General features: G+C 44.8%; 10 protein-coding genes and 2 pseudogenes across 19 annotated transcripts; 4 read left to right on the forward strand and 8 right to left on the reverse strand.

Moving 5' to 3' along the window:
• Positions 1-15,474: 15,474 nt before the first annotated feature.
• LOC112898069 (BTB/POZ and MATH domain-containing protein 2-like) lies at positions 15,475-15,888 on the reverse strand. Its single transcript, XM_025966473.1, has one exon. The coding sequence runs from the start codon at positions 15,886-15,888 to the stop codon at positions 15,475-15,477; it is 414 nt and encodes a 137-aa protein (XP_025822258.1).
• LOC112898070 (BTB/POZ and MATH domain-containing protein 1-like) lies at positions 15,885-16,574 on the reverse strand. The gene has a single exon (XM_025966474.1). The coding sequence runs from the start codon at positions 16,572-16,574 to the stop codon at positions 15,885-15,887; it is 690 nt and encodes a 229-aa protein (XP_025822259.1).
• Positions 16,575-31,144: 14,570 nt separating this feature from the next.
• LOC112897525 (protein NRT1/ PTR FAMILY 4.3-like) lies at positions 31,145-35,556 on the forward strand. Its single transcript, XM_025965835.1, has 5 exons — positions 31,145-31,382; positions 31,513-31,730; positions 33,560-34,000; positions 34,204-34,331; positions 34,425-35,556. Exons 1-5 carry the CDS (start codon positions 31,277-31,279, stop codon positions 35,308-35,310), a joined length of 1,779 nt encoding a protein of 592 aa, XP_025821620.1. The 5' UTR covers positions 31,145-31,276; the 3' UTR covers positions 35,311-35,556.
• Positions 35,557-40,024: 4,468 nt separating this feature from the next.
• LOC112898071 (BTB/POZ and MATH domain-containing protein 2-like) lies at positions 40,025-41,484 on the forward strand. The gene is made up of 2 exons (XM_025966475.1): positions 40,025-40,865; positions 41,273-41,484. Exons 1-2 carry the CDS (start codon positions 40,025-40,027, stop codon positions 41,482-41,484), a joined length of 1,053 nt encoding a protein of 350 aa, XP_025822260.1.
• Positions 41,485-42,724: 1,240 nt separating this feature from the next.
• LOC112897463 (putative receptor-like protein kinase At4g00960) lies at positions 42,725-61,190 on the forward strand. Of its 8 annotated transcripts, XM_025965759.1 has the most exons (17): positions 42,725-42,855; positions 42,916-43,161; positions 44,773-44,944; positions 45,049-45,301; positions 45,685-45,907; positions 45,998-46,118; positions 46,561-46,761; positions 54,909-54,961; positions 57,178-57,334; positions 57,442-57,689; positions 57,844-58,066; positions 58,167-58,245; positions 58,584-58,925; positions 59,008-59,254; positions 59,414-59,636; positions 59,775-59,892; positions 60,702-61,190. In XM_025965759.1, exons 3-10 carry the CDS (start codon positions 44,792-44,794, stop codon positions 57,493-57,495), a joined length of 1,215 nt encoding a protein of 404 aa, XP_025821544.1. In that variant the 5' UTR covers positions 42,725-42,855; positions 42,916-43,161; positions 44,773-44,791; the 3' UTR covers positions 57,496-57,689; positions 57,844-58,066; positions 58,167-58,245; positions 58,584-58,925; positions 59,008-59,254; positions 59,414-59,636; positions 59,775-59,892; positions 60,702-61,190. The 8 variants fall into 8 exon arrangements, with proteins under 8 accessions (XP_025821544.1, XP_025821545.1, XP_025821543.1 ...); XM_025965760.1 differs by lacking the exon at positions 42,916-43,161 and having other exon boundaries at positions 42,730-42,855; XM_025965758.1 differs by lacking the exon at positions 42,725-42,855 and having other exon boundaries at positions 42,873-43,161.
• A 4,106-nt stretch (positions 61,191-65,296) lies between these two features.
• On the reverse strand, positions 65,297-66,436 carry LOC112898072 (BTB/POZ and MATH domain-containing protein 2-like). The gene has a single exon (XM_025966476.1). It carries the CDS (start codon positions 66,434-66,436, stop codon positions 65,297-65,299), a length of 1,140 nt encoding a protein of 379 aa, XP_025822261.1.
• A 2,243-nt stretch (positions 66,437-68,679) lies between these two features.
• On the reverse strand, positions 68,680-70,178 carry LOC112898073 (annotated as a pseudogene).
• A 1,894-nt stretch (positions 70,179-72,072) lies between these two features.
• Positions 72,073-73,152, reverse strand: LOC112898074 (BTB/POZ and MATH domain-containing protein 1-like). The gene has a single exon (XM_025966477.1). It carries the CDS (start codon positions 73,150-73,152, stop codon positions 72,073-72,075), a length of 1,080 nt encoding a protein of 359 aa, XP_025822262.1.
• A 2,116-nt stretch (positions 73,153-75,268) lies between these two features.
• On the forward strand, positions 75,269-81,884 carry LOC112897040 (AFG1-like ATPase). Of its 2 annotated transcripts, XM_025965224.1 has the most exons (17): positions 75,269-75,285; positions 75,676-75,727; positions 75,941-76,200; positions 76,918-77,214; positions 77,305-77,384; positions 77,481-77,581; positions 77,659-77,784; positions 79,639-79,708; positions 79,799-79,885; positions 79,963-80,028; positions 80,137-80,229; positions 80,327-80,383; positions 80,468-80,596; positions 80,670-80,760; positions 80,851-80,939; positions 81,221-81,411; positions 81,551-81,884. In XM_025965224.1, the coding sequence occupies exons 4-17, from the start codon at positions 76,980-76,982 to the stop codon at positions 81,666-81,668; spliced, it is 1,533 nt and encodes a 510-aa protein (XP_025821009.1). In that variant the 5' UTR covers positions 75,269-75,285; positions 75,676-75,727; positions 75,941-76,200; positions 76,918-76,979; the 3' UTR covers positions 81,669-81,884. The 2 variants fall into 2 exon arrangements, with proteins under 2 accessions (XP_025821009.1, XP_025821008.1); XM_025965223.1 differs by lacking the exon at positions 75,269-75,285 and having other exon boundaries at positions 75,663-75,727; positions 75,821-76,200.
• Positions 81,885-123,735: 41,851 nt separating this feature from the next.
• LOC112898075 (BTB/POZ and MATH domain-containing protein 1-like) lies at positions 123,736-124,905 on the reverse strand. The gene has a single exon (XM_025966478.1). The coding sequence runs from the start codon at positions 124,903-124,905 to the stop codon at positions 123,835-123,837; it is 1,071 nt and encodes a 356-aa protein (XP_025822263.1). The 3' UTR covers positions 123,736-123,834.
• Positions 124,906-127,015: 2,110 nt separating this feature from the next.
• LOC112898076 lies at positions 127,016-132,203 on the reverse strand (annotated as a pseudogene).
• On the reverse strand, positions 132,031-134,491 carry LOC112896247 (F-box protein At4g00755-like). Of its 2 annotated transcripts, none has more exons than XM_025964169.1 (5): positions 134,171-134,491; positions 133,435-133,896; positions 133,174-133,349; positions 132,742-132,860; positions 132,031-132,627 (listed from the first exon to the last, which is right to left on the reverse strand). In XM_025964169.1, exons 1-5 carry the CDS (start codon positions 134,328-134,330, stop codon positions 132,534-132,536), a joined length of 1,011 nt encoding a protein of 336 aa, XP_025819954.1. In that variant the 5' UTR covers positions 134,331-134,491; the 3' UTR covers positions 132,031-132,533. The 2 variants fall into 2 exon arrangements, with proteins under 2 accessions (XP_025819954.1, XP_025819953.1); XM_025964168.1 differs by having other exon boundaries at positions 132,031-132,607; positions 134,171-134,479.
• Between the last annotated feature and the right edge of the window lie 8,274 nt (positions 134,492-142,765).

Genomic DNA, 142,765 nt, shown 5'->3' on the forward strand with positions numbered 1-142,765 from the left:
CTCAGGCCAACCGGCCTAGGAGAGGCCGGCCGGGCTCATCTTGAAGTGCCAAGTGCTCAACTTCTCGTGGAAGTTACTTCAACTGACGTACCTGCGTACAAGACAAGCAACTACCTTAGTACCGACCTTGAAGTAGTATAAATAGACCATCAAACCTCACTTGTAAGACACACCAAGGAGTTCTCATTATCTTTCACATTCTAGAGTTAGGTTTAGTAGTCTTGGAGTTAGAGTAGAGTCGAGCATGTCTTGGGATTCTGGAGTCATCATCGGAAGTCTGGTATACTAGTATAGCTCTTATATCTTTCCCTTTGATATTTACCAATACAAGTTATTTTCTTTATCTTTTCGAGTTAGCTTTACTTTCCGCATTTAACCTTTCCAAGTTATCCAACTTGTGTGCGGAAGTTCTTTCCTCTAGCTTAGGCTTTGTTATCTTTCTTGTTTATCGGGATCTTACCTTGCGGGTTTTCTCGCCCGGACTAGGGACTCAAGTTAGTTTCCTAGGTTGAGGGGGATTTAACATGAAGGCCTCAAGAAAAATCCTAACACCGAGTGCAGACGTGGTGTCTGGGTTAATGTTAGCTAGAAAGTGTGTTCCACCCCACGGAACCGCTGTGGTAGGCGACCGGTGGTGACAGCCCTATCCGTCCCTTATAGTCTACCACATTCGGATGTTTTTGTAGCAGTAGTAGCAGGTTACCGTTGGACTCCCCTCTCAACCGTTTCTGTAGTCCTTCCTCTTCCAGCTGCTGAAATAAGCTCTAGGTTCCCGATAGCTAGTTAGAAGCAAGGTTTAGACTAGTAAGGTTAACTCGTCAGTTTAGAAGTGTTTTAGGAGTCTTTCTCGCTCGTTGTCCTCCCAGCTACCTTACCGCTCTAATGTTTAGAGTTTCCTATGTCAAACGGTCGTTGCTTGGCCATTATCTTATCTATCATATTTGGCTTACCCTCACTAAGTTAGCCGGTTGATATTTCAAGTAAAAGTTTATCATTCGATTCTTCGAAACTCTTTAAACCATAGTGCTTCCTTGAGGAAATTTACGATAATCTGGAATACTCCAAGGTTAAGTGCTACAGTGGTAATTCTGTGCGCCTGCAGAATATCAATTCTATTGAAGCACAAGAAACACCAGCACCTGCCCGCCCACGCGCCGGCGCTGCCCCACCACCGTACCCCAGCGCGCCGTCCCGCGGCCCCATGATGTAAGCCCCACGCTGACATCAACACTAGAATGTGCTGACGTCAGCTTTTTTTCTAGTTTTTTAAATTTCTGTAAGTGTGGTAAAAAATTATAGAAATTCATAGAAAATGGTAGAAAATTGTAGAATAGTGTAGAATATTGTAGAAAAATGTATTTATTATAGAATATTGTAGAAGAAGGTGAAAATTGTAGGGAATAGTAGAAAATTGTATAAATATATGTGACGTAAATTTGTTGCCGTATAACTTCATGTATTTATTGTAGAAATTTATTGAATATTGTAGAATATTATAGATATTGCATATTTTGTTCGCACAGGAATCGAAATGAGACCTAATGATGATGAAGAGGAGTTCCTTCACAATATAATTCGTGAAGGTACCAATCACCTACCGCCCCTTGAAGATGATGCACCCGATGATGACGGCAGCCAATATCTCAACGATACTAGCGATGGCAATGCTGAGCAGCTTGAAATTGCTCAGGAAGAGGTTGAAGCTGAGGTATATGGAATTCATGCATATATAAACTAACATGATATATATATATATATATGAATTCTCTACATATGAAATGCGTGTATTAATAGATATTTTTCCATGCATCTGGATCGAGGAAGCCAAAAAAGAAACGAGGCTCGAGGAAAAAGATGAAGGGGCTTACCAACATCACCTTATTGAAGTCAGACGGTGAACCAATGGCTCCCAAGGGTGTTGACAGGATATTGGTCAATCATTATGGATGGGAAAACATCCCCATTAGCTACAAACTTTGGAAGAAAAATAAAGCCACTGATAATGTTGCGGATGTCGTCCCCGACATGGAGAAGAAAATGTTATGGAGACAAAGGTGAAACTGCACTTCCATTTTCTAGATGATGAAGAGGAATTCTTGAAGAATTGGGTCATGAAGAAGATGGCTATTGCTTTCCAGACGTTCATGAAAAACTTGAACAAAGACTACGTCTAAAAGGGCCGCACGCTAGACTTTGAGAAAAACTACAAGAAGCAACATCCTTTTTGGGATGAATTCGGGCAGTACAAGTTGTCCGAGGACAGCGAGGTGCGAACAAGGCGGAAAAAAGACAATGCGAGTAAGAAGAAGCACTTCCATCATCTTGGCCAGGAAGGTTATTCTTCGGCGATTCTGAAATGGCAGATGGAAGAAGACCTAATGGCAAGAGGAATCATACTGGTGACTTTCATCTGGCCATTGCGAGCAAAGTATTTCTTCTATGCTCATGGAGGCACACTAAACATGGAAGATGGATCGTTCGTGACTACCAATCGAATAAGAGAAGCGGCCGACAAGCTCTCGATATGGACTAAAGGCTGTTGCTGAAGGCACTTTGAAGCCTGACAGAAAAAGACGAGCTGACATACACTCTTGGGACACTGAAACACACAGGACGTGTCTGAGGCATGGACGTAGTTCCAAGGAAGCATGGCTTTAGTGTAGATATCGAGACTTATAGAAGCCGATGCGGAAGGAAGGCTGAACAGGAAGAGAAGATGCATGCCCTAGAAGAACGAGTAGCTTTGATTGAAGGTGCAATGGCAGCTAGCCAATGATAACAAGAAGCTCCATCAGCTCATAATATGGAGAGCAGCCCCGGCTCTCAACGCCGTAGCAGCGTCGCTTCCACGGAGCACCCAGCGGCGGAGACTGAACTGAAATGGTTGCAGACAACCCACAATATTACCCCGTGGACGAGGTCACCATGAGGACCCCCTGCGAGCTTTTTTATTAGCAGAGGAAAAAGGTCAAATTAGTGGCTCACCATATTGCTGAAGTACCTGTCCAAGGTGGGACAAGTCTTGGCGTGCTGATTCCTTAAGGATATCCTAGAGTCATGGTTGACCGGGTCGAGAAAGGATGGGAAGACCTCGACCTCAAGATCCTTGGAGGCGATGGAGAAGAGGAACTACAACATGCGCTCCACACTTGGATCTGTTGGAACAACCGCTACATAAGATTTCCGCACGGAGCCACAGATTTCGCAGCATCGACTAAAAGCCAAAGGCCAAGATCACCAACGCCAACAACCAGCATGGGTTTGCCATCACCAGCCGCACAAAGGGACCCCAGCATGGGTCCGCCGTCACCACCCGCACAAAGGAACCCCATAATGGATCCGTAGTCACCACTCGCTCCAAGGGACCCTAGCATGAGTCCGCCGTCTCCTAAGGTGAAGAAGAACGCAAAGGCTTGGGTCCCACTGCCGCCACCTCCTAAGCCGGAGAAGAACCCAGCTAAGAAGAAAGAGAAGCCTCCACCTCTGAAGTTAGCATATGGAATGACTAGCGAGGAATTGAATGTGCAAGTGAGAAAGGAGGTTACCGATCGCTTCGCGTCAAAGAAGCCTCAGCCGAAGCAACTAGTGGATCCAGCCAGGCAGAAGTTCTTCGTAAGCATGTGCCAACCAAGGGAGAAAGAAACACTGTCGGACTACGACCGCTCAATCACAAAGTCTTAACAAAAGAAGAGTAATTGTCGGGGCAAAAACATTCCCCAGCTCAAAGAACAACCCCAACAATCGATACATCCACTCCAAGTGCTTTCAAAAGAGGATGAAACTACATCCTAGTTTGTGGTGGAAACGAAACTCACAAAAGCTCAACCCGAGGGGAGGATCCAATCCCGATTCACCTAGGGGCAGAAAGAAAACCATTTGTATGCGGAGAACCTCTTATGTGGCCAGAGTTGGTGAAGATGCTACCAACGAGAATGAGACAGTTGCACGACTAGTACCTGAAGGCATCTGCAGATGGAGACGTAATGTTCGCAGCTTGGGTTAAACATAGTCATTTACATCGGGGGCTAGCTGACGTATGGATTGAATTTGTGAGTCTTTTATTTCTATACCATCAAGACACCCTAGAGAAGTCTCTCGTCAGTGCATTCGTTATGTAAATGTTTCGTCTCATCTCTATATTCTAGTTCAACTACTTCTGTGCTTTCTTATCCCCTCTTTCATTTTGTATCATGTAGGATAAAGGTGCAAGAATGCCGAAGAAGGGGGTACTATAACATCGGCTTTATGGATCCGGATGTCATAAACATGAATAGTGTACTCAAATGGCCAAATCGAACCGAGAACAATATATTCATGGTCTTGAATTTGCAACATACTTGTACATTCATTCTGTTGCCGTACAACTTCAAGTAAGTCCTTCGACTATTTTTTCCATCCCTTCAATTTGATAATAAGTATATCCATATTTCATCTATATATGCGTATCAACAGCTTTCACTGGATCTTGCTCGCCATCGAGATTGATCGATCCCGAGTTGTGGTGTTCGACCCTAAGAAAAAACTGAAAGAAGAATATCAAAACCTCATAGACATCCTCCAAAAAGTATGGGCTCGCTTTCTCAAAAAGCACATATGAGTCACAGACAATCCGGGTGATCTTTATATCAAAACAGACTTTCCGGTATGAATACTATTCGCACATCTAGTTCCATTTCTTTAAACACCATGATATTTCATAACCTATATATATATAGTGTTTGAGACAGGCGGAAGGAAATAACTTATGTGGCTACTACGTATGTGAGTTCATCCACTCGTTTTGCAGTCCAAAGAAAATGACGCAAAAAGAATTTGATGTACGTAAAAAATTAATAACAATTTCTTGCATTTAGTTCCGTACATTTATTGATTCAAAATAATTCTGTTTGCACGTGACATATTTGGTAAATGAATGAAGACCTCATCAACCCGGAAAGAATCATGGCAATTCAAGAATCACTCTATGGATTCCTACTGGACCAGGTCATAAATCCCAATGGAGAATTTTATATTGATCATAAGATAAGCGTGGGTCAACTTGATCCAAACAGGGGTGACGACGACAATGAAATCTAGTAATATTTGAAGTACCTGGAAGGAAATAACTTTTGTGGTTGCTTGTAATATTAAAGTGTGTATAAATTGTATATATATAATATATATGTAGATGAACTTATTTCATCTCTCATGGGAAAAATATTTTCAAAAAATGTAGCATCTCTGGACTCCATGCATGTCAGGTACACCAGAGTTTACTATTAGAAACCTATAACCCACGCTGTGAATAGCATAACCTAGAAAGACACAATCCACAGTTTTAGGTTCAAGCTTACGTTTCTTAGTTATTGGCACACTCACTTTGGCCAAACAACCCCACGTACGTAGGTATGAAAGTATTAGCCTTTTCTTCTCCCATTCCTCGAATAGAGTTATTACTTGGTTCTTTAGAGGAACACGGTTTAGGACATGACATACAGTTAATATAGCTTCACCCCACCATTCCTTGGAAAGTGCCGATGTATCTAACATGGCGTTAACCAAATTAGTTAGAGTACGGTTCTTTCTTTCGGCAACCCCGTTTAACTGAGGTGAATAGGGAGGCGTCCTCTCATGAATAATACCATGTTCCTCGCAGAACAAAGCAAAAATATTTGAGAAATACTCGCCACCATGATCCGACCTAACTCTTTTGATCTTTCTCTCAAGTTGGATTTCTACTTCAGCTTTATAGATTTTAATGTAGTGCAAAACTTCATCTTTTGACTTCAACAAATAGATGTAACAATATCTAGTGCAATCATCGATCAATATTATGAAATATTTTTTACCACCTTTTGTCAACACGCCATTCATCTCGCACAAATCGGAATAAATTAATTCTAACGGTGCCAAATTTCTCGCCTCAGCAGCCTTGTGAGGCTTGTGAGTTTGTTTTGATTCACCACATACATGGCACTTAGAATTTTTGACAAAGGTAAATTTTGGAATTAATCTCAAATTTGCCAATCGCATCATTCAACCAAAATTAATGTGACAAAGCCTCGAATGCCAAACATTAAATTCATCAATGTTAACCACATTGTTCACAACTTTATTACAATCATCCAAAGAAAAGCGGAACAAGCCTCCGCTATCATAACCTTTTCCAACAAATATTCCAAACTTAGACAAAATACATTTATTGGACTCAAAGACTAATTTATAACCATCTCTACACAGTAGAGAACCGCTGACTAGATTCTTTTTGATGGCGGGGACATGCTGCACTTTCTGCAACTGCACGATCTTGCCCGAAGTAAACTTTAGATTGAACGTACCAACACCAAGAACACGCGCATGCGATCCATTCCCCATCAACAAGGAGGCAGTCCCTCCGATCTGGTAAGAAGAAAACAAGGAAATACCCGCACGCACATGAATATTAACCCTAGTGTCAACCCGCCGCTTGGGTAAACAAAATACTGAAAGAACCGTAGGTAATAAATTACATTACCCTGATGTTCCTCCAGCCTTGCTAATGACCATGTTGGTAGATTTCACGCCCTTGCAAAGCGGACACTTCCCAGCAAAGTGGTCCGACTCTCACATACATAGCAGTTTCCCTTCTTCTTCTTCTTAAAAGTGGTAGTCTGTTTAGTCTTGGTTTGATTTTGCGTCTGCGATGGTTTCTTCTTGTTCTTGTGGGAGTTGTTCTTTTGAATAAAATTATTGTTCTTTTGAACAAAGTTGGTGCTAGCTCCGACAACTTCTTTTCCACGTGTGTCTTTTGCGCTCGCCTTCTCTTCAACATCAAGAGTACCAATGAGTCCATCGATGGTGAACTCCTGTCTCTTGTATTTCAGTGAAGTAGCAAAATCCTACCAAGAAGGTGGCAACTTGGAGATAATACCTTCCGGCCACAAACTTGTTAGGTAACACACATGGACTCTCTTTGCTGCAACATGGGAGATCTTTTGCTAACGTACGTATCTCATGGGCTTATTCAACCACAGAACAGTCTTTCACCATCCTATAGACTGTAGTCTAGTAACTGTTCCATGACATACAACTCGTTGTCAGCATTAGAAACTCCTTATTGAGCCTCAAGAGCATCCCATATTTCTTTCCCCATTTTGAGACGGATGTATGAGTCCACAAGATTCTAGAAAACCTATGATGTAGCCTCAGAAATTGGCAGCCCCGAATGCACTCCCTTCCTCTGGAGTGAACTGTTCGGACTTCCCCTTTGCCACATGCATAATGTTCATCGCCGTCAACCACAACATCATCTGTTCACACCAACGATTAAAGTTGGAACCATAAAAAACGTTCGGTCTTATAGATGCAGCAAAAGTAGACACTGAAAGCCTATCACCATAATCAAGTTTTTGGATTGTTAGATATTTAGGCATTTTCGGACTCATTTTAATTCCAAAATTACACATGTCATTTATTAATAATTTTATGACTATGGTGAGTGAATCAAGGCATGTGCACAAGTTCAAAGTTAACATGAATTTACGATGAAACCAATAAAATAGAGGAGTATCAGATTATACCCCGAGGTGGGTCCACCAGCACCGGTTGCACCGTTACCAATTAGAGTAGACATGTTCGACTGGCCTGCTAGAAGTAGTCAAACGAATTCGGTGCAGGAAGGTGTTCGCAGTGCAGTCCCGTGAACCATTAGTGGTATGTAGTCGATGAAGGTGTACGGGCGGCAACGAGGGACGGAGTTGTACAGGCGGTAGCAAAGAAGTCGACGGTGAAGCAGAGGAGGAGCAGAGGGGAAGGAGCCTGGTCTTATAGATGTCAGGCTGGAAGACGGGAGGATGCACCTGGAGGCAACGCATCAAGTCAGACTCAGGCTCAGGCTTGCCCACGGCCCGGCAAGGTGAGCGAGCACGCGCATGTGTGGCTCACCAATCTCCTTTTACTGGCTTCACAAGCGGTGTACTCGTACTCCATCTTTTGAGTCGGTTGGGATCCTCTTCGACTTTCATTATGGAATTACACAATAAATCCCTTAGCATTTAATAGTTGGCTTTTAATTCTTTAATTGCAAATATTGGGCCATGAGCCCACATATTCCAACAGGTACTCCGTGTGATCTACAGAACTAGGGGTGGCATTCATTGGTCCACTTTATCATATCGATGCGTCGATTGATGTTCCGCAAAATGTATTGATTGTAAGAACCATTATGTACGGATCGACCAAATGTAATCAGGTTTCACTTGGTCAAGTGAGGTTTTCATGAAAAGAACATAATATAGACCAATCATGACGACAAAGCTGCATCTGAAATAGGGACATGAGTGGATTAGATAAGTATGTCTTCTATAAGTCGATCTTTATTGGGCACTACCGGAAACGAGGTCTTTGCCGAGTGTCAAAATCTTTGCCGAGTGCAAAAAATCGGGCACTCGGCAAAGTTACTATTTGCCGAGTGCAGCACTCGGCAAAGGAAAACACACGGTAAATTAACCCTTTGCCGAGTGTCAGGCACTCGGCAAAATAAAACACTCGGCAAAGACTTTTTGCCGAGTGTCGCGCACTCGGCAAAGAATGACACTCGGCAAACGCGCGTCAGGACGTAACGGTAGTTAACGGCGTGAGTCTTTGCCAAGTGCACAGTACAGGACACTCGGCAAAGATCCATTTTGCCGAGCGCCAAGGCTAGACACTCGGCAAAATATACATAATTTTTATCTTTATTTTGTCTAAACTTTTTTCTATTGCCATCTTACATTCTCCTCAACAAGATATGTAATTTTGGTTCATTTATCGAAGTGTTTGCTATATTTTAACAATTTATTTCATTTTATTGAATTTCTTGAAAAATTCAAATTTGAACTGCGTGGTCATTCGAATAGTGGAAAAAACGAATGAAAAATTGTTATTCATGTTAATGGGCATGCTTTGAGGCCTTATCAAAGAAAGGACTAGAAATTTCAAACCTATTATTCACGAAACATGGCGACTAATTGTGTTCAAGTTGTGTTTAAATTGTATAAAAGGCAAATTAGGTCGGAAAATTATGAAACTTGTCAAGATATCATGTTATCATGTGAGGACACTGTGATAAAATTTGTATAAGATTTCATGAAAGTTTGACATCTACGATACTTAACACCTAATCGGGTTTCATATAAAATCATACATCTCTTTGGAGAACTTTCAATTTGTAAGCATCGTATATTTTAACTTTCACGAAACCTCGTCAGATTTTTATCACAGCTTCCCCATGTGATATCATTACATCTCGACCAATTTCATAATTTTTGGACCATATTTGCTTTTTATACATTTTAAAAACAACTTGATAAGATGTTCGTCGTCATGTTTCGTGGACAACAAGTTTGAAATTTCTGATTTTTTTTCTTGATAAGGTCTCAATGCATCCTTAAATAATGTGAATATCATTTTTTTCATTCATTCTTTTCCATTATTCGTGTGACTTATAGTTCAAATTTCAATAAGTACAGGAAATTCAACAAATTGATAAAAACATGTCAATTCTTTGCCGAGTGCCGCTTACCTGGTCCTCGGCAAAGAGGTGCCTTTGCCGAGTGCCGCTGATCCGGCACTCGGCAAATTTGGTCCTTTGCCGAGTGCCCTAGATCCGGCACTCGGTAAACATTTTGAATTAAGTTCGGCCGCCGCTCGCTCCCTCCACCTTATCCACACACGCGCGCACTTGCAGTGTACTGCCGCCCCGCCCCCGACCCGGCCCGCCGGCTCCGCGTCCCCGCCCCCGCCCCCGCCGCCGGCTGCGCCCCCGCCCCCGGCCCGCGCCCCCGCTCCCGCCGCAGGTCACGCCCCCGGCTGCGCCCCCGGCGGCGCCCCCGGCCGCGCCCCGGCTCGCGCCCCCGGCCGCGCCGCCGGCCGCTCCCAGGTTACAAATTTGCATAATGTCTGGATGTTGGGAAATAAATATGACATGATCATGCAAATACCTTATCTAATTTAATTTAATTTCAGGTAAATATCGCTTGATCAGCTATAGATACAATATGATTGCGTTGGCAGAAAGTCTCATGTAAGTAGCTTTGTTCTGAACCAAACTGAACTCAGCATAACTTTATGGCTTTATCAATGTTATTTCCAAAACCAAGCTTGTAGTATTGTTAGTAGGGCTTGCCACATAAATAGAAGGTAAGAACACAGGTAGCTGGCCTGCTGGGTAGCCATTCAATCTCTCTTTGATAAAAGAAACGTTTCTGTGTAGTTCATGGCTAAATAGTTCATATAGTTTTAATCACTAAATACATTGGCTTGACCTGTTGAATAGAAGACTTGCCATTTACACATCAAGCTTGCCGTGACCTTGTAATCGTTAGAGGTTCTAAAATTTTCAGACATCTATTTCAAGATAGTTTCTCATTCCATTCTCAATTTTCCAACCGGTACCTATCAAATTCAATGTCACAACAGCATTAGTGCTTAAAATTGTGACCTCCAATTTTGATGCAACTTTTTACACATGAAATTGTTTTTAGAACATGTTTTTTTCTGATATTGTTTTGCACCATGTGCAGTTGTGGATATAACATGATCTTTTGTTGAGATTCAATACTCTTCCTACGCTGCGCCCCCCGCCGCGCCGCCGGCCGCGCCCACGCCGCGCCCGCCCGCGGCCCCGGCCGCGCCCCCGCCTGCGCCCCCGGTTTGTGGCAGGTAGTGCTATGTTTGCTATGGTTTGTGGCATTTTTTATCTTCATTTTTGAAAATTAGGACGTATATAATATATGCTAACTTATGTTTCTCTAAAAAAGATTTATGTAGTATGTCAATATTAACCCCTTAGTCATCTTAGGAGCCTAGGGCTAAATTTTAGCACGTCCAAACACCCCTTAGTCATCTTATAGAGTATAAGAACTTGGCTTCGCTTATCATGTGACATTGTGATACACAAAAGGATAAAGAGTGTGAATGCATTGTGATATAGAAAATGCTAGAGAGTGTGTCATGGCATTGTGATGAAAACTTTTGTCATATGAAATTGATATTACTTTCCAATGCATATGTTAGAGGATGGAAGACCGTGAGTGGATGTACACTGGCCACTTAAGTCGGGGTCAAGTCACTGATGAGTGGATCAACAAGACCGAGTCTTTCTTGGAACGGGTGTTTGGCGAAGCTGCTAAAGGAGCTAGTAGAATTTTCTGTCCATGCAGCAAATGTGCAAATAGGAAAAGACAAACGAAGAAGGTCATGGGGGAACATCTTTGTTTGAATGGATTTACGGCACGCTATACCCAGTGGGTCTTCCACGGTGAAGCCGATCGTATGAGAGAGGAGGTGGTGAGGCAACGTGTCGAGGATTATGATGCCGATGCCGGGGTTGCGGAAATGTTACATGACTATCACGAGGCACAATTTGTTGAAGGACATACGGAGGAGGAGCCAGAGGCAACTGCAAAGGTGTTCTACGACATGTTTGCCGCGGCACAGAAACCCCTTCACGGACAGACAAAGGTTTCTCAATTGGATGCCATTGGACGCATAATGGCGTTAAAGTCGCAGTATAGTCTGAGCCGAGACACCTTCGATGGTATGTTGACAGTTATTGGTAGCCTACTTCCGGAGGGTCACATTCTTCCAAAGAGTATGTACGAGGCATAGAAACTTCTTCGTGCACTCAAGATGCCGTATGACCAGATACATGCTTGTCCGAAGGGGTGTGTCCTGTTTAGGAAAGAATACGCAGAATCAAAGTATTGTCCAAGGTGTGAATCCTCTAGGTTCATGGAGGTAGACTCTGGTGATGGGCACAAGAGACAGCTTGACATCCCTGTGACAATCCTACGTCACCTTCCGTTCATACCGAGGATCCAGCGGTTATACATGACAGAGGAATACACAAAATAGATGACATGGCACAAAAATGGAAAATGATACAATCCTGATAAGATGGTACATGCGTCCGATGGTGAAGCATGGACCCACTTTGATAGCATTCATCATGAAACGGTTGTTGATGAGGAGGAGGATGAGGTCCAAAATGTGAAAGACTTACAAATGCTAGAATGATTATATTTAGGCAATTCCAATGACGACGTTGATCCTTCGGATACTGTTGATTATGATTTGATTGATAGTGATGTGAGACTTATGATCCAGCTAATCCTGATTATGAAGATTATTTTTAATCAATGTAATACTATATTATTATGTATTTATGTTTAATTTATTTTGCATCTCTTTCTAAGTACGTCTTGTTTATCTGTACTTATTACTTTACTCTTCTTAATTGCAGGTGATTGAACAAAGATGGTAGGCAGTGAGTTGAGGAGCGTTAGGTCGCTTTACCAGAGGGCTAGGTCAACTACATCTGGGTCGTCTGAGAGGAGGAGGGGGAGGAGGAGGGGGACGACATAGGTGCCCCCGCAGGAGGCGGAGGAGGAGGAGGCGCAGGTGGGGCAGCAAGACGCTACGGAGGAGGAGGTGCATGTGGCGTAGGAGGAGGAGGAGGAGGAGGAGGAGGTGCAGGAGGAGGACGAGGCGCAGCAGACCGCCTCTGGTTCTGGTGCCTCTGGTTCGTCGAGCGTCTACTTGCGAGGTAAGAACCTTTATATGTTTTCATTGCTTCTTTATGTTACATGTTCAAATTTGAAGTTGAAACTAATAATTTTTCTTAATCACATGTACAGGTCCCGCCAGTCTCCCTAAGCGACCGATACCTCGTGAGAGGCGCCCGTTGATTCGACCCGAAGGGGAAAAGTAAGTAACTTTTCATATTTTTATTTCTTCTTCTTGTTATATGTTCAAATTCAAAGTTGAAACTACTAAGAGGTCTTAATCATTTGTGCAGGTCCTGGACGATTGTGCAGAGTGCAGGTGCTGCTCACAAACGCTCTGTCAATGGCATCCTGGGTCTTCTGTGTAGGGAACACTTCCCTAGCCTGGTTGAGTACGGCGGAGTGACGGAGCTGGCTTATACGTTCGACCACTACGCCGCCGCCCCTGATGCTGAAGATCGGGATGGCACGGTATTCAACAACAAGGCGGATGTAGCTCCACCACCTTCGTTGTTCGCTTCACCTCGACCTCCTGCTGAGTTTTCCACTCCTGTGAGTATGGATAAGTTTTAGCCATGTCTGACCTTTACTTATCTTGTCTCACACATGCGATGGCTTCTCCTCTTTGCAGAATCAATCGGCGGCCTCAAATGACCCTCATGCTTCTCCAACTACGCCGGTATGGAGGTCGCCGGGTTGGAGGTCTTGATCATGATTCTTATCACTTATCCTATTTCTGTAGACTTCTCATGTTTGTTGACATCTATGGACTATATTGTGAGACATGCGGCTTTGTGGTCTATAATGATAATATGTTTGTGAACCGATTTGGGATATGTATGTGAATCGATTGTGTTTGTAATATAGATGTGATGTTTGTGACATAGATGTGATGTTGGTGATCTTTGTGATGATATATGTTTTTTTGATATATATGTGTGGATGAAATAGAAAAAATAGATTAAAATGGGTAATTCTGGGCACTTTGCTGAGTGTTTGCACTCGGCAAAATCTGAAGAATCTTTGCCGAGTGTCTGCACTCAGCAAAATCTGAACAATCTTTGCCGAGTGTTTGCACTCGGCAAAGAAGAAATATTTGCCGAGTGCGAGGTCCTTGGCACTCGGCAAAGCGTCCGTTACGTGCCTGCTCCGTCACGGCGCTTAAATTTTGCCGAGTGCGGCACTTTGCGCTCGGCAAAGGCTTTGCCGAGTGCCCGACGAAATGCACTCGGCAAAGTGCCCTGTGCCGACAGTTTCTCTTCCGTGTGTCCTTTGCCGAGTGCAACACTCGGCAAAGGCTTTGCCGAGTGTTTTTGGAGCTTTGCCGAGTGTTTTTGACACTCGGCAAAGTAGCCGTTTCCTGTAGTGGGGGGAGCATTGAGTATTGTATTGATGTGAGCGAGTGCACCTGGCAGGGAGGGGTACATTAAGGCAAGATTTAAGTTCTGATAGTTGATAGGTTATTCATGGCATCTAGTTCCCGATATGCATAAATCACTATACCACAGCTCCAATATGGCGACTGCATTATGGTCGTTATAGGTCCTTTTAGCGACGAATCATCAGTCAGTATGGTTGCTAGTTTGACTTGGCCGTGCACTCTTCCTCCTAGTTGATCGGTGGAATGGGATGCGTCCCCGGCTAATGATGATAACGCTGAATGATGTCATGTACGGGCTTCAACGCAATATCTTGTATCGTCGTTAGAACTTTCGCTTATTTTCCGCTACACTGTTGAACTATGAAAGTACTTGTTTGTGAATATTTCCAAACTTGGTTTGTAATAATAATTCCTATTGAACTTTGTGATGTAAAATTTGTGGATTGTTGTAATCTCTAGGCTCACCTTCGTGTGGGTTGTATGTATGCATTCTTTCGATCGAAATTCCAGTGGTTGCATCGGGATGTTACCCGACAGACTGTCGTTTTACTCCGTTTTAAGTGCATATTAGCCCGGATTGTATCCATGGTGATGGTTAGCGCACTTAAACCGGATTAATTCAGGCGATCCTGCCACAATTATCATTTCGTGCACATATTTGTGGAAAGCTTAGCTCATATCATACTAGTTTCATAAATTTGTAATCCATTTTAGTGCGCTTCAAAATGGTATCTTCATTGATATCATCTTATATGGACCATGAGTCATGGAGCTAACTCTCTAGGCTACTAATTTTTCCCTTTGAGATATATTTTTTGCTAGACCATTTTAGATGATTTGAGCTAAATTCCTAGACTACTAACTTTTCCCGAGACGATTTGGACAGTCTTGGTATCATTGTCGCATACATGCATTATAAAAGTTTCAGAGATGGTAGAATTGTTTTGGGACCCAATATTCAGTCAAACAGTAGAGCAACAGAAATTTCAGATGGCTATCAAGTCAATTGAGCTTACCTTCACTGCTATTTCTCAATACCTCTATTTGTCCTACATGGAAAGCAGCACCATTCCCTGCAAACATCCTATATCCTAAAATTTCTGCAGCTACTGGTTTGATTTACTTCTCGAATGTTTATTATTGCTCTTTGTTCTCCAATTCGGATCCAAACTTACATTATTGTTTATGATATAATAATCGAGTCCCTCACTTTGTATCTTGTTTGAAAGACATGCTTGCATCCATGATATGACGAAGAAGGTCATATTGCAGTATTGCACCACATGGTGCAGCTACTTTGGAGCCAGCTAAATAGATAAAATTTTCCCTCTCTTGGTCGACACTTAACATATAGAAAAAATTGCTAGATACAAGAGCTCATCCGTTTAATTATATAAGAAAAATTTGCAAGCAGTTTAGAGACCTTTGTCTCTGTTTTCTTTCTTTCTTTTGTATTTATGCGTGGAGCCGTGGACAAGAGCCAAACTAAAATTTTATCAGCTGCAAATCGTTGATCTTTACCTCCACAGGAGTTTGAATTCAGGCTTGCACTCGAACACACTCCTACCAAGAAATAGAAGGCTACATTTGTCAGAACTTACTTGACCTCTCCAATATCTCCACTAAAACTGATGGGCAGCTTGTCTTGAGTTTGGCGTACCCTTGACTTTCCACAACATCTCCAAGCCTGTTAGGAGAGAAGATAAACTCCATGCAAGCATCTTTAAGCACATCGCAATGGTGCTGATCGGCAAGTGCCAGCATCGCCGCCACAGTATGCGCTGTGAGAGTCCTGCAGAGGATGCCCCGGCAGATCGTCTTCAATCTCTCCATGCCGTACCGATCCGCCGCCGCAAGGAAATGACAGATCGTCTCTCTCCGGTCATCTTCATCTTGGCTGCTAATGGTGGGCAACGAGTCGGTGTAGATGAAACGCAACAGTGTCCTGAAAGTAGCAGGCTGCATGTCCTCGATGGTCAGGTGCTGCTCCGTCTTCTCCCTCATTGGCCCGTAGAGCTGCCATGGAAGACCGGCGACCGCATGGCGAGCACGATCTTGTGCGCGGCGAATGTCTTGTCTCCCATATGGACGGTCACGTCGGTCTCCACCCCGTCGTCCAGCAACCTCCCGAGACACTCCGGCAAGTCCGGCGGCGGCACCTTGACTCTCGACACGGGCTCCGCCGCCGCGGAGACCCGGGGCTTTCTGACAACCCCGACGACACAGACGACCGTGACGCGGTCTCCGCGGAGAACGGCGAAGTTTTCTACCTTGCTCCTCCGGACAGTGATCCTAGCCGACGGCGAGCCGTGGCCAGCGGTGCTGAGGGCGATCAGCGGCGTGGTCGGCTCCCAGCGCGTGGACCCGTCCGCCTGGTTCACGAGCCCGATGGTGAAGCACGCCTTCGTGCTGGCTCCCTTGGCCATGAAGTCCGCGTGGAAGGAGCATTCCAGGCTGCTGCTGCTGCTGCCGCCGTCGCCGCCGGGGTAGAACCGGAGGGACCAGAGGTAGCCGCCGGCGGGGAAGGTACCCGAGCGGACGAACTTGCCGGCGCCGATGCCCCGCAGATATCTGTAGCCGCGCATAGGTGGAACACGTGCGTGCCTTCCACGGTCTCCACCGTGCTCGTTGACGACGTCGTCGTCGTGGACAGCGGCGAGGAGTGTGAGAACCACCCAATTTAATATCATTTTAATCGAAACCGTCGGTCGTTATCGCGAAGATGAGAGCTATCACGCACTCGCACCAATGGCGCGTTACGGGTTAGTCCACATCTAAACTACTAAGGACCAACTTGACCTTTCGCCGAAAATAACATTAAACCCGGTAGTCCCGGTATGTGCTCCAACATATGCCCAAGATCATGCACATGTACGTACCGTCACAAACTCTTACATCACCAATGATCCACAAAGAGCAAATTTTAATACAAGTTAATCAACTAACCATTACAACATTAATTTAAGGAAAGGTTCCAAATTCTGAAATTTAAGGTTCGAATAAAGGATACAAGCCTTGGGCTCACAATAACATAAAAGAGATAAAACCGTAGAGTCTAGTGTTTATCATGATATCCCAAGAACGATGCGCAGCGGAAAATATAACGATAGATAATAATAATGGCGTCTTGCTCAAGGACGCCATTGACCATATTGGCCTATTCCTCGCCCGCGCCGGGTTCGGCGGGGTAGAAATGGCCAAACACCACTTCCGGCTCACCTGCAACTTAGTATACGAAAGCAACAAGAGTACAAAGGTACTCGCAAGACTTACGCGAATAAATAGGTCAAGGAAAATGCATATGAAGGCTCACCAAAAGGCTTTAGGGTTAAGTAAATTAAATAAGCATGAGCTCCCTAATTCCACCATCTAGCCTCCTAGCATTTTAATTATCTTGCCCAACCCACCTCAAATTTTAGTTGATTAGATAACTCAATTCCTAAGTATCACCAAGAGGGAACGTGCATCCAACCACTTGACCACAACTTCTACGAAGATTTCGTAGGATAAAGAGCTTGCTCATAACCGAGAGCGCGGCAATTCGAATTGATTCATTAACCTTGCAAGGGTGTACAACTTTACCCACACGACACAAGGACCATGCGACTCGCCCAACCGATCACGTTGGGTGAGGGGGTACTCGCATCAACCATTCCCGACAAGTTATAACCGTTGAACATCACGCCTAACTTGCGCGGAGAGTTACCTAGGTCCACCGGGGACATCCCTAAGCCTCTCTACAAAGCCCCACGGCCACGCATCAAGGACCGTGCATCAACGATTAGAACTAGAGGGTATTCGGCTTATCCACCCCATGAATGGATATGTGGTAGTACGATAAGTGCTCAATTTCCAAGGTCATCCACGGACGGTCCTTAATCGGTTCAAGCGGACTAAACCTCCGAGACTCCTTTCTCTAGGCCCTACCTTCCGCTCGAACCAAAACCACACTTCCAACTAGACCGATCCAAACCAACATTCCGACACCGGACAACATGTTTAAGATAACACAAAGTGGGTGAAACAAGTGATCCTATTCCAAATTTCCCTACAAGATATCTACCAACCCTAGACACGACTAAGCATTTAGTTTAAATGAGTTGCAAGTGGCTACGTGTGCCAAGGGCATGGATAAACAAATCAAGAGAGGGCATTGCATGAAAATAGGACCGATGATGCAATAGATAAATATTTAATATAAGCATAGATACCCCAAGTGAAATAACTAAATTTAAGCAAGTTAAATAGGTCAAGGAATCATGCTTAGCTGCTTGCCTTGGTTCTCTTCTTGCTCAACCACACACTCGGCTCCCGGCTCGGTCTCAACGAACTCGGTAGGCTCAACGGGTGCGTCCTCTGGCGTCTCGGTCACTAAAATGCATGAATGAGATGTGTGCATTAGAATGATGCCGATGACATGAAATGAGATGGCATGATGTGGAATGGAAATGAAATAACACTCAACACAAGGAGGCACGCAAACAACGTACATGAAGCTCGATCACTCAATTAAATTCTAAGCCCGAAGGCGAACTTGCTCATGCAACAAAATAGCAAGAATAAATCATGATTTAATTTCTGCACCCAGAGGATCTCAAAATAAACTCATGAGAGTTGAGTTTGCATCAAAAACATATTTGTAGAATTACTTATGATATTTACAATTTTCAGCAGCTAAACTCAAGTTAAATCTTAAAAGATACTCAAAGCATCTCTAGAAGTTCTCAAATAATTACTGGAGATAGAGGACATGATAACAAAAGTAATAGAAGTGGTTTTATCATTTTATCAGTTTTCTATAAAAAGTTATTCATTTTACAAGCTTGCAGGCAGCAAAACCAAAAACGCATTAAAAATATCAAACAGTACAAGCTGGACCATGAGATAAAGCATTTCACAAGGAACACAACAGTATTTAGTTTGACATTTTTAGAGCACCACAAAAATAAGATTAACAATTAACTTGATTTAGTAAGGATAAACTATAACTCAAGGTACAAGATTCTAACATGCATAACATTAATTTATCTAAGTAGATCTATTACAGAGGAGTCAAACAAAACAAATTTCACAATTTTTGGAGGTCTACAACATTTCCTATGCATTTTACAAAAATCTACATGAAATGACAAAAGCAAACGAGGTGGCAAGCGCTAGATCCACCCAAATCTAGCGCCCCTGGGCGCCGACAGGCGGGCCCAGGCGGCCAGCGCGCGGCCCAGGCGAAGTCAAGGCCAGCCGCGGCCTTGACTCGCCACGGGCGCGGCCAGCGCGCGCCCACGGCGCGACCCGCGCGCGAACGCGCGCGCGCGTGGCGCGACGCGGCGGCGGCCGGCAAGCGGAGGAGCGGCTAGGGGGGGGGGCGAACGGGGGCGGGGCGACGCGCGCGCGAGCAGCACGGCGCCACGGCGGTGCTCGCCCGCGGCACGGGCGAGCGGGGCAAGGCGGGGAGCGGCGGCGCGACGGACCTCGGCGGCGGCGGGAGAGAGCGAGCGCCGGGAAGGAGCTACGGACGGAGGGAGAGGCGGCGGGTGGCCGGAACCGAGCGAGGAGGGTGAGGGGGTGGCGGGCGCGGCCAATCGAGCGGAGGCGAAGCGGCGGCGGCGGATTGCGGTGGCGGCGGCTCGGACCGGGAGAGGAAGAGGCGGAGGCGTGCGGGGCTAGGGTTGGAGGGGAGAAGGAGAACGGCGTGATTTGAAGTGGGGAGGGGAAGAGGAAGCGGCGAGCGCGGGAGACGAGGAGGCGGCGGCCACGCTGGACGGGCCAGCGGCCGCCGGCGTGCGCCACCGCGCGGGCGCCCAACGGGCGGGCGCGGAGGGCCGGGGAACGCGGAGGGAGGCGCTGACGCGCGGGCCCGGGCGCGCGGAGGAGAGAGGGAGGAGGCAGACAGGTGGGGCCGGGAGGAAAGGGAGTTACCCGAAAATGAAAAGCCTAAATTTAAACACCTAAAGAAAATACTTCCCGGGCTCCAAAAATCACCAAATTTTTACTGAAGCAAGATCATACTACCAAGAATATATTGCAACAACAAACACTCAAAAAGGCATCAAAAATTGTCCGCAATAATTCATCCAAAACTGCATATTTCAAACTTTCCAAGAATTTTATGGCTCGGCAGAGACATCCAAAAATTGAGGAAAAATATCTAAAAATTATCATTTGAAATCTAGTATTTGAATAAAATCTTTGGGGGCACAGTCACATAGCAAAATTTAAACTTACTTCACAACTTACACATAATTCACACAAGAAATTGGATGATCATTATGTAATTAAGTGCATATGATGCTCCATAATGCTTGAATGATGCTCATGATGATGTTGCTTAATTTTTTTAATCTCATGCTTTTAAATTTTGGGTCGTGACAAGGAGGGCTTCGATGGCATCACGGTTTGCTGTTACGGGAAGGCGGCGGCGATTGCGGGATTTTGTGGTGCGCGGAGGTTTATTAGGGGGAAGCGACGACGTCACGTCACAGGCAAGAACCCAAAAAACAAGAGATGGGCAGGCCAACGGGTCACTCTGGTCCATAAGGCACGCGGCCCGTGGGCCGGCCAGAATTTACGCCCGGCCCAAGCACGGTATGGCATGGGCTGCTTCGTGCCCAGGCCGGCACGGCCCGTGCCCCGCGCCGTGTCTGAGCCTACATGCTGATCAGATCCGTTAAAACACAGCCCATAAATAAATATCTCATCCACCAAAACATTTACAAATAATTATCTGATCCTCGTAACATGAATCAGAGTTCACGAACTGTTGAATCGGGTGTAAGAAAATTTCTAAAGCATGTACAGACGTGGAGAAATATAAGATGGGTCGGGGAGCAATCCGTAAATAATTATCTGACCCTCTTGTCTATCCAAAATATTGACACAGAGTTCACAGATTGTTAAATCAAGTGTAAGAAAAAGTTAAATAACATCCGCGGTGGAGGATTAATGGGCTGCAAGGATTAGGCTAAATGGGCTTAATAAATTTTAAAATTGTAACGGTAACTAGCTTATGGAAGCTAGATAGGAGGCCCGGGCGGCACACCTCCTAGCGTTGAATGTTGGGGTGGGGCCAGGTTGAATGTGCCACAGCCCACGGCCAAAAGCCCAAAACACATGTCGATCTGTGGGGTGGGGCCAGGTTGACTAGTCACCAGCATGTTGGGGTTCTTCTGGTTTTGTGAATGGTCACTGGATGTGATCACTTATCTCCCGTTTGTTTTTTTGAAAAATACTCGAGATTGATGAAGTCATCATATACGTCTCGCTATCGATAGAAACGTCGCTTACCACTGAAAGCACAACGCCGTTAAATCTTAGAAAATTCACTTCCATGAGGAGTCGAACCCAGGATCTTAGGTGCTACTGAGGCTCTTATAACCACTAGGCTACAGACCCTTTCGCATCTCCCGTTTGTTTTGACACCAAAGTTTTCTCAATTACTTGTTTTGCGCAAAAAAAAGGTTTCTGCAATCAGTAGAGTAAAAGATGAAACAGAGCTCTACTATTAGGTTATAGTCTTATAGTGCAACTACCTATCCTCCCTCTCATGAATATAAAAAATTTAGTAAATCCATATGTGATCTACGAGGCGACATCTTGAGTACAAATATATACTAAAATATATTTTTTAGAACATATTTTTGTTATGAAATTACTTTTCGTGGTTAATTTGGATTTATATGTACTCAATAGTCATAGTAAAACAAGTTTGACTTAGGACATGTGTTTAGATAATGTATAGAGATAGTTTTATTAAGCATCAGGACACATGCCACTGGAGATTATTGAGAAACCATGATCAAAGCTTGATTAAACATCATTATTATTTCAGGCATTTGTTTTGCCGTTTTTTTCCTGCAGGGCGAAATTCTTCATTTGGTGATGTTAAAATGCACAAGTGTATGCCTTTTTAAATTTAACCAACATAGACACTACTAGAAAACGGTCTATCGGTACCAGCACGTTAGTGCCGGTCAAGGACGAGCCGGCACTAACGTGCCTCAACAGTGTCAGGCGGGCACGTTAGTGCCGGCTAGAAATACCAGCCGGCACTAACGTGCCATCCCCCCAACTGCCAGAACGGTCAAAACGCACGTTAGTGCCGGTCGGCATATCTAGCCGGCACTAACGTGGTCAATTACAAGTTAGTGCCGGCTATCTGCTCTAGCCGGCACTAAACGTACACATTTAGTGCCGGCTAAAGCCACTAGCCGGCACTAACTTGCCCCGTATATACCGGCCACTCCAAACCCAGCCCTCCATTTCATTTGGCACTCCTTCTTCCCCAGCCTTCAACCGAGCTCTTCTCACTCCCATGGCGTGTTACAGGGGAGGTGCTGCCCATTTTTCCCCAAATTTGTGAGGATTTCACCCATCCAAGTGCACCAAAGGTTAGTATCTTCTTCCACTCTTCTTTCACGGTATTTATTCTTTGTTTCATGCTTTCTAGATAAAGAAAATAGTGATAAATTTGAACTTCATGTGGTCGTCAATATTCACCAGATGTATCTATGATGAAAATAAAATCAGTTTTAACAAAGTGAGCCAAATAATATCTACAGCTAAAATGGGGTAATTGAACATATAAAGACAGCACTTGGTTGGATGTTATGCAAATCTAACGTTCATAGATGCAAGTGGTTACAAAGACAGCCATACGCACAGCAAAGAAATTGACAAATTTGGATTTCAGTTTGTTAGAAACAAACATTGGAAGGACTTGTCCCCGGTAGTTATCACAGCTTTAACCCTGGGTTAATGAGTTAGAGTGAATATAAGGAAAATTTTTGTGGCACCATGGCTCTGAATAAAAGGTGCCAAGGTGGAGTACCTATCAGATTGAAATTAATGTGTGCTATATGATTTATTAACTTCAGTAGCAGATTTTATTCCACAACCGAATATGAATACTCAGAACAAAACTTTAGGGAAGAATAATGCATAACACATGCGATGATCACTGTGTCCAATCAGTACATAATTACATATAGAACAATGCTAATGCTTAACACAGGTAGTCAGCCAGTATCTGATAGCAAGAATTCACGGGACACAAAATTGCTCTTAATACTGAAATGAACAAGAACTAATAAAGCTGCAACTCGTGACAATAGTCATTTAGTCCGATAAATAAAACAACACTTTATAAGGCAACCGCATCATGTTAACACTAGCTCGTGAATTTCATATATATTTCGAAGCAGAGATGTGTCACTATAAAACCAGAGATGTCCAAACAGCATGCCTGATCAACATCCAAAGAAATGGAAATAACCAAAAGTTACCTTTTGTTATGCTTAGTCAAGTAAAGGATTCCATTTGGACTTTTAGCGTAAGGAATCTAGGTACTACATGGCAATCTAGGTACTACATGAATTTCAATTACCCCATTTTAAGGTTGAGGAAAAATGAGAATATTTTAGGTTAATTTAGTAGTAATGAGAATATTGATAAAGCATAACATTGATAAATTTGAAAACTTTGTACTTCCAGTTTCCTGTGCAAGTTGGATTTAGGAATTACTCTTGTTTGTTGTACAAACAGACCTACCATTCTACCATTTGATATCTAACCTTAGTATCATGGTTTGAACTGGATTAAAGTTTATACTACCACATTTCCTTTACTGTTAACAAAAAAAACATTGTTGATATCTGGGTACCTTGAGTTCGGATGAGATTTCTTTATTGATCTATTTGGATGCCACAATACAAAATTATTAACTATTGGTCAGGTACATAGCATCTGAGTGTTCAACCTTTTGAAATAAAACATGCTCTGAAATTATTGTACGATGTTATGTTTTTGATGGTCAACTATTCATCATGATTTTGGCTATATCTCAGTACAGATTTACTTACCAAATTGTCACTCAAATTCTCATAAGCCATAAAAGTTTTAGGCTTCTAGCTAGTAATTTGATGATGTTTGACTTGTGGCCTGTGCAGCTATTGCTAGTATCATCTTCTTCAGGGAGTTTTCAGTTCTACTCCAGGTATACTTCGTAGCATTGATAGCGACTGTATCAAAAAAACAAAATTTTGATGTTTTCTTCTTATGCTCTTAAGATCTTATCCATTTGCATTTGAACTTTCTTTTAACCAGTGATGTTCTGAACTTCTGATAGATAAGCCTCTCAATTTATATTGTCTCCTAATAAATGAACTGTCTTCCTTGATCCATTGGTATTCTATCTTTGTACTACCCCCTGTCAATCTTTCAGCGTCATTGCAGTAAAAGCATGACTAAGAACATGATGTTTACTTCATTCTTGACTTTTCAATACAGTTTCTCACAGTTTCACTCTCAAAGCTACTCCCTCCGTTCCGTTTCAAATTATCAGTCGTTTAGACTTTTCTAAATTCATAGTACAGATGAGCATGATTTTTTTTTAATTTGTACAGATGGACCGGCAATGGATGCACGGAAGCCGGAGCACCTCGGCGTGGATTCAGGGTTTAGATTCTTTTCTCAAGCCAGCAATGGCAAATAGGTCGCCAAAGGGTTTAATGTGTTGTCCATGCAGTGTTTGCGAAAATAAAAAGGAATTCCGGAAAAGAGAAACTCTATGGAATCACCTGGCCTTGAATGGTTTCATGAGTAACTATAGCCTTTGGACTAAGCACGGTGAAGTTGGAGTTACGATGGAAGATAATGAAGAAGATGACGATGGTGATAACAATCTTCCAGATTGGGCATGGGTTCATGAAGCAGGTGGCTTTCAAGATGAACCAATGGACGAGGGTGAAGCAAATGTTGCACAAGAGGAGCCACCTGACGAGCTAGGACAGGCGTTGCTTGATGCACAGAAAGAGAGTGACACTGTACTCTGTGTATTACTGTAATTTGTTTTCATCGCCCGTAGCAATGCACGGGTACGAACCTCGAAATGTTAAGACTGAAACCTTGCAAATACATACATTTTAAACCTTGCAAATACATACATTTTATTAGTACTAGAAAATACTTAATGTTTTTTTATTGTTTCGGGTAGTGGAAATGGATCCTACGGACAACCAAGACGAGTTAATGCACGAGCTCATTTGTGGTAGTACTGGGCAAATAGCTCCAGAGTTTCATGAGGATGAGAACGATGGCAGCCAATTTTTAAACTTGCATTATCATGGCGACCAGGAGCAAGATATTAGTGGGGAGGAAGAAGAAAATGTCGAGGAAGCCGAGGTATGAAATTTAGTGATTCTTCCAGGCATCAGGATAAACGTTTTGTCAATACCTGCCGCGACGTCCACTAGTTGCTAGCAACCCGCTTAATAAATTTGTGATTCTTTCAGGCATCAGGATCGACGAAGTCTAAACGGAAACGTGGCTCCAAGAGGAAGATGGTAGGATGTACGACCATCACGGAGATCAACGAAGCAACCGGCGAGCCACTAGCCCCTGGTCAAATTAAGACGACCTTTGTAAATCAATTGGGATATCTTGTTAGGGAGAACGTCCCCATAAAGTACAAGCTTTGGAAGAGAAATAAAGTCTCTGATCGACCTGAAGATATCGTGCCAGATTCAGAGAAAGATTTGTTATGGAAAGAGGTGTTGTTGCACTTCAACTTTCCCCCGGGCAAAGCTGACAAAGTAAAGGGTTGGGCATTTAAGAAGATGGCAATTCAGTTCGGCTCGTTCAAGAAAAAATTGGTGGCAAACTTTGTCAACAAGGGCCTCACACCAGATTTTGATAAAGTCTGGAAGAAGCAACGAGAGTGGTGGAATGAATTCGTGAATTACAAGCACAGTGCTGACAGCATGGCAGCCTCGATTCAAGGCAAAATGAATGCTAGCAAAAAAACAAACTTCCATAGACTTGGGCCTGGAGGTTATAAGGTTGCTGTTCCGAAATGGGAAAAGATGGAAAATAATTTAATTGCAAAAGGAATCGTACCGCAGACCTTGAGTTGGCCCAAACAAGCAAGATATTACTTCTATGCTCATGGAGGCACACTGGACCCCGACACTGGAATGTTTGTGACTAGCGACGTACTAAGAGAGGCTGCCCAAAGACTTGACGAGGCAATGAGGCGTACGGAAGAAGGAACCTTCCAGCCCAACAGAGAGAATGACGAGCTGACTTACGCTCTTGGGAATGCGGAACACACTGGACGGACCCGAGGCATGGGCGTAGTTCCGTGGAAATATGGCTTTTCCGGAGATCTCGAAACCTACCGAAGCCGATGCAGAAGCAAGGCAGTAGTGGCAGAGAAGATCTGTAGCCTAGAAAACCGGATAATGTCACTTGAGGCAGCAGTTGGGCAACGCTCGGACCAACCAGCTGCCAATGTGGAGTTCAGCACCCCTTCTCAGCGTCGTAGCAGTGTTGCTTCCACAGAGCACCCTGCTTTGGGTGCCGACAGGACGAGGGACCCCATCGACGACATTGACGTTAGGACCCAGTGTGAGCTTCTGGTTCTTTATGGGAAAAAGCTCAAAGTTTGTGCTGAGGGTTATGCGGAAGTCCAAGAAGAAGGCAGGACAATACATTGCCAGCCAATTCCTGAAGGATTCGCCAGAGTCTTTGTTGACCGAATTACTGAAGAACGCTAGGAAGACTTGGACCTCCCGATCCCTATAGGTCCTGAAGAAACAGAACTACAACATGCCGTAAACACATGGATTGCGTGGCCAAAGCGCGACATAAGATTGGTGCAAGCAGCCACAGATTCCGCTCGGTGCTCAAGGCAAAGATCACCAACGCCACCTGATGACAGGAATCCTAGTGTTGGCCCACCTTCTCCACCGCCTGCACGGGACCCCAGCATGGATCCGCCATCACCAGCCGCACAAAGCGAGCCAATTTCGGCATCATCACCAGCCGCACAACAGAATCAGAGTCAGCGACAGAAGGCATACACGGTACCTTCGGTCCAGCCATCTCATAAGCAGCAAAGAAAGAAGAAAGCGAAGGCTCCAGAAGAGAAAGAGGCAGAAGAATCGTTTGAAACCTTCTTGCTGAAGTGCAAGCTACTGAGGGAGGCTGCGAACAAGAAGCCAGAAATAGATCCGGTTGCGAAGGCACACTTCGTTAAACACTTCATTAAAGATCCCACCAAGGAGAAAGAAAGGGAGTCGGATTATGATCGGCAGATCAGAAAGTGCTACAACAACCCCAAGAATCGATGGATCAATGCAAAGACCGTTCCCCAGCTCGGAGAGCAGTCCAAACAATCGATCGCTTCGTTGATAGTGCCGCGTGAAGAATGTCCTGATGAATCAAGAGATCCGTTGACCATGGCTGGGATGATATTGCAAACTGATCTAACAAGGGCTCAATTGCTTGGGGAGGCCCTACAGGATGCCCGCGGCAGGAAAAAGTTTGTACTTGGTGAACCTTTGATATGGCCAGAGTTACTACCATTCCTACCAACGAGAATGGCCGAGTTACACAAATGGTATGCCGTGCAATCTAAAGCTAATCAATTAGAGATGTTCCCAGCCCGGATTAAAGATGAGCATTTCTGGCGGGGGGCAGGTGAAGTATATATCGAGTTTGAAGCACTTTATGATTTATACCATCAAGATGCCCTTGACAAGTCCCTCCTGAGTGTATGGTGCATGTGAGTATTGTCTCTCGTTTCATTATTTTTAGCCTTGTGTGTTGACCGATCCCCGTTTTTCTTGTGTCCCGTAGGTCAAAAATTCAAATTTGCCGAAAAAAGAACTTCCATAACGTCGGGTTCTTCGACCCCGATATTATACACGAGAAAACGGTAGAGCAAAACCCTGAAGAAATAGTCAATATTATATACAGGGGGTTGCGTAAGAATAGCATGTGTCCCTTCATTCTCTTGCCATACAACCATCAGTGAGTCATTCTTTGTTAGCCTCTTGTTTTCAATCCCTTCGTATTAATAATACTATTTAATAACTATTTTAATCAACATTAATTGGTTATGCGTATGTATATGCACAGCTTTCATTGGATATTGCTTTGTATTCGGATTGAGGAGCACAAGGTCTTGGTGTACGACTCGTTAAGGCAAGATAAATCAAAGTACCAAGATCTCATCGAGGTGGTAAATACTGCATGGCATCGCTACCTCCGCAAACACATAGGCTTGCCCATAGGTGAAATCGAGCCTCTTTGTTGGGTGACTGATTTTCCGGTATGAATATACTCTCGCTACTAATGTCATTCGCAATAAACATCAGAAAAATTCTATATCTTAACCCACATTTGTCCATAGTGTTGGAGACAGGGACAAGGAAACAACTTATGTGGATACTACGTATGCGAGTGGATCAACACTTTTGCAAGTGAAAAAGGGCAAATGACATTGGAGGCATTCAATGTACGTGAGCACAATCACATCTGCTCATCATTTTAATTCATTATCTTTTATTCTCATGTTTTTTTGAAAAATGTGACAGCATTGGCGGATGAAAGAAGAACTCATTGAAATAGCTCGGATCAGGGCAATTCAAGAAGCTATTTGCGGATTCCTGCTCGATGAAGTCATAAATCCTAAGGGCGAATTTTATGGCGATGTCCGTACAAGTGTCGCCGAAAAAGATCCGACGACGGGGAATTTGACAAATTACTATAGTTGATGTTCTTACTAATTTGTAATATCTCAAGTACTTTTAAACTCCTAAGTGTTCCATACATGATGAATATATATATAATATTAGTGTAATATGCTGTCCTAATATTACAGTACAATGCAAAAAGTACGATTATGTAGTCGCATACGGTACAAATACGCATAGCCATACGTATAAAAATGAAAAACAAAAGGTAAATAAGAAAAAAGATTTAGTGCCGGCCAGTTATACCAGCCGGCACTAACCTTGCTGCTAGGAGCCGGGCCGGGTCGGGCACGTTAGTGCCGGCTGGAGATACGGACCGGCACTAACACGCGCCGTTTAGTACCGGTCAATATAGCCGGCACTAACGACTGTCACGTTAGTGCCGGCCATTTAGTGCCGGTCAGGGGGACCGGCAATAAATTTCCCTCTGACCGGCACTGATGTGCCTTTCTCCGGCAGTGAGAGAGAGAACAATATTTGGACCAAGCCTCTAAATCATTTCTCAGAGCTCAGACTATAGGGGAGGGAAGGCCCGAAGACGAACAGGCATCGTATGCGGGCTCAACCACGTGCTGCCTCGAGCCCGGCTCCTAATAGTCCATGGTAGGGCTGCTGACCTGATCAAAGCTTACTCGCTCATCCATCTTTTTATTTTCTGACACATTGGTCCAGTTTTAGATGCACTGCTTGACTGCTGGTTCAATCGAATCGCTTAGCTTACCCACTTGTTGAGTTCGGCATGTATTGTTGAGTATGCGTGCTGCGACTCATGTTGATAGTCCAAACCAACCGGCTAGATTTTATCTTCATCGCATTGCTGTAGTATCCAATCTGGGTACACTCTTTTTTTTGATATAATTGGTAGCTCTCATATCCGGTTAGTTTAAAAAATCGAATCATTTTGAATTTATACTAAGTGATTATCGGTTCAAGTTGCCGGCAATTCATACGCTATAGGTAGCGTGGTCAATTTTAGATGAAGTTGTTGTGTTATAGAAGTTCATTGAATCTTCCTACTTGTCCTATCTACTAACTGAATTTGGACGCTACACAAGTCCTTCATTAGTACAAGTTCATTCATTAAACAATACCGAGATACATTGTTGGAGTATAATCTTGTAATCAAACGTCCCAGCAGCTATATATATGTACGCGATCACTCGGACTGTGACATTATATAAGCTATTAAATAATTAAGAACGCTGTGCAAGAATATTTTGAAAACGACATGTTAATTGTGCATGCTTAGCAGCATAAGAACAGCGAAGCACAATGTCACAAGTTTAAGTAACATATGGTCAAGGTGCAAGCGTTCGTTGATGTAATGGTCATGCACAACCCTCTTCATCTTTGAGTTGAGCTGCTTTCATTCTTTGAATAGGAACAACCATTCTTCAAAATGCTAATTGGCCAAAGAGCGAAAGATGTAAGGATCTCAGGGCAGCACAGCTCCATGTAAGAATCCGTGGAGCTTGAGACATGGCTACACACAGATGATGTCTTGAGGTATGGCTAAGGGATCCTGTTTGTGTTTTATACTAAAGATAGAAACTTGAACCACTTTACATGGCACATAAACGCCAGATCTATTAACATGGAGCTAGGAGCCAGTGCCTCGCAGGAAAGCCCCTGACAGAACAAGAGTAAATAGAATACTCACTAAAAATTTGAAGCTAGTTTAAAGTATGTCGAAGGTCTAGAAAATGCTCTAGTAATTTTGGAATAATGTTTAAGCTTCAAAACTATTGTCCAGTTCCGAAAAATGCTGCTAGTGGATATTTAGGAAACAGCTATAGCATACTAGATATTTATTAGGAATAAGATGTAGCATACTCCCTCAAATAATTGTCGTTTCAAACCGCGACAAGCACAAAGATACTAATTTGACATTGTTTTGCACTAATTAATAGTATATGTTTTTAAGCACAATCAAAAAATATATATCAAGCGCGTACTATATCGAAACCACTATAAAAGAATCTAGCTATATATACCATTTTAAAAAGTTAACCTATACTATGTAAAAATTTATTGAATGTCAAAACTGACATTTGTTGACCAGACGCATCCAAAGAAAAGTTATCCAGAGACTGGAGGGAGTAAAGTTTTTTTTTTGACATCTCTGGCAGCTGAATTTAGCCGTCTTGAACCCATCGTCTCCATGTTCCCGGATAAAAAGAACGGGAAACTGGCAAACAGCAGCAAATGTATTTGCCTTGTCGTAGGAAGATGCAAGAACTTGTAGAAAGTAAATAAATTGAGAGAGAGAGAGAGAGAGAGAGAGAGAGAGAGAGAGAGAGAGAGAGAGAGAGAGAGAGAGAGAGAGAGAGAGAGAGAGAGAGAGAGAGATGAGGACTTACCAGCTCCAACAGCGTTTCCATTGGAAAAAGAATGCAAGTCAGGCTGTCAGGGAACACTATGTTCACCAGTTGGTCAGCACCAATTCCCGATGCCTGATCTGTTTCAGAGTTCAGATTAGATGGAGGCGACCGGCGAGGCCGCAAGAGGAAGACAAACACGCCGCGCCGTGCCCAACTGCTACCGGTCGCTGCGTGCAGTGTGCGCACGTGACGTGCGTTCCAACCCAGCCGGCCGGCCAATGTGTAACCGAGAAGGAACTCAGCCACACGCCGCCTCGGCTCTTCTCGCATACTTATATTTTTTTATATATATATATATATATATAACCCCTGCCACTGCCAGCTTGCTGACTTGACCACTAAGCTTAGCTTCATTGCTTGCAGCTTGCCCATCCACTTCTGCTGGAGCTGGACCGACTCGCCAGCTTCGAGTGCAGTGCCTCCTAGTCAACTCCTGCGCGGGAGAGTGTGTGAGAGATAGAGGGGGAGAGTACATCGGCCATGGATGTGGAGAGCTCCCCGGCGGCCGGGGCCTCCGTGGACTGGCGCGGCCGCCCGTGCCGCCCGCGCCGGCACGGCGGCATGCGCGCCGCCGTCTTCGTCCTAGGTACGCCGCCGCCTCCTCTCATCCGTGCACATTGATTCGTAGTAGAACTAGTACTGGAAGGACGAAGCTCTGAAGGGGCCGGCAATGGCGGTCGTGCCTGATTGTTTGGCGGGTGGGTGTTGCATTGCAGTGTTCCAGGCGGCGCAGACGATGGCGCTGGCGGCGGTGGGGAGCAACCTGATCACCTACGTCTTCGGCGAGCTCCACTTCCCGCTATCGCAGGCGGCCAACGTGGTGACCAACTTCGTCGGCACCGTCTTCATCCTCTCCCCGCTCGGCGGCTTCCTCTCCGACTCCTACGCCGGCTGCTTCTGGACGCTCCTCGCCTTCGGCGCCGTCGAGCTCGCGGTACGTGCTTCGATCATCTGCTGCTGCTGCTGCATCAGATCGATGCCCAATGATTGGCTCATTGGTTGATCGATCCCCTTCTACTCTACATCCCATTCACTAGCTAGCTAGACAGATAGCAGCTGCTCGCTTTCAAGGAGGACCAGCCGGCCAGCTAGTGTTTCCTTTTCCTCCATTGTTTTTGACCCGGGTCTCCGGCCTTGTCAAGGGAGATGAACTGGGCACCGGAACATGGTAGGGTCGTCGCCATGGATGGATGGGCCGGAAAGGGCGCCAGTCACCATCACCCGGCATGGCGACGACCAAAGCTCGTGAAACTAAAAAAATAAAAAAAGCAAAAGTCTGGGCTTTGGATACCCACACACACTCTGGGCGCGGTTCAGCAGTTTTGGGGCTTCGGATCCGTCGGCCCCAAAGCCGATCGGTCTTCCAAGTTGAAATTTTTCTCAAAAGGATTCCGGACACGAGCATTGGGATTCACGAGCCCTGCTAGCCGCTGGTCCATGCATGCACCTGGTGACGACTCACTGGAAAAAGTATTGTGACCTGTGTGTTTGGTGGCTTCTGATTGATCTGGGGGATGGCACTGAGTTTTCATTGCTGGGGCCAAGGCCCGTATCATTGTGTCGCGCGCCCTGAGGCCGCTTACCTTTTCTTTTTAATTTTATCTCCTTTTCCCCCCTACTTTATGGGTATATAATCAGACAGCTCTCATGCTGTATATTATTGAGGAGGTTTAATTGCTGGGACCAAATGAAGAAGGCTTGTATCATTGATTCCATGGGGTAGATGCTTGAGTTTTTTCTTTTTCTACTGCATTTTTTCATGAATTATCCTGCCCTATGATTGAGCAGTTCTCATTGCTGGGGCCAAAGCTTGTACCACTAAGTTCCTGGACCAAGCTAAGGCGTGGAATTTATATTTTATTTTTTCCTCCTACTTTATTTGTTAAAATAGTCAAGCCTCTTCCTGATTGACTCAAAAGAAAAGGAGAGACACATGCCTGTGCGTGGCTGCACTGGACATTCTGATTTATTTCTCTTGCATGTGTGCTCATATTACATAGAGCTGTAGTGTTACTAGCTAGGAGCATGTAAGCTGTGCTGTAGTGCTTGGACTGAGCTTCAGGCTGACGCTGATCCATGTCACCACTGCTCCTACATAGAGAAACATTTTTTTTTTCGAGAACTGGCCTTGGCAAGCATTTCATTAAGGAGACAGAGAAAAGTTGACAAGGCTTTCTCGGACTGTAAATATATGCTCATCTAGATTTTGATTTAATCACACTTTTACAATTTTGATTATCAGTATCTAAATTTTATATTGATTGACAACATAAGATTAAGTGATTTTTTTAACAGTACATAAACTCATTAGAAATACTTTTATTAATATATAACTCTGTTCAATGAAGAGAATATATTTTTCTATGTACACTAAAAAATTAACTTTGGACAAACCTAAATGGATTTGTATTTGTGATCAAAGGAAGTATTAGTTAATAACAGTTAGTCCATAACAATTTGCTTAAGGCATAATACTTCTGTCAGTAAATATTTTCTTGTAAGTATATTTTCTGTACATAATTATTTTATTAATACATAACTTTTTTTTTGCGAAACAATACATAATTCTGTGACACAATGTTAATGTCATTATACTTCTGTCAGTAAATATTTTCTTGTAAGAATATTTTGTATAACATAAATAAAATGTTAATAAAGTAATTATTGTTCTAAGCCTTATCCAAACGAAATATGACTTTTATAAAAATGGAAGGAGAACATTATCTAAAAATTGTATCGAAAATTTTAATTTTGTTTTACCAGGGCTTGATATTACTGTCGGTGCAAGCACATCTACCACAGCTCAAGTCAGCGCCGTGCAACATGCTCACCATGGTCGGCAGCTGCGAGCGGGCCAGCGGCTTCAAGGCCACCATCTTCTTCGTGGCGCTCTACCTGGTGGCGCTCGGCAGCGGCTGCGTCATGCCCAACATGACCGCGTACGGCGCCGACCAGTTCGCCGGCGCGGCGGACAAGGACGCCAAGAGGCTGCCGACCTACTTCAACCTGTCCTACTTCGGCTTCTGCGCCGGCGAGCTCGTCGCGCTGACGGCGATGGTCTGGGCGCAGACGCGCTACGGGATGGACGTCGGGTTCGGCCTGGCCGCCGCCGCTCTGGGGGCCGGGCTCATCAGCCTGGTCTCCGGCGTGGTGTTCTACCGGAACAAGCCGCCACGGGGCAGTATCTTCACTCCGATTGCAAGGGTGAGCTGAACTTCAAACAGTCCATTTCCAAAAAAGAAAAAGAAAATTCAAACAAACTTTTAAATTCGTGTACATTTTCTCTTAATACATTTTAATTTTGCAAAATTTGAAGTTGAGCTGTGCAAAAGTTTCAGCAAGTCGTGTACTCATACTACTTGTACTTGACAAGGTTGCTGAACACTCAACTGTGCAAATTTTGTCAGGTTTTTGTTGCTGCATTCACCAAGAGGAAGCAAATCTGCCCTTCTGGCTCTTCCAACCCTGCCAACGGCGGAGCCGGTGATCCGGCGGCGACCGTCGACGACAACTTCCGTCACGCCAATAAATTCAGGTCAGCTTCTCATACGCCATTCACATTCAGGTACTTCATTCAGAGTTCAGAGTCTTCAGTCTGACAAGGAAAAAATCTGAAACTTCGACACAGGTTCTTGGACAAGGCGTGCATCAGGATCGCGCCGGAGCCGGATACGGAGCCGGAGAGCCCGTGGCGGCTCTGCACGGCGGCGGAGGTGCAGCAGGCAAAGACGCTCCTCGCCGTGCTGCCCATCGTGGCGTGCACCATCGTCTTCAACACCGTGCTGGCGCAGCTGCAGACCTTCTCGGTGCAGCAGGGCAGCGCCATGGACACCAGGCTGGCGCCGGGCTCCTCCTCCTCCTTCGCCATCCCGCCGGCGTCGCTACAGGCCATCCCCTACGCCATGCTCCTCGCGCTCGTCCCGGCCTACGAGCTCCTCCTCGTCCCGCTGCTGCGTCGGCTCACGGGCACCCGGTCCGGGATCACCCCGCTCCAGCGCATCGGCGTGGGCCTCTGCGTGGTCGCGCTCTCCATGGCCGCCGCCGCGCTCGTCGAGCGCCGGCGCCGGGACGCCGCCGCGTCCGGCGGCGGGAGGCTGTCCGTGTTCTGGCTCGTGCCGCAGTTCCTCGTCTTCGGCGTGTCGGAGCTGTTCACCAACGTGGGGCTCATGGAGTTCTTCTACAAGCAGGCGGCCGCTGGCACGATGCAGGCCTTCTTCATGGCGCTCTTCTACTGCTCCTTCTCCTTCGGGTTCTTCCTCAGCTCTGTGCTGGTCTCGCTGGTGAACCGGGCCACGGCGAGGGGCGGCCGGCGCGGCTGGCTCGGCGACAACGACCTCGACAGGGACAGGCTGGACCTCTTCTACTGGGTGCTCGCCGCGCTCAGCGTGCTCAACTTCTTCTGCTACCTGCTGTGCGCGAGGTGGTACAACTCCGGCGGTGCGGGCGGCTCAGGTGAGGCCGCCTCCGGCGAGGCCGCGTCCGAGGACGACGACGACGGCAAGGGGCTCATCTGAAGAGACCAAGAACGAGCAAGATACTGAAACTGATCGATGTATATGAGCATGGTCCTCTTTTATTAGGAAGTATACAGGGTCTCCTATATATAGAGAAGAGAAGAATGGTAGATAGTAGCATGCATACCAAGTGTGAGTGCGACGCCAATGATTTCTACCGGAATTGGCCAGAGATACCACCCATTGTGCCGCCCATTCATGTCAACGAGCACTTATCATATTTGTATACCTGTCAATTGATTGAAAGTGTGAATGTTCCTCCTGCTCAAGGTGACCCTGTCCCCACTCTGCAGTGTTGCAGCAACAGTTGCTCTTGCTACTCAATCACTCTGATAGGTGCACCTTGCAGATTTTTCAGGTGACACCAAGTGCTCTCTGTTTCTATCCAGCCAGTGTTCAGCTGAAGTTTCTGTTGACAGCCACATGGTTCTCGGCTTAAATTTTCAAGGTATTTCCAAGGATCTGTCATGGTATCCTGATCAGAGGGATACTACTATTAAGCAAGGAGAGGGAGAGTTCGGAGTTCAGAGTTCAGACTATTGGCCGCCGGCCCTGATCCGTATTTCCGCCGCACCCTTTCTTGTGCCGTCGCATCGGTGGAGTTGAAATTGGAAAGATTTGGTGCCAACTCTGCTGCGACACAGGGCGGCGGGACAATATTAGGCTCCATCGCTTGGCCTTCCTCGTGCCAAAACCCTCTGACCCCCTGGCCCCACCGCCAGACCAACCTCTCTTGAGCCATTGGTTTCGTTCCGACTTCCAAGCCTATATTCCCCAGTCTCGCCGTCGCCGCCGCAACCTCTAGTCCTCTAGGGTGCAAATAGCAAATGGCTGATCCTTAAGGATGCATGCGGGTCCATTTGTAGACGCCTGCAGGGCCACCCGCATCACCTGCAAGCACTAATTAATCGTTCTGTAGGAGCCCGTCAACGTATGTGAGGAACCTGCGATCTCCTGTCGGGTTTTTGCGGTATAAATCAAGCAGGCGTGCAGACGCCTGCCGAGATCTGCGAGTCGAATAGCTGCTGCATATCTACATCTCATTCGTCTAATAAGCTTGAACGACAAAACTTTACAAGGGATTAAACTGGCAAGGCAAAAGCCTATATTATCCAAAATACTGCTGCAAACTGTGCTTTAGGGAGAAGAAATTTGTTTATTCATAAATAAAAGCAGCATGGACTCCCTCCTGCAAGTACAATAACATTTATCATGAGGTTCAAACATTCAAATATGGAATATAATCACTGCTTGTTATTTAATTTCATATACCATCACAGATATGAATCCAGAAATAATGATATACCATTATAGATATGAATCCAGAAATAATGGTTAGTGTTGTAACTCTCCTATGGGTTTGGTCGGGAGATCAACAGAGATATTAGCCTATATTATTCAAAATACTGCTGCAAACTATGCTAAGTGTTTCTGAAAGTGAAGGAAAGGCCAAGACAAAGACAGAGCAATGGAAACTTTCAGACAGGGATGTTATAAAGATAAATTCGTGTGCTTTCAATGCACAAACACATAATGGTGGGCGGGGTTTCTCTAAGAGACAACCAACAATATATAGGTCACATAATGATCATCACCCAATACAGTCAATCTGATAGCAGGGCAATCACCGTACATAAGTAGGACAGAGACAGACCTTGAATTTCTAGTGATCATGCAGCTCCAGCTTCTTCAATAATATCACTCAAGCTGTCAATCCTTATGATGTCCAAGTAAGATGCACCCGCAAAAAAGAAAAGTTAGTATGTATTTTTATGATTCAAGTAAATAAACCAATGCTAAAAAAATGAAAAATAGTAACATATTACCTGCTTCTCTAAGCCACTCTTGGAAACAAATCAAAGCTTTGACAATGTTGCCTGATAGCCTAGTCCTATGGTCAGTGACGATTCGGCGATTCGGCCACTCGTACTGGATGCAGACCCAGCTGCAACAGTAGATGCTGTAACAGCCAATACATCACGGGCCATACAAGCTAGAATGGGATATTTTGGTGCATGCATCTTCCACCGGTGTAAAATATCAAAGCTATCATCGTCACACGGGAATAAATCATCACGATAGTATCTATCAAGTTCTCCCATGACTTGATTACTCCGATAACTCATGTGTTGACTCCAGTCGGACCACGAGTGAAATTTTTCTGATTTTGCAATTTCACCTCCTTGAGCAGAACAATTAAAGGACTCTCCCATTTCAGATGAGTATCCATTGTACAAACTTCTTATAGCTTTATCTACTTTATCAATGCGAACACTAGATGTGTCTCCAAAAGCCTTGTTTAAGCAAAACTCAACAAATCCAAACTTGAATCGAGGATCAAGTATAACTGGTATGCAATTTGATAAGTATGAGATTTTCCAATATTTCTCAAACTTTGTCTTCATTTCTGTCACCATAGATGCAATAATTGGGTTTTGACTTGATGATTCCTTGTCCAGTACTTCTTTCACACTCCACAATTCATGAAAATAAAGATTAGAGGTGGGGTATTTTGAACCAGAAATAACATTGGTCGCTTTCTTGAATATCTTTAACAAATTGCAGACCACTTTAGCTCTTTGCCATTCTTCAAGTGACGAGGAGTATATGTAGTTGGGGTCCTGCCTTCCTAACTCATAAAAAGCTTCTCTAAATGGCAAAGCTGACTCCAACATATCACAAGTAGAGTTCCAACGTGTCGGGACATCTAGTGTAGGACGACTCCAACAATCTATGCCTATCTCTACTATTATCTCCTCAAATTTCTCCTTTCTAGATGTGGAACCCTTAATGTACTTCACGCTCTCTCTTATATCATTGATTACTCCATCAATCACTTCCAAACCATCTTTTACAATAAGATTAAGGACATGAGCTGCACAATGGACATGAAATAGATCTCCATTGCAATGCAGCATAGATTTTGCTAACAAATTTTCTTGCAACAAATCCATCATCGATTTATTAGCACCCGCATTATCGAGTGTAATGCTAAAAAGTTTGCCCTCAATATTGTAATACCGGACCCATCATGTGGTGTTTTGACCACAGAAAATTTAATGATTCTGTTCTAAACTTTCCAATCTTCATTAATGTAATGACATGTGATTACCATATATCCAGTATTTTGATTAGAGGTCCATAAATCAGCTGTTAATGAGAATCTATGGTTCCAACTTCCAAACAAATCTTTTAGTGATGACCTATGATTCTGAAAAGCCTCCATGCAGTTCTCTTTTATGGTTGTGCTAGAAACTGACTCGGCAAGTGGGTTCAGACTGAGCGAGTAACTACAGAAGCCTTCATATTCCACAAATGAGAATGGCAGTTCATGTTGCACTAACAAGTTCACAACGAGTGATTTTATGATCAAATTTCCAATTTGCTAGGGCAACTGCCTCTGTTGAAAATGCTGATGACTGCAATCTCTCGACCATATTATGCACTCTAAGTCTTGGTTCACACAAACGCAAATGCCTACGGATGTGACTATTTCCTGAATTTCGTGCAGCAGAAAATACCTCACTGCAGTGCTTGTAGCGGGCTTGAATAAGTTTCCTACCATGATAGATAGGGTCCATATCACTCCAAATTTCTGATTTTAGCCTCCGTAGTTTACTTTGTACAGAAGAGGAACCTGTAGCATTGGTGTCAAAGAAATATTGGTTCTCATTAAATAGATAAAAATACTAAAGGGCCTCTATATAGTAATATTGAAAAAATGAGCACATAAATAGTAATTACCAGGTAGTGGAGAAGGGGATGGGGACCTCTCTACAAGTAGTGGTGGGTATGGTTTAGAACTTCTCGGACTATGTGCTATCACCACAGGGGGCACAACCAATCTCAACTGTGGATTCCTCACCAGGGGAGATCTTCTCACCAGGGGAGACCTATCAACACTTAGCATCTTCTCCGCCATTGGAGGCTTGAACCACTTTGTTGATGGCTGCTTCTTTTTACTTGTTTCTATGGGTCTCTTTAGTGGAGAGCTTCTGGGAGATTCTTGTTGATTTCCAGCAGCAAAAGATTTCGCCCGCTTTGCTGTTGGTTGCCTCTTTTTACATGTTTTTTTGGGGCCTCTTCAGTGGAGAGCTTGTGGAAGTTTCTTGTTGATATATGGTGGGCTGCCTGAGGAGCCCCCAACATCTTCTAGTTGAGATGGTGAGGGCATCATTCCTATCGTCGACGAGCAGGAGGGTGGCAGTGGCTAGGAGAGGCCCGGCGTCGTCGAAGATGGCTTCTTGGATGCGCTGACCGGAGAGGAGGAGGAGGCAGGTTGCGACGGCGGCAGCGCTCCCGCAGATCCCCTCGACTCCTCGAGCTCCCCTGGACGGAGGCGCTCGCGCGGGCCTTGCAGGTATCCTGCAGGTGGTTGCGGGCTGCCTGCTTTAGCCCAGCAGGCTTTGCAGGCCGATCCCACTTGAGCCCGTTTTCAAAACGCAGTCACCTGCAGAGACCTGCTCACACATTTTCGCAGGGCGGGCCTAGCAGGGTGGCAGGCACACCTACGCCTGCCTGCATCCTTTAGAAAGAACTATCCTTAGGTACATATCCAACATCTAATTTTTTTAGTTTAAAATTTTATACTATCTTTTTAAAATAAAATATTTGAACTAAAGAAAATCGGAGGTGCAACCAACCTTAATAAATTTACACCCCTGGTTCCCCGATTCCTTGGTGAACTCGGCCTTCCATTCTTGAGTTGCGCACGATGGCTCCGCCGTCGACGAGGACGTCGATGTGCACCGGGGAGGCGTCCCGGGGCACGCACCTGTTCCACGTCGCGGGGTACAGCCTCCACGAGCGCCTGGGCGCCAGGGAGTCCGTCCACTCCGCGCCCTTCTCCATCGGCGGCTACGACTGGGCCGTCCGCTTCTTCCCCGACGGCGGCGAGGGCGGCGCGCTGGCGCTGCTACTCGAGCTCCTCACCAAGGACGCCGCGGCCAGGGCGTCCTGCGCCTTCAGGTTCCTCAACCCGGCCACCGGCGCGGCGTCCGCCAGGTGGCCGGTGGGCCTGCTGAGCTACAGGCCGGGGGTCGTGAACAAGCGCGCCCAGGTCAGCACCTTCAGGTGGAACGTGCGGATGTATGCCCACGACGATCGCCTCACCGTCGAGTGCGCGGTCACCGTCGTCCAAGAACCCAAGGTGTCCCTGACCAGCTGGGCGATGTCCCGGTACGAAGAAACGCCATCGGACCTGTCAGGGCACCTTGGGAGGATGTTGGGGGAGAAGGAGGGATCTGATGTGACCTTCAATGTCCAAGGGGAGGCTGTCACTGCCCACAAGATCGTGCTCGCCATGCGCTCACCGGTGTTCAAGGCGCGATTCTACGGACCGGAGAGGGAGAAGAAGATGGGGTGCGTCGCTGTCGAGGATGTGCGGCCTGCTGTCTTCAGGGCTCTGCTTCGTTTCATCTACACGGACTCGTTGCCTGACATGGATGATCTTGGTGATGATGATGGGAAAGAGATGTTCAGGCATTTGCTTGTGGCTGCAGATCAGTATGAAGTGACGAGGCTCGAGTTGATGTGTGAGGACAGCCTCTGCAAGAGCTTTAGGCTATCTCCAGCGGATGCCTGTAAAGGGTCCTGTACCCTATATATAGAGGAAGATTCCGTTCTCTATTGCTTCAGCAGCGTTCTTTAAATGGTACTCTAAAATAGAGAACGCTACAGGTTTCCTCTATATATAGAGATTCTCTCTCCTCTTCTCTATTTTTTCTTTACGTTTCAAACACTGAATAAATAAAAATAAAATATGTCCATAGCGTTTGAGGTATGATAAATACGTACGTACAAAAATTTGGAACAAAATACGTTTCTAATATAGGGTTTAATGTATAGAGAACGAGATTTAGAGAACGTTGTTGGAGAGAAATGAGATATAGAGGAGAGAATCTTGTAGAGAATTCTGTAAATGAAAGATGTAGAGGATGAGATTTGGAGGATATCGCTGGAGACAGCCTTAGCACGGATTCTGTCGCCTCTACCCTGGCATTTGCAGAGGAGCAGAATCTGTGCAGCCTTAAAGATGCTTGCATCGAGTTCATTGCCCTTTCGAACAAGATGGATGATGTGGTGGCAAGCAAAGGGTACGCGCACCTCAAAAGTTCGTGCCCTTCAGTTTTACTAGATGTATTGGAGAAGTCAAGCAAATTGCACAGGGTGTAAAGCTATCTGCCCAGACTGAAACTACAATCAGTTTTGCATATGAACATTCTCATGACAAGTTTGATATTCGAAAGGTTTACTGTATTTAATGTTGGTAACTTGGTATGTTTTCCTTCTCTAGCCTCTAGCCTGAATAACTGTATGTTCTGTGTTTGAAATTTTTGCATATGAACACAATGATTTCAATAGCTGTGAAGGCAAAAAAAAACTGTATTTTCTGTGTTTGAAATTTTTGCAGTTAATTTGGGTTCTTATTTGTCACTGACATTCCCAATTTAATAGGCATACCTCTAGCCTGAATAATTAACATGGGGTTGATCATTGTGCTCTAGTGTTATATTTCCGTCAACCCCAGTATGGACATTAATTCTAAATTTGGTGAAATTTTCATAAATTTCATTACAAATTTGAAGTTCGCCTGCTGCTAAAGAGAGGACTCGCTGTTAAAGATATTTACGTAAAGTGAAGGTGTGTTAAATGCTAGACTTAACCATTAAAATTAGGGAGCTCTTTATACATTGCCAATGCCAAGCACAATGACGGCACTCTGCCTTCTCAACTCATCAGGGCAATAGTGTTGCTAGTCTGAATTACAATAGGATAAAATCTTCTGGACTAAAACGGGATCAAGCTATTAGATTATATGCTCTGTTTTCTTTCTTCTAATCTTTAAAAAATCCCATATAAAAGCAAGTGGGTACTCATTTATCTCAAACATATACATAGGAGCATTTGACCACTCCACTCTTGCAATCCTACCTTGCTCTGTCCACAAGAGCAGAGCAGAGTGCCAACATTGTACTCGGGATTGTAACCAGCATGTAAATCTGCATCCAACTGGTGGATGAAAAATTGTTCTACAATTCAAGAAGTAAAAAAAAATGATCCCTCTAAATTTCTCCATATACTCACCGGCCTGCTCCAGTGCTTTCTCACCGCATCACCACCCATTTCATTGGAATATGCCCTGACATCGATGCAAGCATCTGAAGTGTCTCTAGTAGCAAATTTTTATTCTATTTTTTTAAATTCTGAATCTAGCTATATTTATTAGTCGTATTCGGCATGGATTCTTTAGATTTATCTATAGTTCATCACAGAAAATCACAAATTCCGGTGTTGCGTATTGTTCTCGTCACTTGCGAAAAGCTTTTGGAGGAGTTGTCTCGGAGCTGCGCCACAGCTTATAAGAAGCTGCATAGCCTCGTTTGGTAGATGCCATACAACCCGTTCCCTGGACTTGACGCAGCTGCCGGAGCCGACGACGACCAAGCGCGGGGGTCGTTGATGTCGTTGTTGATATGCTCATGCGGAGGAGGAAGGGGTCACACATATTGATAACCATTGACAACCGTCCGACCTGGTTGGCTGGTACGTGGTCTCATCTTTCCACGCGTGAAGCTGCAGTCAAGTCAGTTTGTTTCTGTCCAGGTATTTTTTTTTCTCACCCTGGAGCTGGGATGGGCTGACGAGGAAGAGGGAACACGTATCTGCATCTGAGCAGGAGTGAGTGAGTTGGCCTTGCGCCTCGTTCAGACGATAGGTTTCATGGATGTTATGCTCATTCATACGCACCTATAGAGAGAGGTAGGGCCCGTTTCTTCTTGCCCCCGGCCCGTCTTCTACTAAGTTGAGCTGTGAGCAAGCTATGAGCTGCTATCCCTTCAGGATTTCCAGGTTAGTGATTTCTAAACAAGAATTCTATAATAGTTCCGGAGCTATCAATTGTTCTACTGCTTCTGCATGTTCCTGTGCTTTAGAATCCCTTCTTGACACTGTTTTCCTCACCTGCCCCTTCATTGACACTTCGGGATCTACAACATAACTCTTGTTTTGTTCACTGACGAAGTACTTTCCTGTTTTCCGTATGTACAAAAAATATGCACGTAAGCAGGTTTTTAGACCACAAACACTGTTTTTCATCGGCCATATGGAAAATTTCAAATTGAATTCGCCAGAGTGTTTCATAGTACTGCGATTCATAGATTTTATTACGGTTTTCGTATTCAAAGTAGTGGGCAAAGTTCTGTAATCAGAATCATAGTATTGCGATTAATAGATTTTATTACGGTTTTGTTACGGCCATATGTATGATGTCTAGAGCATCATACATTTTCGGACTGAGAAAGTACTTTGACATACCCTGGCCCGGCAATATGTACAACAACAAATGCCCAAGTTGGGGGGTATGAGTCTACCATGTATGTGGCAATCCCCTATTGCTCATGGAACTCGATCTATTGGGGCTTCTGGGAATTTTCTAATTGCAAGACTTTTGCAGTCTCTCGTGTCATGTGAGCAGTGTAATATTTCTACCAAGCCCTCTCTTTGCAACATAATCAGATTGCAGTGCCCATTGTGCAACACTCTGCTTCAGGCTCTAACCAAAACACCCATTCAGACTTTAGCTTAAGAACTTTGTGTCCGGGTCCTGATATGGGAGCTCAGAATGAGACACTAAACGATTCTTAAGATCGGGCATACCAGCAATGGCTGCGTCCAAACTCAAGGCTCGGGGATAGATGAGGATCTTCCTGCCCCTGACCTGTCTTTCTACTAGGTTGTGCTTCAAGCAAGCTACGATGTATCCCTTGAGGTTCTCCAGGTTACTGATGTCTAAGCCACCATTGAGGAAAATTTATGGATCTATTAATGATTCTGCTGTTTCCCACACGATTGCCCCTTGATAGAATACAAGTTTTTGTTTTCTGCATGGATAAAATTTTTAAATCCACAGAATCACCAGTTTCTCATTCATCTAAAATTCTCAATTGATGCTACGCCGTGTTTGGTCCCCAATAAATGCTTCTCTGAATACGGCCGGCATGAGTTTGTTGCCTCCTGATTGCTTCCAGGGTTCTCGCCTGCATCTTGCAGTTGTTTTACAGGAAATTGTGAAATCCCTTCTAGGTTTCCTCGGTTACCAAGCTGTTTTTCAATTAGTAAGAAAACATCCAAATGGGTCCAAAAACAAAACTTCTCAGCAGCGAAAAATGTTCACACGCAAAGCCCTTCAGTTATTACCAAAATAAGGTCACATTACCAAGTTAGTGCAGATTTCGAAACTCCATCTGTGAAACTTCCTTGAGTTATTCAACAATTAATATGCACAACACTTTAGACTAGATACATCAAAGGGATCCTATTATAAGTCCGACTTCAATTAATTTGGAAACAGTATAATTTACAGTTATTTGACTGAGAAGGTCTTATATTTTCCAATCGAGACAATATATTTTACTTTCACGGAAAGAAATAAATTGTTACCCATATGGTCATGTTCAACAGGATTTAGTGACTTACAAACATGGGTGATGAAACAAATGAAGCTGAAGACCTGGAGCGCATATTTACTGATTCAAGTGCAGAGCCCATCAAGATATCATATGCAGCTATTAGATATATAACTAAGAATTTCGCGGTAAAGATAGGTGATGGTGGGTTTGGTGTGGTTTGCCTGGTAAGGTTCTTTCTTGACAATCACCTCACAAATAGTTAATTTTCATACAATTTCCTGAGTTGAGGACAATGTTCATCTAAGTGCTAAAAGGGCGTGTTAAACAGGGTGGACTTCAAAATGGGATGGTTGCTGTGAAGAAGCTCCATTCGAAGGATCTTTCTTATAAGCAATTTTTGGATGAAGTTATCTGTCTAAAGAAGGTAAACCACCGAAATATTGTAAGATTTCTAGGATATTGTGCAGATACACAAGGTGAAATCATGGAAGCAGAAGGAAAATATAGGATAGTTGAGGTGCAGAAAAGGTTGCTCTGCTTTGAGTACGTACCTAATGGAAACCTTCACCATTACATTAAAGGTATGAAGTTTGCAACTTAACTCCTCCCCAGTTGTATTAAAAGTAAGAACCTCACAATGGTTTCAGCTATCCATGCACCTGATGTAGTTAAATTTTAAGGTTTATGCACAATATTAATTTCTTAGAATATTTGAACTTGTCCCTGCATTATCTAATGTACCTATAATTTTGATCTTGAACTATGGCGCTCCGACATGCATAATATTACTAGCATTCCTTCAACTGCAACTAAAACATTATAGAACAGAAATTAACTAAATTCACCTGTAGTGTTTAGCATATCCAAACATTACGACTACTAAAAGTTTCCATCATTATAAACAATTTTTTTTCCGAATATCCATGAATGAATGCACTAATCTTTTGAGTGTTCACTTCTACAGAGAAGACTCATGGATATGAATGGAATGTGCGTTATAAAATAATTCAGGGAATTTGCCAGGGTTTGCACTATATTCATCAACAACGCATATATCATTTGGATCTCAAACCTGCTAATGTGCTATTGGGTGCCAACATGGAGCCAAAAATCACAGATTTTGGTGTGTCAAGGTGCATCAGTGAAGAGCAGCGCACCATGGTCACTGAAAACTTTTTTGGAACACTGTAAGTTCAATATCTTTTCTGCCTTCTTGAAGTAAAAGAAGTGGAATTAATTAGTTTCATGCGCAAGTCAAACCAGATTATTGCCTGCAGGGGATATATTGCACCAGAATTCATTGATAAGGGACAAATATCATTCAAGAATGATATCTTCAGTTTGGGTGTTATCATGATAAATTTATTATCAGGGCATGATGGGTGTATTCCTGAAAAGGTAAGGATAATTTACCAATCCTTATTCGTGTTCCTTTTTTACAACAAATTTTACTAGTTCAAAACGGGTTTATGTAGGAAATATCATGTGTGCAAGACACCTTGTTGGAACATCTCATTTCATTCAAAAGAAATTCAAACATACAGTAGGAAAGCTTTCAATATAATCCAGATACGTATGGGTGGAGTAGGATTTGATGGAAGATGGAGCATTGGTATTCAAAAAGAAAAGTAGAGAACAAGGACCACAAGAGGGATTGTTTTAAGGATCATATGTTTAAGAGTCTTGAAATCATGCCAAGCAGCAGTTTAAAGAATTGTATCTTTGTAGAGTCTTCTCAATAAGCACGTTTTCTTTTAAGGCATTATAAGTATATTGACTATTGCTTTATGTTTCCTACTAACATATGCATGCTCTCATCATATGTCGTTCAACTTTGCAGTGGCATGAGAGTATAGATGCAAGCTGCCCACAAATGAAGAGGTGCATTGAAATAGCACAACGTTGTGTCGACACAGACCCACATATGAGGCCTACTGCGGGTGAGATAATTCTTTATCTGAAGGAAAAAGAAATAATGATTCAAAAGGATCCTCCAACTATTGATGAACCGAGAAATGACCCACGATCTTCACTACACCAGGTAGGTGCGATCGATCGTTGAAGCCAAACATCTAACCATGTCAGCTTTAGATGTTTGGCTTTTAATTATGAGAATGATTGGAATAAATGAGAGCTGTTCAGAATGGTAAAATCAATGGCTGAGATATAAGAAGTACCGTGAGGTACCTAGTAAAAGATATCAAATCTGTAAAGTTAGTACCAAAATATGTGGAGCCGGTACGAACATTAATTTATCTTTTTAATTGAAATATCAGATCAACTGTCAGCAATGATCAACAAAGAGTAGTACAGGCATGGTACCTTACAACCACCGTAACAAGCCTCTTTAATTATAGCTTTGTAATAGTGTGTACTGCTTGGTTCAAAAAGATTTCATATGAGTGCATGATATTCTAAAGCATTGGCTCTAAGTACATCACCCCCCCCCCCCCCCCCCCCCCCCGCGCCCCAGGCACAGTCACAGAGGTGCAACAGAGACAACAACAACCAAAATACCACTTGGCCCAAATGCTCTTGCGCCGCTGCCCCCGCTACGGAAGCTACTCCTTTGCTCTCTAACTTTGGGCCACTGGCACACTCGTTTTTTTTCCTATCATAATATTGATGGTCAAAACAGGACCTCTAGGAGTAGATCAAGTAGGTTCTTACATTATTAGTAAGATAAACAACAATGTTTAGGCCTAGGTTACATCAATAGAGAGAGGTAGAGAGAGAGAGCAGGATGAATAACCATCGGGCTTGGAGGTGGAGTCCGCCATGGAGTCGGTGTCGGTGTCGGGGAGGCGGTGCTAACGTCGTGTAGTGGATGCAGAACTAATATCGATGGTTGAGGATGCCGGGGCTGAGAGTGCAGAGGTGGTGTCGAAGAAGTCGTCGATGATGGAGGCGCGGTGCAAAAGGTGGCGGCGCTTCCAATCGCTCACAGTGCTTCCTAGATCGGATTAGGTTTTTTCGGTGGGTCTGTGGGGCACAGCGAATCTTGGCGTGTGTACCCCTACGGTCCCCACCTTCTCTATATAGTGCTGCACGATAGGGGCCCACCAACCACATCTCAGTTGGGCACCCCCGATCAGGGCGTGATCAAGGACTCCGACTCGGTCGTTGGACCAAGTCGGACGAGATCAATCCTAACATTCTCCCCCTTGATCTTATCTTACTTACTTACTTCTTACATTCTTAACTCAACCCATTTTATTACAGATAAGTGTATAGAGCATGTCTCGTCATAACAGTTAATATCGTCATAACAGTTAATACCATTATATTAACAGCCACAATATACCTTTCTATTTTGAAATAGCTTCTCAATTAGGCTCTTACTGTCCAGGGATCATAGGCTTTCCGGTAAACCCATGCCGGATTAGCGTTCTCTGAATACATTAGGTGGTAAGACTTTTGTGAGCGGATCCGCAAGTATTTCCTTTATTCTTAGTATGATCCTGGATTTTCTCTTTCACAATATAAAACTTTATGTCATGTGTTTGGCACCACTTGTGAGCATAAAACACTGCTGGCTCATTATCCCAGTACATGTGGTCTTTGAATGTTGTTTACCACTTTCAACCCAGGTACAAATTTCTTTAACCATTTTACCTGCCCCGTGGCCTCATAACATGCCACAAACTTAGCATACATCGTCGATGATGCAGTGGCCGTTTGCTTGGAGCTTTTTCATGATATTGCTTCTCTTGCTAGAGTGAATACATAACTTGACGTAGATTTTCTGCCATCTACGTCTCCCGCAAAATCTGAATTTGAATACCTTTCTATCTCTAGGGAATCAAATCTTCTGTACCTAAGCATGAGGCCTTTTGTACCTTGCACATAGCGTAGAGCTTTCTTTTACCATTCTCCAGTGTTCTATTCCTAGATTATCCTAATATCTGCCAAATATCCCGGAAACAAATGCTAAGTTGGGGCGTGTACATACTTGAGCATATTGTAAGCTTCCGACAGCTGAAGCGTATGGAACCATGTTCATTTGATCGATCTCGTACTGGTTCTTGGGATGTTGGAATTTTCCAAAACTATCGCCCTTGACTATAGAAGTAGGTGTTGGCTTACTCGCATGCATACTGTATTTCTTTAGAATCTTTTCTAAGTATGCCTTCTGCGATAATCCTAATACCCCTTTCTTCTATCTTGGAGAATTTCTATTCCTAATACGAATGAAGCTTCACCGAGATCTTTCATATCAAAATTTGAGGACAAGAACTTTTTCATCTCCAATAGCAGATTAACATCACTACTAGCGAGAAAGATGTCGTCCACATATAGGATTAGGAAAATGAATTTTCCATTCTTAAACTTTGCAAAAATGCAATTGTCCTCCTCATTCTCTTCAAACCCAAACTTTCTTATTATTTCGTCGAACTTCAAATACTACTGTCTAGAGGCTTGTTTCAATCCATAAATAGATTTCTTCAGGCGGCATCCCATGCGGTTTTTTCCTTCCACGACAGAACCTTTGGGTTGTGCCATGTAAATATTTTCATACAAATCCCCTTTAAGGAATGTCGTCTTTACATCTATCTGATGTAACTCTAAGTCATAGTATGCCACCAATGTCATTATGATTCTAAAAGAATCCTTGCATGAGACCGAAGAAAATATCTCATTATTATCTATTCCTTCTCTTTGCGTGAAACCTTTCGCCATGAGTCGCACTTTATATCTTTCTACATTTCCTCTAGAATCACATTTTGTTTTGTAGACCCATTTACAACATACTGTCTTGCCTCTTTTAGGAATTTCTTCTAGGTCCCAAACTTTATTGGTACTTATTGATTTCATCTCATCTTGCATGGCTTCAAGCCAATTCGATGAGTGAGCGCTTCTCATGGCTTCTTCAAATGTGGTGGGATCACCTTTCATTTGAATTTATTTGCTAACATAGACTTCGTAGTCTCTAAAGATAGCTGGTTTTCTAGTTCTTTGAGACCTCCTGGGGCCTTCATTAATTGGCACCTCTTCTACCTGGGGCTATTGTAGCTCTCCCCCATGTGTGACAACGGGTTCTATAGGATCCTGAACGTCAAGTTCCTCATTTTCATTCATTCTTGCTATAGGAGAACTAGCAACAGGTGTTGTCATGGAAGTGTCATGTATTGTCGGTGAGCAGCAACAGGTATCGAGAAGAATGGTTCCTAAATCATTAGAGTAGGTGCATGCACCCGCTTCTCCTCAAGACTAATTTCTCGTGCTACCATGCTCCCCCTGACCATCTCATCCTCCAAGAAGACAGTGTGTCTCGTTTCTACAAAATTTGTATGTCTGTTAGGATAATAGAAGCATAACCTTTTGACTTATCCAGATAGCTAATAAAATGGCAACTGACTGTCTTGGGATCTAGCTTCCCAATATTTGGGTTAAATACTTTTGCCTCCATCCATAAATTTATCGGTAAAGTGAAGTAGCTTATCATACTTCTCACCATCTCCAGTAAGGTATGGTTGCATCTTTCAGCTACTCCATTTCTGTTGAGGCCCGCCCGGTGTAGAGTACTAAGCGACTATACCATTTTCCTATAAGAACCTTGCAAAGGGTCCAGGAACTTGACCATATGGGGTATGTCGACCGTAGTGCTCCCCCCCTGGTCGGATCTTACTATATTAATCTTTAACTTGTGCTAATTTTCCACTTCAACTTTGAATATCTTAAATTTATCCAACGCTTCTGACTGTTCTTTAATTGGATAAATATAACCATAACGCGAATAATCATTTGTGAACGTTACGAATGAATCATAACCGTCCACAATCCTTATGGGGAATGGACCACAAATGTCTACGTATTAGTTCCAAAATCCCTGCACTTCATTTGGCTCCTTTCTTAATTTGTTTAACATAATTTCTCTTACTACAACTGATGCAATATTCTGTATTTGAGAAATCTAGAGGATGCAGAATTTCCTCTTTGATTAATCGTTCAATTCTCCCCCTCGAAATATGGCTTAAACGACAATGCCATAATTTCACTGATGTTTCGTTATCGCATCGTTTGTGCTTGATTTGCACATTCATAGTCGAGGAAGACTCATTCTTTTCTTCATTGCATACAGCATTCACATTCACATGCATAGATAACATATAAAGCTTGTCTTGTCGGAAGGCAAGACCAACACACTTATCATTAAACTTAATCAAACATTGTTCTTTACCAAAATGGCAATCAAATCCATCATCTGCTAAGCATAAGAATGAAATCAAATTCCTACTCAAAGCGGTACACATAGCACATTGTTCAAATGAAGAATAAAGTTATTATTCAATTCTAATAGGAGTTCTCCTATCGCTTCAACTTCTGCCTCGATGCCGTTGGCAACTCTAAGCCTTCTTTCTCCTCTTTGCAGGGTCCTCCTCGTATGGAATCCCTATAAGGAATTGGCAACATGAATAGTTGCACCTGAATCAATCCACCAAGTAGATTTTGCATCTTAAATAAATACAAGGACTTATCTACGAATATAATAATGTCCGCACCTTTTCCATTCAGATGCTTCATGAACTCTGGACAGTCCTTCTGGTAGTGTCCAATCCTCTTGCAACATCTGCATTGGTCTTTGCCCACTACCTCTTCATTGCCCTATCTTGGATGGTGAACATTTTGTGGGGTCTTTCCATGTGACTTAGAAGAAGAGCCTCTTTCCCACTGAGGCTTCCCTTGTGGTTTATCATTCATATCAAGGTAGCTCCTCTTCTTGCTTTGCTTCACATAGTTGATCGAATCACCATGTGAGCTCTTAAGTGTCTCTTCTTCTTGCACACACATGGCAATGAGCTTCTCAATATCCCATTTCTCTGGGTGTAAGTTGTAATTAATTTCAAAAGAATCATACTCTTTGGGCAAAGATGCAAAAATCAAGTGAACTAGAAACTCAGTTTAGAGCTCCAAGTTCATAGGCTTGAGCTTGGATGCCATGTTGCTCATCCTCAGTATGTGCTCTCTTATCCCTCCACCTTTGTATTTCTCAGTGACTAGCCTCTTAATAAGAGTACTTGCATAAGTCTTTGAAGAGCCAGTAAATTGACTCTCCACCTTCCTGAGATACTCAATGGCAGTGGTACTTTCTGGGATTGCTCCCCTTATGGCCTCCACAATGGAGCTCTTAATCACCATCAGGCACTTGCGGTTCGACTGATCCCATTTTGCCTTGTCAAGGTCATACTTTATGATGATTGGTGCATGCTCACGTGTCCGAACGGTCCACGCTGCATTGGTCTCATTTTCTCCCCTCACCAAGTCCATAGGTTTTGTGTGATAGGGTGAGGTTAGTGGTAGATAAATCTCGGATAGCGCAAGTGCCATCTCAAGCTTCTCTCTCCATGAGCCATAGTTCCCTCCATTGAGGGGCTCGATGGACGAGATAAATGATATTAGGTTGCAGCCTGAAAACAACAAATTCAAAAGGATTGAAGACATTTAATAATAACACTTGCATGCTTTAATTTAACGTTGGTCAAAACTAAAACATACAACATTTACTGCTACATTAATTCTACATCACCGTTGGGCAGAAATAGAACTAATACATGAAAAGACTCATAAATAAATTTACAATATTGCTATCATCAACTTTGGTCAGAAAAATTGATACATTCCCCGGCAAGGGCAGGTACAAGACGACTAGAGCATTATCGGACAAGAAGGGCAGGTGGAAATAAAAATAAAGGGCAATTCCAATAAAGAAAATAGCTTAGAATGGTGATCGAGATCACCTATCTCAGAACACTTATCCGCTACGAAGAGAACCTATGGATTCGACTTGTTATGCAAGATCGAGTATCTAACTACAGTTCTCGGAATAGCTCAACCTATTAGACAGTTGGTCCAGGCCCATGTATTTCATTCACCGAATGTCGTGGCTAATACCCATTTAAGGTCAAACTTATAAACGCTGGCTTCAATACTTAATCCAGCTTTGATGTATACTTCGATACTTCCCAAGTTGTTTCCGATACGAGTTGGTTAAAGCTCATCCGACCCCCGAGACAATGGTAAAACTAGTGCGAGGTACTAATTGCTTGCCACTAGTACAGTCTCAACGACTATCAGTAAGAGACTTGGGAACATCAAGAAAAGTATGCTTCAAAGTAACAAGTTTGCTCCTTGAGACCAAAAAGATTTACAAGGAGGAATGTAGTTTATGGAAGCGGTATCGTAGTTTAGCAAGGGGAAAGCCAGTCAACGGGGCTAGTTACCTTAGACCAGCAGAATATAGAGTAGCGGATTAGGTGCCCAGCTCACCAACCGATCCTCCCGAAGCCAGGGATGTGGTTTACGCCTATTCCCCACATTATTGGAGAAGGTTTAGAAAATGAAAGGGGTTCGGAAGGTGAGTTAAAGAGGATACTTGGATCATCTACCTCGATAGATCGAGGGATTGGCAGGTGGAAATAAAAATAAAGGGCAATTAACAATATCATAATTAACTTAAGATATGACTACTCTTCCAATTAAATTTTCCCGTTGGTTCGAATTCAATTAGAAGATTAACATAAAAAGTATGGCAACAGAAACGCAATAAAACTACATTTTCAGAAGTATTTTTACATACTTATCTACTCTCTAAAAAATTATCACGTTGGTGCAAATTAATTAGAGATTAAAGCCGAATATAAAACATCAAGGAAAATGCTTCTTAAAAGAATAAAACTAAGCTATTTTCTACTAAGCATTCAGCCCAGCTATGCGCGCATGGTCCAACAACTCGGCCCACTCGCTCAGCTCGGCCCACTTCGCCCTCGTGGGCCTGCTCGGCTCGGTTGCCCAGTAGCCGCTCGGCATGCTTGCGCACGTGCCATGCACCCGCGTCTTGGGCCGCAACCTGGGCCTGGGCTGGGAAAGCACTGCCCAGCCTGTGCTTATAGTCGGCCCGTTGGCCGCCGGGCGCTCCTGGCCGCCAATCTTGATCGGATGGCCTTCCAGCCTTCTCGCCGGAACAAAACCTCAACGGCCGGCTCTCCCCTTCCAAATCCTAGGCCATTCTTTCCTTTCTTCCCCTTCTCTCAGCTTCCTACCGAGCGACGGCCGCCCGAGGCATACCAGAGGAGATGGCGGCGCCGGCACTGGCCCCTCGCTGGCGCGTGCGCTCGCCCGTGCATGAGCGCGCCGCCGTCGAGCGGCCTTGTGGCGGTGCCTTGGGCTCGCGCGCGTGGTGTAGTTGATTTCCTCGAGCCAGCGGCTCGGAAGCCTTCTTCCTACGCAACGGCGGTAGTGCGCCTGAAACCCGGTGGCTCCGGTAGCCTTCTCGCGCGGTGGTGGCCGGTGGCGGTGGGCGCAGGAAGGTCCCGCGACCCTAGGGTTAGGGTTAGGGTTAGGGTTTTTCTTTTGCTTCTTCGATTTGATATCGAATTTCTTTCTTTTTTCTTCTTCGTTTCTTCTACACTGACTAGATCTACACGCTAGTGTAGGCTCTGATACCATTAATGGTCAAAATAGGACCTTCTAGGAGTAGATCAAGTGGGTTCTTATATTATCAGTGAGATAAACAACAAGGTTTAGGCCTAAGTTACATCAATAGAGAGAGGTAGAGAGAAAGAGGGGAGGATGAATAACCATCGGGCTTAGAGGTGGAGTCCTCCATGGAGTAGGTGTCAGTGTCGGGGAGGCGGCATCAACATGGTGTAGTGGATGCAGAACCGATATAGACGGTCGAGGACGCTGGGGCTGAGAGTGTAGAGGTGGTGTCGGAGAAGTCGTCGACGATGGAGGCGCAGTGCAGAAAGTGGCGGCACTTCCCATCGCTCACAGCTCCCTAGATCGGATTAGGGTTTTTCGATGGGTCTGTGGGGCACGGCGAACCTTGACGCGCGTGCCATTGCGGCCCCCACCTTCTCTATATAGTGCTACGTGATGGGGGCCCACCAACCACATCTCGATTGGGTGCCTCCGATCAGAGCGCGATCAAGTTCTCCAACTCAGTCCTTGGACCGAGATGGACGAGATCAATTCTAACAAATATAACACTCTTTGTTCTATTCCACGACCCACTATAGGTCATACCCAGTAGTACATCCAAAATTATTATAATGGATAACAGCTAATCTGATCACTCTTTACTGCTAGTAGAAATCACATAATATGTTTACTCGGCTATCTCTTTCTTGTGTTTTAAACTTAACATGAAAATATTCACTAGGATTATATTTGCATTCTGAGTTGCAGGTTGTACAGAGATTCAGAGCACTGCCTATAGAGACTCTTCGGGAACATTTGAGGTACGCACAGATGGGAGTTATTATCACTGCTAAAAAAGTGCAGGGGCGGGTAAAAACGTATTTTTAGGGGTGGGTGCGGTACCCGCCTCTACTTCTCGCAGCTAAAAATACGATTTTTAGGGACGGATAACGCGCCCGCCCTCTACAAATATTTTCGGAAAATAAAAAAATCAAAAGAAAATAAAAAATAGCAAAATAAAAAAGAAAAAAATATTATTGCGAACCAGCCACAAGCACCGGTACTATCGAGTTACAATTTTTGATGAAATATAGACACTTGTATCACCCGTGGTTCGAACCACATATCTCAAGCATCACGCGTATCTTTCTCTCCACCATACTACACAGTCACTTATGACTCTATAGGGTATGTTATTTTTTTATATTAACTCTGAAAGTGATTTGTAGGGGCGGGTGACGCCATCACCCGTCCCTATAAATCGTTTCTAGGGGGTGACTCCATCACCCGCACCTAAAAATATTTTTCAATTTTATTCTAGAAATTCATTTAAATCTTTACATATAGCAAAATAAATAAAAATATAAAACTTATACACTATGGTTATTGTGAACTATAGATAAAAAATTATGCTAAGTATATTTCAGTGTATATAAAGGTTAAGATCGTTGAAACTTGAGTTGTATGAGATACTATATAGTCATAGCCATATGTAGGTTCATAATAATTTTTTAGATAATTAAATATTCTTAAATGAAAAGTTATCAACTATAAAATTTTAGATATAATCATTTCTACAATTTTGATAGACTTCGTCTGAAATCATACGAAAAAGTTATGAATTTTTTTACGTGGAACCATTTTTAGGGGCAGATCTATCACCTGCCTCTGAAAATATATTTTTAGGGACGGGTGATGTTATCACCCATTCCTATAAATACCATCATTTCGAGGGGTGGGAGCGGGCATCATCTGCTCCTAGAAATGCTATCTATTTTTAGGGGCGGGTGATGCCCTGACCCGCCTCTAAAAATGATGCCCATTTGCAGGGGCGGGTGGTGGCGTAACCCGTCTCTAAAAATATTTTTACAGGGGTGGGTCGAATGCTACAGTACCCTGCTCCATTTGTAGGACCGGGTTACCTTTTGACCCGGCCCTAGAGAAAAACGGGGCGTTGCTGCAAATCGTTTTTTAGTAGTGTATTATTTTTCATTTGAGGGAACTACCTGATCTCTGAATGATGTGAAAATTAAAGGTATTCATGAAAATACAATTGCAAAAGAGTTTGTTTTGGGAAGTACACCATCGTAAAAATGAGACTTGGAATTGAAAGTAGAAGCAGAATGGATAGTTGAAAATTCCGACTAAGTAAATGGCCTCATTTAACCATGCATTTTCGTTCCTTGATAATATGGCCTCATTTAACTAAGGCATTAGAGATTGCGCTAGGTTAGAAACCAATGTTATGGAACGATGGTTTTGCAGTATTTTTGGGATGACAATTGTTAGTTAAATTCCCCCCGAGCGGACTGGGCCTGTTACCCATCCAGACGTCACGGCTCTTTGCTGTATCACACTCTATCTCCTGGACCTTCCTTTATTCTGTTTCCATAAATCAAGGAGGCTGGGATGCACCGATTGATATCTATATTGTAAACTTGTGCAATCAGTAGAATACAATCCAATTTTGCCTGATTTCCTTCTCTATCATTATTCAATTGAGGTTAATGACGAAGATTAAGTTTGCATCCCAAAAGGCATCTCTATTCCATTCTAGGTCCTTTGCTGGTTATGCAAAGACAGAGAGAAAACAATGGTGCAATTAAAAAGAGATGGACTTTGTCATCTCTATTTAATCTCTGGCAAAGTAACCTAATTAATGCTAATAACCCCTTTCCAAGTGCTTTTTCACCACAATGAGAAATTGCAATTATTGCTGCACGGGTGTTCATACCCAGCATTGGACTGACCACCTGAGTGCATTAGTTTTTGCAGACACTGGCTCTAATGTATGTCTATCAATAGCTTATATTACACTGGAGTTTTTGCAGAAAATTTTTGAGTGTACATTTGTACACCTTGTCCCATGTAAGACCGCTCCTGACATATACCGACTAATGCGCCTCTATCAACATCTATAAATATTAGTGCTAAAACCATTAGAGCACGGTTTCTGTCTCTTCTTACTAATCAGAAGCAAAGCTAGTTTACCAATGGTTTAATTTCGAAATATACTTTACGTACATTGTTTGCTCAGAGTGGATACTTTATATGTGGAACTTCATATCCCGAAGTGCTTACTTGAGGGAAGCAAGATGCCGGGTAGAGTACCATTTCAACTTTTACAGTTCATAACAGAAAACTTTTCTCATAAGCGACAAATTGGTCGGACTGGATTTGCATACTTATACAGGGTAATGTTCTTTTTTTTTTCCTTTGCACAGTTACGTTCCTTCAAGTTTCTTTCACAGCAGCAAAGCTGAACTTGATGTGCTAACAAGTACCAATTGAATTTAAATAGGGCATCTTACGACAGCGGAGCATTGTTGTGAAGAGGCTATCCATGACCATTTGATGATCATTTTTTTAGTAATGAAGTTAAAGCCATGATGTTTCTTCAGCACAAAAATATAGTACAGTTTCTAGGCTATTGTAGCCATACCGAAGAAGAGGCGATGAAATATGGTGGACTCATCATGGCTGACAGACGGGAAAGACTGCTCTGTTTCGAATATTTAAGCAATGGGAGCCTTGATCGATATGTTTCGGGTATGGTAACATAAATTTAGTGTTACCTACATAAGCGTAGAACTAGAACTCCATTTCCTTGTGAGAAGCTATTTTCTTTTATTTTCATCATTTAACTAATGATGAAAACTAACAACTGTCACAACCCAAAACAAAACATTTCTGTTGCCCCCAGATGCATCTTGTGGACTTGGATGGAGAGAGCGGTATCAAATAATCAAGGGAATCTGTGAGGGCTTACACTATCTTCACGGAAACTATATTGTTAGCATGGATCTCAAACCTACGAGTATACTGCTGGATGATAATATGGTACCAAAAATTTCTGATTTGTGTCTGTCAGATTTCTTTGCCGAAGGCCAAAACCAGACTGTTATAGAAAAGAAAATCGCAACACAGTAAGCTGAGGCTGGCCTCTTCACGGCTCTTCATTTTCTTTGGTTAGATAAGAATTACCTTGCGTTTCTTTGGCACAGAATATGTGACTTTTTTATGCAGGAACATATATTGTCTTGGGGTCATAATCACCGAGATACTTACAGGACAGAAGGAATACTACTTTGCTAATGATGAGAAGGTAAGAATAATCCTGCCTAATTCTGTTTCTTTAAGATAGAATTAACGCAGGACAAAAGGCATCACAGTGTTTATATAGAGCTAATTGCACTAGAAATAGAAGGAATAAAAAAAATAAAGAAGCAAGCAACAGCTCCAAAAGACAAAGAGAATGCAGCTTATCTGAAGCGTGAGGGCGCAATTTAGCAAGGCATTATTAGCATCCCAATAGAAATTATTGGCTCACCTTCATGTTGTCACGCCCTGATGGATGAATTGGCGTGCATGGTTTGCACACTAGCGTCGATATGTGTCTTGTATATACTCTCCTCTTAAATCCTTAGTGTTGCTGTTTCATAGCTACTTGAAAGCTGGAAGGAGAGATTATTGCATACGTCCTCGGCAGACCTGATCTTATTGGAACAAGTAAGAGTATGCGCTGAGATAAGGAGAGCTTGCAGAGCTGATGACCCCGACAAAAGGCCAGATACGGGACGTATAATCGAGATGTTGCCTGAAACAGAGACGGACGGAGCTGGAGCACAAGGAGATTTATTATATATGGAATTTAATGTCATGGAGTGCATCCTGAAGGGAACCAAGAAGCCGGGTATACTATCGCATCAACTTTTATTGTTCATCACTGGAAACTTTTCTCGTCAGCAGGAGATTGGTCGGAGTGAATTCGCAATCACGTACAGGGTAATGTTCTTTTTAAGTTTTCTGACAACCAAGCTGAACTTTATATTGGCCATCCTAACAAGTACCGAGTGGATTTAAACAGGGTATCCTGCTACACCCGAGCGTTGCTGTGAAGAGGCTATCTATGACCAAAGAATTTGATGATCGGCTTTTTAGTAATGAAATTAATACCTTGGTCTTGGTTCAGCACAAAAATATAGTACAGTTTCTTGGTTATACCCAAGAAGAGGCGATGGAGTATCAGGGAGAAGTCATCATGCCTGACACACGGGAAAGACTGCTCTGTTTCGAATATTTAAGCAAGGGAAGCCTTAAGGACTATGTTTCAGGTATATGCTGAGACAAATTTTGTGTTACCTACAAGATAAGCTGTTTTATTCCGTTTCGTCATTTGACTAATGAATGGTACAAGAAATCCTATCTAAAATCATAAGAAACCATTAAACCAATCACCTCGACACAAAATAAAACATTTCTGTTGCCTCCAGATGCATCTCGCGGTCTTGAATGGAGATCGAGGTATCAAATAATCAAGGGAATATGTGAGGGCATACACTATCTTCACGGAAATACTATTGTTCACGGAGAACTCAGACCTACCAATGTGCTGCTGGATGACAACATGGATCCGAAAATTGCTTGTTTCTGTCTATCAAGGTGCTTTGTCGAACACCAACGCAGCGCTGTTACGCCAAACAAAATCGAATCAATGTAAGCTAGCTTGTCCTCTTCAGAGCTTTTCTTTTCCTTTGCTTAGGTATGCATTGTGCTGCATTTCCTTCGAACACTAATGACTCTAGGTCTGTACCGTGATTAAAAAACGAATATGAATGATTTTTTTTTCTGCAGGGGATATATGGCACCGGATGCCTTTGCCGGATTTATCACATTCATGTCCGACATATATAGCCTTGGGATCATAATCGCAGAGATGCTGACAGGATGCAAGGACATACAAAAAGAGAATGTAAGAATAATATATTAGGAGTCTGCCAAGATAAATAGAGCCTCTTGCTGCAATAGCACATATGATCTAGTCTGGGGACAACATCTATAGTAGTGCAAAGTAAAATTGTTTCGGACGAAGTCAAATTATATTTATGTTTTCCGAGTTCCAAGTTAATAGTACAATCTCGTAGGATAACAAGGATAACAAGTCAGGTCATGATAGTTATTACATAGAGGTAGTAATTAAATAAAAACGTTAAGGGAAAAGAAACAGAGAAAGAACCAAAAGAGGCTTACAATAGCTCTAGGAAAGAAAAATTCAACAAGGGAAGCTTTATTAATCTTGGACAGTTACATTAACGTACTAGAATCATACTAAGATCCATCCCAGCCTCTGTATAGTTAGGATACAGAACATATGAAATTTATTAGAAACCAAAAGACGACATGACAAAATATGATGCCTCAGCAAATTACAACACATGACCTCATCTTCTGTTCTGTACACCACCGTTGCAACATATGCCCTGCAAGAAAGGCTTCCTAAATACAACGCCTCCAATAAGAAAACGACATGCACGCGCACTATCTTTGCCATGGCCCAACCAGTAAAGGCCAGATCATAGGTTGAGATGAACTCCTCGAACTCGACACAATGCTCCTACAACCAACTAATGTCTGACCTGGGATTTCTCCCCAATGGTATTTTATGTTATTAACTCGGCTGGTTTTGATGAAAGAATTAACGTGCATGGAGGCACACTAGCATCAATATATGATTTGCATATACAGAACTTCTCTGAAATCCCAAGTATTGCTATTTGATAGGTGCTTGAAAGCTGGAGGACCAGACTGGGTACATCATTGACAGACATACTCTTGGAACAAGTAAGAGTATGTACAGAGATAAGCATCGCTTGCATAAACCCTAACCAAGAAAGGAGGCCAGATATGCAGCATATAATCGAGATGCTTGATGAAACAGAATGTGAGGAACCAGCAGAGCAGTAGCCGTGCTGGACAAGAACAAGTGGCCGGCAGTTGATTATGCTTTGCATTTGAGTAGGATTACCTTTGTATCTCCTAGATTACTTGCTGTGCAAATCAGTATATGCTATGGTGTACATGTAATCCACAAATACATAGCGATGCAACTGACCGAGGCATTGCTGATTCTGGCCTTATTTCTCGTTTACATGGTATGGGAAAGTTACATTTTTTTTGGTCTCATTTTAGTCTGCTGACTGTTACAACTGAAAAATCTCAAATTCCGGTGTTGTATTTTGTTCTCTGGATTGCAATAAGCTTTTGGATAGTTATTTCCCTCAAACGTTTGGGAGCTGCGTGCATCTTGTCAGATTTTTGCATAGTGTCATTTGACCAGTCTTGCATTTTCAGTAGTCCTCTGTCCCCATGAACAGAGCGCCTATTACATTGACTTTGGGATTCTTACCAATTTACATGTTGAATTGAAGGATGATGAGCACTTTGATAGCAAGCTAATAAAAATGATCACGCACAGGTTCAGTTTTCAATCTTGAAGCTTGTGGAGGGTGATGTCTAACATTTTCGAGCAGCCTTGTCTCTAGAAAAAATAAAGAAGCATGCAACAGATCTAGAAGATAAAAATGCAGATATATAAGTTAATAGTTCTCCATGTTTTGATTGAAGAGTTAGCACCTTAATAGAAACTGTTGGCCCATCTTCGTTTCTGGGGATGTTGCGATTCTGTGCATGGTTTGCACGCTAGCATCGATATGTGGCTTGTTTATACTCCTCAAAAATCCTAGGTGTTTCTGTTTCGTAAGAGTGTGCGATGGAAAAACAGATTGGGAACATCATCACCAGGTGCAGGAATATTGGATCAAGTAAGAGGATGCGCTGAGATAAGCATGGCTTGCATGACGATGGCCCAGAAAAGATAGAACGTGTAAATAATCGAGATGCTTGTTGAAACAGAGATGCACGGAGCAGTAGCTGTGAAGGATCGGGACTACTGGCTGGTTGATTGCTATGCTTTGGTTTCAGTAGGATCAAAATTCTATCTCCCAGAATGCTTGTTGCGCAACCATGTAATTTTACATGATGTCAGAATGTCACATTTCTTTTAACTTCGCTTCCAATAACTGGAAAGGTCGAATTCCAGTATTGTAAATTGGTCTCTGAGTTGCAGAAAGTTTTGGAATCGTTAGTTATTTCTCTCTAACATTTTTAGATCTCTACAACAGCTTAGAAGATTTTGCATAGTGTCGTTTTATCAGTATGTTAGTGTTTCAAACCGCCGGCCAGTGAATTTGTGATTGCGCGTCTAGCTCGGATGGTGTGCAAAGTAGACACTAGAATGTATACTGGTTTGGGCAGAATTCGTGGCTGCTCATGTAACTTGCACTGGTTTGCTAAGTGTTCGATCCAGCCCCCCTCCAAAGAGTCCCCCATTCCCTTTAATAGGCCAAGGGAACGGGACAGATTATGAGAGAGAAAGGGAGAGAGAGAGTCTCCACGACCCTGCCGTCCTCCTCCCTATGCGTGGGCCTCGCCGGTCCTGTAGATGATGGTGGATGTGACCGTGCGGCGCGCCCCGGCGGAAGTGACCGTGTGGCGCGCCCCGGCGCGGAGGGCGGCATGAGCACATCATTACCTGTTCTGGCCCGTCGCCTGCATGGGTCATGTCAACTGTTGAGGCACGTCTATCCCTATTCTCACGCTAGAGGTTTGACTTGCCACGACTCGTCGCCTCCACGGGTCGTGTCATTTTGTCGAGGCACTCCAATCCCTGTTCTGGCACCGGGGGCCTGACCTTATGCACGACCCCTTAAATGAGTAGTAGTTGAGGGCGGCGCGGGACCTCGGGGGTCCCACACATTTGAGCCGCCTTCCCCTTGGGGTCGGACGAGGCGGAGCCTTCCCCTTGGGGGTCGACTCGGCTCCAAATCCCATGCGCGGCATCGTGGGTCGAGAAGGCGCCCCGTGTCCTGTGCCAGGACCACTGCCGGGCCGTCGGAGCTTCTTCTGCTGGTAGGCTGGCCACGGTTGCGGGTCTGCCTGATTGGTTCCGACTATCCGATTGGAGCGGGCTAATCACGTGGTGGTCCTCCTAAAGTCCGCACTTTGGGATATCCACAATATTTATCCCCGTGAGAGTCTTTTTCATGAACAGAGTGCCCGCTAAGATTACGCTGGGATTCTTACCAACATGTAGTTATATGTTGAAACGAGGGGTTATGAACTGTTTGGTAGCAAAATCCCGCCGTCTGCTCACACGATTTGAGAACAGAGATGATCACTCATAGGTTGTGTGATGTCTAACACTTTGGAGCAGCTTTGTTTCTACCTTACTCTGTTCACACCAACAGAGTGTGCTTGTATGATTGATGGTTTAAGAACTCTCATAGCAACCTAGAAAGCTGTTCGCTCGATTTAAGATGTAAAGATGATCACTCCTTCGTTAAGTCTTCAGCCTAAACGGTTGTACATGATGCTCCTTGTTATGATTCTTGTAATAACCTCTCCGATGCTTTTTGGGAAACCAGCAACCTAAGTACAAATTTGTAGAATAATGTTATTTTGGCAATGTAGCTTAGCACCGTTGCTGTCATTGCTGCCTGAATAACACATTGACACATACTGTATGCCATAGTTCACATTCCTTAAGATGATCACTAATTCTTTAGGAATCCTTCAGCATGGCTTAGATCGCGCAACATACGAGCGAGCCAGTTACACTCTCAATTGGCTTTGCAAGGACTGTACTACAGAATCACCCACAGGGATGAAGCAACAACTGATGAGTGAGTGATCAGTGATGAGCCTCATCCACGAACACAGCCAACGGCATATCTATAGTTTTTTACGCTTATAAGCATAAATGGGCAATACTTCACATTTCACACTAAATGGGCTATTCAGGAGGAAATTATAAACTGAATCAAGAATCATGCCTATAGTTAAGATCTATAGCTTTTTACACTTACAATCATAGCTCGAAAATTGTTGCGACAAGTCGGTATCCTTCACCCTTGTTCAGGTTGAAAGAGGAATGATGATGTAGTGCTAAAATATTAAGCGGAAGGGGATAAGGTGTGAAACTGTAACTAAACAGTTAAGCTAGCATTGGCTTCGCATTGTTGAGCTCTAAAGCTCTATCCATATTTGTGTCCTTTGAGTTCACATTTCTATGATGGCATAACTTAAACTTGAACAGTGTACAGTTGACAAATGTGTACTTGAGCCTTGCCATTTTATATTAAATTACTTGTTCACAAGTGAAAACTGACGATACAATGATAGATTGAGACTGAACCCTTCTTTGCACTACAGTTTCACTATGCTTATAAAAAAACAAAGGCAGAGCATCGATTAACCTTGACTTGTGGCACTGAAAACAAACTAGTACGTAGAATCTTAGTGTACTGCAATAGAACCTACCATCCATAAATTGTACAAATGCAAATGACTAAAATTTAAAACAATAACAACTGATTTATTATCAGGGTCGAATCCCATCTTGTTACGAAACAGGGACACCTGGAAAACATAAAACTTACTGCTAAGCAATTCATCAAGTAAAATTATTCGTTCCTCAATTTTCTTTATAGATTTGGAACTCTGAATATGATTAGCTTTCTCAAATGTTAATCCTAGAGGATAAAAGGAAATAATTTCACTATATGTTCAAGCATTCCAATATTGTATTAAATCAATCAACAGTGGTGATAGTTACCTAGTAAGGTTATTCAGACTTGCGTGCAGTGTTCCTCTAAACAAATTCTATTGCTATATTTATAAACAAAAGCTTCTAATGTTCGACTATCTAGTTAGGTACCTGACAGTTTAACATAATGTGCACACAAGCAATACAGTTTTGGGAAAACATATAGCAGCCCTTTTTGTGAGGAAAAAATAGAAGCTTTTTAATCAGCAGAAACATGAAACAGTGAGTTAAACAAACAACCAGTGCAATGTATTTAGGTTACGACTAGCTAAAACAATAAAGTGTTAACAATGAGTGAAACAAACAGCCAATGCAATGTATTTAGGATACGACTAGCTTAAACAAAAAAAATGTTCACAAGACTTAAATACTAAACCAACAATTGATAGATAAAGTTTACTAGTACTAACTTAAAATAATCTAAACTCTAGGAACTCTTTGGTCCATTTCCAAGTGCCCTTTTCGTTAATTTTTTGCCGACCTTACTCATCCTCAGTACAGTTTTGAGAAAATAGAAGCTTTTTTTGCGAGGAAATTAAAATAGAAGCCATTTAATCAACAGAAACAAGAAATAATGAGTGAAACAAACAACCAATGCAATAATCTATTTAGGATACGACTAGCTAAAACAAAAAAGCTTTCACAAAATTTAAATACTATAAACTGACAGTTCATAGATAAAGCTTACTAGCACTAACTTCAAATCTAAACTCTAGGCACTCTTATTAGGTGCATCTCCCAGTGCTCTCTTCGTCAACTTTTTGCCGACCTTACTCATCCTCACCATCGCATCAGCCAAGACAGAAGGCGAAGTTGTCGCGAGATCCTTGTACCCTTGTGTGTCCACAACAGCTTCCATATTATTGGAACAGCACATGAACTCGATGCACGCCTGCTTCAACCTGTCGCAGTGATGCTGATCGGCTAAGGCCAGCGTCGTCGCCACGTTCTTCACGTCAAGGTTGCTGCAGAGGATGCTCTGGCACGTCAGCTTGAGCCTCTCAATGGCGTACCTGTCCGCCGCCACCAGCAGGTGCCGGACCATGTCGCAGTTCTTGCTGTGGTAATCCCTCCCGAGGTCGTCGTTGTGATCCATGGAGTCGGTGTAGATGAAGTAGAGCATGGCTCGGAAGACGTCGGGCTGCATGTCCTCGATGACGATGGGCTGCGCCCCGACCTCCCTCATGGGGCCGCAGAGCTCCGCCTTGAAGACCGGCGAGCGCATGGCTAGCACGAGCCGGTGCGCGGAGAACGTCTCGCCGGCGACGGCGAACGCGACGTCGGCGCCCTCCCTGCTCTCCAGCAGGCCGGCGAGCTGGCGCTTGAGGTTGGAGCCGGGCACCCTGATGCTGGGGAACGCCCGGGACTTGCTCACCCGGGGCTCCTTCCTGACGGTGACCACGCACTCCATGGTGAGGCGGTCGTCCCGCAGGTAGGTGCCCTCGAGCTCGCCGCGGCTGATGCACATGCAGTGGCAGATCTTGCTGCCGTCGCCGTCGGGGTCGAGCTCCCGCACGGCGACGAGCGACGGGTGCACCGAGACCGCCGCGCCCGTGGCGGGGTTGACCAGGCGCAGGTCGCAGGAGGCGCGCACCTTGCCGCAGCCGGTGCTGAGGAGGCGGAGGTAGGCGGAGACGAAGTCGAAGCCGCCGGCCTCCTCGCCGTACCCGTCGGGGTAGAAGAAGATGACCCAGCTGTAGCCGGCGACGTCGAAGACGCCGGACCGGATGGAGGAGTGCGCGCCGATGCCGCGGTGCTCGCTGTAGCCGAGGATGTCGAACACGTGCGTGCCCTGCACCGTCTCCGGCGGGCGGCACGTCGACGCCGTCTTCACGTGGGTCCTCGTCGGCATTGGGGATGCCCTTTCTTGGTTCGGCATGACGCAAGATCGGGTGGGGATGTGGGGAGGTCGTGGAGGAGATCGGATCGAGAGAAGATGGCCCGGCCGTAGGAGGCGGCGACGGCGACGGCGAACAAGGCGATCAGGGCGCGTGGAATGGAACCGTTGGTCCAGAAGTCCCGGTCCAAAATGAAACTGACGGTTTGCAAATAGGCTTCGCCGCAGCTGTATAAGGGCCCATTAGAGATGTGGGCCTTGCTTGCGCGATGCCGTTGGGCCATAATCTACTGCGCATCATTTTCTTTTTCTTTTTCCTTTTTTTCTTTGAGGACATCTACTGGGCTGCGCATCGTTAGAGCGGACAGTGGAACACTGTATGACTGGGACAGAGGAACACGGCAAAAATTACGCAGGCTAAACAGGAATGCAAGAATCGATTGTGAATATACAATCCACCCAGTAAAATCCAAAGATCATGAACATACATTTTACAAAGTTAAGATATATCCGTTTTGGAAAACAAAGTTAAGATTTACACTACTGCAAACACTAAAGATCACAGTTCAGAAATAGTTAAGGAGTAAATTGTCTCTTCCATTCCCATCAATGGTCAGCACTAGGCCACTAGCAAAGCATGTTATATTAATTTTACCAAATGCAGCTATCTGTCCTGCCAAAAGGCAATATAACACAACTCCAAACATAAGATGGTAACTTTATGGAAAATGTCAAGGATACAGAGTACCAGTGGGTAAAAAGGTGAGGATGGTCTTATCAGACAGTGCTGAATAGAGAAAACAATCAAAACATGTCGTTCAGGAAAAAAGAATACAGAATACAGAATCTTTATACATATAGAAATTTCAGCTTTTGATTCTACTACAATCATATCTGTAAGAATCTAAACCCTCGCAAAAGAAATATTTGGTGTATCGAGTGGCAATATTTTACTTGCCAATGCATCTCATTTTGTGTGGTTCTTCCTAGCTTATGAACATTTTTTTTAGAACACGCAGGAGAGCTGCGTATCTTTTTATTAAGAGAGAATGAATGGTCCAATTACAAGATGAACACTCCTCACCTTGTACCAAAATTAGGAGCGTACAGTGCTAAGTAACAAGATTTAAGAACACAAGGACCAGACCACCATGACTAACAAACACTAAACTTGGGCCAAACTTAGCTCGAGGCAGAGGATAGAAAACCTCCTAGCCCCAGTGAATTGCCAAACGTGAGCTTCATCTTTAAAGGCCTGAACTGCAGCTTGCAGATTTGGCGCCGATCCCTCGAAGACATAAGCATTTCTATGTTTCCATAAGATCCAGGCCCCAAGTATGCATAAGAAGTTAAATCCCTTCCTATGCTGTTTCTGCAGCTTCTTCTCAGCTTTTTTCCACCAATCAGCAAAAGAGACAAATTATTCTAACATTATTCCCCAGCTTATGAACATTAATTATTCTAACACAAAAACAGCAGCCTAGATAATCACAAGTATCTCGATCACCATGTAAAGATCTCAAGTCAGGGCGATAAAACCAAATTTGGAGCCAGTCCTAAGGAGCTTATATGAAATACTTCATTTTACAGAGTATCATGGGTGTCGATCAACTGTTGCTTATGAACAGGGCATCAAAAATCACAACTAAGAGGAAGCAATTTCTCATAGTTTCTTATGATTTATTATCTGCTTGTTTCATTACCAGAAAACAGGAATCAGAGTAATCATTTTATTTAGTCATATTATTTAAAGCACACAAACCTCCAAAATTATAAACAATATTGAGATAGAAGACTGCTGTCGGCACATACAAATGCTCCAAATTAATGACTAAGCAAGGAGGTTCAAACAGCGACTTACAAAGCTAGTATTTCATTTTTCTGATGATCACCCTCAACAGCATTCTGGTATTATGGTTAAAGCTATTTTGTAATGGATCAGTTCAACGTATATAGCATTGTGTGTAAAACATAAAGCATGTGTATGTGTTTTAAGAACCCAAAAGGCAACAGAAACTTTGTACTCAGTGAACAGTAAGTGGTGCATAGCAGGTATAGCAAGTTTTTTGCAGCCATATTAGTATATTGAGTCTAGGATTAACTACGGTACTTGATACTTCACAGTTCACAGTCAAGTAAGATCAGACCAATTTAACCATTCTTAGATTAGTCTAACACGACATTCTTAGATTCATCTAACATTGTGTTCCTCATCCCTGAGTGCAAACTATCATGCGCTACATATGAGCTGCTTATGTTTAAGTTAGTGACATTGCCTTCTCAAATGTATCTGCGAGTGCAGAAGGGCAGGTTGTCTTGAGATCCTTATATCCTTGGGTTGCCGCCACTGCATCCATCGCATTTGAGCTGGTGATAAATTCAAGGCAAGCATCCGTAAGCCTCGGACAGTTATGCTGATAAGCCAAAGCCAATGTTGTTGCCACAGTCTCCACATCAATTTTCTGGCAAAGGATGCTTTGGCATATCAACTTGAGCCTATCCACAGCATATCTGTCTGCAGCTACAACTAAATGCCGGATCATTTCAATGTGAACATCTCCACCATGATCATCATTGTCGAGCAAAGAGTCGGTATAGATAAAATGCAGCAGGGCATCAAACACAGCAGGTTGCATGTCTTCGATGGTAACAAGCTGCTGCGTGCTCCCCTCCCTCATCGGACCATAGAGCTCCGCCTTGAAGACAGATGACCGCATAGCGAGCGCAAAGCCTATGTGCTGCAAAAGTTATCCCCCAACGCTGAATCTGACATCTGCCCCCTCCTCTGCTTCCAACAACTCGGCGAGATGCTCCCCAATGTCTGATGGAGGCACCTCGATGTTCCTGAGGAATTTGGTTTCAGACACCCTCGGTTCTTTTACAACGGTGACGATGCATTCGATCACAAGGCAATCATCTTGAAGGCACCCTGAGGCTTCAAGCTCGCTTCGTTTCTTGAAGAAGCTAGTCTGCGGAGCATACCTGCTGACATCACCGTAGTTGAACATCCTCAGCTCTGTCCTGTGCACCAAAGATGGCAACCCAGTGCTCCAGTTGATCAGGCTCAGGTCGCAGGACGCCCGCACTAATTTGGCGCCTTCCTTCATGAGCTCGAGATAAACTGAGATGTAGCCGTCTTTTTTTCCCGTACCCACCAGGGTAGAAACGGATGGACCAACTGTGGCCGCCAACGGAGAAGGTGCCGGACCTGACGAACTTGTCGTGGCCCATCCCTCTGTGCTTGCTGTAACCGTTGATCTCAAACACGTGCCTGCCTTGCGCCGTCTCCGGGGTACTCGTCGACACCGTCGTCGGTGTCGCCGCATGGCGAGGACTCGACGACGCAGAGGATGGCCCAGAGCCGAAAGAATCGACGCGACGGCGGCATCGCGTGACCTGGACTTCTGACGGCGAGGTGGGGGATAAAAAATGCGCAGATCAGAATTTGAGCTAGAAGGGGAGCGAACAGGGGGTTGTGGAGTACATTTATTTGGACCTAAGACTAATGAGAGAATTAGTCCTGGGTGAGACAAATGAAAGAGATGAATGTGGGTTACATGAATTATTCCAAAGTATGAGCGCCGAACATAGATGAATATAGACTATGTGCAAATCGATTAGGTGTGTGTATATAAGCATCTGCATTTATTTGGACTGGGTTTTGTGTTTCGAGGAAAGACAAAAGAACGTGGTGGGGCGATAATCTGCCATACGACGTGTTAAAGATCGATCTCTCTCACTATAAACACGGGCCCATGATCAATGAATCTCAGGTAAGTGTGGGATTCTCATATTCACATTTTTCCCCCTAAAAGTTAGAAGATAAACATTCACTGAGAAGAGAGATACATCATCCTCGGTATGCTAGAACTAGCAATCCAATCAGCAGGAGTACATCCACTGCACGATCAACTTCTGGAGTGAGGAAGCAGTTTCATCATTGGTGAGTTCGCCAGCCAGCGTCAAGTGCCAAAAGTGCTATGTTTCTGAAAGAACTATGTGAGCTATCATACTTGATAAACACGAGAAATGCTCTCATATATGAGCTGACAAAACACTTCCTGCCAGATACATATTAATCCAGATTTTTAAAGCTAATAACCAATGCAAATTGGGCATGAAGTTCATGTAAGCCTTATCTTTCTTATGTTTCTATCCTAGTCCTATCACCGTTGATGGGTGGAGCCAGAAGATGATGACTAGGAATTTAGCAGTATGGCAAAGTAAAATTAGTAAGAAAAAATGTACACAATATACATCCTAGAGAATCATGATGAAGCATAAAAGGAAACAAGTAAACATGGGTTCCCTTCAACGCAGATTGAATCCGATTGGTACTCGTCTACTTGAACAATAAAAGCTAATGAAACTCAGAAGCAAGCGTTTCCTCAGGATGGATCAGTATCATAAGATAACTGACATTCATAGGATCAGAAACCGTATGCCACAGACTAGGTAGATAAACAGGAATGTAAGGCTGAATGGTCAATATTTACATTCCCATGTGAAGTCCTCAAATCAATGACGGCTTGTACCAAATTATGATCTACACTCATGCATACACTAAAAAACCACAGTTCAGTAATCAAACCAAGTTTTCACATCGACAATTGCACTCTTACCTATACGAGCTTTACGCAAATACAACTTCTCTTTCTGCCAAAAGGCAATGTTAAAGTACTCCAACTTTACGCAGCTAGTTTTATGAAAGTTATCAAATACACAAACTACAAGTGGCACAAAATATTGTGATAATGGTCTTAACTGAGAATAATGCTGAAATAAAAACAGTGAACTCAGGGAATTGAGGAAGCCTGACAGCACTATAACTAATCTTAAATTATTTATAAAGTTCATGTAGCTTATATTTCCACTACACTGTTTTTACAATCTAACAATGCTTTGCTTACAAATGCCTGTTAGTTTTTTAGTTCTCCACGACCATATACAATATTCTAGATGTAAACACACAAACGTACAGCAGAAAAAGTGGCAAGCAACTTTACATTAATTGATCTGATGAAGTCAAGGAAGTAGCACATTCAATAAACCAAACAGATTTGTATAGTCGAGCTCAAACCAGCTGTTGGCCATCAACAAGGCCATAAAAAAAGATCACATCTACTCCAGGTTTCCAGTGCTCAAGGATAAGTAGAAAATTTTAATAAAATTCCTATGTTTTTACAAGAAGCTTTCTTCCTTAGGTGATGTATAGAATGCCTGCGCTCATATCCATTATACAAACAGGCAAAGTGTGCGCAGAAAGAAATGAAATTTTGCGGAGACTAACAGTAAATATTATATATCACCATATATAGCAGAAATAACAAGTTTTCAAACAAGTGGACAATTCATACATTAAACCATCTGACGGATTAAACCAGCAAACTGTTTAGAAGGTTAAGTACCAGATAAAGACACTAGTAAACTGAGCAGTTCTTGGTATGAACTGATCTAGGGAAAACAATAATAGTCTTTCCGATCCCAACTCCCAAGTAGTAAGAAAATAACTTAACAATTCTGAGACTAATCTAACACATAACTTAACAATTCTGAGACTAATCTAACACCGTGCCTGACAAGCTACTCTAGCAATCCTGGCGATCTATTCATATAATTAAAACACATGTGGACAGTTTGAGATGAGCTTCTTATTTTTTATGGAACCTCAATGTCTTCTCAAACATATCTATCAAAGCAGAAGGACATGTTGTCTTGAGATCCTTATAACCATCAGTTGCCATCAGTGCATCCATCACACTTGAACTGGAGATGAATTCAAGGCAAATGTCCTTAAGCTTGTCGCAGTTGTGCTGATAAGCTAGAGCCAATGTAGTGGGCAGAGTTTCCACATCAAGATTCTTGCAAAGGATGCTTTCACATAGCGACTTCAGCCTGTCTACGGCATATCTGTCAGCAGCCACAAGTAAATGCCAGATCAAATCACTGTTGGACTCTCCCGCATCATTCTGATCAACGTCAGGCAAAGAATCAGTATATATGAAATGCAACAGGGCCCTGAAAACAGCAGGCTGCATATCTTCGATGGTCACCTTGGACTCCTTCATCGGCCCAAAGAGCTCCGCTCTGAAAACTGGCGACCGCACCGCCAGCAGAATCTTGTGTGCTCCAATCGTCTCTCCCCCAACACTGAATGTGACATCTGCATTCTCCTCAGCCTCCAATAACTTGGCAAGTTGCTCCGTGATGCCGGACGACGGCGGCGCCTCGATTTTGTTCACGAATTGGGTTGTAGAGACACGTGATCTCCTCACAGTGACAATGCACTCGATGGTGAGGTGATCGTTTCGAAGGTACACCGATGCCTCGAACTCCCTGCGGTTCATGCGCAAGCCTGAACATTGAATATAACAGCAGGGATTGAACCACGTCATGCCTGTCTTCCGAAAGAATGAAGGCTGCCCGGTGGTCTGGTCGACCATCCTCAGCTCGCAGGACGCCCGCACCTCGGCGTGGCTCAAGTGCTTTAGAAAAATGCAGATTTCCTCGCGGTTGCTGTACCCGTCTGGGTAGAAGAGGAGGGCCCAGTCGTGGCCACCGATGGAGAAGGTGCCGGACGTGATGACCTGCTCCAAGCCCATGTTCCTGTGCTGGCTGTACCCGAAGATCTCAAACACATGCTTTCCGTGCTCAGTCTGCGGGGAGCACGTCGAAACCGTCGTCGGCGTCGGCATGAGGCGAGGCGCTGAAGACGAGGAGGATGGCTGCATCGGGAAGAATCGGCGCGCCGGCGGCGGCGCCAGCAAGAGTAGAGTGTGCCCTAGACATACGATGGCGATAAAGAGAGGCGCATTTCAGGATTACATGCCGAGAGGAGAGAAAAGGTGCTGGTTAAAGCGATCAAACCTTCCGAAGATGGCTGGAGCAGGCGGCAGAGCCGGAGAGGCGAGGCGGCGGCGCAGGAGAGGCGGGGACGGCAGCGGCGGCGCAGGAGAGAGGCAGCGGGCTTGTTCCCGTCGACCTTTATATAAGGCGCTGGTCCACGGGCCCAGTGTAGCCAACAGAACCACATAGGCCCAAACCCAGTAGGACTGGCCGACTGTACCTTTCTTTCTTTATACGCAGAGAAGAATGGGCTTTCCCTCATCTGTTTAGAAAAGAAAAAAAAAATCCGTTCCACACTAGTCTTGTCTCTATTTTGTATGCTGGGCAAAGTGACAGTAGTCACAGTGAATCCTACAATATGCTCAAAGATCCAAATATTTTCCATACTTCGAATAAAGGAAGAATTTAGCATAGACAGAATTCAGAGACGGTTTTTTATTAACCGTTATGAAATCAGGGCGGTACAACAGTCAATACTAGTTGGATTTTAACGAGTACTAAATAATATCTTCTTAGCCACTGGTCAACTAGGCAGTGCAAGAGTCACACCTACTTTGTTTCCCTATCAGCATATTTAGTATTAATTGATGGCTGCATGCATATACACATACTAAATAGAGTAAAGTGATTTGTATTTTGAGATAAATTTTGAATTCTAGAACGATTTATTTTTTGGACATGAGTATGTTGCATTTTAGGGAAAATACATGGGAAATGCATTATGTTTTCGTTCCTTTTTTTTAGGTGTTTCCGCTCCCCTTTCCAACTGTCTGGTTCCTCACCAACTGCGTATCTGAGACCCGTTTACGAAGGAGCATAAACAACACCCAACACTTTCTCTCCCGCGTAGCCCCCCGTGTGGTTGGCTGTGCGTTTCTTCGTTGACGAAGCGTGCGGCACTAGCACTAGTGATACAGACAAAGGGCCCCACTCGTAAGACGTCTCACCAAGTATTATGCTCCGCCCACTAAAAAAAAGAAGTATTGTGCTCCGCGCGGCCCTATGCTTTCATCCTCTTGGTTGGCCTCTTTCCATTTGGGCATTAGGAGTTATGACAAAAATCTTTGGTTTTCTTGAAATTAGGGTTTTAGAAGGGGCTTGCACATAAACACACACTCGATGAAGTTGCTGTTTTGTTGTTTTCTTAATTTGCTATTGGATCTCATTTAAGACCAGTGACCATGTCATATCCTCCTATCCGAATAAGATGTGCTACAATTTAAGCCAATTTGAAACTTGATTCCACCAAACTTTCGATACAGTGAGTTATGCCATATTTGAAATTGAACCGGTTTGCAGGCGTGCAGTTGGCTGTCAAACCACCTATGCGAAAATTCGTAGATTCGCATGGTATATGGCCTCCAAAAGATTTGCAAGTGGAGAAAAGGACTGGGCAGCCCAGGCAACCCCTCGTCTGCCACAGAAGATCCTCCCGCCCAGGGTGCATCAGCATTCATCAGCAGTAAAAGAAAGCAAATTCAGCGTCTGACTCCAATCCGTGCCCGGGACTGACTTTACCTAAGTGACTTTAACTAAGGGTCTATTTGGTTCATGGAATGAGGAGAAACGGAATGGAGCGGTTCCATTTTTACGTGTGTTTGGTTGAGGAATGGTGAAGCGGAGCGGCTCCCGCAGGGGAATATACCCTGAAGATGCGGAACGAGACGGCTCGGTAAAAACGAGCGGACGCGAGAGCTCGCCTCCCACGCGCGCGAGCCCCGGTGCCCATCACCGCCCGCCCCTCTCCCCTCTGCAGGTGAGTGACCGGCCCTCTCCCTCCCCTCTGCCGCGTGGCGCCGCTCCCCGCCCCCGGCCGGCGACCGGCCGGAAGGGGGGCTGACTTTAACTAAGGGTCTGTTTGGTTGGTTGGTGGGATGAGTGGAAATAGGCTGAAGCGGTTCTATTTTTATGGGTATTTGGTTGAGGAACGTGTAATGAATCGGCTCCGCACACCAATATACCCCACGGCCCGCGCGAGCCCCGGTGCCCATCACCGCCCGCCCCTCTCCCCTCTGCATGTGAGTGACCGCCCCTCTCCCCTCTGCCGCGCGGCGCCCCGCCCCCCCCGGGCGGCGACCGGCGAGCGCGCGCCAGCCCCTCCCCCCCGCGCCGGCGCCGCCCCCCCCCCCGGCGGATCTGCCGCCCGCGCCAACACCCCCCACCCCCCACCCGCACCGCCGCCGGCGCCCGCCCCCCCCCCCCCCACCCCCCGCGGCGGATCTGCCGCCTGCGCCGCCCCCCCGGCGCCGGCGCCCGCCCCTCCCCGATCTGCCGCCCGCGCCCCCCCGCCCCGGCGGCCTGGAGCCCCCCGCCGCCCCCCCCCCGCGGCGGCTGGATACCCCCCCCCCCCCCCCCCCCCGCTTCTTGATCTTGATCTGTCAGTGATTCTTTATTTTTGATTTTGGCAGTCCGCAGGAGAAATTTGGCTGGAGGAAGAAGGCAGCGTACACGCCTCAGAAGGTAGAAGGTTACAGTTACTGAATATATGCCTTGTGTGATTATTTGTTATGCCTTAAAAATTTATTGATTTTATCTTTTTTCTGTATAATTTAGATGGATAAGAAGCAGCAACTTTTCATTTACACAGCTGCAGCGCATATGTTACTTTCAATGATGGCCATGATTATTCAATCTAGAAAAAGAAAACGCCGTGAACCTGTAGCTTACATACAGGGTTGGCTGGAGGTGCCGTCGCTGTCCCTCCCCATCCGTCTCCTCCCCTCCCTCTCTGGGGGACTGCCTTGGTCGCCGGCGGACGGCACCGCAGGAGGCAGCTGCTAATCGCCGCGTCTGCTCGGCGTTGCGGCGCCGGGTCGTCTCCTGCAATTCTGCGGCGGATTGTCGTGTCCTGCACTCTGCGAGGCGGGCAGCGTTGTCGGGTCTCGGGGCGGGGACAGTGCAGCCGCTGTTCTTGCGCCGGAGTTGCCGCTCAGGTAAGATTGGGCGGCGGTTCTTTATCTCAAAGCTGGATTGTTTCTTGGAGATTGAATTGGTATTTCTTTAGGGATCGTTAGTGATTTGCTCTGTATCTCCGCAAGACTTGGAGTACCAATTTTCTCGGAATTTCCCTTTCTGGTGCCTTTTTCGTTACTGGATGGTAACGGGCGCCCACTCGATTCCATGTTCCTCGATCTGTAGCAAGTTTTAATCTTTGAGACACCCAAGCAACAGTGCTCTCCGGTAATCCTGGAGCTGCTACTTTTAGCCCGTCGTGCAAAAATTCACTCATCTCCAGCCCTTGCTCTGGTGATTTGGGGATTAAAATAATATTATATCTATGCTGTAGTGATTCTGGTCCATTTCATACGAATTCCAAGTTCGTCTCAGGAAACTTTACGGCCTCCTTTTTTGGTACTTCTTAGACTTATTGTTAATTGCAGCTAAATGTGTAGTGGCTGCATTTCTTTTCACTACTGAGCACTCTTTCCATGTCATTTTCTTAGTTACCTTTTATTAGGATGTTGGATTCCATGTCACAGTCTCACATGCTCCCACCCCACCCCATTTATTTAACTTGTTTGCTTACTTTCGAGATACCCTGTTTGTTCCACATGATTGATGTGTTCCTTCACATGGTCGGTAATATGCTACTCTTAGGAGATGTACTGTTTATGCTTTTTTAATGGATTCTTGGTCTGCTGCATTTGTAGTTTACATAACTTACGTGTGGTGCCTGCCTAGAAAGTGGAAAAAATAGAATACATAGTGGAAGATGAGACCAGTAGTTCGGTCCCTCCGGCAGCTCCGCCGTTTCACCCAGCACCATGGAAAGAGGCATTCATCAGCAACCAGATTGATCAGGCAGCAGAATGCTTTGATCATGTGCAGTTCGACATCCCGTTCACTGAGCACACTACATCGTACTGGTGAAATTAGCCGATTTGCAAGTCCAGGTGTGGAGCTAATGAGGTCCATGTTCTACACTGTAGCTGCTGATTCAATCAAAGGTTCATTTCTCATTTCTCTTTAGGTGTGGCGCCTTTTATATTCTGTTTGGGGCCATTTGAATCAACTTAATTACTTTCTTACACTGATAGATACTGGAAGAGGTGGTCCGATGGCGGAATACGAGAGGAGAATAGCATCAGGAGAGCTTGTAGATGGCGATAGCTTTCAGGTCTTGCTCTGGTCCTTGACCAAAGGTTCATTTCTTGGATAGCTTCCTTCAATGCTGTGGTAAAAAGTTTTCACACCTTTTTACTGGTTCATACAGCTTGACACAATTCAACAATTACAAAGGCTATATGAGGAGTTGATTGAGAATGAAGAAGACTGCCAGCTGGATAGATATAAGTCATCTGAGAAATCAGGACGGTAAGAGCAGTTTGAAAGCACTGAGATGACATTTTGTATATAGTGCATTATCTTAACATTAGTCTTTCATACTGAAGGAGTCGATGGCTATGGTCCCGCCTCATTACCCAGCCTTCTACCTATGCTCCAGTTAAGGGGCTGTACCTGTATGGAGGTGTTGGTACAGGGAAGACCATGCTTATGGACCTGTTCTATAAACAACTGTAAGTATATCAGTTCAGGACAAGATTTCCTTCACACAACTTTATGAATTATGATAATGATGTTATGAATCATCATTGTGTAAATACTTCTAAAATTGCACTAAAACTTCCTCAGCAGTCCATTACTAAGTAGTTTTTGAATATATTAACGCTCTTGTACATCAGTCTGTTAATTCGTAATTGCAAAAGGTCTAAGTAGTTTGTGAATATATTAATTGCTCTTCTGGTACATCAGTCTATCGAAGTGATTCCATATCACAACTGTTATGACAACTATTCACTTATTCAGATCCCAAGGGTCGGTATTTTTCTTCGCCATTCTTTTTGGATCTTGTGCAATTGCGAATTAACAGAGCTCACCGTAGAAACAGCAAATGCACTAGTATAAATCCACATTGTAGTGAAATTGTTCGAAGACTAGTGGCATGTGAATCGGAAGATGGAAGTAGCAGTCTAGCAGAAGAAAAATGGCTTCCTTTTTCATGAATTTTCCAACTGGTTGCTTTAATAGTATCACCTAACATTGAAATTTTCTTAAATAAAAAACGGATAGTTGACATTGCTGAAACTTGGTACGTTTTGATCTGCATTTGTCCGAATATGTGGTTGATGCGCAATGCATCAACGGGCCGGATACCTGGATCCTATTAGTGGAAGGTGAGAGCGAAAACCTCCAAAAGACCAAAACCATAATGTTTCAGAACACCTTCTGGATACTTTGCCACTGGATGCAATGTACATATAGATACCACAACTACCTTATATGAGAAGTCTCAATGTTAATCATTGATGTATATCTGCTAAGGAGAAACATATTATACTATTTTTCAATAGCCAATAATTTTGTTCATACAGATGTGTATCAAACGTGTTTATTCACATATAAACTATTGTGTTATTTTTTTTCTTCTCGAACATGCAGGAGAGCTGCGTAGCATTTTGATTAAGAAGAATAATAATAAAAGTACAAAGGGCAGGGCAAAGAAGATCCCTACCATAGACACACCCAAGTACTGCATATAGGTAGCACAAACTATATAGAAGAAATATAAAGCTGATGTACTGATGGAAATCATTGATACTTGCTCACTGTGAGTTGCATTCTTAGGCAACTGCTGTAGTGACGGAAACCATTGATCCTTGCTCATTAAAGAATTCACTACACTTCTCTTAAGAAATTCCCTTGCCTATGTTTCTTGAAATATGAATTTGCTCTGTTTTAGTGAAGCTAGATTGATTAACATGGACTGAACCAGGAATAACATTATGCAGCCTGCTGTCTAAAAGCTCTTTCAGAATCTAAGAGCAAATTAGTCTAAGAATTGGCATGAAATCATTCAATTCATTATACATCTTAGTCACTAAGGTAAACTGAAGCATTAATGAAAATTTGTGAGGCTTTCTGATTATGGAATTGATCGCACAGGTCATAAATCTTCCTTTGATTACATCCCAGCACCTTTTGTAGAACATATTACAAAATTTTCGTGATGCAGGGGTTATGTCAATTTATACTCCCAGCATAAAAAAAAAGATGAAAATATAAGCAAATAGGCAGAGTTTGTGCTTGTTGCCTCAGCAGTTATCTAATCTTTAGTAGGAACCTGTACTGCCTGTGACCAACAGAAATCTTGTCATATTTTCTTGTTGATGGAAAAGCTAGTTGGAAAGATGAAATGCTGGCATGTGTTCCATGTCAATTTTTTCATTCAGCAAGATAATTTGATTCCTAATAATCTGGAAAAAAACAAATTTTGCATCCAAATCTCATGGCTTTGCAGTATATTTAGACAAATAATTTGTATTTATGCTGATTTTTCACTTTAGATAACTGATGTTATTCCGTATTGGCAGGCCATCTAATTGGAGAAAAAGACGTATTCACTTCCATGATTTTATGTTGAATGTACATAGTCGTCTTCAGGTAATTTGTTTATTATTGTCTTCTTAAGTTCCCAATTCCAAGCTTCAGGAGGATATGATAAATGTTGTCATGCCACATTTCTATATGCAGATGCATAAAGGAGTTTCAGATCCCCTTGATGTTGTAGCAGCCGAGATTTCAGATGAGGCTATCGTATTATGTCTTGATGAGTTTATGGTATTTTCTACTGGGGTTAAATATTGCAGCAATTTGCTAATATTTATGTTTGTAACATGTCCAACTGTACCGCACAGGTAACTGACGTTGCAGATGCTATGATTCTGAACCGGCTGTTCAGACAATTGTTCAGCAAAGGCGTTGTATGTGGCTACTATTTTCTTCCACTTTCTTATGCGACTAAAATAATCAGGTTATCTATAAAATGCATCAACTTTTGATATGGATTTATTTGCGTGTCTTGTGCTCAGATTCTTGTTTCGACTTCTAACCGCGCTCCTGATAAGCTTTATGAAGGTGGCTTACAACGGGACCTTTTCTTGCCATTCATTGACACCTTGAAAGTACGAGTTGTTTCGCATTGATCAATTTCTATGCGCTGTCAATTGAAGTTTAATATGCTAGTAGTATGGTCGTGTTTACTTTTGTGCACCATTGCAGGAAAGGTGCATCGTGCACCCCATTGGATCTGCAGTAGACTATCGTCAATTGGGTTCTGTATGTTACCTACTTTTACAAGTTGCTGTATTTGGTTTCTTTCTCTTTCCCTTTTTTGACATCTTCAATCTGATATCTGATCAGGCTGAGCAAGGTTTCTATTTGGTTGGGAAACATTACAGTACACTTCTGAAACAGAAGCTCCAATCTTTAAATGGAGATGAGGAACCCAGACCACAAACTGTTGAAGTAATTATGGGAAGGAAATTACAGGTCTGGTAGTAGTATACCAAAGCACTGCACATAAAACACATTTTGTTGCTATTACTTAACCATGATTTTGCAGGTTCCCCTTGGAGCAAATGGTTGTGCATATTTTCCATTTGAAGATCTTTGTGATAGACCTTTAGGTGCAGCAGATTACTTTGGACTCTTTAGTAAGTATACATTGCTGCAATATAATTTCTACTGTTTGGATTCTGAAACTCTTGACATAACCTAACTGATACCCAATTGTTGCTCTGCAGAAAAATTTCACACCCTGGCACTTGATGGGGTTCCAAAGTTTGGATCTAGTAACAGAACATCAGCTTATCGGTTTGTCACACTGGTTGATGTATGGTCCTTGTTTCCTTCCAATTTATAACGCTTAAGTTTTTCTCAGTCTCAGTATGTGCAGACAACCTTTTGTGTTTCTAATATCTGAACTTATGACACCATGCAACTCAACATTCAGTATGGTTGCCTCAAACTTAGACATCTTATTGTTGTTCTTATTTGAACTTAGGCACCTTGAAATACATTTCCCCTTATTCTGGATTCTGAAATTCTCTGCTGATTGATTTTGCATACTGCAGTCTAAGTGTTCTTATATCCAAATAACTAATGAGTTTTTAGGTTATGTATGAGAACAAAGCAAGGTTATTGTGCACAGCCGAGGCAGGACCGATAGAACTGTTTGAGAATATTGTGACTGTTGCTGAAGCACACAAGATTTCACCTAGATCTTCACGCTCACAGAAAAGCGATGACCCTGACCTATGTGTGGACAACGAGCTTGGATTTGCAAAGGATCGTACCATTAGCAGGTAATGAGAAATAAGTTCAGACATATGTTTTCAGCTGTCTGTAGATTTTTATTTTGAATTCTTGTCTGCCAAGCCGATTTAGAATGAACCCTTTGAGGCTAGATAAACTAATGCTATCAGCCCTTTTGTGTGATCACAGGTTGACAGAGATCAACAGTAGGGAATACTTGGAGGACTTTGAAGCGAGATTGCGGCAGCACCAGCAGCAACCGCAGCCCTTGCAAGCTGTAGATAATTCTGATGTTGTACTAGCATAATAAGCAGCAGCCTTCTGTGCCTCACATTTGGAATTCGTCTTGTACTCACCCCACCATGTAAATGTGCAATAAGCTATGTAAGAATATTTTTGCGAACGGGTGGGTGATCCATAAAATTACTCATCTATATTGAATTTCTGAAAGAAAAATGTATTGTATCTCACATGTAACGCAGACCTTCAGAGAGGCCTACGCTCAAAAACGTGTTGGCCCTCATTGTTTTCTCACAGTTTTGATGTTGTCCTTATTTCATACAGGACCACTACTTTGGTTAGATATAATATCATGTGACGGGTCCAGGGATCTGGGGTACAGGGATCTGGGGTCCTCAGCAAACCCACTTCCTGCTGGGGCTGGGACTCTGGATGGTTTAAGACCACGCGTGGATCAAACAGGCGTCCTCTTAGGCTGTGATTTTCTCCACGCCGTTCAGGCCCACGGTCCCGCCAGTCAAGGCCAATCCGCTGGAGCCTTGGCCCGTGTCCCAGACAGAGGGGGTGACCAAGGTTTAGGTCCGTACTAGGGTCCCGACCTGGGACGCCAACTGAACTCCGCCACGCACATGTCACTTTCCACGACTGACGAGGTTAGGGGCTGGCCGGGCCTCGCACACTGATCGTCCTCGTGGCCGGGCCTCGCACATTGACCGTCCTCGGGGCTAGGTGCTGAGGATAAGGACGAACGCGCTGGAGTCAACTTGCCATACTAGGTAACCACTCCCCCAGCGGGGTTTACAGTCCCCTTTGTCCCCGCAGTGGGGGACATTGTTCCATCTGACCGTCCTCGCGAAGGGACGGGACGCAGCGTCGTCACGACGCGGCGGACACACCTCCATCACAACGGAGTGACGGGGTGTAGAGTCAGGGACGGAGCGTGACTACCGTACCGTACTTATCGTCGCACGCTCCCCCCCCCCCCCCCGCGGACTGACGGAGCATGACGCACATGGACAAGATAAGGACGGCCACCCCATGATGCAGGACTTGGACGGTTGTCATCCGAAGGCCCCAACTGACAAAGCTGGCGACTCTGATCGATGAAGCAAGGAACACTCTATCTTCCTACCTCACTCTTTCTACCTTTGATTCCCCTATAACGGAGACCCCCCTTTGGACTATAAAAGGGAGGGTCATCCGCCTAGGAAAAACAACCTCGACGGATCTCGATCATACCACATCATCCACTCGCAAGCTTGTAACTCTCCTAACTCCCACGAGCACCTGGCCTCAAGCAATACAACCGACTGACCCCCGACTGGACGTAGGGCACGATTATCTGAACCAGTATAAATCTTGAGTTATTGTGTGCTAGGCCACATCCGATCACGGCGCACGATACACACTTCGATGGTTTAGCTGCTGGCTATTTCCGGAACTGACAGTTTGACGCCGACCGTGGGGAGGACATCGTGCGTCCACTGTCCCGGCGATCGGATGGCCTTCGTTTTCGACACCTCCAGCATCATGAGCCTGTGCGATACGATTCGCTTCGGCTCATTGGAGTTTCCCATGGCTCCGCGCACTGGGATGTGGGCACCTCCCGTCTTTACGCCCTTCCAGGCCCTGTGCTTCGAAAGCTTGGACTTCGTTGCTGATCGTCTCGGCACGCTTCGCCTCCATGAGGAGGCCACCCCTCTGACGTTGCTCGAGGGAGACACTCCCACGAACAGGCCGCTGGCTGACCTCGACACTGAGCCGCTCATGCGTCACATCGAGCTCATGCAAGGTGCCAACCCCCCAGCGAGTGATGTGGACTTGCTCCTGTTCTCGTCGCGAGACGTCTTCCACCAGCTCTCTAGAGGGACCCCGCTGTCCCCACCGCACTCACCGCGCGGTCGGTCCCTGTTTTGCCTCACAAACGCCGTGAGCGTTTACACCAAAGAGTTCCGGAAGGCCCTACCGCAGCCCCCTCCCGCGATTGAGTTCATGGGCATGATGCGGTACGGTCCCGCCTCATTCCACAATCTCTTCTCCGACGATGACCTCCTGAGCGAAGGGTCAAGCGTCGGCGACCTATCGCCCCTTGGTTGTCCCACGCTGCAAGAATGCGCCATGGTGGACATGCAGGGGCGACAGCCGGTCCCGGTGGAGACCGAGGATACGCACACCCCACCAGACCCGCGCACACAGACCGTGGCTAACGCCCAGGCGCATGGCGAGAACTTGCATTAGCGGTGGCAGCACCAGCCGCCGCTCGCGACGGTGCACCCCCGGCGCAACTCCGAGCCAAATGCTCGTAATGTTGCGGGCGGCGTGCAGGCCCACGCTCGTCAAGTCTAGCAGGCCATCATCATAGACGCCAACAGTGTGACACTTAGGTATTTAGGATTAAAAACACACTAGATTCTAGTATAAAGTGTGCATGTTTGATCTTGTGTATGTGTGCTAAAATTCAAATGCAAAGGGAAAAGGATATTTTTTATAATTCTGAAAAATTTAGGTCCTTTGGTGCAAAATGGGTGAGAATGGGAGGTAAAATCAAAATATATGAAGGTTGTTTTGCAAAAAGTCAAGAACTTACTTTTAAACCGCAAATAGAGGTGAAACTAACCGAAGGATGCAAGTGTAGTGTAGATTTTAAATAGGATTTCTTTAAAGTTTAAAATTTTGCCCAGTTTTAAGTTAAATTCAAATCCTTAACTCTTTTGAAATTGAACCTTAAAGCAAAGTTGTAGATCTTGTTGAACTCTACACTTTTGCTTTTGGGCATATTTCCATTTGAGCTATGGTTTGAAAGTTAACTAGGTTTTACAGTGGTGTCCCTGCATTTTGGAAAATCACGGATTAGTCCCTGTCCTCAACCTCTAGCTCCCCCTCCTCTGCTCTGCTTGCGCTCGTGATCGCGCCGCCTTTGCCGACACTTTCCCGAGCCCCAGCTGCCCCCGCGCCGCCTTCCTTCGCGCCACGTGCCGCTCCTGCACCCTGCCCGCCGCTTCCCACCCCGCGCTGGACCCCTCCCTGCTTCTCCAGGTCGCGCCGCCGTCATCCCGAGCTGCCACGCCCGCCGCCGGCTTGACAGCAGCAGCTCTCGCTCGCTGTGCCCTCTCCTCGACTTGAAGCACATCCTGGAGCTCCTACTGCACTCTCTCTTGCGTTCACGCACCCACATTTGCACTGCCCTTCTTCTTCCCGAGCGCGCCACCCCGCCGGAGCTCGAGCTTCCGCCGCCGCTCGGCCTCGCCGTCGTCCCGACGATCTACTGCCACTTAGCCCCGGCCAAGCACACCACCAGCACCACATCATCGCGTAGAAGCTCCCCAGCTACTTCCCCGCCGCTCTCCTGCCCTCCGGCCACCGGAACGCCGTCGACGTCCCTCGGAGCTCCGCCGCCCGCCTCTGTTCGCCGTCGACCCGCCGACTCGGCCCCTCTCTTCCCCAACACCGGCCACCCCCGTGACCGTCGCCGCCGGTGAGCCCCCTCGCCGGAATTTGATCTGCACCGATCGGGTTTCCTGTGTAGCCCTGCCAAGGACCCAATTGCAAGGATTTGAATCTTTCCAGGGGCCTTTCTGTAGAAAATCAGTACTCCCCCTCTAATCTAAATCTGCCAACTTGTAAAATTCATAGGAATTTGTAGAAAAATAAAAAATTGCCAAACCAGTTTTGTTGTACTCCAGAAGTTTAACTCTACAACTTTTGTTTACTAAAGTGCAGTATGAAACAAAATATTTTTAGAGTTATTTTAAAACTTAATAAAAGGGTATCTTGAGCATAACTTTTGTATATTAGCTTATTTTCATGTGATTTTTGGGGTACAACATGTTTAATGTGTATGCACTCTATCTTGAACTAAATTAAACTTATGCAAATCAAGCTTGAAATGGTTTAAATTCATTCAAGCATGCTACTAAGGTTTTTGTGCTTAGATCTTTTTACCATATGATGTTCTATAGTTGGGTAGTTCATAGTAACATATTCAAGATTTATAGCACTGATTTGCCTAAGTTTTAGATTTAAACTTGAAGTTTGAACTTAATTCAAATACATTAGTTTCTATTTTTATAAAATTATGAAAAATTCATAGTAAGCTCATCCACCAGAAGTGAGCTTACCCACAAAAATACAAGGCCATAGCCTTTATGGATTTCAAAATAAAAATCAAACTTGTTAACTTAATTCAATTAAATCAATTAATTTGATAATTGAATCAAAGTACACATAGTGGGTTTGAATTCAAACTTCCTGCTTTATGAAAATATATTTATCAATTGGTTGGATTGCAACTTTATTGTGAAATAAAACTCTTAATCAAGCACCATCTAAGTTGAATCATTACATATCATGTAGAGGCAACGACACTCGACGACGGAGACTACGAGCTAGTCCCGGAAACTGAACAAAGGATTTCTGAAGATCCTGCGATCGTCGTCGAGACTTTAACTGAAGCCTCGAACCAAAGTTCAGAAGACCTTGACATCCCTGCCCCCAGCCCCGCTCAAGAAGGCAAGCCCCGATGCATAACCCAGTATTTGAAATTACTACACTTATACGTTTTATCCTTATATATCTATATTATGCATTAAGTCTAGGAGTTGAAATCGAACCCTAGATGCATGAATACTAGGAACCTGTGTATTGTGCCTGAGTTCTTATTGAATAGATGCTTTGCTAATAGGACCGGCAGAAGTCGGGTGATTTCCTGTCACTCGCGCGATACAGGAATTGAATGTTTACTATTCTGCAATCACTATAAGGATGATGGACGGGGTCATGTGCAATACCATGACTTGAAAGGTTACCCCGTCTGTGTTGATAAAAGTTGATAAGGTCACAGTGTATGGTAGTGGTGGTTAAGCGTTTGAAAGTACTAGGCACATGCCGTGAAATATGGAAAGCAGTAAGTCTAGTAACCAATCGCTCCGAGGAGTGGACATACCTCCCACCACTCGTAATTTGGTTTTTCTCACGCACCGACGTGCGGGAGTACGTTCTGCGCAGGGGATAGGAGTACGGTCACGTAGTCGCGCTACATACGTATGTCCCGCACATTGGATGTGCGTATGGTCCTACAGTCGCTTGTGGTGGCCCTGATCCACGAGTCGGAATGAAAGGCAAACGGTTGCTTAGGAATGATCATTGGATGTTCCAAGCGTGTGAGTTAGGTTTACCCTTGCAAGGTTTGGAAATTTGATTCAGAATCATCCGTTTCTCGTGGAGATTGAGACTGCTTATTCCTTCTGCCACATAGAGTAAGAACAGTAACTATTGTTGGAACAATGTTGATGAACGTTAATCTCTACTTTGCTTGTCTAGTATAAGTGCTTACCTAGAATGGTTAATGAAGCTAGAATATGAAAACTAAAACATGAAAGTTAACTCATACTCTTTGTTGCTTTTCAGTAAAAGAAAACCAGAACCTCTCAATTCTCCATGGTCTAGTTTTGGGCTAAGTATACCCAATCTCGGTTAAGTCTTGCTGAGTTTTAGCATACTCAGTCTTGCTAGTCTATTTTTCAGGTATGGCCCGTGAAAACCCAATGGATGGTCCAACCTGGCCATTCTCTGTTCTGTTTGGCTGGTTCGTGGAGTGGGATCCGTCCCCGGCTGGCAGTGACCCTCCTGAATGACGCCATGTTTCGGGCTGAACGTGGTGTCAACCTTCGCGATGTGTGTAGTCGCGTGTTAATTTTCTTCCGCTGTGAACCTGGACAAGCTGTTTAGCTTGTCGTTTGAAACAATGTTTGTATAAGTTTACTTTGAGTTTGAAACGGTTTGTAATAATGTTTAATATTCTGTGAATCAAAAGTTAGTGAGCTGTTGTGTAATTGTAAACTCGCCTTCGTGCGAGGTAAACCTGCTTCGATCCTGTTGAATCGTGGTTGTATCAGGCAGAGACCCGACAGACCAATGGGTTGTTCCGTTTGAAGTGTGTTGAGTTAGTATCGGCTGTATAGCGATAACTAGCGCACTTGAGCCGGAATAATTCAGGCGGTTCTGCCACAGCTGGTATCAGAGCCGTAGGTTTACTCTTTCAATCGGTATTAGAACTACAACAGCTCTTAAAAATGTTTTCAGGATAAAATTTGCTTAACAAAAGAGTTTGCAAAGTGCGTTTTATCCGTTAAGGATGGTGCTTAGATCGTAAAGCCCTAGGGATTTATATGGGAGTTATCAGGTGGCTACTAGTATGTATATGTATATAGTTCAGCTCTAACTTGCAGCACTACCTTCTGCCAAAACTTACTTTCAAGCATAACCAACCCTAGATATCTATTCATATTGTTGTGTTTCTCAACGTTGAGACAAGAAGGTAAGAAGGTAAGGATCCTCAGCCAACTGAGGGAGATTGGCCTTCCCGTCGGTGATGCGAACCGAATGCTGTTTCTCAAGCAGTGGCTTACTTGAGATGCTGCCAATATATCAACGATTAGTTGATTATATTAGGAGTATATGGTTCGGCACAGGGTATGGTGATCGCTTTTCATACCCCCGTTTTATACGGTACTCCCGTGACTATGTTGCAAATGTAACGTATGCTAACGTTGTCCGTACGGTGGAAATTGTACGGATACTGTTTCTATAGTGAATAGTACTATTTGGGGATGCTTTCATATCATGCTGCCATGAAAGGTTCAGATTATATAAATGTGGTTTTCTGCAGGTACACTAACCACGATTAAGAGGTTAAGATGGATAGGACTTATTGACTAGTTATTAGAGAGAGACGTATGTGTTATACCACTAAAATTAATCATGTAAGTCCGAAGATATTCGGCAATTGTTTTGGTTGTGAGGTCAAATAGTACGTACATGCATAATCCATCATCAAGCAAAGTAAGTGCATTGAATGTGTTGTTCTTTTAAGGACATATAGAGTGTTGTCTATCTCTAGTGTGATTTCAATAGGGATTCTTGTGGTAGCCTTAGTTAAGTTCTCGATATCCTTCGAAATCTCACCATTCGAATTCTTGCTTCAGAGGGTGGCTCCTTCAAACATCTTTTGGGATCATGCAGGGCATTTCCATACCAATGCCTTGCACTGGGAGGGTTTTCCCCATTTCTTATGGGAATCACTTAGTCTATTCTTCTACACTGAGCCCCCACAGTACAATGGAGTTGAGTATAGGGAAGAAGGTGTTCTCCGATGTAGAGTCAAGATGACTATTCCTCAGCATCCTTTCCGTTCTCAGTGGCAGCCCATCAAGGTCGATGTGGTTGGCTATCGTCTCGTCGACACCATTGAGACTGCAGCTTTGGAGGCCATTCACACTTTCTGCAATCAGCATCCTATGGAAGTTGCAGGGCATCCTATCGGCCTATTCCCTACAATAGATTCCAGTGATCCTGAGTGGAATTTCAGGATAGCCCATTATGGCCACAAGTTGGGAGATTCAGCCAAAGAAACGCTCCGTGGTACCATCAGGTTCATGAATGTCCAACACCACTGTCAGATCCTGCTACGCCGCGGTATGGGTCAGTTGACTAGTATTGCTCAAGGTCACTATCGAAATGTTGATTGACAGGTCACTCAGATAGAAGAGCTTCAAGGAGCAAATCCACGACCTCATTCTTGAGGTTGACGACGCCCATGCTCACATCGACGAACTTCAGCAGCAGCCAGTACCCCCTGCTGTACCCATAGTACCTGAAGGCGAAGAAGAAGAACCAGAGTAAATTGAGGGAGTTTCTGATCTCGACTCCGAGCACGGAAACCCAGAGCCTAACCCTTAGCCAGATCACTCCTCTTCCGGCAGCCAGTCCTCCATAGGCGACCTCGATGATTTTTAGTCCATCTAAATCATCGATCTTTCAGATGTAACTAGTGTGGGATGTTGTGACATAGATAGTGAGTAGTCTACCTGGATCTAGAGCCACTTGCTGTAATATATGTGGCATGTGTACGTATGGTTTGACCTGTAGCAATCGAACCACCCTGATGTAATATGTTAAGGACAACCAGTGTCTGCCTTGTAATCTAAGCCTCATGTTCTGTTGTCTCGTTTCAACTTCTTTGCCCTTTGACTGAGTTGGTTAAACAGAATGTGTGATTTACATATCTGTTTAGTAACAGTTTATCATTTGAAAATGGGAGCAAGAATGTGTTGATAATAATGGATATCTCCTTTGTTTCAGATGGTTGGAGCTAGACGTGGAACCCCAGAAGGCTTCAGGCCAGACCAAGCTAGCGGTTCCCAACAACCGCCACCAGCCCCGCCAAATCTAATGGAAGTCATGGCACGACAGACGGAACTTCTTAACCAGCTGGTACATGCCCAGATGAACCAGTCTCATCACACATCCCGGGGCCGTGATGAACATCCATTGACTGGTTACCAAGACTTTCTCAGCACTCAGCCCCACTGTTCCATAAAGCTAATGAGCCCCTTGATGCTGATGCATGGCTCCGCACTATAGAGTCCAAGTTTGCATTGTTATCTGCACCATGCTCAGATGCGAACAAGGCACTCTTCGCGGCTCAAACCGCCCGCATATGGTGGGACCAGTACTACACCATGCAGCCGGCTGGTCATGTTGTCACATGGGACGAATTTAGGACCGCCTTCAGAGCACACCGCATTCCAGAAGGGCTCATTGAGTGAAAACTCAATGAATTCTTGACCTTGACTCAGGGAACCCGCACTGTCATGCAATATGCACAGGTCTTCAATCACCTGTGCCAGTACGCAGGTTATCATGCGGACCCGGACGCCCGTAAGCGGGATCGCTTCCACCGAGGCCTAAACACGAAGCTTAAGGAACGGCTGAATCTGGTAAGGGCTGACAACTTCAATGAGTTGGTCAATATGGCCATTATCCAAGAGGATTGCATCTCAGCCCATCGGGCAGAAAAGAAACGGAAGACACCCACGGGACCCTCAACTGCGCAACCACCAAGGTATCGGTTGGCCCGAACCCTGCTACCCGAGCACCATTCCGAAACAATCTACCAGGCAGATGGGTAGCCAGGCCTCCCCAGGCTCGATTCAATCGGCCACTGGCACCACAACCCCAGCAGCAACAGCAGCAAGGCCCGCGGCCGAGCTTTTCACCATCCAATCAAGGAAACAACAACAATCGTTGTTTCAACTGCGGCAGCCCGTCCCATTTCATCAAGGATTGCCCTCAACCCAGAAGATCTTTCCAAGGACAAACATCCAACCCGAACAACAAGGGCAAAGGAAAGAAGCAGGTGGTACAAGTCCGCCAGGGGAGGGTGAACTTCACAACTCTCTCCGAACTCCCCGAGGGCGCGCCAATAATGACGGGTACTTTCTCTATAAACCATCAACCCATGATTATACTTTTTGATTCTGGTACCACCCATAGTTTTATAAGTTCAAAGTGTGGAACAAAAGTAGGCTTGGATTTCTATCCTAATAAAGGAGCCTATATGATAGCAACTCCTGGTAGTAAAATTTCTTCGAATCAAATCTATAGAAAGGTGCCAATTCAGTTGGGTAGCAATCTGATAAAAACAGATTTACTGTTATTGGACCTAGAAGGAATGGATGTCCTCCTAGGCATGGATTGGATGATTAGGCACCGAGTGTCATTAGATATCTCTTCCCGAGCTGTGGAGATAGATTCACCTGAACATGACACTACTATTCTCTATCTTCCACAATGGGAGTGCATCAACTCTTGTGCCTATGTTGTAGAAGGGATCAAGTTAAAGGATATCCCTATTGTTTGTGAATACCCAGATGTTTTTTTAGATGATTTTCCTGGAATGCCTCCGGACCGGGATATTGAATTTGTCATAGAACTACAACCCGGCACAGCCCCAATCTCTAAGAGGCCCTATCATATGCCACCCAATGAGCTAGCAGAGCTAAAAATCCAACTCCAGGACCTTCTTGATAAGGGTTACATTCGTCCAAGTGCTTCACCATGGGGTTGTCCAGCCCTATTCGTGAAGAAAAAGGATAATAGCTTAAGGCTATGTGTAGATTATCGTCCCCCTCAATGCGGTAACCATAAAAAACAAGTATCCTCTGCCCCGCATTGACATTCTATTCGATCACTTAGCTGGAGCTAAAGTATTCTCTAAAATTGACCTCCGCTCCGGATATCATCAGATCAAGATCAGGTCAAGTGACATTCCAAAAACAGCCTTTTCCACCAGATATGGACTCTACGAATATCTGGTCATGTCGTTTGGTCTTACCAATGCACCAGGATATTTCATGTATCTCATGAACTCTGTCTTCATGCAAGAACTCGACAAATTCGTAGTGGTCTTCATTGATGACATTCTGATTTATTCCAAAAATCCGAAAGATCATGCAAACCATCTCCACATTGTTCTTCAGAGATTAAGAGGCTACCACTTGTACGCCAAATTCTCCAAATGTGAGTTTTGGCTAGATACCGTTAAATTTCGGGGTCACACTATCTCCAGTGACGGTATATCCGTTGATCCTAGTAAAGTTCAAGAAGTATTAGACTGGAAACCTCCTACATCAGTCCATCAGATTCACAGTTTTCTTGGTCTAGCTGGCTATTATCGTTGTTTCATTCCTGACTTCTCAAGCATAGCCAAGCCTATGATTAGAAAGAATGGAGTTAAATTCTCCTAGGATTAGAAATGCGAAGATGCATTCCACACCCTCAGAGCACATCTTACTACTGCCCCAGTTTTAGCTCACCCTGATGTTTCAAAACCTTTTGACATCTATTGTGATTCTTCGAGAATCGAACTTGGTTGTGTGCTGATGCAAGACAACCGAGTGATTGCTTATGTATCGCGAGCGCTCAGGACTCATGAACAGAACTATCCTACTCATGATCTCGAACTCGCAGCTATCATTCATGCACTTAAGATTTGGAGACATCATCTGATGGGTACAAAGTGTCACATTTATACTGATCATAAAAGCCTCAAATACATCTTCACACAAGCAGATTTAAATATGAGATAAAGACGCTGGCTAGAGCTTATCAAAGACTATGATCTAGAAATACACTATCATCCAGGCAAGGCCAACATCGGCGCAGATGCACTTAGCTGCAAGGCACATTGCTCTTGCTTGTTAGTAGAGGCTTTCAATGAGACTCTCTGTTGGGAGATGAGGAAGCTCAATCTTGAGATCATTCCTCAAGGTAGCTTGAACCATCTCTCTGTTGAAGCTACGCTTAAGGATAATATCGTCTTGGCACAACAGCATGATAAAGGAGTTAGAATCATCAAGCAAAAGTTAGCACAAGGAGAAGGAAAGTATAAGTGCTTTCGAGTAGATCCTGAAGGGGTTCTATGGTTCAACGAACGTATCGTTATACCCAAGAACAATAAGCTTCATAAGCAGATATTGGACGAGGCCCATTTGTCCAAATTCTCTATGCACCCCGGTAGTACCAAGATGTACCAGGATCTAAAACAGAACTTTTGGTGGACTCGTATGAAGCGAGAAATTGCAAAATATATCTCGGAGTGTGACATTTGCCAAAGAGTTAAGGCCAGTCATCTAAGGACTGCTGGTATTCTTCAACCTCTACCTATTCCCTCTTGGAAGTGGGAGGATATCAGCATGGATTTTATCGTTGGCTTACCCAACACCTCTCTAAGGCATGACTCTATTTGGATAATCGTTGATCGATTAACCAAGACCGCCCATTTTCTTCCCGTGCATACTACTTACAACGCCAAAAAGAATGTTGAGATCTATCTAGATCAAATCGTTCGTCTCCATGGAGTGCCTAAAACGATCATTTCCGATCGTGGGGCACAATTCATCGCTCGATTCTGGGAGCAACTTCAATATGCTCTTAGAACTAAGCTAATCCGAAGCTCCGCATATTATCCTCAGACAGATGGGCAAACGGAAAGGATAAGTTAGATTCTTGAAGATATGCTTGGAGCCTGCGTACTTCAGTATGACTAGAATGGGGACAAATGCTTATCACTGGCAGAATTTTCTTACAACAATAGCTACCAAACAAGTCTTAATATGGTCCCATTCGAAGCATTATACGGTCGCCATTGCCGCACTCCTTTGAGTTGGTCACAAACCGGCGAGCATAAAATCTTTGGACCTGACTTTGTCATTGAAGCAGAGGAAAAGGTGAAGACTATTCAGAATAATCTCAAAGCCGCCCAATCTCGACAGAAAAGCTACGCTGACATACGAAGGAGACCATTACAGTTCCAGGTTGGAGACTTCGTATATCTTCGAGTATCTCCTACTCGAGGTGTCCAACGTTTTGGCATAAAAGGGAAGCTAGCTCCTCGATACATTGGACACTTTAAAGTCATTGAAGTTTGTGGACCCATAGCTTATCGTCTTCAACTTCCTCCTCAACTAGCGGCTATTCATGATATATTCCATGTATCTCAACTTAGGAAGTGTGTCAAAGTTCCTACCGAGATCATCGATCCCCAAGTCATCGAAATCGAATCTGATATAACTTATACCGAACATCCAATCAAAGTGTTAGACACCAAAGAAAGAAGAACTAGAAGAGAGACCATCAAGATGTTCAAAATCCAGTGGGATCATCATACTGAAGAAGAAGCAACTTGGGAAACTGAATCCTATCTTCAGCGAAACTTTCCAGTCTTCCTTCAAACCAACTTCTAAATCTGATCGATCAAATTCATCCTGTTCCGGAATCTCGGGACGAGATTCTTTTTAGGGAGGAAGGCTGTGACATTCAGGTATTTAGGATTAAAAACATACTAGATTCTAGTATAAAGTGTGCATGTTTGATCTTGTGTATGTGTGCTAAAATTCAAATGCAAAGGGAAAAGGATATTTTTATAATTCTGAAAAATTTAGATCCTTTAGTGCAAAATGGGTGAGAATGGGAGGTAAAATCAAAACATATGAAGGTTGTTTTGCAAAAAGTCAAGAACTTACTTTTAAACCGCAAATAGAGGTGAAACTAACCAAAGGATGGAAGTGTAGTGTAGATTTTAAATAGGATTTCGTTAAAGTTTAAAACTTTGCCAAGTTTTAAGTTAAATTCAAATCCTTAACTCTTTTGAAATTGAACCTTAAAGCAAAGTTGTAGATCTTGTTGAACTCTACACTTTTGCTTTTGGGCACATTTCCATTTGAGCTATGGTTTGAAAGTTAACTCTACAGTGGAGTCCTTGCATTTTTGGAAAATCACGGATTAGTCCCTGTCTTCAACCTCTAGCTCCCCCTCCTCTGCTCTGCTTGCGCTCATGATATTGCCGCCTTCGCCGACCGTTCCCGAGCCCCAGCTGCCCCCGTGCCGCCTTCCTTCACGCCACGTGCCGCTCCTGCACCCTGCCCGCCGCTTCCCACCCCGCGCTGGTCCCCTCCCTGCTTCTCCACATCGTGCCGCTGTCGTCTTGAGCTGCCACGCCCGCCGCCGGCTTGTCAGCAGCAGCTCTCCCTCGCTGTGCCCTCTCCTTGACTTGAAGCACATCCTGGAGCTCCCAGTGCACTCTTTCTTGCGTTCACGCACCCACATTTGCACTGCCCTTCTTCTTCCCGAGCGCGCCGCCCAGCCGGAGCTCCGCCGTAGCTCCTGCTCGTCGTCAACAGCCGCCTCCGCCGCTTCCCACCCTCGATCTAGTGCTCTAGCAGCACCACCGCAACCCACTGAAGCTCACAAGCCTGCCCAATTTTGTTCTCCCGCGCTAAATCGCCCGGACCACAGCGCCGGTGAGCTCGAGCTTCCGCCGCCGCTCGGCCTCGCCGTCGTCCCGACGATCTACTGCCTCTTTGTCCCGGCCAAGCACACGACCAGCACCACATCATCGCGTAGAAGCTCCCCAGCTACTTCCCCGCAGCTCTCCTGCCCTCCGGCCACCGGAACGCCTTCAACGTCCCTCGGAGCTCCGCCGTCCGCCTCTGTTCGCCATCGACCCGCCGACTCGGCCCCTCTCTTCCCCAACACCGGCCACCCCCGTGACCATCGTGAGCTCCTGAACCTTTCCCCTCACTTTCCCCTCATAGTAAAATTTTCAAGATTTATAGCACTGATTGGCCTAAGGTTTAGATTTAAACTTGAAGTTTGAACTTAATTCAAATACATTAGTTTCTATTTTTAGAAAATTATGAAAAATTCATAGTAAGCTCATCCACCAGAAGTGAGCTTACCCACAAAAATAAAAGGCCATAGCCTTTATGGATTTCAAAATAAAAATCAAACTTGTTAACTTAATTCAATTAAATCAATTAATTTGATAATTGAATCAAAGTACACATAGTGGGTTTGAATTCAAACTTCCTGCTTTATGAAAATATGTTTATCAATTGGTTGGATTGCAACTTTATCGTGAAATAAAACTCTTAACTCAAGCACCATCTAAGTCGAATCATTGCATATCATGTAGAGGCAACGACACTCGATGACGGAGATTACGAGCTAGTCCCGGAAACTGAACAAAGGATTTCTGAAGATCCTGCGATCGTCGTCGAGACTTTAACTAATGCCCCGAATCAAAGTTCGGAAGACCTTGACATCCCTGCCCCCAGCCCTGCTCAAGATGGCAAGCCCCGATGCATAACCCAGTATTTAAAATTATTACACTTATACGTTTTATCCTTATATATCTATATTTTGTATTAAGTCTAGGAGTTGAAATGGAACCCTAGATGCATGAATGCTAGGAACCTGTGTATTGTGCCTAGGTCCTTATCGAATAGATGCTTTGCTAATAGGACCGACAGAAGTCGGGTAATTTCCTGTCACTCGCGCGATATAGGAATTGAATGTTTACTATTCTGCAATCACTATAAGGATGATGGACGGGGTCATGTGCAGTATCATGACTTGAAAGGTTACCCCGTCTGTGTTGATAAAAGTTGATAAGGTCGCAGTGTATGGTAGTGGTGGTTAAGCGTTTGAAAGTAGTAGCCACATGCCGTGAAATATGGAAAGCGGTAAGTCTAGTAACCAATCGGCCCGAGGAGTGGACATACCTCCCACCACTCGTAATTTGGTTTTTCTCACGCACTAACGTGCGGGAGTACGTTCCGTGCAGCGGACAGGACTATGGTCATGTTAGTCGCGCTACAGACGTATGTCCTGCACATTGGATGTGCGTATAGTCCTACAGTCGCTTGTGGTGGCCCTAATCCACGAGTCAGAATGAAAGGCAAACAGTTGCTTAGGAACGATCATTGGATGTTCCAAGCGTGTGAGTTAGGTTTACCCTTGCAAGGTTTGGAAATTCAATTCAGAATCGTCCGTTTCTCGCGGAGATTGGGACTGCTTATTCCTTCTGCCACATAGAGTAAGAACAGTAACTATTGTTGGAACAATCTTGATGAACGTTAATCTCTACTTTGCTTGTCTAGTATAAGTGCTTACCTAGAATGGTTAATGAAGCTAGAATATGAAAGCTAAAACATGAAAGTTAACTCATACTCTTTGTTGCTTTTCAGCAAAAGAAAACCAGAACCTCTCAATCCTCCATGGTCTAGTTTCGGGCTAAGTACACCCAATCTCGGTTAAGTCTTGCTGAGTATTAGCATACTCAGTCTTGCTAGTCTATTTTTCAGGTATGGCCCGTGAAAACCCAATGGATGGTCCAACCTGGCCATTCTCTGTTCTGTTTGGCTGGTCCGTGGAGTGGGATCCGTCCCCAGCTGGTAGTGACCCTCCTGAATGACGCCATGTTTCGGGCTGAACGTGGTGTCAACCTTCGCGACGTGTATAGTCACGTGTTAATTTTCTTTCGCTGTGAACCTGGACAAGCTGTTTAGCTTGTCGTTTGAAACAATGTTTGTATAAGTTTACTTTAAGTTTGAAACGGTTTGTAATAATGTTTAATATTCTGTGAATCAAAAGTTAGTGAGCTGTTGTGTGATTGTAAACTTGCCTTCGTGCGAGGTAAACCTGCTTCGATCCTGTTGAATCGTGGTTGTATCGGGCGGAGACCCGATAGACCAATGGGTTGTTCTGTTTGTAGTGCGTTGAGTTAGTATCGACTGTATAGCGATGACTAGCGCACTTGAGCCGAAATAATTCAGGCGGTTCTGCCACAAATAGCCCCCTTTGTTTGTGCGGGCCAGGCAGAATATCACCATCGCAGCAATGCTCCTGCTCACCCTGCCCGAGCCTGCGGACCCTCAACAACAGGAGCTCCACCGCAACATCCGGACATTGGTGGAGCGTGCCGCCATGCAGCAGGCGAAAAGCTCCGCGTCATGCCTCCGATATGTGGCCTCCTATCCAGTCGAGGGGCAGGCTCGCAATAGCCAAACCCCTCAGTCCACCAATAGCAAGGGCATCCACCCTACGCGGGTCACGACGCCTCGCCACGGCAGCGCCGCGCCCCAACCCGGCGCCCTCCTCGCAGCGCCCCCTGGTGCGTGGCTAGCTCGGGCCCAACTACGACGCACGCAGCGTCATCCACTCACGTCAACTGGCCCACTGCGACACTAATGTCGACCGGGCTGCACGTAGACGCAGCTGATGCCCACCGGCCCGAGGGGGAGCAGGAGGAGGCACCCCCTGTCAGACTCGGGCACACGAGACTGTCCATGTGGTGTACTTCTCCTAGGATACGAGATGGGATATGGCCCACGCCCTACATCTGATGTAACTACTCGTAGTGTAGTAGGACTACTCATACAGTAGTGAAACTAGTTGGACAAGGTAAGAAACTACCCGAAAAGTACTCGGGTAGGACTCCTGGGCTCGTACTCGACTAGGACTTCCATGTAGACCTATCCCCCCAGACTATATACCAGACTATATAAGGGCGGACAGGGAGTTCCAAAGGGAGGATTACATCAAAGGCAATACAAACCACACAGGACGTAAGGTATTACGCTTTCAGCAGCCCGTACTTATCTAAACCTTATGTTCCTAGCACCTTCGTGTTTCTGATCTCAGCGAGCTGGAGGCCTCTTCATCAACTCGAAGCAGCGATCTCAATGAATTCATCGACAACCATGATGAGTTGTTGCTTCCTGATCTGGCTCTGTAGATCGAAAAGATGTCCATTTTCAACATGATTTCCACTCGTGACACACCAGATCTAGTCGGATCGGACTCAAACCGATCTGAGGGGACCACGCACTCTAAATAACTCACCAACTTGGAGGAGGATTTGGATCTACTGCTCAAGCTCAAGGACGTGGGAGCCACCGCTTGCCGGCCCCCCCCCCCCCATTTTTGACATCTACTCAGACTCCAACAAAGAGTACTCCTCGCGCAGTACTACACCTTCAAGCCAGTCTCGAGAAGGACTCAGAGACGAGGGAGCCACCACCCATCGAGCTGCCCCAGCTTTTGAAAACCACTTGCAACCAGATGGCCACACCGAATTGTTTTTGGGCAGCCATCTGGGTTTAACCATAACATCAACGCCGCAAGGATGTTTCGTGTACTAGAAGGGCTTTAAGCCCTCCGAACTACTCGATTACGAGTCCCGCCTTGTGGCCTTCATGCAGGATCTGCCCTTCCACGAGGGCAGACCTCTCTCTCATCGCGGAAGAGGGAGAAAGTTGCAGAAAGCTACTCGACTACAGCCTTACGGCTAACCACTCGCCGGATCATCAAGTCTACATGGCCTCCCTTCGCAACGTGCAGGACAACGAGTTGGACCCCTAGTACGACCATGAGCAACTCGTAGACATCTCAGTCGACAAGCCCACAGCTGATGCTCCCCAGGATGAAGACGAGGAGCACTGAAGGATCCGACGGGTGAAGAACGCCAAGCGTGCCCAGCGCAGGCGCAATGCGCAAAATCACGCTCGCGAACGAAGGGATCTAAACAACACTTTTGCAGCAATCGCGGATTGGGAGTACCGTACGCCGATTGGCGCCATCGCAGAAGCAGCCCTCTTAGCTCAACAAGTCCAACCCAATCCTCAGATACAAAGACTACACTATCTGACCCACCGCGCACTCGTGCAACTCGATGGGAAACATCCAATATCTTCCACTCGGAATCTACCCTCAAGGTCTGAGCGCCATGGTGAAACCACGCTGGTCAGTCGCACCCCTGGAGGAGGCCCGAGCTGGAGGAACGACAACCGCAAGCGCAACGAGGGCCACCCGTCCACGCGTGGCAACAATGAACAAGAAGTACAACGATCCACTCGCAACCAGCATGGTGCAAGGCATCAAGGCCAAGATCTACTCGAGGCCAGCCTTCATGACACTCCCACGATTGACCTCAGGCAGAAGATCAACAAAGGCCACGACACACGGTGTGTTATTGAATCAAGGAAAAGGGACCGTATCGGCAGGTGCCACGACGACTACGACAGCGATCGTTTCCCCGCCTTCACCAACAGCATCACCGACAAGTCCTATCCTAAGGACTTCAAACTAGTCGGAATCCTGAACTACAATGGTAAGCAAGACCCACGCCAGTGGATTCGATGCTACTCTGTTGCTATCGAAGTTTTAGGGGGATCCAACTCCACCAAAGATCTTTACTTCCTGGTGGCTCTGGAGTCCGTGTGACATCCAGGTAATAAGATTCATAAATACTAAACCTTGGGAGTAATAGGCATGGTTACTGAGGGTGTATTTGAAAATTTCCATGCATTATAGGTTTTTAAGTGCAAGGTGTGAGTTTTGGATATGATTATAAGGAGAAATAAGCCCTTAAGTAAGTTTAAGGGCCTATGTGTGAATAAATACAGGTTATAGGGTCTTTTGTGCAAATAGTTGAGGAATAAAAGAAACTTCCATATTTACCTGAGGGCCTATTTGTAAAAGTTTTTGTCATCATGACATCCCATGAATGTTTGCAAATATGTCAAAAATTTGATTAAAACTTTGTTTGGTAAGGACAGGGGTAATTTAAATTTTACCTTGTTCAAAATTTAACAAGTAAAGATGCAAACTTTGAGTTTTTGAATTTAAGTCCTAAAGCAAGTTTCTAGAGCTTGAAAAACTCTACAACTTTCATTTTGGGACTTTTCTCATTTGATCCTTAGATCAGTGAGAATTTTTAATTTACATGTAGACCCCTGAGTTTCTGAAGTTTTGCAAACCAGTCCCTAGTTTCTTTTTCCCCTTCTTCTTCCTCTGCACCCCCTCTGCTCTCCTACTTCACCTCTGTCGCCGGCGCAGGTCATCTCCCCTGGGCGCTGTCCTGCCTCGCCGCCGTTCAGCTCCCTTGCCCTCTCCCTCTCCACGCGTCCCCCCTACTCCTGCCGCCGCAGTAGCTTTCCCCGATGTCCTCCCGTGCGTGCGCCACGGTGCTTCCGTGTGCTCGCCGGCCGCCACCTCGCCACCGCCGTTCTGGACACAGACGTGCCTACTCTTTCCTACTTCCCTCTTCCTTTGCTTCTGCTGGCAAAACGCAGTCGCTAACCGGGTCACACCCCCTTTCCCTCTCGCTACATTGCCCCATTGCCTTTCTCACCGTACCGAACCGCCACCATTGCTCCTCACTGGAGTACTTCCCACTCGCACCACTTCGCTCAAATTTGCCTGGCCAGCTACTCATCCACCTCCTTCCTCAACTCCTCGACTTGATCTAGCCCCGTCTCTACCTTTCCTCCGCCGGAATTTCCCTCGCCCCGATCCGCCGCTCACCGGAGCTGCCCGAGCTCGATCCCCTCGTCGACAGCTCTCTCCACCCGATCTCCAGCTCCACCAGGTATACAAATCGCTTCCCGGTGATCCACTATTGCTCATGCGCGTTTGATTTGTCCATGTGCACCGGCCCTCCGCCGGGAACGCCGGAGCTTCGCCGCGGCCGCCGCACCCTCCCATCGTCCGCTCGGTTCCACTGCTGCCCATCCAGCGCCCCGTTGTCCTGTGCACTCCTTAAGTCCTGTAGATGGTGTTTAGCCCGTCCTCCTGGCCGAGATACTCGCCGCCGGCGAGAACGCCATCGAGGCCGATCGGCCAGCCGTCGCCATGGCCGGGCAGGGCCCCTTTTGTAAATAGTTTTTCTATTCCAGGGGTCACCGTGCAAGATTTCCAAAGACCCCCCCCCCCAAGTGTTGTATTATTTCATGTGATGCTTTTGCTGCCTTGTAAAATGCATAACAAATTGTAGAAAATTCCAAAATTGGCAAAACCTGTTTTGTTTGAAACTAGATTATAAACTCTATAACTTTTGTTAAAAGAGTTTGGTATGAAACCAAATATTTTTGAATCTATTTTAAATTTGAAACAAAGGAGTGTAATGTCCTTAATTCCTACATGTTAACCTTGTTGTTTGTGATTTTGATATGCAATTTCTATAGATGATGTATGAAGTGATGTAAAATTTCCAAATCTAAATTAATGTTATAATTATTTTTTTTTAAGTTGACCATTCCAAATTATTTTGAAATAGATTAGCTAAGCATACCTTTTAAAAACTTAACTAATTAGATCTTTTGGTCATGAATTATTAAGTATGTAAATGATCTATTTTTAGGTATTCAAAATTTTATAACACTCTTTACCCAAAGTTTAAATTCAAATTTAAATTTGAATTTAATCCTAAAACATGTTTTAATGCTTATCTTGAGTTAATTCAATGATATAGTTATAAGATAAGCATAAAGTATAAGTCTAGGCTAAAATTTTCTTTGTTTTGGCATTTCTTGAAGTGTTAACCTTTTAAATCATAATTTTTTATGTGAATTAAATAAAAGAGTGCACATTCCCTAATGTTATTTTTCTTGCATATCATGTAGAACCGTTTGCTCTGGTCGACGGGGACCACGAGCTGATCGCGGACCAAGCCGAGGAGACTCCTGTAGATCCCGAAGACGCCGTCGAGAATCTAACCGAAATTCCGAACCAAAGTTCGGAAAACCTTGATCCACCTGTTCCCAATCCTACACACGAAGGCAAGCCCCGGACATAACCTACTATTTTGTTGACACTACAATTTATATCTAATTATATATTTTGCTATGCATTAAGTTCTTAGGAATTGCTTGAAACCCTAGTTGCATATTCCCAGGAACCGATGTACTGAGTACTAGAACATGAGTCCGACTAGCTGCTATGCTAATAGGGCCGGTAGAAGTCGGGTGATTTCCTGTCACTCGCGCGATATAGGAGTTATAATGTTTACATTACTGTTATCACTATAAGGATGACGGACGGGAGTTTTGTGAGGAATCATGGTTGAGATGATACCCCGTCTGTGTTGTTGAACTTGATAAGGTCGCAGCGTGTGGTGATCGGGGTTAAGTGTTTGAAAGTACTAACCACATGCCGCGAAATATGGTAAGCGGTAAGCCTAGTAGCCAATCGGCCCGAGGAGTGGACATACCTCCCACCACTCGTCTTGCTTCTTCTGGTTACTTATGTTCGACGTGTGGGAATACGTGTTGCAAGGGCAACCAGGAGTACGGGTTTTGTAGTCACGCTACAGACATACGTCCTGCACTTTGGAAGTGCGTATGGTCCTGCAGTCGCTTGTGGTGGCTCTGATCCACGAGTCGGAATGAAAGGTAAACGGTTGCTTCGAAACGACCCTGTGGTGTTCCAAGCGTGCGAGTTAGGTTTACCTTGCAAGGATAAATTCGATTCAGAATCGTCCGCTTCTCACAATGATTGAGACTTCTTGATCCCTTTGTCACATTGAGTAACAAGAGCAATCGTATTACTATTATAAAAAATAATGGTTGATCAAGGATTATACCATGCTTGTATAGATTTAGGTGCTTACCTAGAATGAATATTCAATTAGAACTTGAAAGCTAAAAGTTGAAAGTAAGGATCTACTCCTAGTTGCTCTTCCGCAGAGAATTGAAACCATATCCCTTACAAATCTTCATAAGTCTAGTTATATGGCTATGTATACCATCACCGGGTAAGCCTTGCTGAGTATTAGAATACTCAGCCTTGCCTTGTAACTTTTGTTTAGGTAATCCTCCTGATGACTCAGCCCTGCCCGTACCGTGGCCCTACCCTCTGCCTGATGGTTGGTCCGTGGAGTGGGACCCGTCCCCGGCCAACGCAGACCCCTCCGAGTGATGTCATGCAAGGGCAAGCATGACATCTACACTGACGACATGTACAATGCCGTACTTTAAAATTTCGCTGCTTGACCTAAAACTTATGTCTGTTTTGTAATAATCTCCCCGGTTGGAGAAGTTATGTTACTTCTAAGCACCCATGTAATATATCTGTCTGGGATGTAAAATGTAAAGGCACTTGTATCTCTGTACTCACCTTCGTGCGGGGTACCTTGTTGATCCTGCATTTGGTGGTTTATCGGGACACTACCCGACAGGCCAAGGGGTTATACCGTTTAAAGCACGTGGAGCCCTCTGGAGTGGACTCGCATACTTGAGCTGGTATAATTCAGGTTGGTTCTGCCACAGTCTGCACCCCTCACGTGGCTTGAAAGCCTCAAGCCAAAGTCCATCGACTCGTGGGAGGACCTCAAACGGGCCTTCATCGACAACTTCCAAGGATCCATGATCAGAGCAGGCACTCACCACGATCTGTCCTAGGTGAAGCAAGAGAGGAACGAGACCCTGAGGTCCTACACCCGGTGTTTCTTCAAGAAGCACGCCACCATCACCAACATCACCGATGAGGATGTCATCCGCTACTTCCAGAATAGGCTCTTCTCGAAGCACACGTACCACGACTTCGGGCGCAATCACCTGACTATTGTTGTAGAGCTGCGCGACATGATGGCACGGTAGGCTGACCAAGAGGACGAGGAGAACGACCGCTTCCCCAAGCGCAACCACGACAAGCAAAGTAATGGCAACAACCACTTCGACAAGAGCCAGCGAAACCACTCGGGGAATACCTGAAAGCGCAAGCCAGACCATGAAGTCACGGCTGTTGAGCGCAATCCGCATGGCAAGAAGTCGGGGAACAACAACTCAAAATTCAAGAAAGTCATGCACAAACAATGCCCAGTACACCCGAAATCGCGACACACACTCTTCGAGCATGAAAGTGAAAAGACAAGGAGGATGATGAGGAAGGTGACAAGTTGGGAGCTCAAGACTTCCAGGATCCGAAGAACGTCGTCAGCGTCATCTTTGGTGGAGATGGTGGATTCCCCTCCAAGCGCGCGCAGAAGTTGACCCTGCACGGAATACTCTCTATGGAGCCGGCCACGACAAGGCCTCTGAGATACGGTGAGGTCCCGATCTTGTTCTCCAGGGTTGATCAATGGACCAGCTTCTCCGAGCCGGGAAAATTTCTGGTCGTCCTAGAGCTTGTCGTGGCGGGCTCACAACTAACCTGAGTACTCATCGACGGAGGAGCGGCTGTTGGTGTTTTACCGCCACGCCCACTGAGGGATACCCCTAAGCTGGTGAGTTTGTAGGTAGGGTGTCGCCAAGATCAGGAACTCGAAGGTGCAAAGGAACGTAAGGTTTTAGATAGGTTTGGGCTGCTGAGAGCGTAATACCCTACGTCCTGTGTGGTTTGTATTGCCTTTGATGATGATTCTCCCTGAGGGGGTCCCTGTCCACCCTTATATAGTCTGGGGGGATAGGTTTACATGGGAGTCCTAGTCGAGTACAAGCCCAGGAGTCCTATCTGATTACTTCTCGGGTAGTTTCCTACCGTGTCTGACTAGTTTAACTACTGCACGAGTAATTCTACTCTATTACGAGTAGTTACAAATGATGTAGGGTGTGGGCCATGTCTCATCCTTTATCCAAGGAGAAGTGTGCCACGTGGACAATCCCGTATGCCCGTGTTTGAACAGCTCCCGAGCTCTTCATAGCCGAGCACTGCAGACGTCCGAGTACTTCTGAAGGCATCTTCGAGTTGTCCCGAACTTCATTTTGAAGGTGTCCTCCGAGTACTTCCTTAGCTGTGGTGAGGCTGTGAGGTGCTCATGCTCCGAACAGTTGTCCAGTCTTCTTTATATGGGGTGCAATTAAACTCGCACTTCATATGGAGTAGCTCCCGAGCCTTAGGTTGACTCATAAAATCTAGCTGAGGGTCAATTTAATCTTGAGTCTTCTGTCCATATCTTCCAGCAGATTTAAAAAATAAGTCACTGATGACATGTGTCCCGAACCTCCCAAGTCTTGAATCCAAATCCCCAAGTTTTGGAATTAAGGATCCAAAGAATCGTGACATGCAATATATGATGGTAAAGATTTGATGGTGAACATGGGCAAATTGGTGTAGTAAATTTAAAAACCTCTTCTTTCAGGATGAGTTCCTTGAAAAATGGTTAAACAAATAACATCCCAAAAAACAACCAAAATTATCTCTCAAATCAACTTTTGTGCCCTGAGCCAATGACTAAATAAGTCCTATAGGTAATAAATTGAACAAACCCCTTATTTCGGAATAAAATCCTTGAAATAATGGTTAACAAATATCTACCCAAGATAAATCTTAAAAAGCCTCTTGGATCGGGTATTATCGAGTAATTTTACAATGTCCAGTGTTGAAACATGAGAGCTGTCTGTTGAGGCACGCTGAGTGTCTTCTCCCATCAAGCCCCTGAGCTAGGAGCTAGATGATAAGCATAAAGTAGTCGTAGCAAAAAGGTGGCGGTAGCCCCCGAGCCCAGGTATTAGGCAAGTAGCCACTGGTGCTTGAGCAGTCGATGAAACCATCTAGTCGGAGTTGGTCCCGACTAGGATTGTAGTCAAGACAAGTAATCAAAATAGTCGAAGTAGTCGAACATGTGCAGAGCTAGTCGTAAACTGGTAAACTTCTTATCATGGGAGCGAGGCCCCTTCAATAACATAGTGTACAAGTCGAAAACAAGTAATATGTTAATGGAAAATAAGGGAGCGAGGCCCCTTCAGCAGACTTGCATGTAGTACCAGTCGTAAACCGGTAGAACGGCGTTGTACTGGAAGTATGAGCACAAGGCCCCTACAGTAACCCGTGAGACTAGTCGAAAACTAGTAATTACTTGCTGGAAGTATGGGAGCGAGGTCCCTTCAGCAAACTTGCGCGTAATACCAGTCATAAACCGGTAAAATAGAATTGTACTGGAAGTATCAATCTCCAGGCACCAATAGAAGATGTCCCCAGTTGATCAAGGATGAAACCGATGTAGATGTTCAATATTCTAAGAATTTGGTACATCCTAGCCATTAGGATACTGTAAACGATAAGACCCAAAGCCTGTAATCTTGTGCACAATGAAAGATCCTTCCCATCGTGAGTTAGGCTTGTGCAGCCTGGTACCATCCTGGATTCGTCGAAGAACCATATGTCCAACATTGAAAGAGCGTCATTGAACGTTCCAGTCGTGGTAACGATGAACTCCTTGTAAGTAGCGAGCCAACTGCAACAATGCATTGCATCGGATTTCCTCAGCTGAGTCAAGCTCGAGATGTCGTGCAGTGTCAGCCTCGCCGTCTTCAAACATCTCCAGTCATAGAGACTTCCACATCATGGCAACTGATAGTATATCTTCACACTCATATACGAGAAAGAAAGGTGACTGTCCTGTGGATTTGCTTGGCTGTGTGCAAAGCCCCCAAACTACCGATGAGATCTCATTGATCCACTTGCTGCCCTTTTTACTGTTCTCATCATAGAGTCATTTCTTCAATCCATCCAGAATCAAGCCGTTGGCACGCTCAACCTGGCCATTGGCCTACGGGTGAGCTACTGAAACATATTTGACTTCAGTGGAGTTGCGTTCACAGAAATCCCAAAACTGATGCGAGTTGAAATTGGATCCCAAATATGTGATGATGGTGTTGGGGAAACTAAAGCGGTGTAAGATGTCGCAAATGAAAGTAACCACTCGATCTACTTGGTAAACTAAAGCGTTGCAACTGGCTTAAACTCGATCCACTTGGTAAACTTGTCGATGGCCACCAACACGTGTGTGGAACCTCCTGGCACAGTTGTTAAGGGCCCTATCATGTGCAGGACCCAACATGCAAACGGCCATGAGGGTGGTATATTGATAAGGTTATGAGCCGGAACATGGGGCTATTTACCAAAAAAATTGGCAGTTGGTGCACCGGCAAACGAGTGCTTCGGCATCTGCCAAAGCAGTCGTCCAGTAGAAACCAGATTAAAATGCCTTGCCGACTAGTGTACGAGAAGCTGCGTGGTTCCCACACACGCCTTCGTGAATCTCTTGGAGTATCTCTTTGCCCTCCTCCATGCTGACACACTTCATGAGTATGCCTGATGCTGATCCACGCTTGTACAGATTGCCTCCGACTAGAACATACCCTTTGCTGCACCGTAGGATGAGAGTAGGTTCAGTGCTTTTTGGGTTGATGCCGGGGGGTAGTTTGTATTCCTGGATGTAGTCAATGAAGGTCACCCCCAGTCGAGCTCAATCATCAAGACCTCTCGATCTAGTTCCTTGGGACCCTGAGTGATAGAACTTGAGTCTGGTGCCCTGATGTAAGGGTGATGCAACTCGTGAATGAAAACTCCCCGTGGGACGTTAGCTCGATCGGAACCTCATTTGGAGAGCACAGCCACGCCCACATTGTTGTTGCGGATCACATGGTGAATTTCCAACCCCGAGAACTTGTTCTCGAGCTTGCGTATTTCCATAACGTAGGCGTCCATGGTGTCCTTGTTGATGTCCCACTCCTTGTTGAATTGTTGGACCAGCAGTAAGGAGTCGCCGTAGACGAGTAGTCGCTTGATGCCTAGGGAGATTGCCAGGCATAGCCCGTGCAATAATGCCTTGTATTCAGCTTCATTGTTTGAGACCTCGAATAGTATTTGAAACACGTACTTGAGCTGTTCTCCTCTCGGGCTGATGAAAAGTACTCCTGGACCACCGCCACCGAGCTTGAGTGAGCCATCAAAGTACATGAACCAATGCTCTGGCTGGTTGGTTGGGGCTTCCACTTGGTATCTCGCCACTGTGCCATGAAATTGACTAGTGCCTGCGACTTGATGGCTATCCGGGGCTTGAAGTCGAGTGTAAGGGCTCTCAGCTCCACTGCCCACTTGGAGATGCGCCCGGTAGCATCCTGATTATGGAGGATATCTGCCAATGGGAAGTCAGAGACCACCAGGATATTGTTTGCATCGAAGTATTGGCGAAGCTTCCTGGAGGTGATGAGTATATCGTAAAGTATTTTCTGAATCATTGGGTAATGAACCTTAGATTTAGAGAGGACTTCGCTGATGAAGTAGACTGGTCACTGCACCCCGAAGGCGTGGCCTTCCTCCTGGCATTCCACCATGATTGCCGTGATGATGAAGTGAGTAGTCACGGCGATGTAGAGTAGCAGATTCTCACCTGGTTGGGGAGCCGTCGGGATGGGTGGCGACTGCAAATGGTGCATGAGATATTGCAGCGCCTGGTTTGCCTCCTCGGTCTACTTGAACTTGTCATGGAGCTTGAGCAATTTGAAGAAGGGTAGTCCGCTTTCCCCAAGTCAGGAGATGAATCGATTCAACGCTACCATGCAGCCTGTGAGCTTCTGGATGTCTTTGATCGTCTTTGGGGAATCCATGGCTATGATGGCATTGATCTTCTCCGGATTTGCTTCGATCCCACGGTGACCGACAATGAACCCGAGTAGTTTGCCTTGAGCCAGGCCAAAGACGCACTTTGCCGGGTTAAGCTTCCATCGAAACCGTCGCAAGCTATTGAAGATCTCCTCGAGATCAGTGATGAACTCATCAAGGGATCTAGTCTTGATGACCATGTCATACACGTAAGCTTCAATATTGCAGTGTAGATAGTCCGTGAGGCACAGTTGGATGGCCCGTTGGTAGGTGGCTCCTGCGTTCTTCAACCCAAATTACATTGTAGTCTATGCGTATGCTCCAAAGGGGGTGATGAATGCCATTTTGATTTGATCTTCCTCTTTGAGAGCTATCTGATGGTAGCCCAAGTAGCAATCGAGGAAGGAGAGAAAGATGCAACTAGCTGTAAAGTTGATGACTTGGTCGATGCATGGGAGCGCGAAGGGGTCCTTCGGGCAATGTTTATTGAGATCAGTATAATCTACACACATCCTCCATTCATTGTTATTCTTTTTCAGGACTAGTACAGGGTTAGCTAACCACTCGGTGTGGTACACTTCATTAATAAAACCAGCCGCGAGTAGTTTTGCTATCTCTTTCTTGATGGCCTCCCTCTTGTTAGGGGTGAGCGTCGTAGTCGTTGCTTCTTCGGAGTTGCTTTTGGGTTGACTTTTAGGCACTGCTCAATCAATTCCTTGGGCACCTCTGGCATATCCGCTGGTTTCCACATGAATATATCCCAGTTAGCCCTAAGAAATTTGATGAGCGCGCTTTCCTATTTGTTGCCTAAGCCACCCCTGATCAAAGCAGTCTTGGACGGGTCACTCTTTTGCAGCTGGATGGCCTTGATGCCTACGTCGCTGGGGTTGGGCTTAACCCTCGACTGGCTGGGACATTGGTTGGAGATCTCCATCTCTGAATTGAACAGCTTCAACATGGCCGTGAGTACTTCTGCGGAGGGCTCTAGCATGCTTGATTTCATGGCGTACTCAATCGCCTCCTGGTCGTAGTCGTACGACTTCTTCACGTCACCACAGAGTGTGAGTACGCCTGTTTTGCCTGGCATCTTGAGTAGCAGGTAGATGTAGTGGGGCACGGCTGTGAATTTGGCTAGTGTCGATCTGCCAAGGATGGCATGGTATGATGAGTCAAAATCCGCCACCTCGAACTTGATGTACTCGATGCTGTAGTTGTCTTTCGTTCCAAAGGTGACTGGCCGAACCACTGACCCAAGTGGTGTAGCCACGTTACCCGGGACGATGCCGTAGAAAGGAGCTTTGCTAGGAGTGAGAATCTTGGAGATGTCCAGTCCCATTTCTTCAGAGTACTCATGACGAGCAGGTTGAGGCCGCTCCCGCCGTCGATGAGTACTCGGGTGAGCTATGAGCCCGCCACGTCAGGGTCTAGGACAAGCGGGAATTTTCCCAGCTTGAAGACGCTGGTCCATTGATCATCCCTGGAAAAGGAGATCGGGACCTCCTTGTATCTTAGAGGCCTTGTCATGGCTGGCTCCACGGAGAGTATTTCGCGCAGGGTTAACTTTTGTGCGCGCTTGGAGGGAAATCCGCCGTCTCCGCCGAAGATGACATTGACGATGTTCTTCGGATCTTGGAAGTCTTGAGCCCCCGACTTGTCACCTCCCTCATCATCCTCCTAGTCCTTTGGCTTTCCTCCCTGAGGGAGGGGTGGTGCATTGACTGACTTGCTGATGGTGATGCACTCGAAAAGCGTATCTGTAACACCCTAAATTTTACAAAGTGCAAAAAATTAATAAAAGGATAGGTTAAAGGAGTCATAGGATTTTTGATAAACAATTTTCCTTAAGTATTAAAAAATAAATGTAAGGGAAATATATGATATGTGCATTCATGCTCTTTGCATTGTTTCATTAGTTGTAGTTTATTTGGATTTAAATTTTGAATTCAAATTTCAGGTTCAAACTCAAAAGCAATTGTTTGTTTCTATCTCCTTTCTCTCCTTTGGGCCCAGCCCAGCCGGTTGTTTGTTTCTATCTCCTTTCTCTCCTTTGGGCCCAGCCCAGCCGGCCACTTCCTCCTCTCCCTTCTTTCTTTAGCTCCCCTGGCAGCCCGGCCCACATCCTCCCTCTCCTCCTTCTCTTCTTTTTCCTGCACTCAGTTTTTCTCCGTTCCGGCCCATTCCCCCCCCCCCCGGCGCGCGGCCCTACTTTCCCTCTCTTTTCTTCCCCGCGTGCGCACGGCCCACTTCCTCGCCCCCGGCCCAACCCGCTCGCCCCCGCTCCTCCGCCCCTCCCCGTTCTCTCTCTGGCACGTGGACCCCGCCTGTCGGGCGTCCCCTTCCCCGCGCCCGACCAGGACTCCGGATCATGTCCGGCTTGCCTCCGCGAGATCCCCGCCGCCTTCGTCGTCTCCGCCTCGGGCCCGCCCGCCCAGGAGCGCAGCCGCTCCTATTTAAGCGCCGCCAGTACCTCCGGGCCGCCGCCGCACCGCCGTTCCGCTGCCGCCTGCCGTCGATAGACCGTTCCCAGCCACCTTTCTCTCTCCCTCCCGCTCTCCCACGCCCGCACGGCAGTCACCGACGCGCCGCGCCGCCCCTCGCCGCCGGCCGCCGCCCACGGCCGCCCTAGCCCCTCCAAAAGCCCCTAATTGGATTGCCCACATCGCCCTCTTTCTCCTCATCCAAATCCAGGCCAAAAGCGAGCACCAGATTGTAGATGATGGATTACTAATGTTGCCACAACTAAGGTGAAGCAAAAAGTATGGCTCGCCACAAAAGTGCCAAATTCTTAGCCACAGGTGTGGCAAAGTTAGTCAAGAAAATGAGAGCATGACGAGTGGGCTAGGGAGCTAAGGAAGTTTGGTGCAATCGTAGTACACAGCTGGAGAAAGGCACATCAGTGCCGGTCACAGGAAGCTTTAGTGCCGGTCCCTATGACCGGTATTAAATGGCCGGCACTAACGTGACAGTCGTTAGTGCCGGCTACATTGACCGGCACTAAAGGGCGAGTGTTAGCGCCGGTCCGAAATACCAGCCGGCACTAACGTGCCCGACCCCGCCCGGCTCCTGGCAGCAAGGTTAGTGCCGGCTGGTATAACTGGCCGGCACTAAATCTTTTATCCTATTTATCTTTTGTTTTTTATTTTTATACATATGGCTATGCGTATTTCTACCATATGCGACTACATAATCGTACTTTTTGCATTGCACAGTAATATTAGGACAGCATATTACACTAATATTATATATATATATATATATATTCATCATGTATGGAACACTTAGGAGTTCAAAAGTACTTGAGATATTACAAATTATTAAGAACATCAACTATAGTAATTTATCAGCTTCCCCGTCGTCGGATCTTTTTTGGCGACGCTTGTACGGACATCGCCATAAAATTCGCCCTTAGGATTTATGACTTCATCGAGCAGGAATCCGCATATAGCTTCTTGAATTGCCCTGATCCGAGCCATTTCAATGAGTTCTTCTTTCATCCGCCAATGCTGTCACATTTTTCGATAAAAATATGAGAATAAAAGATAATGAATTAAAATGATGAGCAGATGTGTTTGTGCTCATGTACATTGAATGCCTCCACTGTCATTTGCCCTTTTTCACTTGCAAAAGAGTTGATTCATTCGCATACGTAGTATCCATATAAGTTGTTTCCTTGTTCCTGTCTCCAACACTATGGACAAATGTGGGTTAAGATATAGAATTTTTCTGATGTTTATTGCGAATGACGTTAGTAGCGAGAGTATATTCATACCGGAAAATCAGTCACCCAACAAAAAGGCTCGATTTCACCTATGGGCAAGCCTATGTGTTTGCGGAGGTAGCTACGCCATGCAGTATTTACCACCTCGATGAGATCTTGGTACTTTGATTTATCTTGCCTTAACGAGTCGTACACCAAGACCTTGTGCTCTTCAATCCGAATACAAAGCAATATCCAATGAAAGCTGTGCATATACATACGCATAACCAATTAATGTTGATTATAATAGTTATTAAATAGTATTATTAATACGAAGGGATTGAAAAAAAGAGGCTAACAAAGAACGACTCACTGATGGTTGTATGGCAAGAGAATGAAGGGACACATGCTATTCTTACGCAACCCCCTGTATATAACATTGACTATTTCTTCAGACTTTTGCTCTACCGATTTCTCGTGTATAATATCGGGGTCGAAGAACCCGATGTTATGGAAGTTCTTCTTTCGGCAAATTTGAATTTTTGACCTACGGGACACAAGAAAAACGGGGATCAGTCAACACACAAGGCTAAAAATAATGAAACGAGAGACAATACTCACATGCACCATACACTCACGAGGGACTTGTGAAGGGCATCTTGATGGTATAAATCGTAAAGTGCTTCAAACTCGATATATACATCATCTGCCCCCGCCAGAAATGCTCATCTTTAATCCGAGCTGGGAACATCTCTAATTCATTAGCTTTAGATTGCACGGCATACCATTTGTGTAACTCGGCCATTCTCGTTGGTAGGAATGGTAGCAACTCTGGCCATATCAAAGGTTCACCAAGTACAAACATTTTCTTGCCGCGGGCATTCTGTAGGGCCTCCCCAAGCAACTGAGCTCTTGTTAGATCAGTTTGCAATATCATCCCAGCCATGGTCAATGGATCTCTTGATTCATCAGAACATTCTTCACGTGGCACTATCAACGGAGGGATCGATTGTTTGGACTGCTCTCCGAGCTAGGGAACGGTCTTTGCATTGATCCGTCGATTCTTGGGGTTGTTGTAGCACTTTCTGATCTGCCGATCATAATCCGACTCCCTTTCTTTCTCCTTGGTGGGATCTTTAATGAAGTGTTTAATGAAGTGTGCCTTCGTAACCGGATCTATTTCTGGCTTCTTGTTCGCAGCCTCCCTCAGTAGCTTGCGCTTCAGCAAGAAGGTTTCAAATGATTCTTCTGCCTCTTTCTCTTCTGGAGCCTTCGCTTTCTTCTTTCTTTGCTGCTTATGAGATGGCTGGACCGAAGGTACCGTGTATGCCTTCTGTCGCTGACTCTGATTCTGTTGTGCGGCTGGTGATGATGCCGAAATTGGCTCGCTTTGTGCGGCTGGTGATGGCGGATCCATGCTGGGGTCCCGTGCAAGCGGTGGAGAAGGTGGGCCAACACTAGGATTCCTGTCAGCTGGTGTTGGTGATCTTTGCCTTGAGCACCGAGCGGAATCTGTGGCTGCTTGCACCAATCTTATGTCGCGCTTTGGCCACACAATCCATGTGTGTACGGCATGTTGTAGTTCTGTTTCTTCAGGACCTATAGGGATCGGGAGGTCCAAGTCTTCCCAGCGTTCTTCAGTAATTCGGTCAACAAAGACTCTGGCGAATCCTTCAGGAATTGGCTGGCAATGTATTGTCCTGCCTTCTTCTTGGACTTCCGCATAACCCTCAGCACAAACTTTGAGCTTTTCCCATAAAGAACCAGAAGCTCACATTGGGTCCTAACGGGGATGTCGTCGATGGGGTCCCTCGTCCTGTCGGCACCCAAATTAGGGTGCTCTGTGGAAGCAACACTGTTACGACGCTGAGAAGGGGTGCTGAACTCCACATTGGCAGCTGGTTGGTCCGAGCGTTGCCCAACTGCTGCCTCAAGTGACATTATCCGGTTTTCTAGGCTATAGATCTTCTCTGCCACTACTGCCTTGCTTCTGCATCGGCTTCGGTAGGTTTCGAGATCTCCGAAAAAGCCATATTTCCATGGAACTACGCCCACGCCTCGGGTCCGTCCAATGTGTTCCGCATTCCCAAGAGCGTAAGTCAGCTCGTCATTCTCTCTGTTGGGCTGGAAGGTTCCTTCTTCCGTACGCCTCATTGCGTCATCAAGTCTTTGGGCAGCCTCTCTTAGTACGTCGCTAGTCACAAACATTCCAGTGTCGGGGTCTAGTGTGCCTCCATGAGCATAGAAGTAATACCTTGCTCGTTTGGGCCAACTCAAGGTCTGCAGTACGATTCCTTTTGCAATTAAATTATTTTCCATCTTTTCCCATTTCGGAACAGCAACCTTATAACCTCCAGGCCCAAGTCTATGGAAGTTTGTCTTTTTGCTAGCATTCATTTTGCCTTGAATCGAGGCTGCCATGCTGTCAGCACTGTGCTTGTAATTCACGAATTCATTCCACCACTCTCGTTGCTTCTTCCAAACTTTATCAAAATCTGGTGTGAGGCCCTTGTTGACAAAGTTTGCCACCAATTTTTTCTTGAATGAGCCGAACTGAATTGCCATCTTATTAAATGCCCATCCCTTTACTTTGTCAGCTTTGCCTGGGGGAAAGTTGAAGTGCAACAACACCTCTTTCCATAACAAATCTTTCTCTGAATCTGGCACGATATCTTCAGGTCGATCAGAGACTTTATTTCTCTTCCAAAGCTTGTACTTTATGGGGACGTTCTCCCTAACAAGACATCCCAATTGATTTACAAAGGTCGTCTTAATTTGACCAGGGGCTAGTGGCTCGCCGGTTGCTTCGTTGATCTCCGTGATGGTCGTACATCCTACCATCTTTCTCTTGGAGCCACGTTTCCGTTTAGGCTTCGTCGATCCTGATGCCTGAAAGAATCGCAAATTTATCAAGCGGGTTGCTAGCAACTAGTGGACGTCGCGGCAGGTATTGACAAAACGTTTATCCTGATGCCTGAAAGAATCACTAAACTTTCATACCTCGGCTTCCTCGATATTTTCTTCTTCCTCCCCACTAATATCTTGCTCCTCGTCACCATGATAATGCAAGTTTAAAAATTGGCTGCCATCGTTCTCGTCCTCATGAAACTCTGGAGCTATGTGCCCAGTACTACCACAAATGACCTCGTGCATTAACTCGTCTTGGTTGTCCGTAGGATCCATTTCCACTACCCGAAACAATAAAAAACATTAAGTATTTTCTAGTACTAATAAAATGTATGCATTTGCAAAAATATTGTACACATGTTTATATTCATAAATGCTCACATGCGGCAGCCAAGCAAATAACAAACAAAAATGCTATCCAAGATTGTCGTAGATAGGTAGATTGTCGTAGAGGACAAGGTGCTCACCGCGAATCTGTTTTTGCGATTGGAGGGCGAGGAGGAGGTCCGGAGGGAGGGGTCGACGGTGGGGGGCCGGAGCTTCGGGCGGCGGCAGCAATGGCGCGAGCACGCCGAGCAGTGGCGCGAGGACCTCGAGGCGGCAGGGGCAGCCGGGCGGCCAGGCTGCGCGGAACGGGCCGCGCGCGAGGACGACGAGGTGCGCAGCGGCCGGAGCTTCGGGCGGCGGCAGCAATGGCGCGAGGACACCGAGCAGTGGCGCGAGGACCTCGAGGCGGTAGGGGCAGCCAGGCGGCCGGGCTGCGCGGATCGGGCCGCGCGCGAGGATGACGAGGTGTGCGGCGGTCGGAGCTTCGGGCGGCGGCAGCAATGGCGCGAGGACGCGGAGCAGTGGCGCGAGGACCCTGAGGCGGCAGGGGCAGCCGGGCGGCCGGGCTGTGCAGAACGGGCCACGTGCGAGGATGATGAGGTGCGCGGCGGCCGGAGCTTCGGGCGGCGGCAGCAATGGCGCGAGGATGCGGAGCAGTGGCGCGAGGACCCCAAGGCGGCAGGGGCAGCCGGGCGGCCGGGCTGCGCGGAACGGGCCGCGCGCGAGGACGACGAGGTGCGCGGCGGCCGGAGCTTCGGGCGGCGGCAGCAATGGCGCGAGGACGTCGGGGCGGCGGGTAAGTTGGGGGCGACGTCGATCTGAATTGGGCGAAGGGGCTAATTTGTTGGGGGGATGGCTCGGTTAGTGCCGGCTGACATTACCAGCCGGCACTAACGCGCCCACGTGACGTTAGATGGACAAGTTAGTGCCGGCTAGTGTTACTAGCCGGCACTAACGTGCTCAAGTTAGTGCCGGCCGGTAATACCAGCCGGCACTAACGTGTACCATCCGCGCGGGGATTGGCCACGCCAGTTCCCATTTACACTAAATTTTTAATATTCATAAATTTATTCATAATAGGCTTAATAATTAGAATAATATAATAAATATTTATATCTTATTTTTAGCTACACAATAATTATAGTAATTATATGTACACAATAATAATAGTAATTGAAGTAAATTAACGAATATGCAACCATTATCAATTATGTGTAGCGTAAAGGGTTTATATGTGTATATGTTTCTATTATTCATAATAAATCAAACACATTTCATTTTGATCCATGCAAAATTCTTCAAAAAACTTTTCAATAGTAGCCTATACAATGATGTAATCAATTCGCATATTACTTGATTATTTGTTTGTAATTTAATGTTTCAATGCTTCTAGTAATGCAAAATTAGTGAATGTAAATAATATTTATACCATGCAAAAATATAATATTATCTGAAGATGATATTATGTTATAATTGGAGAAATAGTATCAAGAATTGAGATAAATACGATGCGGTGCGTTACATTACATCACTGATTGAGATAATTCAATACATAATTTATATAAAACTACTACTCATTATCATTATCTACTGGAACATTGATAATCTTCCTTTTGATGAAAGTGCCTTGAGCGTGATCACAGCGTAAGTAAGGTGTGTCCTCTTTGGATAAGAGGATGCTAGGGTCAACGTCAACTGAGAATGGAGGAAGGTCATCAATCTGGTCATAATCTTCCGAATTGTCCGAAATATCCTCAACTCCAATAACTTTTCTTTTTTCTGAAAGAACTATGTGCCGTTTCGGCTCATTTCCAGCCTTGTCTGCTTCAGGCATCTTATCTGACTTCTTCTTCGGTTTGCTCGACATGTCCTTCACATGGAACACTTGTGTCACATTCTTGGCTAGAACAAATGGTTCATCTTTATATCCAATCTTTTTAAAGTCAACTATGGTCATCCCATATCGGTCCTTCGTTACACCTCCTGCAGCCACCCATTCGCAACGAAATAAAGGGACAACTATGGGTCCATATTCAAGTTCCCATATCTCCTCTATGACACCATAGTAGTTGTTCTTTTCTCCATTACTGTTTACTATACACATACGGACACCACTGTTTTGGTTGGTGCTTTTTTTGTCTTGAGCTCTCGTATAAAATGTATACCCATTGATTTCATACCCTTGGTATTGCTGGACAGTGATTGATGGTCCCCTAGCCAGCCATTGAAGTTCTTGATCAACTGTGTTGTTGCCCAATAATTTTCGTCTGAACCAGCCGTCGAAAGTTTTTATATGTTGGCATGTAATCCAAGCAAGATTCTTTTGTGGATTTTCAGACTGTATAATATTCATGTGCTCATCAATATATGGAGCCACCTTGGATGAATTCTGAAGAACTGTGAAGTTTGCTTGGCTGAATTCACTACAAGGGATGTTCACATTACATTTCTTTCCTAGTGTGCCTTTTCCCTTTAGTCGCCCCTCATGGTGTGACATGGGGAGCCCAATCGGATTGAGATCAGGAAGATAGTCAACGCAAAACTCAATGACCTCCTCGGTTCCATAGCCCTTAGCAATGCATCCTTCTGGGCGAGAATGTTTACGCACGTACTTCTTCAATACTGCCATGAACCTCTCGAAAGGGAACATATTGTGTAGAAAAACAGGACCCAGAATAGTTATTTCTGTCACAATATGAACTAGAAGGTGTGTCATAATATTGAAGAAGGAAGGTGGGAAGACCATCTCAAAGCTGACAAGACATTCGACAATGTCTTTCTGCAGCTTTATTAGATTATTTGGATTAATTGCTTTCTGTGAAATTTCATTCATGAATGCACAAAGCTTTACAACTGCCAATCTCACATTTTCCGGTAGAACACCCCTCAGTATAACCGGAAGTAATTGTGTCATCAGAACGTGGCAGCCATGGGACTTCAAGTTTTGGATTTTCTTCTCTTTCACATTTATTATGCCCTGTATATTTGAGGAGTACCCAGACGGGACCTTGATACTGTTCAAGCAATCGAACATGCTTTCCTTCTCCTATTTACTCAGATTATAGCTGGCAGGTTTTAAATAGTGGCGTCCTTTGTCTCTCTTCTCGGGTTGCAAGCCTTGTCGTCCAGCTAGCATCCACATGTCGCGCCTTGCTTCCAATGTGTCTTTTGACTTACCATACACTCCCAGAAAGCCTAGTAGGTTGACGCAAAGATTCTTCGATAGATGCATCACATCAATTGTGTTGCGAACCTGTAAGACTTGCCAATAAGGTAGGTTCCACAATATAGACTTCTTCTTCCACATTGGAACATGTCTCTGGTCATCCTTCGGAACAGGTTGGCTACCGGGACCCTTTCCAAATACTACCTTCACATCCTTGATCATCGAGAATACACGCTTTCCATTACGGAACAGAGGCTTACGACGAGTTTCGGGCTCTCCTTTGAAATGCTTCCCTTCGGTTCTTAGGGGGTGATCGGTAGGAAGGAATCGGCGATGGCCCATGTATACACACTTCTTATAGTGTTTCAAATAAATGCTATTGGTTTCATCATAACAGTGGGTGCAGGCCATGTATCCCATGTTCGACTGTCCCGAAAGTTTTGCAAGTGCAGGCCAATCATTGATGCATACAAAAAGCAAAGCTCGGAGGTTGAAAGACTCCTGTTTATACTCATCCCACACATGGACACCTTCTTCTTTCCAGAGCAGTAAGAGATCATCCATCAAGGGTTGCAGGAACACATCAATATCGTTGCCAGGTTCTTTTGGCCCTTCTATAAGCACCGGCATCATGATGAACTTACGCTTCAGGCATAACCAAGGAGGAAGGTTGAACATACATAGGGTCACGGGCCATGTACTATGAGCGCTGCCAAACTCACCGTACGGATTCATTCCATCCGCACTTAGAGCAAATCTTATATTCCTTGGGTCATTGTCAAATTGAGGATACTCTCGGTTAAGGTTTCTCCACTGGGGCCCATCTGCTGGGTGTCTGATCATGTGATCCTCCTTACGGTCTTCTTTATGCCACTGTATCAACTTAGCGTTGTCCTTGTTTTTGAAAAAGCGCTTCAGACGTGGTATTATAGGGAAGTACCACACCAACTTTACGGGAACTCTCTTCTTTACCGGCTCCCCATCAACATCACCTGGATCATCTCGCCTGATCTTATACCGCAATGCGCTACAAACAGGACAAGCTTCCAAGTTCTCGTATTCGCCGCGATACAGGATGCAGTCGTTAAGACATGCGTGAATCTTCTGCACGTCCAATCCAAGAGGGCAAACCATCTTTTTAGCTTCGTATGTTGTTGACGGCAGTTCATTACCCTCAGGAAGCATGTTCTTTACAATCTTTAATAGCTCACCAAATCCCTTATCGGTGACACCATTAGTTGCCTTCCATTTCAGCATCTCTAGCATGGTACCCAACTTCTTCTGCTCCGGTTTGCAACTAGGGAACAACGGCCTTTTGTGATCCTCCAACATCTTCTCAAACTTTAATGCCTCCTTCACAGTGTCACTGTCTTTCTGTGCATCAAGCAACGCCTGACCTAGCTCGTCAGGTGGCTCCTCTTGTGCAACATTTGCTTCACCCTCGTCCATTGGTTCATCTTGAAAGCCACATGCTTCATGAACCCATGCCCAATCTGGAAGATTGTTATCACCATCGTCATCTTCTTCATTATCTTCCATCATAACTCCAACTTCGCCGTGCTTAGTCCAAAGGCTATAGTTACTCATGAAACCATTCAAGGCCAGGTGATTCCATAGAGTTTCTCTTTTTCGGAATTCCTTTTTATTTTCGCAAACACTGCATGGACAACACATTAAACCCTTTGGCGACCTATTTGCCATTGCCGCCTTGAGAAAAGAATCTAAACTCTGAATCCACGCCGAGGTGCTCCGGCTTCCGTGCATCCATTGCCGGTCCATCTGTACAAATTAAAAAAAATCATGCTCATTATCCCTAAAAACAGGTTACTATGAAGTAATTCAAAAAAAATGTAAATGTGTCATAGGTCACCTATCTAGTAAATTTAAACTAAATAACAAAATAAATTGGCACAATAACATATACACATGTCACCATGAAATAATTAAAAAAATCATTCTAAATGTGTGATGGTCAAACTATATAGTAATCATTCTCTAAAAAGCAACTAATCAATTCTACCTTGCTCAAATTAATGAACAAATTAATGAATCATGCTCATTGTCCCTCATCATTAAAATCCCTAAAATTTTGCATAATAACATATACACATGTCCCCGTGAAATAATTCAAAAAAATTACTCTAAATGTGTCATAGTCAAACTATCTAGAAAACCTTCTCAAAAAAGTAACAAATCGATTCTATTTTGCTCAAATTAATGAACAAATCGGAAAATTATGCTCATTTTTCCTCAACTTTAAAATCACTATTTTCTTTATCTAGAAAGCATGAAACAAAGAATAAACACCGTGAAAGAAGAGTAGAAAAAGTTACTAACCTTTGGTGCACTTGGATGGGTGAAATCCTCACAAATTTGGGGGAAAATGGGCAGCACCTCCCCTATAACACGCCATGAGAGAGAGGAAGAGCTCGGTTAAAGGAAATGGAGGGCTCGGGAAGAAGGACTGCCAAATGAAATGGAGGGCTGGGGATGTAGTGGCCGGTATATACGGGGCAAGTTAGTGCCAGCTGGTGGCTTTAGCCGGCACCAACTGTGTACGTTTAGTGCCGGCTAGAGCAAACAGCCGGCACTAACTTGTAATTGACCAAGTTAGTGCCGGCTAGATATGCCGACCGGCACTAATGTGCGTTTTGACCGTTGTGGCAGCCGTCTGACTGTTGGGGGGATGGCACGTTAGTGCCGGCTACCCAGCCGGCACTAACGTTCCCGCCTTGCACTGTTCAGGCACGTTAGTGCCGGCTCATTTTTGACCGGCACTAACATGCTGGTACCAATGTGACATTCTCCGGAAGTGGTAGTCAACCAAACACTAGTCTAAGAATTTGTGGTTTGACTAAGCTTAGCTAGGCATGACAATGCTAGGCTCTAACCAAACGTGCCCTAAACCTGCATGCCTCGTTGCCAACTGAAAAATCTGTTCAGTTGTCCTTGAATCTACTCTGTAAAGTATTCCATAACAAGGTATGCGCCACATATCGCTTCTTATGTTCTTCCTTCCTTCAATCTTCAAGATAGAATTTCTTTGCTACTTTGCATATGGTTGCAGTGCTTCAGCTTCAGGGGTGGATGCCTAGTGCACATTTTTTACACATTTTTCTTATGTTTGTATGTTTGCCTGTTTGGAAGTAACTTATTCAGAAATTGAATAAAAGGAGAAAACCATGTTTTGGAAGATGAAAAGAAACAGCCTTATAAGATAGTTTCATGGACTAAGAAGATAGGTATGTTTGACAAATAAATCCAATGGAAGGGCTGTATTTGCTTGGCCATGATCCTATATCGTTGCATGTTGAGTGATTATATTATCTCGTCATGTTAGTTTTTCTGAAGGAAATTACTAGCAGGATCTATAGTACTTACTATCACAGAGGTTCTTATGGGGAAGATGAAGTAGATGACCATGAAGATGAAATTTGAAAGTTGAATGCTGAACCAAACTATATTATGAGTTCCCTACATGAAGATTCTGCTGCATACTTCATCTTCCCCTCAAGAACCTCTGTGGTTGCTGCTAGTAACCATGAGGTATTTCAAGGTATGGGCAATATCTCCACTCTTGAGCCACTCAAGGAAGCCAGACAGCTCTAGAGCTTTGTACTATCCTCACAAGGAGCTCATTTCTACTATTATCCTCATAAACTCCACGAGTGTACGGAGTGAAAATAAATTGCTTGCCAATGGACAATGTCTGCTAATTTGAGTTATGCTTCGTAATTTATGAAACAGTGATGCAGAGTTTTGTTGACAGCAATATTCTTGATTAGGCTAGAATAAATATGCAGCAGAAGTAGTTACAAGCATCTTTCAAAACTTAATCTGAAATCGGTGCAATATGAAATCCAGAGTCAATCTAAGTTTAATGTCTTATGAATCAATGAAGTGAGCAGATTTAAAACATCAAATTGTCTTATCTGGTACAAATGATCAATTGATTATGAGCAATGCAAATCCGAAAAGCACATCTACTGCAAGATCTCCAGTGCTTGATCAAATCAAAGGACTAGTTTCTCACAAATCGTCATGAGAAGTTTGTTTCATTAACTGAAAATATGAATCGTACTTCTCGTTTCAGTGTATACACATCCTAGAATTATGAACAGGAGTGTATACCACAGACTCGTACTGGCAAATATTGGTACACTATGAGGCAAATTTTTTCTTTTCTCGAACACGCAGGAGAGCTGCGTATCTTTGTATTAAGAGAGGAAAAAAGTCCAATTACAAACCCATCACCTTACCTTGGACTAGAGTAAGGGATGCAACTGTTTTAGGAAAAACAAACTATTACAAGCAAAGAGGAATTTGAGACCTTACCACAACTAGACCTCCTCTAACCAGGAACTGCAACTCCCTCTAGGCAAAGGGCTTACTGCCCTGAGCAATGATCATAGCTCTCAATAATCAATAATATGCTATCATTGTGTTTAACACTGAATTATAATGGATGATTAGTGCACCATAGCATTAGAAGTAAACAGACTGTCTGCATGTGTTCGTTATTCATGAAAGGGTATGTACACAGACGCAGAGATTTTGCACACAAATAGTGATGTTATACAGTGGGAATACCAAGTATATATAGAGAAAAGCTGGCAATTCGCAGATCAAGCCTTTCAACAGATAAAGCAAGCAGACTGCTTCGAAAACTTAAATATGGATAGAGCATAGGATGAAATTGTCTATCAAAACTTGATCATTTCTAGATTCATCTAACGCTGAGCTGCTCAATGTTAAAATTATAACAAACTTCTCTGGCAGAATCTCTCAAACTATTTGGTGTAATTTAAATTAAGAACTAACACTGATGCACAGCTAGATATGAGCTCCTTATGCTTTATGTAACTTCCTCGACTTCTCAAATAAATCTACTAGTGCAGAAGGGCAGGTTGTCTTCAGATTCTTATAACCTTGTGTTGCTACCACTGAATCCATCACACTTGATGAACTGGTGATAAACTCTAGGCAAACATCTTTAAGCCTGTCGCAATTATGCTGATATGCCAATGCCATTGTAGCTGATACAGTCTCGACATCAAGGTTATTACGAAGAATGCTTTGACATACCAATTTGAGCCTGTCCACAGCATATCTATCAGCAGCCACGAGCAAATGCTGGATCATTTCTCTATCGGCATCTCCCTCCGAACCATCCATGTCAGGTAAAGAATCGGTATAGATGAAATGCAGCAGGGTTCTAAAAACTTCCGGTTGCATCTCTTCGATGGTCACTAGCTGTTCCTTCGCCTCCCTCATTCGCCCAAACAGCTCCGCTTTGAAAACCGGTGACCTCATCGCAAGCACGACCTTGTGTGCTGCAAAGGTCTCTCCTCCAACACTGAATCTGACATCTACTCCCTCCCCTGCATCCAGAAAGTTCCAAAGATGCTCCGCAATGTTGGATGGCGAGACCTCAATTTCATCCAGTAACACAGGTGCAGATACCTGTGGTCCTTTCCTTACTGTAGCAATGCATTGGATGGTGAGGTGATCATCCCGAAGGTACGGCGACGCTTCGAACACGCCCCGGCGCATGAACAAGTCACACTGTGGAGCAAATCTGCTAAGATCACCGGAATTGAACACCCTCAGATCTGTCTTGTGCACAGAAGTCGGCAGCCCGGTGGTCTGGTCGACCAGGCTCAGGTCGCAGCTGGCCCGCACTCTGGTGTCCTTGCCCAAGAGCTCGAGATAAACCGAGATGTAATCTCTGCTCATCGTGGCGAACCCGTCGGGGTAGAAGCGGATGGCCCAGTCGAATCCACCGACGGAGAATGTTCCTGACCTGATCAACTCCCCGGTGCCCATACCCCTATGCTTGCTGTAATCAAAGATCTCAAAGACATGTTTGCCTTGCTCCGTCACCGCGGTGCACGTCGACACCGTCGTGGGCATCGTCATGTGGCCGTCTAGGCGTCGGGACTGCGACAAGGGGGGAGGCCGGAGCGGAGGAATCGGCGCGGTGGCGGCGGCAAGGCTCCCGTGCCAACGCGTGCCCTAGACATCCGATTGGAAGAAGGAAAAAAGAAAAGGCACGTTTCAGAAGGTAATGCAAGCGTGGGAGAAGAAATCTTGTCGGAGGCGACCAACCTTCAGCAGATGGCAGCAGAAGGCGGCGGCGGAGAAATCGCGGCGCCGGAGAAGGCGGAGAGACGACACCAGGAGGACTCCATCAGGACTCCAGGAGGATCGTTTACCAAGGCAAGACCACAAGGTGTAACAAATTCGGCCCATAACCATAAAGGCGGCCCATGGTACGTGGCTGACCCCCCCCTTTTCCTCTCTTTTTTGGTTTTTTTCTCCTCCGCCACAAATATAAGAAAGTGTCGACCCCTCAAAAAAAAAAGTAAAACAATGGCGCGAACAGCAGTAGTTGGCAAGTAGTAGATGGTTAACAGCTTGATTTCGTCCCTGTTTAGCAATCTGTGGTTCAAGCTTACACTAGCACTAACCTCAAGCATACAGCTTGATGATGTCTTCAGACTGGCCTTCAAATTACGGACTCATTCGACAGCACAAGTGATAAGCAAACCCTCCGAGGTGTTTTTATCAGAAAAACAACCCTCCGACGCACCATCTCGCCACATTTCATCTCAATCTCATCCCATGTCACAGACATGCTCATAACCAAACAGCAAGAAAGGAACAAGAGAAGAAATTTGGGTTGCGCCTGTAGTGTGGCATGGCAAAACAGACTATAAAGCTTTGTTGAAATTGAGCTTATATGTCCACTACCCTCATAACTGCATGAGTGTAAGGAGTGACCATATACTGCATGCCAGTATACCTGCTAATTTGACTTATACCATCCTAATAACTTATGAAACATCTGTGCAGGCTTCTTTTTCACACTATGATCTCTTAGTTGAACGAAAACAAATACACATCAAGAGAAGTCACAGCCCACTTTCAAAAATTCATCTGAAACCTGAGCAATAAAACTGAATCAGAAGTCAATCCTGGTTTAGTTTTTTGATTGGTACTGAATTCAATAGACCAAACAGATTCCAACCTTCAATACGACCCTTTTTTTCCTTCCTTTCTCAAATACGCAGGAGACCTGTGCATCATTGCATCAAGAAGAGGATCGACTAATAGAGGGTACAGCAGTTTCCATATCTTAACGTTCGTGTCTTTTATAAAAGAGACAACCAGCCGTAGCACTACCGTTCATAGCCTCCAGCTGCTGCTAAAACATCCCCAAGTCCTTAGCTCTAACAAGGCACCGCAGATGCACTTCCTCCTCTTAATAATAGAAATACAATCCAAAAATTCAGAGACCAGTGCTTAATCAACAAAAGGTACTAATTTATCATCATTTCCAATTCGAAGTTTGTTTTGTTAAGTGAAGATGTGAATCAAGAAAAATAACACATACTATTTGAGTGTACATTCAAAAGCACACACAAGAGCATCCTAGAGCTATGCGCATGATAGTAGGCAATAATATACTGCTAGTAGCAAATATAAATGGTAAAAATGAATTACTAAAGTGGAAAAAATAACATAAAAAACCCTTTTTCCTTTTATTGATGATAGCTTCAACTATATGTTATAATGGATGAATGCATCATAGAATTCAATGTAACTATAAACTGTCTGAGTATCTATTATATTACTCTGAAAAGGATGCATGCAAAAAAAAATTATACATGACAGAGTGAAGTTATATAGCAGGAGTACCAAGTAGACAGACAATTGCACAATTCCCGTATTAAGCTGTTCTACAGATAAAACCAACATATTGCTGGGAATATCTAAATTAGGGACAAAACATTAGGGGATTGACCATAGGATGAACTGGTCAACAAGAACAATGATGGTTCTCTATCCTCAGAAGAACAAACTAACCATATTTAGATGGACCTGGCAGTGAGTTGATCATCAGTATAATATGTTCCATGCCATAACGGAATCTTGCGACCTATTTGTACGATTTACAAGCAAAAACTGATGGACAGCCATGCTTCAAAAAAAAAAAAAAGCTGATGGACAACCTCAGACCAGCTCCTTATGCTTTATGGGACCTCATTGACTTCTCTAATGCATCTACTAGAGCAGACGGGCAGGTTGCTTTGAGATTTTTAAAACTTTCAGTTGCCACCACTGCATCCATCACATTAGGACTGGTGATATAAACTCAAGGCAAATATCCTTAAGGCTGTCGCAGTTATGCTGATGAGCTAATGCCAATGTATCTGACACAGTCTCCGCATCAAGATTCTTGCAAAGGATGCTTTGACGTACCAACTTCAGCATATCTATCAGCAGCCACGAGCAGATGCCTGATCATTTCTCTATTAGCGTCTCCCTCTAGATCATCCATGTCAGGCAAAGAATCAGTGTAGATAAAACGAAGCAGGGCCCTAAACACAGCAGGTTGCTTATCTTCTATGATTACAAGCTGTTCCTTCGCCTCCGTCATCGGGCCATACAGCCGTGCTTTGAAAACCGGTGACCGTGTTGCGAGCAAGACCCGGTGTGCTGCGCAAGTCTCTCCTCCAACACTAAAAGTGACATCTGTAGCCTCCCAAGTTGCTCCGTGATGTTGGATGCTGAGACCTCAATTCAGTTGAACAATTCTGTTTTAGATGCACGTGGAAAAGACAGCGACGGCGGCGGCAAAGACGGCGGCGGAGAATTGGGAGACCGAAGGGGCGTCAAAGGAAGAGTTTTTTGTAAAAAGGGGATTAAAAAAAACAAAATTCGAAAAAGGGGTGCCAGTTGGAGAAATTTAGAGAAATGGGTGCCTCCCGCCCGCTGAAAGGGCGGAAAGCAGCCTCCCGCCCAACCATAGGGCGGGATGCTCAAAAAAAATTTCCAGGGACCTCTTCGCGAATAAAAAAACTTTTTTATTCACGAAGAGGTCCCTGAAGCAGGCTTCCCGCCCGGCCACTGGGCGGGATGCCTCCCGCCCGGCCACTGCTATTTCATGTGTGTGTGTTTTCTGACTTCCAAAATTCGTAACAATTCACAGAAAAATCCAAAAATAGCAAAACTAGTTTTGTTAGAAATTAGATTTCAAACTCTATAACTTTTGTTAATGGAGTTTAGTTTGAAACAAAATACTTTTACCCCTATTTTAAAATTAAGATTAAGGAAAGTTTATGCTTAACTTTAGGATTTCATGCTTTGTTGTTTATGAAGTTTGGTATGACTATTCTATAAACTCTAGGTACCTTTGTGCAAAGTTTCAAACTCAAATTTGATGTAAATTTAACTTCTTTTGTCTTGAATTTTTCAAATTTGAAATGTTAACTAAACCTAATTATAACCCTTTTCTAATTAAAATCTATTGTTATTCTCTAATGTGATATTATTTAATATCTAATATATAGTCAAAGTTCTAAAACCTATAAAGTTCTAAAACCTATAATCTTATGCTCCTGGTCCATTTTTCCAAAGAAGATTACGGTATCTAAAACTCGTACGAAGATAGTTAAATGATAACGTTTGCAACGTAGAATCTAAATATTACGATAGTACAATACATGAAGCCATTTAAAATAAAATAATATGATAATGAACATTACAAATATTACAAATACATGAATCCAAATATTGTGTCTTCAGTCAATGCGGCAAATATTACAAATACGTATCTAGGTCTGATAGAATCTCAACGCAACAAATATTACATATGAGCAAACAACGTTTAAATAAAATTACAACTAAATGATGCCTGATGACGTACTAGCACTCGATCGGCGACGTCTCCCACTTCTTGATGCAACCGGAGGTCTTCCATCTGTAGCATCACCTGTAGGGCCAGCTTCAGCACAACTGGGGCCAGCATCATTGGTTGGACAACGTTTATACGTGTGTCCAATCTGATTACATGCACTGCAGCGTTGTATCCTCGGACGGAGCTCTGACTCGTCCATATCATTACGAATACGTCGTGACTGACGGCGTCCTCTCTTAACCCGTGATGATCTTGGGTCTGGAATATAGATAACAGGATTCGCTGTCTCAGTGAACGATCCAACCAAACGGAACCCATAGATCTCATACTGCCAGGTGCTAGCAATTGTCTCCTTTCTGAAGTAATGTGAAACATATATATCGACAGGATGTCCAATATCCGCACAAGCAGCCATTACATGAGAACAAGGTAAGTGCAGCAACTTGGGCCTCATGCATGAGCAACAACAAGTTCCATCGAACTTGAGAATGCACTCCTTTACAGGAGTTTAACGTCTCATGCCATGTCGCGCCCTATCTTTAGGAGATACCTCAAACTTGAGCTCCTGTGTTCCACATTGCCGTACATGGTGTAGCCGGGCGCTTTCTGCCTTCTTAGTCATATATTCTGTTACCTTGAATCCAAAATTTCTGTCTGGATCTCGCATGAATATCTGATTTTTAGTGAACCGCTCCCGAAAGTAATCGGTACACCCGCGGACAATGAATTCAACAATTGCAACCAGTGGAAGCCCACGAACACCTCGCAGCACCCAATTGTAAACTTCGACGAAGTTGGTGGTCATTATACCGTACCTTGCACCATCGGTATCATAAAGTAATGCCCACTTCTCCTTAGGTTCATTCTCAATCCATTCAGAAAATTTTTTCACCGCTGACCCAGACCTTCTGCGAGTACGTGCAGTATCTGTTGGCAAAGAGCACAAAGCCTCTGCTTCATCCTGTGCAGTTATGTTTTTTGATGCGTCCTCGGCTCTTTTCTTCCCGGTCAGTTCATCAAGTTTCTGCCACTGCTTGTTAAATTTTTGCTGATTCGTTTCCTTGCATAGCCTCTTGAACATATCCATAAGGTGCTTGTTCTTGAATTGCCTGAAAAAGTTTGCACCGATATGCCTCATGCACCACCTACTGCGAATATCACGCCACTTGGGTGGCTCTCCGGTCTCCACACACCCCTGCTGCAAATCTAGAATTGCCCTCAGTATGCCGGCGTGACGATCATGAATCAGGCAGACATCTTCCCTATCCCGAACGACTGCAAGCTTAACCCGTTCCAGAAACCAGTACCAACTGTCTGTGTTCTCACTCTCAACAAAAGCAAAAGCAACAGGCAGCAATTGATTGTTTCCATCCACTCCAATAGCTGTCAGCATTTGCAATCTATATTTTCCTGTGAGAAAGGTCCCGTCGATGCACAGGATAGGCCGGCAGTGATGGAATGCGTTAATGCATGGACCCAAGCTGAAAAAGACCCGCTGCAATATGTGGGGCGGACCTTCTCCTCTGTCTAGAGTTTTCAGGTCATAGTAGCTTTCAGGATTTCTCTGACATAGGACGGCCAGCATTCGAGGAACATTATCATATGCAGCCTCGAACGTACCAAACCTCATCTCCAACACCTTTTGTTTTGCACTCCACGCCTTACTGTATAAGATGGTATACTTGTACTTTTCCTGAATGTACCTGATAATAGATTTTGGTTCATATGACAAGTTCTGTACTATCGTCCCGTACATCTCATTTGCGATGTATTGCGACGTGAGGTTGCGATGGCTCTTCTGCACCCCAGGCAAATGACAAGTGTGCTGAGTGACAATGGAGCATTCCCAATAATCTTTCCATTTACCCTTGTAGGCATGCACCCGCTATGGACAGCCATCCTTCGCACATACCACATCGTACTTACGAGATTTGCACTCCACTGTCTTAAACTCTCGCATAAGAGAGAGAGACCAGCACTTAACAGCTTCCTTCACCTCTTCAATTGAATGGTACCTTGCACCCTGGATAATTTCATTCTCCCTGCAATCCGAATGCCAGCTAGATCCGTCATCTACGACAAGATGACTGAAGTCACTGCTTACCCAATCTTGAGGCACATCATCATCATCATCAGACGAATCGGCATTCATTGCTTCATCCAATTCACGTTCTTCGTCTTGCAGCTGTTCAACAATAAAGGGTATGTTCTCCCCCTCATCAGCCACACATTGAGGTGCTTCGGTGCCACCTGCCTCAATGTTTGCCTCCTCAACTTCTTCATCAATATTTTCATCCCCCGGAGCAGCTTCAATGTTTATCAAAGGGTTTTGTTGCACACTGACAAGGAGTACCAGTGGCCATTGCCAATGACTTGCATTTTGCAGATAAGTTAACCAGTCCTCGTTGCTTGCAAGTGGCATCAGCTCCCAGATCAAAGTGTGAGTGGTACGATTTATGACGCATTGAACACTCACAGTGTGTGTCTCCTGATTAATCCTTAATCCCCTCATTAACCAGTTGCATAGGGATTCAAATGTTCTCTCGTGCGGCCTGGTAATTCCTCTAACCGCACAGTTGAATTCACTTAAATCTACCCCATTCGGCCCATAAATCACATTTCCTTTTCCGTAATATATACTGAAAATACCCCTCTCGGAAGACATATCTGTCAATCATTAATAAACTAGTTATACTACATATTAATACTCAACGAACGACGATCCTAAATTTCAAATTATATTTTATAGATTCTAAACTATTCAGATTATAAATTATACTAAAAATAAATAAAAATACTAAAAACTATTCAAAACATAACTACTCTAAGAAATATTTCCTAAATTATAGTCATTTTCAAGTACTTATACGGCTAGAATGAGAATATACCTCCAAATCGACGTGTGGACAGGGCTTCGCCGCTTCCTCTTCTCTCTTCCTCTCCTCTCTTTCTCTTTTTTCTGATTTTTGCTGGATAAAATGGAATTTTCGGGGCAGGTTGGGGCTTATATAGCCCATGGGGGGACCTCCCGCCCAACCAAAGGGCGGAGTGCCCCTAAGCACAACATCCTGCCCTTTGGTTGGGCGGGATGCCCTCTCAGGGACCTCTCCGCGAAAAAATTATTTGCGAAGAGGCCCTCGGGGGACATCCCGCCCGCTGGTTGGGCGGGAGGTCCCCGGCCCCACGCTACCCGCCCGTTCAGTGGGCGGGAAGCACCCATTTTCCTAATTTCCCCCATCCGGCTCCCTTTTTCGAATTTTTATTTTTTTTAATCCCTTTTTTAAAAAAAGTTCTCAAAGGAAGCAGGAGTTATTTGGGCTGGCTCATGTTGCGGTGACATATAGGAAGGCCCAACATTCGTTCCATATTTGAGCTGGCCCATGTAGAAAGGCCCATTGTGGCAGCCCTCCCACATTTTAACAGCATTCTTTCACCTGTACTTACAGTGGATAACAACAGGGTACACTGATTTAAAAAAAAAGAAAAGAAAAAACACCAAGGTGACGTACTGCATTGCACAATAGTCCCAACAAACAAACAACACAGGTCTCAAGTTTCAATTATATCAGTTTCAATTCATGGGTGCGTCTTCAATCTCCAACTATGCCAGAGAGCCCGCTGGAGGCAAGGGGCGAGCGACCTCCTCCGGTTTTCACCATGGACAAATCATCCACCGCAAATGACAAGGAAGGTCCTAGCAGCCTGCTCAGCAACTCTTGGTTGAATCCAATTCCTTGACCAGTAGCTTTAAGTGCCCTCCATATTCTCGTTTCAATGTCATGCCATTTGGGTCGGCTGCAACCACTGTCTCGCGATGGTTCATGCTCTGGAAAGTACTTGAGGACTATACCATCCTCGCAAGGAGCTGCCCCCAGTTCTTGCGGCAGCGGAGTTCCCAACACTTGGACATGGGCCATACTGCACAAAAGGGCACCAACCTTCGGTTAAAATGAAAGATGCACACGATCAGAGACAACCAGAGCCACAGCAGAGCAACGGCACATGAAGGAATGGGTATTTCATCAAGAAATGTGAAAGGCCATGGCACTCACCATATGTAGTACAGATCATCATACACCTGTTTCTGAATCCTCCCAAGAAACTCAACCTTCACCACTCCACCAATGCATAAAACTGGGCGTGGAAACTTGAAAGATTGCAAAACATTCTCCTGGAACAGGACAAATCATTTAATATAAACAGTTTATGGCAACACAACTCCGAACATATTGATCAAAATCAACTGCCCTATGGGGCAAGTACTTGAAGTAAACTATAACTGAAAATATAGTAGTTTCTTCATGCCGAACTTATAAAGCCTGCTGAGAGCTTGACAAAAACGACAACCTGCAGATATAGTTTCTTCATGCCAAACTTACAAAGATTGCTTAAGGTCAACTCATTGGTACATTCCCAGAGTTGACGAATTTGCGCTCAAGGGGGTAAACAATAAGTGCAAAAAGAACAAAATATATTGAGCTGACCTGTAACATTGGGAATTCTGAGGATGTATACGACCACATATAGTTGTCGTCAGCAGTCAACTGCCCTTCATTGTCTTCAGATACAAGATCCTCAAGTCGTAGAGGCGACTTTGGACAGCCAAACTTGACACGAACATACCGTGCGGAATATATCGGGTGGTCAGGCTGTTCATATGCTGCAAAGCAGGAACCCAGGAAGATACCAGTATCAGGCACAGATGTTTGTCACTTATGAAAGGAAGTAAATACGACGACACAAACCTCTAAATGGCTGTATCCTGATTTCATCGATTAAGCAAAGATCTGAGCAAAGCTTGTACATAAGAAACTCCGGGACCCCAGGGTCCTCTTGGCCACCACTGGACCAGTAAGATTCCATATCGTCCATGTCCATATCCCCCGGCACAAGGGTATTCTGGATGCCCTCTTCCGGGAAATTGTCGGTGCTGGATGCGCCTATGCAGGCGGCAATGCAGCCCTGCCAAGTGTGAGGGGACAAAAGAGGGGACAGAAGAGCATGTACGAGACGCATGTACACCCTTTGCTCTCTCTTGTGGTTCTCCCAAGCAGTAGCAGTAGCAGTAGCAGTCGATCCAGCATCTTCTTCGTTTACGCCATTGCTGCTGCTACTGGCAGATGTGGCTGATTGTTCAATACGGGTGAAGATGGAGACCTCGGGAAACAGTCGCAGGCACAGGATCTTGCTCAAGTGAACCGCCATGACTGGATAGCAGCAAGTTGGGAATACAAATTAATCCCATCAGCGTGGAGTGGCGAGCGCAACAAGCTGAACAAATTGAAGAGATTGCAGACAAGAATGACAGGGCAGAAGCAATTAAACAAATAAAAACTTGAGATTGCGAATAGGAGAGGTGCAGCAGAAGGAACTACGAACGGAACGGATCCAATCCGGATCGAGGCATCTCATGTCTAGGACGCGGAGATAAATAGAAAAATAAGTTCGTAAAAATTAGGGGAGGGAAGATTGTGCGCAGACCGAGAGTGCGCCACGAGCGGGAGACGGCGGCGGCGTGGGCGAGGTCGGCGGGGTCGCGGAGCGCCGCGAAGACGGTGGCGGAGGCGTCCGGCCCCAGCCGCTCCACGAAATCCACGCCCGCGGTGGCGGCGTGTCTCTCCTCGTCCACCACCATATCCATGGTGTTGCGGAACCGAATAGAACTGCGCGCGACGGATCGGAGCAAGTAGGTAGGCACGGATCTGTAATTTCCACCTTCGATCCGGAGACGAGGAAGAAGAACAGTGACCACCAATTTGTTTACCCGAACAAAAAGATGCTGAAAAAAGAGACTTTAGCCGACTCAGCCAGATGGATATTCTATTGTCAAACTCCCAAAAATCTTTTGTTTCGACGGAACAGCATATATTCCCTCCATCAAAATTCCTTTCTAAAAAAAATATACCAACCTTTATATGTTGCGTAACTCGAACTTTTTAACTTTTTGACTAATAATCTTATTAAAATAATTTATTTTAAATACAGAAACTTACATGTTATGATAATTGATTTCACCATAAATCTACTTCCATCATTTTTACATTATCAATTTGTGATATTTTACAATTTATTGTCAAAGTTAAAAAGATATGGCTGATTAAAATCCTGAATGATGGTTGAGAATGGAGAGTATAATTTCAAATTATAAATTATTTTAATTATTTTAAATTATAAGTTATTTTAAGTTTTCTAGATATATAGTTTTTACCGTATATGCAAATAATATAGCATGTATTTGAGCGCGTAGCAAAAGGTACTACCTAGAAAAGTCGAAAGAGGCTAGAATTTGGGAAGATGGAGTATCTTATATTGTTTTATAATAGCAGTAGCGAAAAGTGGTGCATTTAGAAATAAGATAGTAAGTTTAGTTGTTATCTGGAAAAACTAGCAAGTAGAATGAGTGACGTGGAAAATCAGGTAGGTGCATAAGGTATTACAAGCAATAGTTAATTATTAGTTGGTATATGTAGGGATGGTAAAGGGGCTTAGATAATGTAAGAGCCGGATTTAAGAGTCGGTTTTAATCTTATACAATTTTAAATTAAAAAAATATAAAAATTAAGTATTATAAAGAAAGCACTAAAATTATGATCCGTTACCACTGTAGGTACAGGAGGTTGATAATTTAGGATAGATATACGGATATAGATATCCTAATTATATGGTATGCATATCCACTAAAATGTAAATATGGATATTTCTATTCGTATCATGTGATACCTCAAAATATTTAATTTTGGGATGTGAGTAAAGTAAGAATAACTAATGCAAGGATTTTTTTCTCAAGATTTTAAATTTTTTGCAACATTTATATTAATAGCACAATGTCTAGTGTTGAAAACATAATTATTTTATAAAAACAAATTAATATGACATAGATTCATAATAATATGTGTGTTGCATTCGTACCGTTGCGTCTTCGGTTTGATGTGTGAAAAAATTAAAAATGTGTGTAGATATCGACTAGATTTTTCTAGAAATATTTCAGATTTTCTACAATTATTCCTATTTTCTTTCTAGAGCTAAGCCCATTTATTGAAGACTTCTAGAGTCCTTTCTTGTGCAAATATTTTTTTGGATTCACCATGTCCAACTTTACCTCTGAGAATTTTCTCGATATTTTTTAGGTGTTCCAGATAATTTTCTTGATTTAAAAATATTTATAAATTTTGTTCTATATTTATTTTATAAATAAGAAATACTTCTCAAAATATATAAACTCTAAACCTAAGCCTAATGGGCTGAGCTCCCGCCCACGAGTGCAACCCTCTCCCCGAGACCGTGACCCTCTACGTGCGGATCCTGCCAACATAACTGGCTAAGCCCGCAACCCGGTCCAGGCCCACTCCTATAGCAGTAGGTTCCACCTACAGCACGCATCGTTGACATCGTCGACCTGTGTAACCTTTATATCCGAGGAACTCCACAGCTTCTGGTTGCCTTCGCTCGCCTCTTCTCTCGGTGCCGCCTAGCCTTACCGCCGCCAGCTATCGGTGCCTCGATTCACCGCACCTTGGACACATCGGCCCAAGCCGACACCACCACAATGATCTCTGTGGCGAGCCGCACCCATCCTGCCGGTCCCCGTTGCCCCTCCGCTTTAGGAGCACCCCCGCCACGAGGACCGGAACCATCACCGTCCTCCTGGATTTCCCAGCTAGAGCTGCGCTTCTCCGTCGCCGGTGAGATGTTCGCTGAGCTCCTTTTCCTCCTTTCTCCCGCTTTCTTCCTTGCCACCATGGTCCGTCGGAGCGCCAACAAGATCGCTGCAAGAGCCAGCCACCCGCCATGGCCAGGTTGCTTTGAGCTCTTAAAAAAAGAACCCCAAGAAGTTTTGTAACTTATCTAAGATTTCTCGTGTCTACGGAGATGGCTCTCGGGCTCGGGGGCCCCCTCGGGCGCTCTCGCCCCTCGGCATGCTTGTCTTGCGGTGATCGCCGGTAACCAGTGCTGATCTATCTTCCTCTTCATCCCACCTTTGCGATCTCAAGGTACGAACCCTCCTCCACCTTCACCATGGCCTCTCAGCTCGACTGGCAACTGGGTATGGATTTCCATTCGTATCACTGCTAGAAAACGGTCTATCGGTACCAGCACGTTAGTACCGGTCAAGAACGAGCCGGCACTAACGTGCCTCAACAGTATAAGGCGGGCACGTTAGTGCCGGCTAGAAATACCAGCCGGCACTAACGTGCCAATTCCCGCGCGGATGGTACACGTTAGTGCCGGCTGGTAACACTAGCCGGCACTAACTTGTCCATCTGACATGAGATGGACAAGTTAGTGCCGGCTGGTAACACTAGCCGGCACTAAGTTGTCCATCTGACGTCACGTGGGCGCGTTAGTGCCGGCTGGTAACACTAGCCGGCACTAACCGCGCCATCCCCCCAACAAATTAGCCCCTTCGCCCATTCAGATCGACGATGTCGCCCCAACTTACCTGTCGCCCCGACGTCCTCGCGCCATTGCTGCCGCCGCCCGAAGCTCCGGCCGCCGCGCACGTCGTCATCCTCGCGCGCGGCCCCTTCCGCGCAGCCCGGCCGCCCGGCTGCCCCTGCCGCCTTGGGGTCCTCGCGCCACTGCTCCGCGTCCTCGCGCCCCATTGCTGCCGCCGCCCGAAGCTCCGGCCGCGGCACACCTCGTCGTCCTCGCGCGCGGCCCGTTCCGCGCAGCCCGGCCGCCCGGCTGCCCCTGCCGCCTCGAGGTCCTCGCGCCACTGCTCTGCGTCCTCGCGCCCCATTGCTGCCGCCGCCCGAAGCTCCGGCCCCCACCGTCGACCCCTCCCTCCGGACCTCCTCCTCGCCCTCCGATCGCAAAAACGGATTCGAGGTGAGCACATCAACTTGCAAAAGCATCTAGTTAATTGCACATCAACAATGTTTTGATGCTTCTGTACTTATTTCCATATCTGGTCTGCTAAGTTTTGATAAAATTATACTGTCTCCTGCCATTCTCATGTAATTTTTATTTGAAAAGTTGCTAAGTGCTGAGACTTGCAATGACTAGAAAGCTAGCAGCAATGCAGCATGCTGAACAATGGTTTCTAGGGGTTGATATTTGCACACGTTAGTGCCGGCTGGAATAACGGACCGGCACTAACACGCGCCATTTAGTGCCGGTCAATATAGCCGGCACTAACGACTGTCACGTTAGTGCCGGCCATTTAGTGCCGGTCACAGGGACCGGCACTAAAGCTCTCTGTGACCGGCACTGATGTGCCTTTCTCCGGCAGTGTATCTTGCGCAAATTTGGTCTGCTGATCAATGTCCATTCGGGCTTTGAGCATGAGAGTTCTGTGCTAGTTGTCTCCTTTGGTCGCTGTAAGTTGCAACTTTCTCAGTCTTCCGTGGGCGAAATGCTTCAAGCTGTTTTTGGTGGTCACGCCTCTGCTTTCGAAGTCTCCCTCCTGAATGATCGTGTGTTCAGTTTTGTGGTGGCTTCTAAGTTTGTTGGTTTTCAAGTATACAAGTTACACTCGTTCTATTGTGATCAGTTCAAGCTGTTCTTTCATCTGTGGGGAAATGGTGATCCTGATTGGATCAGGGAATCCCAGGCCTTCTTTCAAGAAGAGGAAAATGCTTGGACTTCAGTCACAGCACGTCATTCACGTTCTTATGTTGAGGAAGTCAGAGCAAACCCTCTCACTGGTGCTAATACAGTTAAAGTTGGTCCCAGAAAGTTAGTTTTCAATCGTTTAACCTTCCAAGAGTTTCTGCTTTTGCAATACTGGATTTTGCAGCTTGTTTGGTGTCTTCGCCATTACAGTCTAGCTCCTCAGCGAAGAACACAGATCGTCAACCATCATAAGCGAAGAACAAGGAGGCTCAAATTTCAAAAGTAGCTGGAAATGATGCAATTAATCTGGACCTTAATTTATGGGGAGCTTTCACTTCTTCAGAGGTTTTTAAATTTAAGACATGAGGTATTTCAAATTCTTGCTGTAAAATATGTTTGTCTTCATCGCATCTCAGGGGTAATTGCCGTAATAATATTTGCTGCCATAAGTGTAGGAGGTAGGGCCATATTGCTCAGAACTGCAGGTTCTCTGTGCCCGTTAATACCTCCTTTTGGAAAGTCAAATCTTCCAAAAAAGTCTCTGACAGTTTTTTGGCAGCTACAGCACCTGAGGAAGCTTCCCTTTTGTTACCGGCCTCCACAGTTCCAAACCTTAACTGCACTATCGATTTCAGCCGCATGTTTCCACCGTGTGCGGGAAATAATATTTTCAAAGAGCAGGAGATCAGTTCTGATAGTACCACAAAGTTTCCTAATGGTATACCTATGACAAGTCGGCCGTCAGCCGGTGGACCGCCTGTGTTTCAGTCTTTCTCTGATATGCACCAGGTGCTCTATGGCCAGGTGATCAACAGTAGCGGCCCTTCACCTTCCTCGGAGAACCCAGAGCAAGAAAACCCCATTCCACCTCCATCTTCGCCGCTACAGCAGCATCGATCCCTCGCCGCCACCGGTGTGCACCTCAACCCCAATGGTCTTGCAACACGCCGACCCAACGTCTTACCTCCCCCGCGGCATGCAGTGGCAACTGATTGAGAACATAACGCTAGTGGTTCACATGGTGGCTGTCAGACCACATCGCTGCAATGAGGAGTTGGCCATCATGACAATCAACCCATTCCTTAGTAATCTTGTCTCCTTCAACAACATTCGTGAGGTCCTGCATGAGTTCTTAGTGGATCACATGAGGCTACAGATAGCGGACATTCAACCATGTCACCTGGGGCAAGCTTTATGTGCGTTTTACCAATATTCATGATTGTGATAATCCGATCAGAAATAGCCCTCATGTCTTTGATGATGTCAACATAAGTTTTGTGAAGCATAATCATGGGCGTAATTGGAGATCCATTCAGTTTTATCGGGAATGCTCGCTTATGCTCATGGGGAACCAGATTATCTTGAAAATGCTATGTGCACATTTGGAAAGGTCCTATCTTGGGAAAGAGACACATCCAAGTTAGCAAGATTGGAAGTGAAAACCTGAGTATTTGATCTTGAGTCAGTGCCTCAGCTCATTGTTCTGTCAGATGCAGAGGATTTTCAGGGAGAATCATGGACCATTCAGTGTGAAGTGATTCATGATGATCTGTTGGGAGATCTCCCCCCCAGATGAAGACCCAATGCTGGTGATTCAGTTGAATCCAATTGCTCCCTTCGATTTCTTTGGTCATGGACAGGTTGGCCCAGGCCCAGTAGAAGAAAATGCAAATAACATTGCCATTGCTCCTTAGAACCAAGACAATGCAGCCTGGGATGCATGGACAGAGAACTTGGAGGCCCAACCCAATTTGGGAGCTGATCTTGCAGTACCTGACCAGAGTGAACTTCCAGCTGATCAAGACATGGCACAAAATGGGGGAGAAATCTTAGATCCTGTTGGAGGTGCTGATGAAGGGGAAATCCAGATAGGGGCAACTTTTATTGAAATGAATGATCTGATTCCAAATGTCATTGATGAAGAGTTGGAACCCATAGTAGTGGAGCAAGAGCCTGTTCTGCCTGTTGTTCAACCTGACTTACCACCAGTGGTGCAAGACCTGCAGGCTCAATAGAGTTCCCTGATAATTTTCATGTGGAAGAGTTCTTGAGGATATGCTCATGGATGGGGAGGATGTAACACCCTAATTTTAATTTAGGAACCCTAAATAAATTTTGCTAGAATTTGCAAGATCCATAAGATTTTTATTCAATTTCTTTTAATTTTAGAATATTTATCGTGAATCAATTAAATTATTTAGCCCTAAAAAGAAATATAAGGAAATATAGGTCTTGTACATTTCATGCCGCATTGCATTGTTTTATTGCTTGTTTTTCAGTTGAATTTAAATTTTAAATTTAAAGTCAAATGAATTTGTTTGAATCTTCTTATTTCAAAAATCCTATCTCTTTTCCCTTTTGGGCTTAATCTAAATCTCTCTTTTTCCTCTCCCCCTTCCTTCTCTCTTTTGGCCCAACCCAATCTCTCTTTCTCCCTTTCTCTCTTCTCCCTCTCTTTCCTCCCACGCGGCCCAACCCAGCCCAGGCCGGCCTACTTCGCCCCCCCTCTCTCCCCGCTCTCCCTCCTTCTCACGCTGCCAAGCGGGCCCCGCCCATCGGGTCCGTCCCCCACCTCGGTCCGACCCGGACCCGAGCCGAATCCGATCGGGGAAGGCCGCCGCCATCGCGCGCGCCTTGGCATGCACGCCAAGGACCCACGGCCGCCCCTATAAAAGCAACCGCCATGACCCTTTTGACCCCATCGACCGTAGCCGCTGCCCTTGTGCCTCGTCGCTTCCCTGCTTCCACGAACCACCACCGGAGCTTCGCTTTGAGGTGAGCGAGGTAGCCCCCTCTTCTCACTCTCTTTCTCGCCCCCTCGCCATGGCAATTGCTCGCCGGAGCAAGTGTGCCGCTCGCCGCCGCCGTGCGCCCCTCTCCGACCCTGGTGTCCCGTCCTGAGATCCTGTTCGAGTTCCCCTTCTCGCTCTCCTTCTCCTAGGCCAAACCCCGATCCAATCCGAGCCCTGGAACACCGATTCCGGTGAAGTCTCGCGAGCCGCCGCCGCAAAGCCCTCTGCCAGCAGCTCCGCGCCACCGCTCGAGTCGCCTCACCCGCCGCCCGCTGTCCGATCTAGATCGGATGACACAGATCCAATCTACCCCGAGTCAGCCCAACCCCGTACCGATCAAACCTAGGCATTTTTGCATAAGAGCCCCTCTACTTTTATGAAATTAACCAGCACTCCAGCTTAGTTCAAAAATATTTACAAATAGATCAGTTTTCCTCTATTTTAGCCCCTGTCTTTTTCTAAAATACAACCTGCCATCCCCAACCCGTCGGTTTTCTATGCTAAACCCCCGAGTTTAAGGTTTATTTATATTTTAACCCTCGATTTCTTCGTTCAGAGCCCTTTTAGTTTCAAATCCTTTACAAATAAGCCTCTGGAACCATGTTTTAGCCATAACTTATTCATTTTAACTCCATTTTCATCGATTCTCGCGCTCACGCGATCCTTGCAATGTGTACAATAGCTTTATGGCCTTATTTTGCTCTATTTACATTATTTGGTGTACTGTTTCTTATTTGTTGCACTTGCTTGATTGTATGAACTTGTGTGATGTGGTAGACGGTGTGCAGTTCGAGGATTCACAAGAGCAAAGCTTTGAAGACACCGCTGAGCAGCAGCAACTCTTTGAGGAAGTCAAGTGGTCCTTGATTATATTCTTGTCCCAATAATTCTTAATATACACACATTTACTTTATATGCATGCATGTATCTATAACATGATGGATCCCAAACTAAGGATGTGCCTAGTTCTTTTGTACTTTCTTGATTAAACCTGGGTTGTTACTTTATGTTGTAGCTATGCTAGTTGCTCATCTACTTAGACTATGGTTGATTAACTTGGAAACAATGCTACACTTATTTTACTTCATGTTCTGAATACTTTATGGTGATATTTATAAGATCATTGTATTTATTGGAACATGGAGAACCACCTAGGAAAATAGTGCAACCACAATAATACATGGCTCTGATCTTGGTTGATTAATTCAAAACTTTTGTGGCAGAACCGCTCGAATTATTCTGGCTCAAGTGCGCTATTGATCGCCATACAACTGCAATCAGCCCAACGCACTTCAAACGGAACAATCCTTTGGTCTGTCGGATCTCCGCCCGATGCAACCATGGTTCAGCAGGATCGAAGCAGGTTTACCTCGCACGAAGGCGAGTTCACATCACAGAATAGCTCATCAACTTTTAATTTACAGCCATACATACATTATTACAAACCGAGTTCAAAGATAAGTAAACTTATACAAACCATGTTCAACTGACAAGCATAACAGCTTGTCCAAACTCACAGCGGAAGAAAAAGTTTTACGCGACTACACACGTCGCGAAGGCGAACACCAAGCTTAGCCCAGGGCCTGGTGTCACTCCGGAGGGTCAGTGCCGGCCGGGGACGGATCCCACTCCACGGACCAGCCAAAAGGAACGGACGTTGGCCACACAAGGTTGTCCGTGGGATTCTCGTAGGTCATACCTGAAACAGATATGGCAAGGCTGAGTATTC

This window comes from Panicum hallii, chromosome 6 (assembly GCF_002211085.1).
Source record: "Panicum hallii strain FIL2 chromosome 6, PHallii_v3.1, whole genome shotgun sequence".
Classification (NCBI taxonomy): Eukaryota; Viridiplantae; Streptophyta; class Magnoliopsida; order Poales; family Poaceae; genus Panicum; species Panicum hallii.

Coding starts and splice junctions, on each gene's coding strand:
- LOC112898069 (XM_025966473.1), bottom strand. CDS start 15,888: ATGAGGGAGAAGACGGAGCAGCACCTGACCATCGAGGACATGCAGCCT.
- LOC112898070 (XM_025966474.1), bottom strand. CDS start 16,574: ATGATATTAAATTGGGTGGTTCTCACACTCCTCGCCGCTGTCCACGAC.
- LOC112897525 (XM_025965835.1), top strand. CDS start 31,277: ATGGATGTGGAGAGCTCCCCGGCGGCCGGGGCCTCCGTGGACTGGCGC. Junction 34,001..34,203: donor TCTTCACTCCGATTGCAAGG/GTGAGCTGAACT, acceptor AAATTTTGTCAG/GTTTTTGTTGCTGCATTCAC. Junction 34,332..34,424: donor CGTCACGCCAATAAATTCAG/GTCAGCTTCTCA, acceptor ACTTCGACACAG/GTTCTTGGACAAGGCGTGCA.
- LOC112898071 (XM_025966475.1), top strand. CDS start 40,025: ATGGCTCCGCCGTCGACGAGGACGTCGATGTGCACCGGGGAGGCGTCC. Junction 40,866..41,272: donor TGAGGACAGCCTCTGCAAGA/GCTTTAGGCTAT, acceptor ATATCGCTGGAG/ACAGCCTTAGCACGGATTCT.
- LOC112897463 (XM_025965757.1), top strand. CDS start 57,939: ATGGATCTCAAACCTACGAGTATACTGCTGGATGATAATATGGTACCA. Junction 58,246..58,583: donor ACTTTGCTAATGATGAGAAG/GTAAGAATAATC, acceptor GCTGTTTCATAG/CTACTTGAAAGCTGGAAGGA. Junction 59,255..59,413: donor CCTTAAGGACTATGTTTCAG/GTATATGCTGAG, acceptor TGTTGCCTCCAG/ATGCATCTCGCGGTCTTGAA.
- LOC112898072 (XM_025966476.1), bottom strand. CDS start 66,436: ATGCCGACGAGGACCCACGTGAAGACGGCGTCGACGTGCCGCCCGCCG.
- LOC112898074 (XM_025966477.1), bottom strand. CDS start 73,152: ATGCAGCCATCCTCCTCGTCTTCAGCGCCTCGCCTCATGCCGACGCCG.
- LOC112897040 (XM_025965224.1), top strand. CDS start 76,980: ATGAGACCAGTAGTTCGGTCCCTCCGGCAGCTCCGCCGTTTCACCCAG. Junction 79,709..79,798: donor ATGTACATAGTCGTCTTCAG/GTAATTTGTTTA, acceptor TTCTATATGCAG/ATGCATAAAGGAGTTTCAGA. Junction 80,029..80,136: donor AATTGTTCAGCAAAGGCGTT/GTATGTGGCTAC, acceptor TCTTGTGCTCAG/ATTCTTGTTTCGACTTCTAA.
- LOC112898075 (XM_025966478.1), bottom strand. CDS start 124,905: ATGACGATGCCCACGACGGTGTCGACGTGCACCGCGGTGACGGAGCAA.
- LOC112896247 (XM_025964168.1), bottom strand. CDS start 134,330: ATGGATATGGTGGTGGACGAGGAGAGACACGCCGCCACCGCGGGCGTG. Junction 133,897..134,170: donor CCGCTCGTGGCGCACTCTCG/GTCTGCGCACAA, acceptor GCTGCTATCCAG/TCATGGCGGTTCACTTGAGC. Junction 132,608..132,741: donor GATGATCTGTACTACATATG/GTGAGTGCCATG, acceptor CCTTTTGTGCAG/TATGGCCCATGTCCAAGTGT.